Raw genomic sequence first — 121,896 nt, forward strand, 5'->3', positions numbered from 1 at the left:
TCACAAGAAACTTCAGCATTCTTCATGTTATTCCTCTTGACACTTGGGTTTGGCTTGAGAAGAGGGAGATGCATCTGTCACGTCTGTGCCTGTGCAACAGTGGTATAAAGAATTAGGCAATTTTTTCTTCAAGACTCAAGTTCATGTGCAAAGCTAATAATAAGAGTAGGTTGTATGGGCAAATAAATCAGATCAAAATTTCATGCCAGGCGGGAGTGTGGTACATATTCTTCCACAAACTGAAGCAGTGTGTTTCCCTTCACACATTTCTGACTGGGAATTGTTGTGTAGGAAGTATAATGGCTTGGGACAATTACTGAATAAAATGGCACTGCAGGAAAGGAGATATTCTTTGTGGGACGTAGCAAAGGTAAAATCACAGATTGTTCTAAATTGCTTGCATAGAACGTACCTTATAAGCATAAAATATGAGTATTTTTGCCTTGATACAGCAACATTCTTACAGTGTTAGTCTTTTTTCCTGTTAATCTCCTGGATTCCCACAGTGCATAGCTCTCTTCCATTTGTGCCTTATCCTAAAAAGTAGTTGATCAAACTCCAGGACCATGTTTATCTTGCTGGAGGCAATTAGTTAGGACCAGCTGTCAAAGCCACAGCCGGTTCCTAGCACACATGTGTGTAGCTTGTCAGCATGCACAAGTAACAGCATATGCCTTCCAGAAGATAATGATACTGATCTTAAACTGGAATCGGGTTTTGTTTGGTAGAATAACACATGGAGAACCAGATTACACCATAACCAAATACTATGATTTTTCAATAAATTATTCAACTTCAGGCCTATTTCTGGTTTTGTAGACTGCTAGCACAGCAGCTGCTTTTAATACAAGCTCCAGTTTATCTACGCCCTCCCAGTACTTAGAGGTTTGAATACTCCTTTTGAATGTAGTCCCATCTCTATTTTTAAAAGCTCATTTATCAGATAAGTGCAGCTGAAAGACCAAGAAACCTCTAGGCTTTGAATGGATGGATTAGATTAAAGTGTTGGGCATAAGAAGTGAAGGTTTTATTCAATTATACAACTTCCCCTGCACATCAGTGTTTTCAACACTTTGTCATATTTAGAATCTGTTTAGCTGCAATATTATTAGAAACACTAGTTAAGTGTTACTTATGAAAGAAAAACAAAATAATGTTACCAATTTGTGAGCCAGAAATGTCTACCTCCTACTGAATGAGAACTGTCAAATAATAAAGAGCTCTTTGAAATCTATAAAAAGACTCCTGTAGCTAAGTATGTTCTACATCAAACCTCTGTAATTCCCAACATATTCGAAGTGTAAAATCGATAAAGAACAAATGAAGATTAAGCTCACAGCAATTGCTAAGTGCGGGTCAGAGATGGGAACATTTCATCCCAGGAGTGGCTTATCAGGATCGAGAAACTCTGTATTTGGGTCGAGATATATTTCTAAGGATGAGCTTTATTCCCTTGCACTCCCAAACACGCTGCCTCCCCCTGAGAGGCTGTGACAGCCCCAGAAGGGAACTGCAAGGGCCAGAGGCTTTTCTGCGCAAGTGCCTTTAGGAAGAGAAAGTGTTACCAGGCCTGAGAAGGCTGGAGCAGCTTATTGGGAAACTGAGACAACCATCTGCTGGAAGGGAAGTTCAAACCCAATGCGGTGATCTCTTCTGAAACGGGGAAGTAGAAAAAGAGCAGCAACAAACTGCTGAAGCTTGAGCCACTGCTGACTGCACTGCCTTGCAATAAACAGGGAGCTTATTAAAAGCAGACAAGTTAACGTCTTGGAAAGAAGCAAGACAAGGAAGGCTTTCCCTTTTCTGAAGCATAGGTGTCTCAAGCTGGATTTGGACGTGTGGATGTGCTCTCTGCCTGTGCTTAATTTTGACTCTTAACTTTGACGTTTAAGCCAATGCACAACTCCTGAGCAGCAGAAGAGTTTGGATTTTTTTACTTGCTTTTTAATTGCTGAGTTCTAGACTATGGAGGTGATAGCCTCTTTAATAAAGGGTGTCCCTTTCTTTAGAGAAGGGAAATGGAGCTGGAAGCTCACAAGAGGAGTAATTTTGAAACTCACTATCTCCACACTGAATCTTCAAAACTATTGCGGGAAGAGAGGCAAGATCGTAGCAACCTCTCTCCTTTTTGGATAACACTCTGCGAGGTGCAAGCCAGAGGAGAATATGGGCAAAAGAAGAAATGGGAGATGGGAAAGGAAAATGTTGAGCAGATTTTGAAAATTATCCAAGTAATGTCTTAAATGAAAGTAATCCTTGACTATGAATGCAGAGGCTGCAAGTAGATGGGCCTTTTGGGTAGAAAATTCTTCTTACTAATCAGAAAGAGAAACTCTGTGCAAGCAATTTAAATGAGAATAATGGTATTAGTCACTCCTCATGCTCTGAGATTAACTCCTTTCAAAACACTGATTACAGCTCTAAGTACAGCCCAAAACTGGAATTTACAAATCAGATGAGAAAGTGGGGTTTTAGCAGTTCAGTCTCAGATCCTAGCCATTCTTTTTCTACATAACCAAGAGCAGTTTTTATAAGCTCGTGAAGTTCCACTGTATATAGTTATTCATCCTATTAGTGAATTTTCCCTATAAATCATATTATGCTTCAGCCAATTTGACAGCTTACTGCCTGGGACTGACAGTATGGCAGCCCAATGAACAGCCCTGACTACTGCAGACCTCTGTGAAATGTCTCTCTGTTTGGCTCTTAAATCTCATCAGGCATCTGCATAGAGAGGTCAGGCTGCAAACACCATTTTGAGTGTGGGTCTCTTTTACTTCTCTGCTGTGTTTGGCCCCCCACTTGACACAGAAGCCATGGGAGGAGACAAGGACAGTTCTTGCATCGAGCACAGGGTGCACGGGAACAACGAAGCCTGACCAGCCACTTTCATGTATCACTCTTGGACACCCTTGGCTATTGTCCAGGGCACACCAGTTTTCAGCTCTAAATACCTGAGGTCAGTGACAACTAAGCAATAAATTATGTTGTGAGAAGATGCTGAGCCCCTGACAAAGACACCTGGAGAGAATAACACAGAAGACCCATTTTGGGAAGAAGACAGGAGAAAGAAAGAAGAAGCAGGAGCAAAGAAGGTTGTCAGGCAGTAGACACTCTTCTGTCAGAGGATGCCTAGTCTGATTTTTTTTAAATTATAGCCTGAGAATTTAAGCACAATAACCCTGAAGTAGAAAACTTCCATGGATTCTTATTTAACAAGCCTGCGTGTTCTCTAGCTCCTCGAGGAATTAAGTTGCAGAGTTGGTTCCTGCCTGGTTTACACCTCCAAACATCTGGAAGTTGCACATTGCAGGTGCCCAGAGCCACTTGCAGGCTCCTAGGAAGATAAGTTTGTCTCAGAAAAGTTTCTCCCCTTCTGTCTTTGCCTTTTCTCCCTTGTGTCTGAATACGCATGGTGAATCACAGCATCCCTAGGCACAAATTGGAGAAGGGACTTGTATGTCCAGCAGAATTCGCATAACTTTAAATACATGCTTAAGCTCTTGCCCAAATGAAAGCTTTAACTGCTGCTTAGCTCATACCCTGCCAAATGAAGTCCATAAGGACTAATAACATCAGTGCTCAATGATTATGAAACTGTGTGGTCAGACTAACAAAGCAAATGCTCATCCTGTGCTGAGTCTGAGGGAAGCAGGTTGAAAGTTTGTTAACATGGATGATGTTGCTAGAAAGGATCCTAATATAGTTTTAGGCTTAAAAAAATAGGACGCCAAAACTCTGTAATAACTACATTTCATTTTGGCATTCAGAATGTACAGCTGGTAACCCAGGTGAAAGTGAATTGATCTCAGTATATACATTGACACTGTATCACCTGTATGTTCATTAAAAGCACATACATCTAAAGAACACGTAAATTGCCTAAGCACAGCAAGACAGAAAATAGTAATGCTGAGGTTATGCATTCAGTCTTAAATGAGTCCCTTTCACTGTGTCTTAACTGGTAATATAACATTTCTCTCTATTTCTCTATTTCTTCCAGTGTATCAAGACATTTATTTTATATCCTCACCTAGCCCCAAAGCCAGTCCTTTAATTGTTCCTCAGAGCAGTTATTAGTGTGTCAATAGATGTCTGAATTTTAGTATCAAACAGAAATTTTAAAAAAGGAACAAGCATCATTGCTTCTTTTATAGTGTCTCCTTTTTCTTCTTTTCAAATTATAACATCACTATTCACCTCCTAAATTAAATATGTTTCTTTGAAATATACATAGTTGAATTAGGGTCCAGCTCAGTTCCTGTTCAAACCAATTAGCAGAATTCTCAATGATGCAAATTAAAGGGAAAATGAGACTCAGTTGTATCTCTCACTCCCAGCCTTAGCTTCCTTTTTTCTCTTCCTTCTTAGATTCATTATACGTTTAGCTTGGTTTCTGAATGAGATGGAGCTTATCTGACCACATTGTCTGTGCCCACTTTCACTTTTGAACTTTCTGGCTAAATCTACCTTAACTTGAGAGAGCTACTGATCTCCAAGAGATTATATTTCTACAAATTCTGGGAAAGTAGCAGAGAAGAGACAGCCAAATCAGTTGCCCCTCTAGGAGAAAGGTGACAGTGTGAGATGAGTAGTTACTCCCCCTGTTTTGCCAGTCTGCGCTACCTCTTGTCAAGGCGGTACTTGGGAAGCACGGGTAGCAAGGTTGGTAGCTGTGTATTAAAGAACACAGAGAAAGATGAGCCAGGATGAGTGTGATAGGAGTCTTAGGCAGATCGGATGCCAGACTGTGGAAATTAAGATTCACAAGTGACAACTCACAAACTGAATGGTCAAAAAAAATTATTTTTTTTTTTTTTTTTTTGGGGGGGGGGGGTCAGTTTGATGATGACTCACAGTCCTTGTGCAGATCTAAGTTCTGAAGAGAAATCCAACTGAGCATTTGGCTGAGCTAAAACCAAGCAGAAACTTTGGGACTCCACCCACCGGCGGTAAGAGCTCACTTCCTCACAGCATTTCCTCCTCAGATGTCAGATGAGTATTTCACCAGAGTACCAGCTTACCTCTCCCAGTGCAGCTGTGAAAGCTCGTATCAAGTCCAGCTTCTAAAAGTACCATTTCACCTGGTGTTGGATTTTTCCCTCTTCCCTCAGTGATAAATTCAGCAAAATTTTCTTTTTTTTTCAGAAATAGGATACACCAAATCCCAGGTCTTAAAAATGAAGGCTGCTGTACGTAATGTCTTCTAAACATAAAAGTAGGACAAGAAGTATGAAAATCAAATCCCATGGCCCACTCAGTTGTGGGAATTTCTTTCATTATAATAGCCAGTGCAGCTAATGTAGCTCAGCTACAGCTAAAATCATTCACATGCATGTTCCATTTTCTTCTTCACAGCTCCCTTGCTATTTAAAAAAGCTTAATCTAAAAATGTTTACCCCATACACTGATCCCACAATCATATTGGCCAGCTCCTCCAGCATCTTCAGGCAAATCCTACCCAACCCCATGGTTTTGAGTACATCCAACTTCTTTCAAGTCTCTAACTTGTTTGTCCCCTCCCCACTGAGGGAAGGCTGCCCCCCTCCATCCCAAATCATGCCAGTACCGGAGCAGCATTTGATTGTGAAGACTGAGGCAAAAAAGTCATTGAATACTTAAGCCTTTTTTGCTCCATTGTAACTAGGGTTTCTTCTCCACCCACCGATGGGCCGTTGCTTTTCCTGAACTTACTTTGACATTAGCATTCCCACAGAGTCTGTCTGGTTCCCATCAGTGCACTTCGGCAGTCTCAGCTCCAGATGGGCTTTGGCCTTCCTGATTTTGACATTAAGTATCTTAACACTGCTTTATACTGCCTGTCCTTGTTCCTACCTCTTCTCCACTCCCTTCTTGGGTGCTAGTTCAATGAGAAGCTCCCCATCTAGCCATGCAGACCTTCTTCTGAAGGAAGAAGGCATCTGGGTGGTTGAACCCCCACCCTGAGGACGACAGCCTGCAAGCAGAAGCCTGCTGTTAGTCAAGAGCTTGTACTAGCTCCCGGGGAGCAAGCACCTTTCTGCCGTGGGTAAGCATTGCCTGTCCGTACCGCCTATTAAACTTCGTAAGACTTTCCATAATAGTTTGCCATTGAAGAGGCTAGCTGGTCTTCTATTTTTAGATCAGTGGGAGCCTTTCTATCAATTACAGTGAGACTTAATACAATGAAAATGATACTTCTTAAAAAATATGGAACTTTGAACTCCTTTCTGAAAATACAGGAACATCAACCCAAATTACTGCTTATCAGTTGCTGATGTAATTGGAAGATGGTTTACGTGCAATACAGCTTTCCAGTTTGTTTTCATTTTTAAGTCTTTTCTGGCATGACACCCATATGTCTCACCCTACTCCAGTCAAAGACTTCTTTTTTTAATTTTGATACAGCATCTGGGTTTTGGGAGGAAATGCTGGTGGTTAAAAAAAAATAGTATTGTTCAGAGATTTCTTTTTTTTAGAGTTAAATAAGAAAATGACCATGTCTGTACTATGGCACTTCTATTAAGCTCAGCTACACTTTGTTCAATCTGTGATTACGAAACCACTGTTTAGTAAAAGCTAAGATCCATTTGAATGCATTGTGGGGGTAGGGAAGAGTTTTCAGCATAGTGGTAATGGAGTCTTATGTCCCTGACAACAATAGCATGTCTGAGAAATCTCACTCTGGGATAAAAATGGTATAATTATGGGGAAAAAGAGATATATTGGCTTGGCACTGGCAGCAGTTTTTCAGGCTGGGTGGCTAAACCAGTACAGTCTGCATCAGTGAGACATGGCCTTAATACTATGTTGCGCTACATTAATGTTTTTATAGCATCTGGAATCTTCAGTGCTGAAATTCAGATCCAAAAATGTGGAACTTGATGAAAAACCTTTGAGACTCCTCATCTGAAAGACTTTAAGACTCCTTTTTCCACAGGAAAAAAAAAAGACATCCCTGTACTAAGCCTGCAGAGCTGCTGAGTATGATACGCATATGTTTTAAGTAGTTTTAGTCTGTGGGGTCACAAAATAAAGATGGGGAGTGTTGGTTTTAATGTTAACATCTATATTCTTCCCTTTCTATACCATTCTTTTTGATCCTTGAGGATCACACTCTGCAGATTTTCACTACCAGAAACACTAATTTTAGCATCAGAGATCCTAAAATGAGATCCCTGTTCCTGGGGATGAATAATACACTGAAGTGAAGATGGTATAGAAATGCCATTAGTTCTCAGAAATAACTATTACAGAAATTTAGAAATGGACAACTTTGGCCCATCTAGTCCAGTATATCCTATTCCAGTCATGGGGATCAGCCACCAGTAAGGTTTTCTTTCAGAGCTCAGAAGTTGTGTGGTGCTTTGCTGTCTTGGTTATAGTAGAGTGAAAGTCTGCAGTCCTTGAGTATTTTGAGTTTTAAGGACCATGTAGAAATGAAAAGACTTTTTCCCTAATGTCTTACTCCTTTGCTTTCAAGGCTCTATGTGAATGGTGTTTGCCATGCCACCTCTGTAAGGTAATCTCTGTTTACAAGGCATTATTTTTTATTCCCTACCTTACCCTAGCTGTCTTTATCTAATCAGGTTTGTACATTGCCCAAATACCTGAATGCTGCCAGCAGGAACTTGATTCTGATATCTACAGGGGCATCTTATCTTCTAAATAATTACCCACCCTCTCACAGCAAGCCACTAATATTTCAATTTTAGTTTAGCTTTAGTTTCATCTGTTATTGACACTGGCTACGTCTGCCCAAGTAGAAAGGTTAGAGACTGACCCAGGAGCAATGGACTGGATAGAATTTCCTGGTGTATCAAGTTCTACCTATCTGCCATTACAGGCAAACAACCTGCATCTTTCTTTTTATAAACCGGCCAAGTTCTGTTTTAAAACTACATAGATTCTGTCCTCTCGTATTTCCATTGTTTTAAAACAACCAAAACTTTATTGCTCTGATGGTTATAAACCATCCTAACCTTCCATCTACATTTATTCATGGCCAATTTATACTCATTCATTCCTGTGCCAGTATTGTTCTTTAGCATAAGTGGCTCCCTCCCTTTCAGGTGTTTTACCTGTTTTGCATTCACAGAGAGTAACCATGACCTCTTTCAGCCTTTGCTTTTCTAAGCCGAGCAAGCTCTCTTCTCTAAAACACTTTTCATTGTCGTCACCACTTCTCTGCACCTGTTCCAGTCTGAATTCCCTCTCCCTCAGTCACTGATGCTCAGAAGTGCATACAATACTCCAGATAAGGTTTTGGCAGAGTCACACACACCTGCGGGAATATGTCTCATTTTTTCTAAAATTGCCTCAATTGACACATCTAAGCACCGTGATTCAAGGAAGCTTCTCATTAGTGGCTCATAGTCAGATTCTGATCAGTTAATATACCCCAAAGCACTTTATCCCCTCCATCATTCCCACCTGGCACTCCCACACCACTTTCCCCAGGATATTTCTGCAGGGAATGGTTTCATTCATACAATTTTAGCCATCTAAATGTTAGTGGCCAGGCTCATCGACTTTAAAGTAGCTGTCCAAGGCGATTTAGGCAGATAAATCCCACTCTGTGATCTCCAGTAAATCTCCAGTACTAACTGGATGTTTAAAACCAAAGGTCATGCAGACTCTGGGACACGTGGACCATATTCCCATGTAAATATCCAGCCCCTGCCTAGGACCTTGGTGCTATTTGTCTGTCTTATGCTAGCCCTGGAAGTCCCATTTCTGTCCACTGTCTCCCCAGGTCTCTCTGAGCTTACATCATCCCTGGCCAACCCAAAGAGGTGAAAACCAAAGCTCCCACACTGTCAATCAGGCTCACCCGCTCTATGTAAACACTGACCCCCTCAGCCTTGACTTACCCAACACCAATCATCAATCATCATACATGAGATGTGTTTTCACAGAAACCATTTAGACTGTTACTCCACGTGTTAAGCTGGGATACAAAAGGATGAACAGGAAGACAGCAACAGGGCTTGGAAGGGGTATTAGGAAGAAGATAATGACTAGACTACTGTTCACTTTCCTGGTCCCAAAACAAATGGATGGACAGACCTGGACCTGAGACAGCTTTAAAGTTTGGTGAACCACTCTGGGGAACCCCTGAGAGCACAGACTATGGGACAGCTCCGGCCATGGCTGCAGGAGGGGTAAGGGGAGCTGCTGAGGAAAACACTTTCTCTGAGATACCAAAGAAACAATAAATACTCACTACCATGGTTTTCTCGCTCTGAAACTTTAAAGAAGAAAAGGTTTATTGGCATTTCTGTATGATCTCAGCACAGGCCTTTTCTTCCAGGATCATTTCTCAGATGGTTCCTGAGTGTAGGCATGGGAAGGCCAAGCAGGGCTGGAGCAATGGTGGGGAAATGGCCTTTGACTACACCTCTGTGCTCCTTCTCATTGTTTAAAACGGGCAAGGCCAGGACAGATGTGTGACAAGCCCACACTATCTATGGAAAAGCTGTTGTCGCTATCTAAAAGAAAATCATGGTTAAAAGTTAATTCACTGTTTTCCTGCATGAAAATCCCAGGCTTAGGAGCTCAGCAGTCATGTCTGCTTTGACAAGACGGGTGAACAAGGTAGGTCTAAGTCTGTCCATCCATTTCAGGACCAGGAAGGCAGGTACTATGACCTTCTCTGAACCTGCTTATCTGAGCAACTTCCTGGTTGTTGTAGTTTGCCCAGCTGGCCCTCCTCCGAGTTTTGCTCTCAGGCCCCCTCCCAGCCTTTGCCCTGACCACAACCCTCCTGCTCATATCACTGCAGGTATTTTGGCACTTTGAAGCACTGGGAGTCACTTTTTTAGTTTGTTTGGTTTGGGGGTTGTTTGTTTTTTTAACATTTCAGCCCAAGGAGTGAAGTTTCACCAGCACACTGCTGACTGCCCACCACTGTCAGACAGCATAGAGAGGCTTCCCATGCAATACTCTGAAAGATGCATCGTATTTAGGTGCAGCCACCTGTCTGCTTCTTCCTGTGAGGGTCAGCTCTCACCCAATTTGGTCGGACCCCTCTTGCAGCCCTCAGCTTTCAGGCTGCGGTGAAGTCTGTCCAGACACCCAAGGCTGTCTCTAAGATGTGCTGGGCTGGAGGGCAGATGAGTATCTCCTGCCATGCCATCCAAAGCATGGCTGAGAGTGGAAAGGAGGGGCACTCTTGCTTTCTGGGCAAGAAGTGTTCAAAATTAGGGGCAGAGCGGCATGGCACTGTGCAGAAGGATTCCCACCGGGTCCTTAAAATGACTGGATAATTGTTTTGTACAACACTGATCTCATGCAAGAGAAAGGATTTCTGCCAGCTACATTCTCTCTTCCTCACATCTGCATTCCCCTAGTGACAGGGAATTTAGGATGGTGAGAAAGGTCTGTGTGTGTGAGTAGCAGCCTGAGACATGGGCCCTGCCAGTGGCTCCCCAGGGGGTTAAGAAGCTTGGTAGAGGCTTGCCCACAAGAAAGGAGCGACCATCTGTTGTCCCACTTGAGAAGGTACTGTCTGAGTGCAGAAAGCCTCTTCCAGATACAATGTGTTGTGGTTCAACCTCAGTCAGTTGGCAACTGAGCACCACACAGCCGCTCGCTCACTCCTCGCCCCCCCCCAGTGGGATGGGGGAGAGAATTGGAAGAGCACAAGTGAGAAAAACTCGTGGATTGAGATAAAAAGTTTAATAATTGAAATAAAATAATATAATAATAATAATAATACACAAAGCAAGTGATGCACAGTGCAACTGCTCACCACCCGCTGACCAATGCCCAGCCAGTCCCCCAGCAGCGGCCCCCCGGCCAGCTTTCCCCAGTTTATGTACTGAGCATGACGTCACATGGTATGGAATATCCCTTGGGCCAGTTTGGGTCAGCTGTCCTGGCTGTGCCCCCTCCCAGCTTCTTGTGCCCCTCCAGCCTTCTCAGTTGGTAGAGCACGGGAAGCCGAAAAGTCCTTGACTAGTGTAAGCACTACCTAGCAACAACTAAAACATGGGTGTGTTATCAACATTGTTCTCATCCCAAATCCAAAACACAGCACTGTACCAGCTTAGCACAATGCTAAATTTGATTTCAAATAACTAACATTTTTTCCTCACATTTTCAAGTTCATCTTCAGGCAGTGACCCAATATACAACCACACATAAGCTACATGTATATTCATCTTTCTATTGTTTGCAGGTTTCAAAGACTGTTAAAAGTTAACAGCACATATCTCAATATAACAAAATTGTCAATAATTGTCACATTCTACTTTCCAATTTTCAGACAGTGATGTTTAGCTGCATTGCCATCAAAAAGTGCTAAAGTCGCACTAGAAAAACCAACACTTTTCAACCTTAATTAACCCTGCCTCTCCATCCTAGAGAAAGTTTTTTGAAAGTATGTTGTCTGAATGCCTCTGAAAAAAAGGGCATTAGGTATCTTTTACAAAACAATACAAACTCATAAAGCTGAGATAGCTCTGTATTTTTTATTCTGCTATAGTCCATGCATCCACCTGGCACTTATTACATCCTAAGTGCTATAATAAGCGTGTCGATGCGGGCATCTATTTAATTTTGGCAAGTCCTTGATTGCAGCCTTTTGTATGGAGGCAGTTCCTGGTGCTTAAGAATTGCAGCTAGGAATTGTGATAGACAGTAAATCTAACTGATTTTGAATTGGGAACAATGGCTGTAATGAACATTTGCATTTTTAAAGGCATGTAATTAACAACAGTATTAGCTTCTTCCTCCAGCTAAAAAGTCAAGCTGAACTACCTTTTGCTGAACTTGTGTTGGGTTTTATCATAGAATCATAGAATAGTTTGGGTTGGAAGGGACCTCTAAAGGTCATCTAGTCCAACCCCCCTGCCGTGGGCAGGGACATCTTCAACTAGATCAGGTTGCTCAGAGCCCCGTCCAACCTGACCTTGAAGGTTTCCAGGGATGGGGCATCCACCACCTCTCTGGGCAACCTGTGCCAGTGTTTCACCACCCTCAGCGTAAAAAACATCTTCCTTCTATCTAGTCTAAATCTACCCCCCTTTAGTTTAAAGCCATTCCCCCTTGGCCTGTCGCAACAGGCCCTGCTAAAAAGTCTCAACCCGTCTTTCTTATAAGCCCCCTTATAGTATTCAAAGGCTGCAATAAGGTCTCCCCGAAGCCTTCTCTTCTCGAGGCTGAACAACCCCAACTCTCTCAGCCTTTCTTCACAGGAGAGGTGTTCCATCCCCCTGGTCATTTTCGTGGCCCTCCTCTGGACCCGCACCAACAGGTCTGTGTCTTTCTTAGGCTGAGGGCTCCAGAGCTGGACGCAGTACTCCAGGTGGGGTCTCACCAGAGCAGGGGAGAGGGGCAGAATCACCTCCCTCCACCTGCTGGCCACGCTTCTTTGGATGCAGCCCAGGATACGATTGGCCTTCTGGGCTGCGAGCGCACATTGCTGGCTCATGTCCGGCTTTTCATCCACCAGTACCCCCCAGTCCTTCTCGGCAGGGCTGCTCTCAATCCCTTCATCCCCCAGCCTGTATTGGTACTGGAGGTTGCCCTGACCCAGGTGCAGGACCTTGCACTTGGCCTTGTTAAACCTCATGAGGTTCACATGGGCCCACTTCTCCAGCTTGTCCAGGTCCCTCTGGATGGCATCTCATCCCTCTGGCATGTCAACCACACCACTCAGCTTGGTGTCATCTGCAAACTTGCTGAGGGTGCACTCCATCCCACTGTCTATGTCATTGATGAAGATACTAAACAGTACTGGTCCCAATAAGCACCCCTGTGGGACACCACTCGTCACCGATCTCTGTCCACACATTGAGCCATTGACCACAACCCTCTGGATGCGACCATCTAAGCAATTCCTCACCCACCAGACAGTCCACCCACCAAATCCATACCTCTCCAGTTTAGAGAGAAGGGTGTTGTGGGGGATCGTGTCAAAGGCCTTACAGGGGTCCAGACAGACAACATCTATAGCTCTTCCCTTGTTCACTGATGTAGTTACTCCATCATAGAACGCCACTAGGTTAGTCAGGCAGGACTTGCCCTTGGTGAAGCCATGCTGGCTGTCTCGAATCACCTCCCTGTCCTCCATGTGCCTTAGCATAGCTTCCAGGAGGATCTGTTCCATGATCCTCCTAGGCACAGAGGTGAGGCTGACAGGTCAGTAGTTCCCAGGGTCCTCCTTTCTACCCTTTTTAAAAATGGGTGCAATGTTTCCCTTTTTCCAGTCACCGGAGACTTCACCTGACTGCCATGACTTTTCAAATATCATGGAGAGTGTCTTGGCAACTATATCAGCCAATTCCCCCAGGACTCTGGGATGCATCTCATCAGGTCCCATAGACTTATGTATGTTCAGGTTCCTCGGGTGGTCTCGAACCTGATCTTCTTGTACAGTGGGAGGGACTTTGCTCCCCCAGTCCCTGTCTTGCGGTCCATCTACTTGAGAGGTGAGGGAAGAGATATTGCCAGTGAAGACTGAGGCAAAAATGTTGTTGAGTACCTCAGCCTTCTCCTCGTCCATTGTTACCAGTTTGCCAGTTGTGTTCATCAGGGGGGGTACACTTTCTTTGACCTTCCTTTTCTGGCTGACATACTTGTAGAAGCCTCTCTTGTTATTATTTGTGTCCCTTGCCCCATGCCTTGGCCTTCCTGACCCCATCCCTACACAACCGGGCAGCGTCCCTACACTCTTCCCAGGATACCTGTCCCTGCTTCCACTGCCTGTGCATTTCCTTCTTGCCCTTTAGTTTGACCAGCAGGTCTTGACTCATCCATGCCAGTCTCTTGCCCTCCTTTCCTGGGGATCGAGAGCTTTTGCACTCTATGGAAATTATATTTCTTCTGCTTTGCTGACAAGTATAAAGCATGCAGACCAGCTGCTGCCCAGGTACTATTTTGAATATTGCTCCTACAAATGGTTAGTCCATGAGAGAGAAGCAGCAGGACAAATCAGTAGATGTGCCAGGAACCAATGGATGAAACAAATACATAGCTTATTTCAGGGCCTGATCTGAGACATTCCCATTAGAAAACTTGGGCCTTACTCTGTTTTGTAAGGCAAAATTACACAGTGCCTAAGGCAAAAAGAATTTTCTTTCCATAGTTTCTTCACTTTTGTTGTATTTTGTATGCATGTTTAGCTAATGCACACAGTATCAAACATGGAAATGGCTTAGATGTCCTTTATGTTCCTCCAGCCTTTAGATGTAGAAATTCACTGAGTTTGAGCACACCCCTATGAAGGCATGAGACTCAATCCAGTTATTACAATTTTTTTTAACATCAACAAATACAAAATAGAACAATATTATGGTTGACGAAGTACTAACGCTTACAGTTTTGAACAACTTAAAAACCATCTATCCATCATGAAGGCTGAGTTCCTAATTCTTGTAATGCTGTTTACTTACTATTTCTATCATTTTTTATTTTCCAGATACTGTTTCCTTAGCTGAAATCTCCTTCAGCTTGTTTACCAAGGTCAGTAACTGCCAGTAGTAACAGTGAAGAATGATTTACTTGAGCTTTCTCTGGGCCAGATTCTGAGGTTTCTACTTAAGTTTATTTGGTTCTTCGTCAGACAAAAATTCCATGAGCTTTCACTGGTCTTTGCCTTTTGAAAGCCACGAGTAGAAGCCGTTTTATAGGATGCAGAGCAATTTATGCCAAGAGTTCACCAAACTGTATGCACAGTTAAAAAGCAAGGCTGAGTATGAACCTTTTAGATGCCACTGTGGGATGGAAGATGAAGTCTCTCCCAGTCTTGTTTATGACACAGAGCCCTTGAAGCATGGAAATTTTTGTTCTCTAAGTTAAAGTCCTTTACCAGTCCATGAGTAAAAGGAAGTATTCATTAATCTTCATTAATCATTACAGGCTGGAAAAGAAATACTTGTATGTTTTCACAGAAACTGTGTGTATTGGTGTAGTCCGTTTAAGCCAGAGATATAAACATCTAAGCTAGTCATTGCAAACTTTCTTCATCCTGCATTCATCCTATCCTGAACCTAGGGGGATTCCTAAAGCAGGATTAAATTAGACTACCATGGTCTGCAGCATTAGGATGACAGTCATCTCCACACCATCCTAAAAATGCCCACAGAGCCAGCATCTGACACTGAGTACAGAGACAATGTCTTTTAAATGCATGGTGTTACACCAGAAAGCTGTTTTGACGGCTCCTAAATTGAAGGATGCTATGCAGCGATCCTCTATGGATGAACTTTGCTATTATAAAATGAAAGTTTAAAAGTTAGATTGAGTTTTGCTCCTGTAGGTATTTATTTGAATTATGCCTATGGTTTCAATGGGAAAAGAATTGTATTCATTGTTTTAATGTACTAGTACATTACCTTCCCATGTACTTCGTATTTAAATTAAATGTTGCCATTAGTTTTCACAGTTTGTTCATAAGAAGATACATTCTACAATTGAAATTAATCCCAGGGGGAAGAGTTATAAAAGAGTGTTGTTAATGTTGTTGTCACATCAATTTCTAGAATTCCTTGTTTTTTCCTACAGAAATACACAGTTCTATCATTAAAATGCATGCATATGATTAAAAGTGTGACAAATAAAAAAACTATTCATTGAGTCCATGAGAATTTAGAAATATGGCAGCATGTTTTCCTCCTGCATCCTAACATAAGGGTAAAAAATCAGCAAGGAGTAGCTTCCAACCAAAACTCTAGAAGGAGGAACTGAAAACAAACAAGCTAAAGGCAAAAAATAAGATTAGATCTGATATTAAATAACTTCTAAGGATTACAGAAAAATAAATTGAAACCAGGGCAACGCCACTTAAACATCCTGAGGAAAACCACATGACTGAAACAATCTGTATCTTTTTTCTTATTATTATTTCTTGTGTGTGTTCTTCCTTGCTTTAAATATTTAGAGCCATTCGTTGCATTCAAATATGCCTTATCTTTCGATTATGGACACAACTCCACTTTGCTTAGGCGAGTCAGTGGCAGTCAAAGTTTTAAATCCCCAGAAGATGCAAAGCGGTTAAAAAAGCTAGAGCCCCTCTCATCTTCTGCCAGCAGAGGATCTGGCCCTGGGTACTTAAATAAAGAAGGAGAGCCAAAAAAAGTATGCTGTCAGGAAAAGTCTGCATTTGCTGCTACTTTGCCAGTCCAAACTAAACTGCAACCTTTTTTTTTTTCCCCAAAAATGTGTACAAAATATGTCATGTAGACATCAAAAACATTCTTTGTGGGCAAGAGAAATTCTGCCCAACCTCACAGGTACATGGAAGACAAAGGATAATGAAATGGACAAAGGGGGTCCATTTGCACACTGATTTTCCACAAGACTTCTTCGCTTCAGCTTGCAGAGACATTAGGGGGCGGGCCAAGAAAGAAAAATAAAAGCATCGAACAATGGATCCGCAGCCAAACCATCGCTTGCTGACACCACCGGTACTGCGTCAGCTGCTGAGGCTGAGGTTAAGGTAACAACTCAACCATCCCAGACAACCAACAACTAGACCACCACTGTGGCCTAGTGTGAAAGAAGAAAACTATTCAGTAGGGCAACCGTGCAAAAATCTTACGGATTCCTGCTTTAGACAACATAATCTCTACTATAACAAAGTGCAGAGTTATGTCAGAATCTTCATCAATAGGAGTACCTGTACCTGCTACAAAGGGGGTGGATATTTAAAGCCCCAAACTCATGGCCAAATAGATGAAATAAACATAACTACTTTACTTCAGACCTAACAAGTGAGTCAGCAGTCAGATTCTATTTCCCCTGCTGAAGTCAGAAAACAAATTAAGCTGACAGCGTGCCTCTAATGGTGATGACATCACTGACAGTGGAGTTATTTTCAGTCTCCACAGCACTAGTAAAGGAGAAGCATAAAAGGGAGAAAGGGAAGCTTACCTTTTTCTCATGGCTACTCATATATTTGCTTTGCACCCACTCACTCAAATTAGGTATTTTTTGCAATTGTCATTCTGTGCTTAAAAGTACATATGCATTTTTCAAAGGCTTGTAACTGAATAAAACTTTTTTTTTTCTTTCTTTAGGGAGCACCAATACCTAAGGTTTACAGCAATTTTAGCCTTGTATTAAGTGGGAACAAGTCCTCTACATACTTTAGAATGGTACCTAAATAAAAAAGGGAAGAGTTTAAACCATTTGCCAAAATGATCAAAAGTGACCTTGTACAGCATCTGTCAGACTTTAGGTGCCCAGCCTGTGAGCCCCAGAGGACAGTACAGAATGTGGCTCTAAATCTGCAAAAATATCTCTCTCTCAAGTGCACTCCTTACTTTTAAAGTGGAGGTGGAAAAGCTTCTGCTTTTTTGACAGTACAAAAGCTGTGCTTTAGGAGAGTTTTCTAACTTGGAAAAAATACACTTTCTGGGACAGCGACTGAGAGACGCTATTAAGGTAGATATAAGAAGATTCGAGGGGATTTGGGGAAGAGCAGGGCTTTCTACGTGAGAAGCCTGAAGCACAAAGTGACATAAAAAATGCATGAGACTGAGAAACAGTAGGAAAGAAGATGCAGAAGGATTCGGAACCATGAACAAGGTAAAGGATAAAATGAGAAAAATGAAATAAGTCAGGACAGAGTTCTGCTGAGCCACGAAGCTGAACCTGAGTAAGAAGCAGAAAGAAGTGAAGGTGCGGAAATGTCAAGAGAGATGGGAGCAGTCTGGCTTTGTCGGTGAGTGATGAGGTGCGAGGTGATGAGAACATTGCAGCATCGGGACTGCAACTCCTGGCAGTGGCAACAGATAGGAAATGCTGAATTGCAAATACACAGCTCCTGAAGGTACACGATTTAATGAGAAGCTGATGACTTGACAAGGAGGATTAGAGAGGTTTCTCGTACAGCAAGTGGGAAGTTATTAAGAGAAAGGGTTTAGGTGTGAAAAGGGGAAGCAAGGTTTTGGATGCACCACATGCAATGCAGAGATAGGTAAAAATAAAGATGACTGGGCAGGAAAGAGGAGATGTGGTAAATGAGGAAATAGATGTACATGAAGTGGGTGAGCACCTCAGATCCGCTCGATGTATTGCAGGGAGAGCAGGCGACCTGCTGCTTCTGCCAAGTGCCAGCTTGGAGCTGTGTGAGAAGGATGAAGAATACCTTGAAAGAAACACAAGAACGAAGTTAAGAGAACCAGGTCTGTCTTCAGAAGATAAAATGGAGAATGTACAGAGGATTAAGAGGCAGTCAGAGCTGGCTGGAAGGAAATTAGTGACAGATTTCCTGCTTGTCTCCAAGGAAAAATAAACCCAGTGTGGAATGTAACCCTTTAAACAAGAGCATTGATGTGTCACTAATGTAAAAGGGGTTTCTGTGGACTAAAGTGGACAAATTTTGTCATATAGATGAGTGGTGCTTTAAGGAGCTCATAAAGGATCTCTTTGTCCTGAGAAACTATTAAACCAAAAAAAATCTGTAGCAATGAAATTAATAATTAAAGAATCCTTGCAACAGACCAATTCAGCACTCTCTGGAGATGGCCATCTTACTGCAATTTACACTCTCTCTTAACCAACGTCATTAGCAGTGGTTCTAGAAAGCACAAAGGAATGAGACACTGAAATACTGCAGGAACACTGTCAACACCGATCAAAGCCCTCACCGTAGCTTGTGTTCAACTAGGGCAGGCAGCTCTTTTGTGCGCAGCAGAGGAGCATTCATTCTGGTGAAGCAGGCAAAATAACGTCATTCCTTCCTGAAAATTGTGATTTTTAAAATAGCTCCTTTGAAGTCAGATAAAGTTTCAGTTTTGCTGAAAGTGAATCAGTAGAGGAGGAATATAAGCCTGACAACTCGTTTAATCCTTTCTACTGTCTGTGGTGATGTAATACCAAAGACTCTATTAACTTGTAGGCCCACTCATGAGCTGAAAATTTGCTTCTTACTGCAAACATTTAGCTGAGGCCATTGGAAATTTTATCTGGTTGTAATGGATTTAATGAGACACTGTATGGTTGTTTGTTTCATTAATCTTGTATCGAGTGACTCTAAAAAAGAAAATACTGGCAGATTTCTACAATTGCTTAAAGCATGTCTATGGCTTATCACAGCCTTTCCGATATCCTGTGATCCACTAAATATTGGCACAAAAATTCTTATATAGGATTAACTGGCTATTCATTTCCAAGACAAAACTGCTCCTTGTATGCTCTTTAGAATTGTTTTGCTCTTTTTCCTCTTCCCTGTTTAAAGAGCCATCTCCTATTCTCAGCCTCCCCTTTCCGTTTCTTCCTACATCTTACATTACCTTCCTTTTCACTTACTGGAGAATGACCAACAAGCCAAAAATCTTCCACAACCTCCCCTCCTCCACCTACAGTATCTTGCCTGATCTAGCAGTAGGTCAAGTCCGTACCACTTCTTAGCTTAAGCACACCATAGCCCAGAACCTTTTACAGCTCAGACAGCACAGGCTTTACAGTTTCTGACCCGCCTGTCGCATACATACCTTTTTGCAACACCAAAGCTCCAAATAAGGGACCATGTCTTAACACGGCCTTCAGCTGCTCTGCAATACTGGATAAACGTTGCTGCCTCCTCATCTTGCTACTCCTTTTGGCAAGGTTGTGACTCTGCAGCAAGGCCTTGAGGATGTCTTTGGTCCATCAAATAGAATAAAGTGGGTCAACACAGGAGGGACAGAGCGTGGTACCCATGAGGGGAACAGGGTTGTTTCAGCTAACACGTTTCTCTTCACTCCTTCCAGATAATGAGCTGGCTTCCACCACGTTCATGCCTCCCTTCAGTAAGTGCTGACTTTGGGTGATGGCAATGAGCACTCACTGTGGAACTGTCTCATTGCATGGTCCTGGTATGATTGCTGGGGATCTAAAATATCCATTTTCAGAGTAGGCACCTTTTCACCAGTAAATCACCCATGGGACACAAGGAAGGGTGCCAGTATGCTTTGGAATTTGCCAACCCCCAGCTCATACTGAGTGGTGAAGAAATACTTCAGGGTAAGACAACTGTCAGCGAAGTTCCTTTTTCGCACAAGTCATATATCAACAATACATGGGAGTGTGAATCCATCACATACCTGAATTATGAGGGGGCCAGGGCTCACTGCAGGAATTCCCCAGCTGCACTGGAACAGCAGACATCATACAGGCAGATGGGGAAAATACTACATACATGCCTGCTGTGCAACATGCACAATTACGATCCCTTGTGATTTACATTTGATGATGCCACAAGTTTTATTGATCACTGGAAAACATTTATGGGCATGGTCACAAACCTGGGCCCCCCTCTGAACGGCACTGCTTGGTTCTCTACAGGGGAAAAGGCAAGGCACAAACGTGAGATGCTGGTGGAAGAACGAGTGAACTGTCTTGAGAGAACACACAGATCTTTCAAACCAGTAGAGGCAGAAAACTGTATTTTTAGGTCTGATCACTCCAACAGCAGGTATTTCAGACAAGATCAGCAGACTGCTGGGAATGAGGATCAGGTGTTGTCAAGCAGGATAAAGGACAGCAGTTAGCTTAGTCAGGAGAATCCTGTTGAGTGTAATTAAGGGTCAGGAAAGAGAAAGTAAAGCTTTCTAGATTTAAAAGGGATTATTGGCTAAGAGACACTGGATAATCTATAAAAGGAAGTGAAGAGTAAGATTGCTAGAGTAGATGATTTGATGGGTAGCTTTAGAAGAGACCAAGGGATGGGGAGGACGTTAAAACTATTTAACTGGGAGAGCATAAAAATCAGGAAATTGAGGTAGTAAGGTTAGATCCCAAAAAAGCTAGATAAACTGGGCTTTGCTTGTCACAGACTCTTTAAATCAGACCTTATTTAATAACAATAATGGAAAGGTATGTGACCTTTAAACTCCTAGGTCTGGGGGAGACAAGTAGGGTACGTATAATGCTGTTGCCTCCTCTAGGCCTGGTGTGTTTTACAGCAGTGACTTGTGAAGCTGACAAGTTTGTTATTGTTATACTATCTAGTATAATATAATATCATATTTTATCTCTATCACCTTTGTATCTTTTTTTTTTCTTTTTTTGTGAACAGCTAGCTTGTGTCATATTTAACCCAGGAGAACCCCGACCCTTGGAGACTGATCCTTGTTCATACTCTGCTGTTTCCTTTTTGTCTCAAAATACCACAATCTGAAATTCTGATCTGCTTCTCAATGCTCCACCGTAATGAGGTGACAACTTGTATTCAGTTTTTGATAGCAGGTTTCCACGTAAGATTTCAAAGCTCAGCAAAGGTTTCTCAAACTCTGAGGTGAACAGGATAAGCTTTGTCATTCAGAAGATAAATCTGAGCTATCTGTATGTACAGAAACACTAAAATGAGAACATATGTTGGAGACAGGTATGCTGTAATGAGACCATATTTTATTGAATTCCAGCTTTCCACTCAGGATGTAGAAACCACAGGCACAATATTTCCTGCTAGTATAGTGACCACAGATAAAACTCAGAGCAGTAATACCATCGAGCCTGATCCATTATGCTTTACTCTTTCAGTGCAATTTTATGTAAACATACATACATCCAGAAAAGCTAGAGTTTTAAGCGGTGAGTCAGACACCGTATCTCTAATACATAGGATTTAGAAGTATTCTTATTGTCATTATCGTGTCTTCTACTACACTGGCAGGATCAGAACTTCAAAGAAGAGCCTGCCAGAGGAAATTGTAGGAAATGTTTGCATTCCTGTATGATTCCATCATCCAGGGGCCTGTAATGGTGAAAGCACCCTTCAACAGATGTTGTTTGAAAGGTCGGGTTAAGTCTTAATACACAATAGACATTCATTTTAGTTCTTCCCTTTTTAATTATTGATTATAACTCTCTCTACCCCTGGTTCGTATAGCCAATCCTTCTGGTGTCTCTGCTATGACAACTCACACCAGCTGGAAACTTCTTGCAGCACTTTATCCCTCTCCCCCAGGTCTTTGTCAGCTTTCCAAACACCAATGAAACCATCCTTTCAATATCCCAATGGGGTTAAGTAGATGTTCTTTATATTTGCAACTAAAGCACGGAGCAACCAGTTCTAATTAGCACTAAGGCTTCCTTAGTCTATTTTGGCAGGATGTATTTACACTTCTCCAATCAAGGCCTCTTCACACTTTTGAAAACATCATTAAGACTAAGTCTCCTTAGTTGAATCTCATCTATATTAAGTGACTTACTAAATTACACAGTTGTCCTTTGTGATCTGCTAGGAATTGAATCCAGGTGTCTTGAGAGTAACAGACTCGCTGCGTCTACTAGCTGTACAAATAAATTGTATTGATTATTTTTAACTCCTTGGAGGTTTTTCCCATGTGAATTTAGACAGTAACTTCTGTATATTTTCTTAAGCATTAAATTCAAATTATATACCTCAGTACTATGGTTGTAATACTTGAAACTGAATTTCACACTTTTGGAATGCATTTACTTTTTCATATTCTATTCATTTTAATCCAGAAGATACTGCATTATAAGTCATACCTAATACACTATTACACCTTCTAGATGAGTGTCGGATTGTATTTTTTTGTTGCCATAGTTTGCTTTGGTTTTTTCCCCCTTTTATTTGTATTTTTAAAATGCAAGTTCAAGCTCCCAAATATTATTCTGATAGTAGTATTAGCAAACTAATCCTGTTTTATACTTATTCACTTAGTTTTTGGGTATGACTATGGTGATTTACTAACTCTGCCATGAATTCTGCCTTAACTGCAAAGAGTAAGTAGGTACTACTTGAAAGCTAGGCAAAGCATTAGATACCACCAACCATAAGCAAGCTTCCCCGATTTCTGCTTCCCCACATCAAGACGCCTTCTGTGGGGAAAGACAGGTACGTCCTATTAAGCTGATGTCTCCCTTTCAATAGCGTGTCATTTTAGTGAGATTTGTCAGATCAAAAAATGGTGCAACTTGTGAAGCACACCTAATTCATATGATGACAGGTTAACAGGATTTTATACAGCACTGTCATTTCAGTGCCATATGCTACCCTTTTCCTAATGAACGTGATCAAATTTTCTGGTGCAACGCATGTAAAACATCTGTGTGGATGCAATACGATTGCAACTACTTATGCAAAGGCGAGACCAACCCCCACAACCAAGTCTGGTGACAGACAGTTATTAGCGGTGACTACAGTCAAGCAGTGATGGCTGTGCCTAGAGGGAAAGAGGGTAAAAGGAAAGGTCTGCTGTCACAGGTGAGAGCATGATCTTGCTTTGGCCCAAGACAAAAGGAATGAAAAATAGGAGCTGCTGTCTTGAGGCAAAATATCTTCAGCGTCTTACCTCTCACTGGGAGGACGATCCAACTCTAAGCTTAGCAGGATCTGAAAGTCAGAATCACCCGCATCTCCCAGAGATTAACTGACATGTTTCTCTTCCCCGTGGAGACAATTTCCAGATGATTTTCTTGCCCTGAAGTCTGTTCTTGCATAGTAGCTCCTATTAACATCCTAATGCAGTTTTCTCCTCTGTAAAATTTAATGTGTGGTGTGGTAATACTCTGCCTACCCTCTGTACCTCAGTGCCTGAGAAAAGGTCAGATTTCTATTGTTCGCAGCCCTCTTATATGCTAGTGTGTAAGATCTTTGACCTTGTTTCATCTGGATTCGTAGGACACATACAAGGAAGGACAAAAGATGACCAACATAACTAATCTAGAGACACTAACTGAAATGTAAGACACATTCTCCTTCTAAAAGGAGTTTTTAATTCAAACAAGTAATTTGGAATAGGTACCTATGGCAGGAAAGGACTAGACAACTATGAAAGGAAAAGAGGAGATCATGGAAGTTTTTATTTAGAGGAAGGCTTACCATATAAAGAGGGATTGCTTGACCTATGTTGACCGTAAGCTTAGGTTTACGGTTTTTATCCTGTTGTGGTTGCCACCTTTCAGCTGCTCAGGTTCTTCTCCCTAATGGCATGTCTCAGATGTATGTACCTGACTGCGTAGTTGATGCAGGTACAAATGCACGAGCTTTGATAATGTAAAGTGAATTATCCCTGTGAGAGAATAGAAACTGCTGTTTCTAGAGGGATGCAAGGAAACATTTTTTTCATCATAGATTTTTACATGAGCTCAAGGATTTTTTAAAGTCCTGATTTGTGTGTCAAACACATAATGTACGACTGCTGTGAATATGAGTTTTCTATTCAACATTCCAGCAGCCGGTTTGAGACTGAAGTGACCTGGTGCTGATCAGACTACAAAATATTATTCCTAGCTATTAACATTATGCTATTAAACAAAAAGGCTGCCAAGCACTACTGAATTACCTGTTTTCTATTACCTTGTTCTAAATTTCACACCAATAACTGGCCAGAGTTTTGCAAATTGACCCTGTTTTTGAAGGAAGCAGTCCCGACCTCTCTTCAACTTTTAACTCAAACTGTGATAGGGTTGATTGGTGGGTGGGTTTTTTGAGGACAACAGAAGGTAAAAAGGGTAGGGTTAGTTTGCACGTAGATCTGTTCCCCAGTGTAACTCACCACGTGGCAGCACAAGCAATTGCACCACTTCAAAAGAGAGGCTGATGCAAGAGTCAGACCGAACAGCAGTGAGCAAGGGGAGGGCACAGCTGCTTCTCCTGGCAGTGGTGATGGCTTCAAGTGATCATTCAACTATGACCTTTTACTCCAGATATGGAAGTCTCTGTAGAACTGGCTGAAGTCTGATTCATTATGAGCAACTGGCTATCCACTCCTTCGTACCTCTTTGTAGATAAGTATTTATGCTTACATGAATATAGTGGGATCAAAAATACTACCAAGCAGAAACAGAAGTAGCCTGTGTTCATCACAGTACATCACTTTTAATTACTAGCACTCTTGCCATTCCTCCCACCTCAAAAAAAATCTCCAAATATTTAAAGAATGTTAACTTTTATCAAGGATGGAACAAAGCACGTGACCTGTCAAAATCTAGAAATGCTTCGGGACAGTGGAGGCTGTTGAAAACGAAGTGGCCTTCTCAAACAGAGTTCTGAAAAATTTGGCTTCGACAGCAAGATGTCTGACACCAGTACCCATCTTCAGTTGCTGGTCTAATGTTTCAAGGATTCTTCTGCATCAGCCAAGCTATCTGACATTGCGAAAGGATGGGTGTTTATTACAGTGCTTAACATTTTAAGAGAACCGTGTAAGACCGCATACATTTGTGGATCTCAGTATATGTTTAAGTCAGCTGTTTGTGTACTAGCTAACAGCTGAGGATAAACAGTAAAATAAAGGCCGTTTTCAGAACCTGTGGGGGGTTTTGACAGCTTTCTCTTCAGGCCTCGTGGCCTGCAGAAGTATGACTTTCCCACTTCGAGGCAACTCTTACTCATGCAGTCCAACCACTACTTAAATGGTATTGCTAGAAAAACAAATTCCTGCATCTTAATTCCTTTCCCTCTTTGCCTAATGATATTCTGCACAACACTACATCTTCCTCCCCGTCCTCACTTGCCTCCCAACTTCTCCATCCGCTCTTCTGTTTATGCAAACAAACTTTTCGTCTCTCCCATTCCCCCCAGCTCGCCTGCCTGCGCAGTGGCAGCCCTGCGCCCTGGCCGGGCTTCCCAACGCGTTTCTAACAGCCCTTTCCGTTGGGGCTGGCCTGACTAAACCTCGTAGCGGCAGCCCTGAGGGTGACACCCCACACGGGCGCTCCGTATAAAGAACCGCGCCTCGGCCGCTGCCGCCCTTCAACCCGGCGGGCCGGCCCGCCGCTGCCCTGCACAACGCTGGGCAAAACCGACCGAGGCCGGAGAGCGGCGAAGTACGGACAGGCCACGCGCCCGGGCGCCCCGGCCGCGCCGCTCGCGGTCACCGAGCGCTTTCCCCGCCCGCCGGCCAGGGGCGGCGGCATGGCCGCGCCCGCGACTGACCCGGTCCTGCCCGGGCCTCCCGCAGCGCCGCTCTCCAGCCTCTCGCCCGCGGCTCGGCTCGGCTCGGCTCCGCTGTGCGCGGACGCTGCCTCCCGCTGAGCCGGGCGCACCTCGCTGCCCCCATCTCCCGCGGCCTGGCTCGGCTCGGCGGGCCGGGCCGCCCCGCCTCGCCTCGCCTCGCGGCCCGGTACCTGCGGGCGGCGATGGACCCGCCCGGCGGTGGCGCGCGCAGGCGCTATTGGCCAGGCAGGTACGGCCCGGGCGCCATGTTGTGAGCGGAAGCCGGGCCCAAGCGGCGGGCCGGGGGGAGGGCGGAAGCGCGGCTCCGCCTGGCAGCGGGGAGGGGGCGGGCGGAGGGACGGACGGAGGCAGTAGTGGGCAGCGGTCGCCGCGGGAGCCAGCCGGGGTGTCCCGCGCCCTCCGGAGGGGTTGTTGCCTGCCTCGCCGCCCCCGCCTCGCCGCCGCCACCGGGGTGCGGGAAAGCGGAGCGCGGAGGCTGCGGGAGCCGGGCGGGGAAGATGCCCCTGGCGCAGCTGGCGGACCCTTGGCAGAAGATGGCTGTGGAGAGCACAGCTGAGAGCAGCACCGAGGTACGGGGCGGGCGGGGGGGTGTTGTGGGGAAAGTTGTGAGGAGGGGACGGGACCTAGGCTCCCGCTGCTGCCGTCGCCGCCGCTCAAGGGACGGGCAGAATTTCTCGTCGCGGGCGCTCGGGGCGGGCAGCGCCGCGACTGCGGGCGGGGGGCCGGGAGGGGGCCGGGGGGCAGCGTCCCGGCGGGGGGACGGGGCGCCGAGCCCCCGGGCCGCTCGGGCGGGCAGCGGGGGATGAGCGTTGGCGCCTGCCGCCCGCCCGGCCGCTGCGCGCCGCTTCCTCTCCGGGGCACTGACTCACGGCCGGGACCGGCCGGCACTCCCCCGCGCCGGGGCTCGGGGCGTGTTTCACGGGACCGGGCTGCTCCCGGCTCGCTCCCTCCCCTTCCGCCCCCTTCCCCGGGAGGGAGTAACCTGCTTCTGCGGCGGCGGCCGACTCGGGCGCTTTTGTTCCAGCGCGGTGTCTGGTTACTGTCACGGCGAGTTTCCCTTCCCGGGGCGGCCCCGCCGCCTCCGCAAGCGCGGCCCGGGGAGGGGGGGCAGGAGGGCCGGGGCCTGCCCTCACCTTGCCCGGTGCCCTCGCCTTGCCGCTGCTCCCCCTGCGGCGGCTAAGGGCCGTCCCCGCCCGGTTGCCGCTGCCCCCTTATCTAAGCAGGATGGGGTTGTCTCTGCAGTTTCGCAAGCGTTTGGGAAACCGCAGGGTCGTTTCGCATGGGTAAAGCTTTGTGTTTGGCGGCGTTTATGGGAACGTCCCTGAGATGCAGCGCAGTGTGGTTTGCTGCTGTTGGTAGCGGGGAGTTCGTGTTGTGCTCCCGTCCTTGTTAGGCAGGACGCGTGTCAGCTTTCCTAGGCTGAGATAATGAGAATGGCTGGAAATTAGATTCACTTCTATCGGAGGCCATAGATGCCTTCAGTTATTTTCATGTTTTCCTACAGTGTACTACTGTGTTGGTTTGGATCTATGTAAACACTACACCTACAGTCAGTTGTGCTTGCTCCGTGATTCCCTAGTAGCCCACAATGCATGTGCTAGTTTGCAACCAGACTCCCATCTGAAAAGAAATAGCTTCCTCTGACAGTGCAGCTTCTACCTGAATCTGCCTCAGCTGATAGGCAGCCAGGCTGCTTCAAGTGATGCTGATTTGAAAGGTATGGACTCAAGCCAGCTCACAACAATTAGTCGCAAGGTTAGGACTTAGTCCTTAGTGCGCGGAGCAAAGAGAGAGAGACCAATGTAAAGTTTCTGCAGTATCAGAAGTATTTGTCCTTTTGATGTTTGTCTTGTCTTCCTTCTGCTTAAAGTGACTGTATCTCTGGGAGTCAGAAGAATCTGCAGTTCTCATCTGACAGGCAGATCTGTCTTTTAAATTCTAGCCAGTCACTGTAGTTACTTTTAAATTCTTGCCAGTTATTCACTGACTTCTGAAGTGGTGATCTTTTTTTTTTTTTTTTTTTTTTTAAATGGGGAGTAACTGCAAGAGTATTGTGATGCTTGGGGGTGGGGGAAAAGGTGGTAGGGGAGACGTTTGTGCAAGACTACTTAGACTAATGATTTAGAGAAAAGATATTAACTGTTACTTTAGTCTTCCATGCTCACTGCACGTAGTCTATGTAACTTCAGTAGTGGTGTATATGCTGGAAAGGTAGCAAAATAGATTACATTATTTGAAATGTGTGTATGTGCATGATTAATTATACCTTGTTACTTGTTTTAGTGTATTTCAGGCATGATTTGGTTTTAAGCTGCTGTCATAAGCTTCTTGAAACAAGTGTATTTTACCTCTTCCTAAAAAAAATAGTTAAACACTTACGTTGACATGAGTCTACAGCAGTTTATCACCAACAAATTTTCTAGGACTGCTAACAAAACATGAAACAGCAATGAACTGACAGGTTTGCATTCTAAGGCCATAGTCTAGAATAAACACTCGGTTCTTGAAAAGACCAGATTGCACCTGTAAAAAGCTTCTCATATGACCCTCAGAAGGAAAAAGGTAGACTTAGAAAGGTTACTTACCTGAAATGAGTCTTTAAGAAAAGATGTTTTAGTGAAAGTAGATAAGTTTAAGTCAAATACATGTACAAATTACCTAAATATGTAACTTACATTTTCAGTTTGCATGAGTTATCTGTAGCATAGCAATACCCTAATTACAGACCCTATCCTGCAAGAGTATTCTTGGACAAAAATATTTTTTACATTCACCTGGAAACTCACTGTGATTTCAGTCATAGTTTGATAGTAATAATGTCTTTAGCTGTAATACTGAGTGAGGTAAAGAGTTTCCACTAACCTCTCAGATCTGCTGACACAGTTCTTGTAACACTGTTATCCACATGGAATTACAAATTTTTGAGCTGTAGAACTCAGCTCAGACACTTCCCTTGTCTTAACAACTCTGTGAGTTTTTATACTGTATTAAGTTTTTTATTTGTTTCCCAGTGCAGTCCTGTATTTGGTTTTATACTGGTACCACCGAGGAGGTGATTTGCTGTGATGTGTGAGCAAATTTAGTAGGAGGAATAGACTACCTTTAACTAGCATTACTTTGAAAGACAGTATAGTTAACCATCAACAGCTGCTGTAACTTAGATGTACATGACAGCAGATCTGTAGAACGTGGTCCTTCTTAAGAAATAATGCAAACAATTTTTTCTAGATAAAATACGGATTTACAGTTTTCAGAGATCAGTTGCAGGACTTCTGTTTCTACGTGTACAAATAGGTCAGTGATCCACATTGCACCTCTGACAGCTTTTTCAATGTGTAAAGTTGTTAGACAAATTATGTTAAAAATAGTGTATATAGTATAATGTGTGTTTTTGTTTTTAAAGTTTTATGTTTTAAATCACAACACCTTTAAAGCCTGTGGAATGATGCTGTGTTTTATTGACTCAGGGTCTACTCAAGATTTATCACAAGCATAGGTGTGTGTTTCACGGTGAGAATGTGCCTGTTATTTCAAGTCATCTGCTTTCAAGCAAATTAAGTATTGATGATTTGAGTTTGTATTTGAATGCCTGAGTAACTAGCCTGATCCTCTGATCTGTACACCCAGCTATGCATATTAATGTCGACTGGAGGAGAATGAATACAGTTATAGCAGCCAAATTTTGGACACCAGTACGTTGAAAGAGCTGGCCATCATAAGGAGATGCTGTTTGCTAGACTTTCTGGGAAGCATTTGTGCCATCTACCTTTAGGAGTTTTAATTTAGGTGTTCTAAATTGGCTGTGGAGAAAGTTCAGGTTTTTTCTGCTGCTCTTGACAGGGGATTTATGATCACCTATTTAGGTGTCTAAATAGATGGTATGAATCCCCTTTCACAGAATTCCTTGTTTTATCTTCTCTATCCAGAATTATTTGAACTTTGCACGAGACAAGGGGTGCTAGCATTTAATGGTCATGCTGATGCTTTAAAGAATCTGGTATAATGTAATTTTTGCTTTGTAATTCCATTCTGATGTCAATGTGACATTCTCTATGTCAATGTATACTTCTTGCGTGGAATCTGAAATTTATCAGATGGCCACCTGTAGCCATGAGGCTGTGGTTGTCTCTTTACATTCTTTACAAGTCTGTGTAATCAGTGTTGTACTTATGTTCCACAGGAACAAAGGCTATATTTACAGTCATTTCTGGTATAGCCAACACAGGTAGACAATTCAAAGCCAACGTGGAATCGCCTAAATGGGCTGATCTACATGGATTTTGAAGACTCTTTGTCATCTCTCCATTATAGGCAGAATTCTCTGCAGCACTCAGCTATCGCTTCTCATACATACCCGCTGTCAGTACAGTGCATTCGGAAGTCTGGGATTTTTGCAGATTTGTGGAGTGACATTTTCTTACGCTGGGTTAAAAGTGGCAACTGGCAATTTAATTCTCATCTAAATAAATAGTATACCCTGTATGCCACAAACTACTGTGATAGAGAGACAGATAACAGATGTTATATATATGTAAATACTGTCTTGAGAAACATATCATCTGCATGAAAGATGTTTAGATGTGTGAGTGTTTTTCTTCAGCTTTTTCAGATCCTTAATGGTACAATTTTACCTGCTCTGTTTTTTAGTTAACACATTCCTGCTACGTGACATAGTACTGATGTCCTGCTGTCAGTTGGGTGGGGTAGGAGGGGGCAGGTCCTGTACTCTGCTGAATTCAGTACCTTCATGCAGTATTGTGTGCGCTCCGCAGCTCTTGGTTTCCTCGTAGAAGGTGTTGAGTTTGACTTCTTGAATCGTTCTGTTAGGGGTTTTTTTTTGACATTGGCAGTTCTTAGCTTGTAATTGTTTTGTTCATTATAGCATACGTGATATTTCTCACCACAGCTGGGACATCTAACACAAAGTAGATGTAAGCAGACTGACATGTTTAAAGGCCTGTCTGTTGTCTTTGAATTGATTGTGATCTGTCACGGTAACTGTAGTTGTTTGTCAGTTGAAATGCTCAACTTAGATTCACAATGATACATAGACTAAGGTGGGTGTTTATTTCTGCACATCAAAAATACTAGCTTTGAGTTGATTGATCTTGGCAGATCTATCAACTTTAAGAACTCATTCAAGACTGGTTTTGGGGTTGTGGGTTTTTTTGTAGGTTTTGGTTTGGTTTTGGAGGTTTTCTGTTTGTTTTGTGTTGTTTTGGGTTTTTTTTCCCCCCCAAATATAATTCATAGCAGTATTCCAATAATGAAACTTAGAAGCAGTTTTCAGGCAAGAGTAAAACCTTGTAATTGTTTTTTCAATCTTGATGACTGTCAAGAGGGGAATAATTTAATGAGTAAACTGGGTAAGTTAGAATCTCTTCAGGGAATTTTTAAGTTTAGACGAACTGAAGTGGTTGATTACTGCAAGTATTGTGCTATATGCTTGCAAACATGATACTGTGCTACTTATTCTCTCCTTATTCTCTGAAATAAGATTAAATGCCTCACCCATTGGAATTGGGGGGGGGGGGGGGGGGGAACACGGAATCCTGTGTAACAGATGGGAAAATGAGGCTCAACAGCTTAGTGACTCCATCTAGCATAATTCATGGGGCCTGTTCTAGAGCTAGATGAACTCTGATTTCCAGGGACCTACTCCAGTGGCTCAACCACAAAGTTACTGCTAGCTCATTCTTATCAGTAACAGTTACCATATGTTCCCTTTGATGGAAGGAACCCCCTGTGGTATGCTTAATGCTCCACTTAACTCTTTTTAGAGGAAATGTACTGCTTTTTTTTTTTTTGAGTGAAGCAATTCAATTGTGTAAAAAGTAGCACGTGTCTTCTAAATACATTATTATTGTCTAGGTCTGTTTTCTGACACAATTTCTAAGGTTCCATTTAATTTAATTAAATTAATTAATTAAATTTCCATTTAACATTTAATTTCAAGCATTAATTTATTGGAACATGCTTAAATATATACAGAAGATGTGAAGAAATGGTATTTTGTTGTGATTTTAAATGTCCAGCAAAACATAGCTTTGAAAAAGAAAATCTTCTTTGTCCTGCAGGCTCAAAAGGTGGTGGTTTCAGGATGTAATCAGACCATGATGAATATTATTTGTATTATTCTTTACATAACATAATTGCCAAAATTAGTTACTGTTATAACTTAGACTTGCATGTTAAACAATTTTTTTCACTTAACGGGGAGTCTTTCTCTTCCTGTCTTCCAGCAGTTGACATTTGTTGTATAGTCACCTTGGAAATCCTGAATTTTAGGAAATAGTGAAGTTGCTCCATAGCTTAGTCTCTCTTCTTAGTAGAATTTATTAAAATAGTTAAATGACAAAATGAGCATAAATGAGTAATGCTTTAGTTGACTTCAACATTAAATTTCAACCTTTGTCATTTATCATGCAAAGAGATTCTAAGAAACCAACTCATGTCTGAAAACCAGTGTCTGTGTTGGAAGGAATTGCAGCACGCAGCCTTGCTGTGCCCGTTGGCTGCCCCCAACGCATGGGGGAAGGACCTGGCACGTACTCCCGTGTGTGTGCCGCAGTCCCCTTTGGAAGGAGCGCAGGCAGGCACAGGGCATTTCGGTGGGCCTGGGACTGCAGGAGGCAGTGAAGGTGAAGCATACCTGCCTTCTCATGCAAATACAGTCTTGGCAATAAGATTTATATGCTATCAGGTGCTAGTCACTCTTGGGATAATGTGTGTGAGCAGAGAAGGAATTTCTTTTATTTTCATATGTACAACAATGGTTGGATATATTGAAGTAAGTAATTTCTGCATGTATATTTCTTCTTCTGGAGCAGGTGAACAGAGAAGAGGTGGTGTGTTTTTTGGTTGGCAGTTTTTTCTTTTTTTTTTTTTTTTACTAAGGCTGCTGAATTGGTGTGTTAAGTATAATAATTTACCGCCCATATAGGTAGGGAACTAAATGAAAATTTCACTTTCCTGGTGGGTGTGTTTTGTTTTGTTTTTCTGAACAAATGAACATTCATGGTTTGGAGCTTGGTTTAGCTACAGAAAGTGGTTGGCCTGGACAAAGATTTTATGATACTATATGTCTGGCATCTTGGATAATGCAGTGGCACTTGTCTGACTTCAAGCTGAGTTAATTCAGAGAATTAAACTCACTGAGAGCTGCAAACTTTTCTTTAGTTTCCTTTCTGACCTGACTTGGCACAGAGCTGGACAAATGCCTGTGCCAAGGAAAGTATTGCAGTGGAGGAAAGGGCACTGCTTTTCTGTATTGTTAAACTATACTCTTGAGTCATATTAGATAAGAAGGTGGTAGTGTAAAGTAGATAGGATACTTGGGCAACTTTAACTATGTGATTTCGTAAACCCTAACTTAAGGAAGTTTGGCTTTCTACCTAAATGATCTGCATGTTAATGGCTTATATCTGAGGTTGATTGTCTACAGAGAGGCAAGTTTCAATGTCCTGCTGTTTCTTTTAATACTCAGCAAAGGAAGAAGTCAGTCACCTTAGTCAATAAAGTTTAGAATAAATTATGTGGAATTAATGGAACTTGAAGTAACAAAGTTTTATATAAACGAAATACTTGCAGTAATAAAAATAAAGGCTCATATCTTCAGGGTTTTGTTTGATTTTTTTCCCAAAAAAATTTAAGGACTTTTTAATATTTGCGTGTACTATTTTGAACATAGTATATGCAAAATGTATTGAATATATGCTATGAGAGAACAGCTAAAGATGTCTAAGATGATAGCTCACTTCTGTTACTTATATACAATAAGTTTTAATCAGGTCAGGATTTAGGTAAGTGCTTTGGGTCTGTGTGGCTTCACAGCTCAGGAGTTAGGGCACAAGTCATTAATTCAGATCCTATTAAAGCCTTGGATTTTAGTTAAGCACTGGAATAGATTGTGAAAACTCCATTACTGAAGATTTAAGATGGGGTTAGACATAAACGTCTTGTGAGCGACATTGTAGGAATAGCTGATCATGCCTTGGTGCACTGAGATAGATTGGATGACCTCTCAAGGTCCTCTCAGTCTATTTTCAACTATTTTTCTGCGGACCTATGAATTTTTTCTCAGGGTAGCTCATTGCTGCTTAGAATAGCAAGTTTGAGCGTGTACAGTTTGAAAAGCTTTTGCTGAATGTCGTTCCATACAGCACCTTGCGTTGCTAATAGCAAATTTGTTACGAATGTTTCAGTGAGAATACTGCATTCTGTGCTGCTTTGAAACAAGCCAAGAGCATCGTTACAGCTGTACTCAGTTCAAGGATGGCATGGTTCTTGAGCTTTATCTGTCAGTTCAGAGTCCCTTGAAAGCATCAGTGTTAGTGCTCAGATCTATATATGGCCAGTGTTTTAATGACTAAATAATAAATAATACCGAAAGTTCTTGTGTGTTTTGAAATATTTATTTTTGGTCTCCTAAACTTTATTTCAGAAGGTTTAAGGGGGCGGGGGGGGGTAGTTTTTTATTAAACCCTATAACTGTATTTAAAAGTTGTTGGGTAAGTCTGGAAGTTTTGGTAGCTGAAAACTAAGAATTACCTGGGAGAAACTTCAGACTTATCCAGGTAATTTATTTAAATTATAATTCCAAAGCATAGTTAAATCATTGCCTATGTTACTCATTGGCGTGTTAAAACTTCTAGATAATGATTTTTAAGTGGTGTGATTCAGACGTCTTATCTTGTCTGCTTATTTGTGTACTCAAAACATCATCCTGCACTGATATACAGTTCATAATTCTTGATTTGTCCAATTGTTAAGTCTAAGAATATAACTCTTTTTTATTATATTTTAATTAGGGGGTATGGTTCTGCTAAAAGGCACCAATTACACGGAAAAGACAATAGTTATATAATATAAGGAACTCTGTTAATAGTGTAAAGACTGGTTACTAACTCATATGCTCAAGCCCAATATTAATAATTAGGAAATGTTGACGTTAATGGCGGAAGAATTATACCAAAAGCTATAACTGGTATCAATTTCATAAGGGGTTTTAAAATAACTGACAAACATAGTCGGGTAAAAAAGTTAAAATATTTGGCAGAGAGGCTACTTAAACATCCCAAAATAGTCTAGCAATAGTCTAAACACAAAGCAGAGATGTTTTGGGGGAGGAAGAAGATATGTGGTAGTGTCTAATATTGAAGAAGTTTTACGGACAAGCTTATGTCCTTCAGAAAAAAATTCTATTAAAACTGTAGGAAAGAACATAAAGTTCAGCAAGGTAAGTCCAAATTAGCAGAACTTTGTTTGTAAACAGAATGTGAGAATGGAGATACTAAACTAAATCTAAAAACTTCAAGTGTATACTATCTGTAATATTAGTGATGAAACTAACAGGAAAAATAGGAAAAAATGAGTACTACAGGAAACATAATGATTTGTCCAGTTAATATTTCAATTAATATGGTTTAGATACCTGTAAAAAACCTGTGTGATGGGAATGATGAATACCTGACGTTATTATTAAGATATTCTGCACCAAATTGGTAAGTTCAAATTGCTGTTATGGGTGCTAGATGGTGTATTTTACATACAAGATTACCCATGTGGGTCCAGTGCTAATCAGAAGGATAGATGGGAATAGCATTAGGTTTATTGTGCAGGTGCCCAAGATAGTACAATTTTGCCAGACTTCTGAGATGAGTTGGATCTGTTGCAGTAAGTGTTGGAACCATAACTTTAAAAAAAAAAAAAGAGAATTACAAGTGACTTTAAGACTGTAGTTCAATATATAGTTGTAGTGTGTAAAGTGCAGGATATTCCCTGCTTCACAAAAAGTGGTTAATTGATTATGGGTGGGATGTGGGCTACATTTCTTGATGTACTCCTTTCTTACAAAGGATTTAGTATGATTATATTTTCTCAATACCAATACCCTAACATATGCCACTACTTGCTACCTCTTGGTCCCTTCCAGTGCAGTTATTTACAGGCGTACGTTACTGGTCAAGAAGTGAAATAATCTGAATTACAAAAAAAAAAAAAGCCTTCTTTAAACTGCCTTTTTGCCAGGAAAATCAAGTACTTGATTATATCTTGAGAGTTCAGTGGGTTTAAACCTGTAATTTTTGATTGCTAGAAACATTGATGGTTGACTTCCTGTTTTGTAGTTGATTGACTTTTGTGTCAGAGATTCTGTCAGTTCATATGGGGGACGTTCATGTACCAGCTGCCTGATGCAGATTCCCTGATGTTTGTCTGCTTTATGCTTAGTTAGGGAACCTGTAGGATCTCTTTTGTGTTCCTGTCCATATGCCTTCAGGAAAGCTGCTGGAACCCAATTGTGTTTAAGTATTCATTTCTACCAATTCAGTGAAATGTGGCAATAGGTTTAAAAGCTTTTGGGAGTGAAATTTGTAGCTAACTTAATGTGAATGCTTCCACTGGAAAACAGAATAGGAAAAGGAATTTGAGTGGATTGGAAGAGCATTTTGTTAGATTACGTTTATAAGGGATGTGCACCCTCCTTTCATGGCGTAAATTGATTGCTGATGTGTTTAGGTGTAACTAGAAACTTTCTGTGGACTTCTTCTGTTATTTTTCTTATAGTTCTCTTGTGCTGTCATCTGAAATAGGTTCTACTTTTGGAGCCAGAGTACTGGAAATAACCAGATCTTTGATCCATTCTGCTTGCTTAGTGTCCCACTACAGGAGGAGCGCAACTGAAGAATAATCAAGACCTAGAGTCTCTGTCTTTTGAATTAGACTGATCTGTACATGGGAAAAATATATTCCGCCTTCTTTTATTCTGTATTCATCAGACTATTATATCTAGTCCCAATCTGTTATGTCATTTGAGACATGCCCTTGGTTCTAGTTAAATACTAGAGGGAGTCCATGCCCAGCAAAATGGAACCTATTTCATTTGCTCACCTCTTAAGCATGCTGCTGACCATCTCGCTCCACGGTGGTTTAAACATTGCCACTTCCGATAGGAACCTTTTGGCTTTACATTTTAACTTATAAGGAAGGCAGTACGCTTTGTAGACTTTCTGAATACACAGCTGCTTTCCATTTAATAGTATCATATACCAGCAAACCATAAATCATATATACATATTCTTCTTTACCTTACACGGTTCAGACTGTTCTGAGAAAAACTGGTTCTACCATCCAGTGATTTCTTTAGCATAATCATTGCTTGGGTAGACCTATTTAAAAAGATCTTGCTAATCCAGTGATCCGGCTCAGACATGACTGTATGGCGCACATGCTGACTTCTTGAGTGTTTCTAGTTCCAATAAGTGTGTTTGGAATGCATTGCTTGAATCCAACTGAAAAGTAACTGAAAGTAATGCAGGAAAACATTTAGGTTTTCAGGTTTTTAAACCTGAAAACCAGATTGTACAAAACAGTTCATTTGTGTTGCAAAAGTTTGCTGTGTTTTTTCTGGTAGACTGATGAAATGTGGAAAAAGTCAATGAGGGTTAAAGATCAGAGCCTTTTTAAAAACAGAGGTTGATCTTGCCTTTTTGTCTTCAAAGAGACACTTGTCTCAAGTTTCTGATGGTGTGTTCCACTTTCAACTATGTTTCAGTTGCCTTAAAATAGTAAGCATGAAATCTTAAAGCTTACCGTGTAGTAAAATCTTATGTAACCTGCAGTTAATGTACATTATTATTCAGTGGAATGATTGTTGTAGCAGGAATCACTATTTCTGAAAATCTGCATGTGGAGTCAGTTTAGAGCACATGGCTTTGATACACAAATTGCCCTGTTTTAGGCCCCAGAGTTTAGCCATCATTAGTTGTTAGGACGTTATAGACTCCTCCTTTCCAGCTAAAATCAATTGTCTTATTTGTTCTACTGTTTTTTGTCTCATTTTTTCCTATTGACGAGATATTTCGGAAGCTGTCTTGTAGCATGAGCAGAATATAGAGATGTATAGCTAAAATACGAATGTTAATTTAATTTAAATATTTGCCATAAATTTGAGAAAAGGGAAAGTATGTGACTTGTGGCCTTGTGTATATATAAGTATACACAATATGTATATATTATATATAATATATATACACATATATATACATATACACAATATGCTTCCTTGTAAAGAGGCTTTATTAAAAACACCCAGTTCTGTTACTTAGCTAAGCTGGTATTTTTATGGTTTTCTATTTGATAATTTCAACTTTTTATGTATCTTCAGGAAGGATAGTACAATATTCACTGCTTGTACACTATAAGTAAAAGATGCTACAGTGAGGGGAAATTAGGCTTTTTGGAGCATCATCTTATGAAATTACTCTTCGTTGTACAGCTAGGTGTAACGCTGACTGCCCTTAACTGAGACAGCTCATAAAGATTATATTCACCTCTGTAGTAACCTATAACATGTGAAGCTGATTTCTTACTAGTCCTCCCTCATGGAAAGATGACTTTTAGAGTAGACTAGAGTCATACTAGAAGTCTCTAGTATCTTCCTGAAGCCAGTTAAGATGAGAACATGGCAGTGTTACCATGTGCCTGAACTCTGCACTGAAGACACAATCAGAAGCCGAACATTCTTCCCCCCCCATCCCCTTAAAAAAAAAAAAAAAAAGCCTGTATCATATTTGGGCAATCAATAGTTCTCATACTTTAGCTTTATCCAGCTGCATCTTTTAGCAAAAAAATGCTCAGGCGAAAACTTGGTAGAAAGCTGGTAATCATCTGAGATTGAACATTCAATGTATTTGCAATATTTGAAAATTAGAATTCGTAAGTTGTTAGGATTTAATCTGTCACTTCATATAAAAGATTCTCCTCCAGTCATGTGCAAGCTGGAAGACTATATTCATCAGAAGTTGTTACAGAAAAATGTTAGGAAGGTTCCACATAAGAAGTCTGCTGAAAAACTGAACCGTGGGAAGGAAGGTGTAGAATGAAGTTAAAATCTCTGAGCAGCTTTTATTACCTTTCCAAGATCTAGAAAATATGTATCCATACACGCATGTACCTTATTTTAAGTAAATTAAATTCTAAAAAAATAGATTAATTGGGCCTTTTGTTCTCTAGGGAAACAATGCAGAAATGAACTTAAATTCTGCCTCCAGTGGTAATGGAAAATGTAACCATTTTTAATAGTTTTTCATTTGTTTCTAAAACAATATTGAATTGCTGTTAAACTTTAGGAGCAAACTAAGAATTAATGCCCCAGGTGATATCCTGTACCATAACTTGGGAAATACGTATTTTTCCTTACAACTTGCTAATATTCATTCTTGTTGTGTAAGCAAGGTCATTCTAAGTCTTTCTGGGAAAAATGTCTCTTAGAGATTCTCCAAGTATAGTACCACTGACAAGAAAAAGAAAGCATTTGTCGACCAACAAGGTATTTAAGCTTTTTAAAAATCTGTATAGCTAAATTTCAAATTCAAAAGCCTATTCCTGTATGGCTTTTTAGAATGGTCCTTAGAAAAGTACAGAATGTAGTAAATGCTGGCTAATAAAATTAGCATTGTGCTCATAGTTTTTATAAGGCTATACTGTAGTTATAAATGTTCTTGAAGTAATCATGCTAGAGTAAGGGCTGGTTGTTGCTATATAAGGTCTTGCTCTTAGAAAGAACCTGTTTGTTCTTTGTGGCTTTTTGCTGTTCAGTCTTCATTAGGTTTAACTCTTCTGCAGAAGTTGTAGTAGTGGAAATAATGTCTAGCTGTGTAGTAGTAAGGCTTCAAATGCCAGATTGTTTTATATATTTCTTACTCTGACTTCATCCAGTATGATAATACACGAGGATCAAAGAGAAAGTGGCATTGCGTGCCAGCAATATGCAGTCTTCTGTGTTTACTTTCAATGATTTTTTTTTAATAGAATATGGAGAAGAGAACACTTGATCCTATAGAGTAGCACGCCATAAAAGCACATCTGCAATATATTTATTTTTGTACTTGGATTCAGCATTTCCAGTAACTTGCTGTGTCTTTTTTTCTTTTTTTTTTTCAGAATGGACAGCAAATTGTGGATGAACCTATGGGAGAAGATGATATCAACCCACAAACTGTGAGTAAAAGATGGTTGTAATAAAGATAGATAGTACAATATTGTAGCACACTGATACCACTTAATTTACAGGCATTTTGCCACTAATATTTTATTGTTTAGGTTTACTTGACATGAAGTGCAATCTAGGATTCTGATATTTTTGAGAGAGATTCTTTCTCACTGACTCTCTTGTCTGGTTCGGTATCCTACTGTTTGTTCTGGTGAACGTTTATGCTTTCCCTAGTATTTCTGTATGATATAGGCTCTCCCTAGTATTTTTAATAAGAGGTAGGCTTTCCTGTGGAAAGCACAAAGCTGAATATGATAGAAATTATAATTGGGTTGGGGAGTGAAAAGTTTTGATAGTAAGATGTGGCTAGTTAGAGCATTCCTGAATAGGAAGGGAGGTTGAGCTCCTTTTTTCTTATCTTAGCAAACCTTAAAAACATGTAGTTCTTTCTTATTGTCCACTTTTCCTAGTGCCAGCAAGCAAAGCACTTCCATTGGCTTCTGTTAGTCTCATCAGTGCATAGGTGAAAATATTTTACATCTGTGAGTTCCAGAGTATGCTTTATTAATAGTTAAGGTTTCAGTTGTGGGTCGCGTCACAGCAAAGGATTCTCTTATGCTTAAATTCCACACAGGTTCCGTTGCAGACACATGTGCACTTAATGTATGAAATACGATTCTTTCAGAGTAGTAGTGTACACCATAGCTTTTACCCTTCTAGTTTGATATGCAAGGTGAAACAGCAACTATCACCTTTGCTTTTCCATACTGTCATAAGATTTCTTGGCAGTATCTATCTGTGCCCTTTCGTTGTTAGGATTAGTCATTTCATATTTTCCTTATTGACCTGTGTAAAACTAGATTATTTGCATAATAAATCTTCATTAGCCTGGAAAATTCTTTTTATTCCCTTTCTCCATAGAACCAAGAAACCAAGATACAAAGTTTTAGGTCTTCTTCCTGGGCTTCCAGTTGAAAAGTTTAGAAATGTCATACTGGAGTGCATTTAAGAATAGCAAAGCTAGTCCATTGAGGCCCAGGGGTTTCCCAAGTCCTTCCTCTGTTGATGTGGATTCCAATTTTCCTCTTGTGTTGCTAATTTGGCTAAGTTGGAGTGGAAGAGAACTTCTGTTCATTGGTTTGGAGCTGACAAAGGCTAAGGGCTCCAGAAATGTTTGCATGGAGGTATTCAAAAATGGTAGCTGTAGGTATCAATTTAGATGGTGACTTGAGACCCCTTCCCTGCCTCAGGTAAGATGTTAAATGCTGAAACATGCTTAGTGAAATTCTCATAGTGATGGAATAGCCAAAGGCAGAGGCTGAACTACTAATGTAGATCTTGAGTGTTTGCTGTAAATCAGATCTGGGCAGTAAGCATTAGAGAGCTCTGAACTAATGCATTGTGAAGCACATATAGGCGTGTCGTGGATGGAGTGAGACTGCACTTCACTCATAAGAGAGAAGCAACAATACACTTTATTGATATAAAATGTGAGTTAACAAAGGTCAGTGGTAAATGTGACAGTGATTTAACAAGATTCGATGGCAAGGTACACTTGATTATTTACTGCATAGAAGACGGGGTCAGACAACACTGTCAGGGAGACCCTCCCATTGAGCCATGAGGTTCAGAAAGGGCCCCCTTGCTTTCTAAACTCCTTCTCAGAGAGGAATCTAGGTGCGACTGGATCCAAACCTAGTCCCAGACTTGGTCAACGGTTTATGTCTAAAGGATTATATATGCGCAATTAATCCTTTATATCACTTAGCTAAGATTTCAAAGTTTAGCATACTGTTAGTCACTTACCAAGTATCTGTTATGGCAAGGTATCTCTCAACCTCAAGGTGTAAACTTGAGAGGCGTCCCTACTCAAGGGGAGATCCTGCCGTGCAGCCCGCTGCCGTGCAGCCCGCTGCTGTGCAGGAGGGCTCAAAGGGCTCTTGGGCTGCTCACTATTTATAGGGGTAAGATGATTGACTCATAGTCATATTTGCATACCGATAACTGTGGTTAGGTGGGTGTATTTCTCACAGTAGCCCTTGGTTATTGTGTTATCTGGACGCAGCTATCACGACCAGCATCCATTATGACTGCCCCTGGTAGTTATTGCTTGAGCAGGGTAACGAGAGACAAACGTCAAGTTGGGCAGGAGAGCACACCATCACAAGGTGTAGAGTGGTCACTCTGAGCTTGAACTAGCAAGTGAATGCAGAAAAACCAGGTATCTATCTCTTTTTTTTTTTCCTTCCTTCCCAATAACTTTTTTTTTATTTTAGCTATCTGTAAATTCTAGAAGCCCATACCTCATATTCCTTTCTGCTTTCAGCTTTCAATAGTCTTTCAGGGGAAGATCAAGGGTGTGGAAGGACTGTGAAACTGTAGTTGCCATTGGTCTTGTAACTGAGAGGCATTAATCAAAGGAATTCTTAACCCAGGCTTCTTGAAAATAGAGGTTGCCGCTAAAGAGAAGATCACAGTCAGGAAGGTTCATTGATAATTTAAGTTCCTTATCTTCGTGTCAGACTTGCAGTTTACAAAATTTCATAATGTGAAGATACCAGTGAGTTCAGGTTTCTTATTGCTATGCCTGTGACTTTTTCTCAGACATGAAGGCAACTTTAGTGTTTACCTGTAGTTTTGTGTTAGAGAGTACACAGAATTTTTGGAAGTCCACATTTGGTTGCAGTTCAGGGTCTGTATGCTGGTATTGCATATTGTGCAGACTTCAGCTTGTGATTAGATGGTCAAAGCTGTTTCCATCTCTGCAGCATGGATATAATTGGAAAGCCATAGCAGTTTCTCTCTCTGCTGAAGTTGTGGACAGAGCCAGTTTAGATAATGAGTGGAGATGCCTTTTCCATGCTTGTCTTCAAACATACCAGTAACAGATGTAGCTCTTAAGCTGATATGAAAATTAGGAGATTAAAAGCCTGCACTACATAACTGCTTTTGATTCCTCCTCATACCATGCAATGCTCTACTGCCTTTAACAAAAGGTGAAGAAACAAGGCAAGTGCTGACAGATTACTCTAAAGTAGTGCAGTGTTAAAGAGTAAGAAAGGAACAGTATTTGTGTGGTTAGAAGGCAACACCAGAAGGAGATCATTTGTTCTAATATTCTGCATAACATAGACTACAGTGCTTACTTGAATTCTTGTTTGAACTAAAATATTTGGTTTTGGGAAAGTGCTCAGGTTTGGTCTGTTAATTTATTCTGACTAGTGCCATCTCTTGATGATAGTTTCCTTGTTTTGAGTCTGTAACTTCACCTTCTTCCTATGAGCTTTTTTTGGTTTGTGTTTTTCTGCTAAAATTATATTCTTTATCTGTTGTATTGGGTTTACATGACAAGGTTTTGGTAGCAGGGGGGTGGCCTCTGTGAGAAGAGGTCAGGGGCTGCCCCACCATGCAGGACAGAGCCAGTTCTTGCTGGCTTCAAAATGGACCCACCACTGGCCAAAGCAGAGCCCCGCAACGGGGAGGGCCAGTGAGAGAGTGGCTGCGTGGGTGTCTGGCAGCCAGCCAAGGTTAACCCACCACAACTATAAAATTTCTCACTCAAGATTTGATAACTGCAGGATTACTTACAAGTGGTTTCCTGTACTTTCTTCAGATATTTCCAAACTGCTGCTTTTCTGGGGAGCAACCTATTTTAACACAATATCATAGAATCATTAAGGTTGCAAAAGACCCTTAAGATCGAGTCCAACCGTTAATCTAACACTGTGAAGTCCAGCACTAAACCACGTCCCTAAGCACCACATCTGCACGTCTTTTAAATACCTTCAGGGATGAGGACTCAACCGCTTCCCTGGGCAGCCTGTTCCAATACTTGACAACCCTTTTGGTGAAGAAATTTTTCCTAATATCCAATCTAAACCTCCACTGGCGCAACTTGAGGCCGTTTCCTCTCATCCTATCGCTTGTTACTTGGGAAAGGAGACTGACACCCACCTCACTACAACCCCCTTTCAGGCAGTTGTAGAGAGCGATAAGGTCTCCCCTCAGCCTCCTTTTCTCCAGGCTAAACCCCAGTTCCCTCAGCTGCTCCTCACAGGACTTGTGCTCTAGACCCTTCACCAGCTTCGTTGCCCTTCTCTGGACACGCTCCAGCACCTCAATGTCTTTCTTGCAGTGAGGGGCCCAAAACTGAATACAGCATTCAGGGTGTGGCCTCACCAGTGCCGAATACAGGGGCACGTTCACTTCCCTAATCTTGCTGGCCACACTATTTCTGATACAGGCCAGGATGCTCTTGGCCCAGGGGGCACACTGCTGGCTCATATTCAGCTGGCTGTCGACCAACACCCCCAGGTCCTTTTCCGACAGGCAGCTTTCCAGCCACTCTTCCCCAAGCCTGTAGTGTTGCCTGGGGTTGTTGTGACCCGAGTGCAGGACCCGGCACTTAGCCTTGTTGTACCTCACACAATTGGCCTTGGCCCATGGATCAGCCTGTCCAGACCCCTCTGCAGAGCCTTCCTACTCTCAAGCAGATCAACACTCCCGCCCAACTTGGTGTCGTCTGCAAACTGACTGAGGGTGCACTCGACCCCCTCATCCAGATCGTTGATAAAGATATTAAACAGAACTGGCCCCAAAACTGAGCCCTGGGGAACACCACTTGTGACCGGCCACCAACTGGAGTTAACCCCATTCACCACAACCCTTTGGGCCCGGCCATCCAGCCAGTTTTTAACCCAGGGAAGAGTACACCTGTCCAGGCCACGAGCAGCCGGTTTCTCCAGGAGAATGCTGTGGGAAACTGTGTCAAAGGCTTTACTAAAGTCCAGGTAAACAACATACACAGCCTTTCTCTCATCCATTAAGTGGGTCACCTTGTCATAGAAGGAGATCAGGTTAGTCAAGCAGGACCTGCCTTTCATAAACCCATGCTGACTGGGCCTGATATGACCATCAAAAAATTAAAACATTTCTCTAATATTCTTTCTGTCATGCTTGAGCTACTTGGTTAAGGTTGTTTTAGCTTTTTAATACCTCAGACCAGTATTTTAAGATTTTATTTTGCATTTATTTCTAGGTTGTGGTGAGTAAAACATTGCCAACAGTGATGTAAAATAATCTAGGGTTTTTTTACACAAAAATTACTATGGCTCCTCAGTCAGTTATAGCTGGAAGCTAGCCTTTGCTGTCTGTCAGCTAATAAAATACTACTTCAGCTGGGATGTGATAGTCTTTCAGTGCTTCATATCTGTTTTGGTGCAATATAAAGACTAATTTTAAATTATCACTGAAACTCGTTTAAGTTCTTCTGTTTAACTTTGCACTAAAATGGACTTAGAGCACTTACATGGTCACTGACAATTTATGAAATTTTTCAGCTGTAACTGAGGATAGTAGAATGAACAGGCCTAGCATGTGCCAGTACATCAGGTAAGAAGACGAAATATTTTGGTAGGTGTGTAAGGTATGCAAGTTCAGGATAGAGAGAAAGTTGCCATAGTTCTGTGGAGGCAGAAGGTGAAAACTTGAAATACTGCATCCTTTTGCTGTGTTAAGTATTTGAATAGTATGCTGATAATGCAAATCAGATAAGAAATTTAAAATAAATATTAAAGCCTAACACAGTTTTATCTACATAGGCAGTCTCTCTAGTATTCTCCGTATCAAAAGATAAATTTCATTTGGTTACATCCCTGTTCTTTTGGTCAAAAGTAAAGTTAATTGACAGGAGAGTCTGAGTTGCATAGCTTTGATTAAAATTTGGTAGTTTGTTTTAAGAAAAGCAGGAGCTATAATGATACATACCTGTTTCTGAGTAGTCCAAGATGCTGTATGGTTCCTTAAAAGAGGAATCATTCAGTATTCTAGTTTTATTACAATGAATATACTGGTTATATCTGACTTTATAGCTTGCTGTCAACATTTTTTATCTGATGTATCTCATAAATGATCTGGGTCCAGCAGGAAATAAATGTAAGAACAAGTAAACAACTGGCTGAAGCTTGACCTACTGTGAAAGCTTAAGTGAACATTATTGAAAGAGGGGAAGCTATTTAAAGCCTTTTATTTGCTACCTTTCTCACTCTTGTGCTGTCTGCCATTGCTTTGTGCATCTCTGTGTCCATAGAGATTGAGTAAATTAACTGGGCAAATTAATTGTTTTGAGCTCTTACAATCATGATGCATGCTTTTCTACTAGCTAAAGCTAACCAGAAACTACAGCTGGTCCAGCAAGTAGCTTCCCATTTTGTATATATGTGAAGAGCATATTGTGTGCTGTGTTCTTTGTTCCGTTCTGTTACCTGGATTCAATTTAGCTGTTAAAACACTTACTACAACTGATGTATTATCATTGCACTCTACTAGCTTAAGCATAATTAGTAGACATATTAGGTTCCAAGCATTTGTGAAAAGTTGTTTTCAGTAATACTTTGTAAGTTGCAGAAAAACTCACGCATATTTCTTTTTGGTAACCTACAAGGACTGAAGACTACTTTTTTTTCAGTACAGGTGGGAGTGGAACCTATTCAGGCTCAAACAACGGGGATGAAAAAGTAAACCCTCTCTCCAGTGGAGGTGGTTGGTACACTTCTTGTATGCTTTAGTAGAACTTTAAACAAAATGCTACTTTTAAATAAGCAGAATTAAAGCATACATAGAATTAAATAGAAATAAAGCATAAAGCAATATATTAAAATATGATGATCTGAATGATGAAAAACTAAATCTCAGTAGCTGTCGTCCTCTTACTAAAAATATATAACTAAGACTGTAGTCAGTGGGTAGTCAAAAGGTAGTGTAAGAAATGCTTGCAAAGAAAAGTCAGTAGTTAAAAACGTCTTTTTCATTTCTTTTTCTCTAATAGAATTTAAATAAAACAACTGTTTGCAGTCAGGAGAGATGAAAATTATGACCTTTGTCTTGCCAATCAGTGTTTAAAAAGAAGAGTTTAGAAGGAAAATGTGGTCTTAGAAAAGGCTTTAAGGTACATTAGAAAAATAATTTGAAGCATGTGGGCAATATAGTCTCTTCGTCGAAGTACTGAACTTGATCAGTCAATTATATGTAGTAATAACGTTGAGATTCTATATTATACATGCATGTATACTGTACAATTTACCATGAAACTATAAAACACTGGTCAACCTGGGGGAGGGAGGTGTCAAGATAAGGACAGGAAGATCACTCACCAATTACAGTCATGGGCAAAACAGCCCCCCATCACTCAGGCAATAATACTAAAACCGGAGTAATCTGGGGTGATCTAGTTTTGTTGTGTCACCATCCATGAAAATAATGAAAGATAAGAATGTTAAAATGAAGTAATTCAACAAAAAAAGCATAATTAAACTGACAAATGTTTAGATTTTAAAACATTTGAGAGAGGCTTTAACTGATTTTTAGTTTCACCTCAATTTTTAATATTATAGCATTGTACTAGTGAGAATTCTTAGTTTCAAAAACTTCGTTTTGTATTTTGGCAGGTTGCAGCACTGTTTCAGGACTGTTCCAAACTTCTGTTGGATATTGCTGTTTGGGTGCTCAGTAACAGTTTCCGATTACAAGAAAAATCATGTGTATTAACATCACCATGAACATATTTCTGATGATTGTTTTGATATATTTGTTCTCCTTTTGCTGGCATAACCTTTACCTTTCAATTTTCTGGGTGTGTATTTTTGTCAGTATTTTGATGTAAATTCTTGGCTCTGTGGTAGAGGTTGTAAGACACAGCTAGAACTTCTTAAATATTACAGAAATACTTGGGTTCACAAGTATTCATAGATTACTGAGTTTGGGATTTCTCATTTTTTACGGACTGATACTTAATTTTAGCTGAAGCAGCTACTTGGATAGCTTATCACTAGTAAAACAGTGACAGGTTAATATTTTTGTAGTTTTACTGAGAGATGAGGTATACAGTCAAGTTATTCTTACACATTCTTGAATGTGTAATTATTGCCTGTTCATATGGAAATCAAACTGAGGAAGCTTTCTTTACAGCCATAGCAATGCAATTGTTTGAAACCATAATATTGCATAATTCAGTATATAACAAGGAACATGTTGTTGAAGTAAGTTGTAGTTTCTGTTAAAGCCAGACAATAACCTGCCCATATAATGAAACTGTCCACTGTGTAATGCAGTGAAGGAAACAATCTGGGTTACAAATACTAAACTCGGACTTCAAAGTGGTCCATAATTCTTACATTCCTTCTAATGTATTTTACTAAATACATTTAAATAGATGTACACATGTATTTAACTCTATTTTACAATCAAATAACTTGATTCTTGAACAAATAAGTTTCTCAAGCAAACCATTTACATCTGTAAAACTTGAATCCAGTTATTCCTTTCTCCATGCCCAAATTTTCCTTTGTAAAAGGCAAAATACCTTCCCCCCCCCCCTCTAATGTAATGAAATTGGAAGTTCATTATCTTCCAAAGCACTGTGCTGTGCTGCAACTTGGATGAATTTTGGTAGAATCTTACAGTGATGTGCATGCATCTTGCCTGCGTAAGAATGGACTTAGTGGTCCTCGTGTAAGAAGTTACAGCATCCTTGTAGACAGTGCAAAGCTTTTAGTCTGAGATGTTAACTGTTAGATATCAAACCCATATAAAGAAGGCAAACCCTGGAATATTTTTTTTTCCCCCAAGACGTCATCAGGTGTTGAGGAAAGGTTACAGCAAAGCTCTTTCATTGATGTCTTCTAATGGATTTTCTGAGCGGCTTATTTTGCACTCCGTGTCTTAGGTGCAGCATACTTTCTGGATCTTGGTCAGAAAATTGAATAATTTGAGAGTGTAAGCAACATTAGAAGTCAAGCTGCTTACTTGTTACATGAAGAGAAAACAGATGGTAGCCCCGAAAAGCCTGTAAACTAGCAGATGGAAACTGCCACACCCCCTGATTAATAGAATATTGCTGCTTTGGCTATTCAAACATATTTATTATGAAGAGAAGTATATTATTCAGCTTCTGAAAATTCCAAAAAGTAGCACTCTCTGTTCCTCAACTGTTGACCTTCATCAGATGAGAGCTTTTCATTCCTTATGTGTATTCCATCTTTGTTTTTTCCAGGTAATTGAAGGCAATCTGTACTACAGAGCCTTGCTTGTCTAGCAGCATCAAGACTTAATTTGCATTATTACACTTCTTGGACTGACGGTATAGGAAGATTGTCAGTCTACATAATGGACTCCACTTAGATGAAATGCTTCAGCTTTTTCTGGTTATGTGTAAAAGTGAGCATGCCACTGTGGCGTGTACATTTTATTCAATAAAACTTATGGATTCCCACATGTTCTGTACTGCTTTGAGTTCCTCCAGCATCTTTCAGTTCTCCTGCTCTCTGTGGAGGCTGTGAGCCTCATTCTCTTGAATGTCTGGACAGCAAGTCTGATCACATTTTCTCTTCTTTTTTGTAAATTCCGAGCATCCAATTTAAAAGAAGAGGAGGAGAAGATGAGAGATGAACTTACTTTATATTTCTGTACTGGAGGACGAAATGCATTGTGCAAGTGGAGTTCTGCAATTGGCAGAACTGTCACTGACTGGCATAGCAAATTCCTTTTGTTTTGGAGACAATTGTGTTTCGTGATAAACATGTATAATACAAATCCTTATCAAAGACTTCAAGGTAAGGGGAGCAATTTGCAGGAGCAATTTGTCCTGGTTATCACAGACTTCCCTGTTGGGGACTGCTGCCCTCTAACCTGTCTCCTCATACGAAGGAATATTTAAAAGGGCAAGCTCTCTTCTCAGAGATTCTCAAAATGAATTATGTAGCATATATCTTAATGTTTCTGGTTGGCTGGTAGTGCTCTTTGGGAACCATGCAGGCTTTATTCTCCCAGAACACAAGAAATTTCTTCCACCTGCTGCAGACCCATGCCAGTTATAGGAGAACTATTGTCGTGAAGTAACCCTGCTGACCCCTGAGCACTGTGCTTTGTACTTCACTGAGAGGTCACAAAAGGTTTGGGAGAGCAGTAGTCAGTAATTGGACGAATGCTGCAGTTGAAATGCCTTATTCCTGTCACCCTTAGTAGATACAGCTTATCTGCAGCAGAATACGCTCATACCCTTACAAGAAAAAGAAAAGAAAATGGTTATTTACCCAGAATATCTTTTCAGCTTTAAACAATGTTACACTTAGTGTAGGTCTTACCACTTACTCTCCAGTTCTGCTTTTAGCTCTCATTGCTACCATAGAGTTTAACTTAGTGATTTGGAGATTCCTGATCACTCTGCTTTTAGTGCATTCATCCATGTTCTTGACAAGGTAAGGCAGGGAGCTTGAATGGTCTCCCACTTATTTATTTAAATTTTTAAGTCTTCAGAGTGCAAACAACTATATTGCTGTTAAACTGCAATTCTTATATTTCAGTTTTGAGGAGGAAGTAGCTGGAAGTTTAAAACAATTGAAGAGAGGAAAGCTTCAAGTAATTTTTGTACCATTTATGAAATACTTGAAATCCTTGTGTTGCAGTAACCCCCTTGTGTTCAAAGAAGCTTTGTTTATCCAGAAACAAATATTGAATCTTTTTTCATGCTGTGTTACTGCTGTTGTAGTAGAGACTGTTTCTTCCAAACAGGCTGTAACACGCTGGACTGTAAAAAGTACATTGTAATAGAGAACTCAGGTTGTAGTAGTAGTTACTGAATGCCTGTGTAATCTATAATAACAATTGTATATATTCAGTACATAAATTTGAAAGGTCCATCCCTGGATGTGACATAAAGACCTAGAGGAGCACCAGAGAACACAAAATGGCACATTTTTGCTTGTAGGGTCCTGATAAAGCCAGGGATGAAGGGTCTGTATTTCATCTCTGCATTTGGGCAAGAGGGTCTTCGCTCATGCTGGGGAGACATATAATCCAGGTTTTAAAGGCAAAGTTAGAAACTGATACTGTAGGCAGCCAGGATGTGGTATAGAGATAGAAGCAACATGTTCTGTCACTTAAATAAATTACTGGCTTTGTCTTCTGAAGAGGAATCAAAATCTAAAAAAAATTGCAGTAATCCAGATATTTGTTAGAACCCAGTCAAGGGAGGTAGTTTGGAGGGTTTGTTTGTTTTAATGTCTTGTGCAGGAAGAAGTACAGTATTTTGCTGTATGTTTCCTTTGGTACAGAGTCACTAAATGGAATCACCTGGCTCTGTTTATAGCTGAGTACCTGTATATGCCTTTGACTAAATGTTGTTACTTGCCTTTATTTATTTATTGCTTGAAGAAAAGCAGTCTTGCTCCACATTCTAATGGAGCATGCACTATGTAATTCAGTGTTTTTAATAAATATCAAAAAAGCTAAAGATACTGTCAATATTCACAACAATAACTTCTGTACTAAATCTAGAGAGAGATCAAATTAAAAACTTCATCTCTAGCTGTTTGAAGTAATTAGATTGAATTCCAATTCGTAGAAACATTGGAAGTTTTTTTTTAAAACATTGAAAGAAAGCTTAGGTATTTTTATTACTTTAAGAAAATCTTCACTCTCTACAGAGCAATATAATATTGGTGCATAAGTCAGACATTCGAGCTGGGTGATCCAATTCAAATAATTTCTGCAGTCTGTCTTGGCCTAACCTCTCTAACATCTGTGTAACATTTTCTATGTGCAGAATTTCGAAGGGCTATGTGCAAGGTCTGTTTGGTCCTCTAACAACTCTAGTAAATAAAAATAGTCATTAAGCATAAGCATACTGCGTTCTTTGCATTGATGTCTAAAAAGTAGTGTTATCTGATATCTTAAAATATTTTGTAAAATTAAGTTAAAATTAATAAAAATACAATTATCACATGTAGGACTTAAAATAGTTGCCCTTCTGCTTAACTAGTGAAATGTTGCATAGTAGCATGATTTCTGAAATAAATGTTGATCTTTTTTGTTCTTTTCTGGGAACCAGGAATAAATAACATCTGCAACAGCATGTTGCTATCTGGCAATCTGTTTAAGTTTCCTGTGCTGATCTCTACAGCATCAGCAACATGAGTACCACTGCTGCCCAGTTTTTCTTTATCATGGGGGGGGTGTGTGTGTGTGTGTGTGTTTAAAAAAAAAAAAAAAAATCAAGGTCTCTTTTTCTTTTTTTTTTTTCCTTTTTTTGACCTTTTTTCTCCCCTTTCTCTTTCCCCACCCCCCAACTGTGTCTGACTTGCCTGACAGGAAATTTTTTAATTGCCGGAACAGCTGGTCACAGCAAAAACGCCAGGGTTGGTCTTCCCTGCTAGACTTATGATCGCTCAGTCAGAAAATCTAAACATCATGGTTTCTTAGTCATGTTTAAGTTTCTGGCTCTACGTGTTCGTTCTATTCGGGTGAGCTTAGTTTCTTATTTAAAAGAATAGGGTGGAAAAAGGGGAAATTTTATTTTAATTAAACTTCTAATTTCAAAGCAATTTTAGTCTTTCATTGCTTTGGGATCAGTGCTGTTTGTATACAAAGCCTCTTGTATTTTCTTTAAAAAAAAAAAAAAAAAAAGAAAAAAGCTTGTGGTGTGCTTATACTTTGTAGAAGTTTCTAAGGTACCTGTTGATAACTTAGCATTATTGGGAAAGTTTTACCTGTATGTAAATACTGTAAAACTTACTTTTTTTTTCTCCAGAAATGTAGGAGCTTAGCTGTGTGTTAAGTTTTCTCACTGAGAGTCTATTTTTATTTAAAATGTTTGTATTTTTAAAATTAATACTTAGGTTATTTTAATAAATTAATACTTAGGTTATTTTAATAGTTACATTTTCATGTAGTACTTTAAACTGTAAAATATGGTTATGTGTGGAGTGACAGTTAAAATAACTCAGGCTTATTAATATCTTAAATTTACTTCTGAAAACAGTATTAAGAATAGTGACATTCTTGCTTACGTTACAGTTAATGTTATGGTTATTTCAACTTTTAAATGATAATTTAGTCATAGCAGACAATTTGTATAATTTGTCTTGTTGAGCATATATTCAAACATAAAGGTTTTTTTTTCAAGTTGAGAACAATCTCTAGTGGAGAACTGTATTATCCCGAGCACTGTTTCTGAACTATTTAACAATACATGTAAACATGCAATGTGATAGAGCATTTTATTGTTGAAACTCAAATCGCTTTTCAAGTTTCTCCTCCTGTAAGTCTGCAAATACTTTTCAACAGGGAAAAAAACCCCACACCTTCTTGTGTACTGTCTTAACATTTTAAGTGAAGCAGGTCTACTAATCTGTAAATAAAAGGGATAGTAATTTAACCCCTACTAGCCTATGTATTGGTTTAAACTTTGCAATATGTGTTAGAAAATGAAATTGAATTTGCTTGCCATAACTGAAACACTAAAACAAGACATGCATGTAAAACAATAGAATATAGGCTGCATTATATACAGGTTTTTTAATGTAAACCTCGTAAAATCAACATTTATCAACTCATAGTCTTGAATTATAGTTCTTTTCCACAGGCAACATGAAAGGTATTACTTAGAAGTCTCTCATAAAAAAAAAAAGACATTATTTTATCTACTTATGGCAGCTTGATTATATTGTCTTTAACACCCTGTTGATTTTAAAATGCTAGACAGTGCAGCCCATATAAATTTTAGAATCTATTTAGGATATTATCTCAATAAAACAGGAATCATAGCTTTCGTAGATTAGTGCTGAATATGCTTGTGGATTTTTTTTTTAAACTTTGAAGTTTTTTTTTTTTTAGTTGTGATGCTCTGAGATTTTAGTGCTTACAAAGTAGGAACAAATCTTATATCAAAGTTACTGGGAAATGAAAGTTCCACTCAATGAGTATTTTTTTCCAATGCTGACACACACAGTCTAGTTCATGAGATAATTTAATGGTGTTTGATCAAAAGAGAATTGCATTAGAAAACTGCTTTTGGTGACCAACATTGAGCTTTTACAATGCTTACAAGAATTCCTCAGCTTTTCCTGCTAAACAACCTACTGCTCACAGTTCCTTTGGGAAGGAAGGACTAAATAGAGTCCTACTTCTGTCCTGGCCTTTGTTATTTTCATGCTGAGGAGGGAAGGCATCTTCAGAATTACGTTCCCAGCCTGGCCAGTCATGTTTATCCAAAGGGCCTCATCTATCCTTTGACTTGTTGCTCTGGGGCAGGACTCATTCTTCAAACTCCTATCTTGCTTCATCTATAACACCAAAAGAATGGGAGGTGTTCAGTCTCAGTCACCAGGTCTGCAGTCTTCATTATGTGAGCGAGTTGGTTACCTGGAACAAAGGTGGACATAGACATCCTTCTAGATCTCAAAACTGTTGTAGTAGAAAGCCAGGAATGGAAAAGAGTAGAAGGTATAGAGAGTAAGGAATAAATACATAAATATAGTGATTTTTCTTTATTGTCTCTATGCATTGTTTTTCTCTTAGAGACTTAACAACTTAAGAATAAAAAAAAAAACTGAAAATAAACATTTGCAAATAGAGTTTGCTTTCAGGAAATCTTATTTTCTGTCAGGTAAAACAATAGATGCTGTCTGCAACAAGTAATTTGATGTCAGTTCAAAGTTTTTCTGTCTTTTAAAAAGAAACAAAGACATAAATTGTGAAAACCTGTATTTCCGACTTCAAATGTCCACGTTAATTAGAACTTACTTCTCCTTTATCCTTGCTTTTCTTTGGTACTAGTGTAAAACAGACAACATACACAGAATATCCTTAAGTCAGCTTGACTTAATTTTATGCATGGCAGTGCTTTGCTTTTTGTTGTATTAGACTAATTGCTACTTCAAAAGCAGCATTTTTAATCAGCTTTTTAAAGCAATTGTTTGTGTGCAAGCATTTAAGTAATCATTAGTTCTATTAAGAGACTCAAACTGAATATTAGTCACAAATACAAGGAATGTTTTTTATTCCGTGGTTTAGCTCACTAACATTGCTTACTGAAGTAATGGGAGATTGTGAAATGCTTGTTGGACATTGAATTTATTTTTTTTTTAAAGGTAGTTTTGAATTCAAAGGTAGGAGTATAATGAGTATAGAATGTATGAATGTATATAGAATGTGTTTGAGATTTTTAAAAATACCTAGACTGGTGCACTCCTCACGTTTTTAACTGCCGTTTTTAACTTAATAAAGATTTCCACAAGCCCTGATACAAAAGGTAAAAGTAATTGGTTTTCAGTTTGTTGGGTCTTTTTTACCGCAAAAAGCACAGCTCATACGGGTTTTATTTCTTCAGGTAATACTGAAAATTCATCCTACATTCGTAACAAGTTGGGAAAGTAAAAATGCATCTAGGAGACTTCCTGACTCAAGGGAGGGGAGGAAAAGGAAATTCTGTATATGAGCTGGGGAACTGTGCCAACATTGAGTCATCCTTTTAAAATCACTTGATATCCAATAAGCTTACTGTCCTTACAGGACATAACTGCTTTATGTAACTTCAGCACCAAGGTTTAATATCATAGTCAATATTTCAGAAATGGTCTCTATTTGATTACAGGGATCAACATTATTCTGCCTGTGACAGACAGAAAAATATTTTGCCAAATACAGCAATGTCCAGCTGAGCTCTGATAAGTACAATGAAGGCTAACAAAGTAGTAAAAGGAAACTTGCAACCATGGTTGGAGCAGTGTTAAGTAACTTGCTGGGGAATCCATTTTTCTGTTTTCAGCCTTATCTTCACTTGCACTGAATGTACATGTGCCTCAAGAACATGCATTTGTCTAGAGGAAGCAAAACATTCCTGAAAAAGAGATTGAGAGGGGTGAAAACAAAGCTGCTACTTCCGTAACGAAAATGGAAAAAATCTATGTACCTACATACATAATACTAACAAATGAAAACTGACAAAAGCAGTATTTTTGCTGCTGCTCAACTTTCAAGTGGAAAAGAAGATTGCAGTTGGCTCTTTATTCATTGGATTTGGTTTTTTTGAAAATTGTATGGTTAATAGTATAAATTGATACAGCAGTGAGTGTGTCAATAAGTTAAAATTCATTAAGTGCAGCTGAACAGTATTACAGGGAAGTACGCTATGAACTGTCCTTTACACTGATAGAAATGACTATTACCTGTCTTATAGGAAAAGAATTGCACTTTAATACTGTCAAAATATTTGTACCTATTTCAGAAACTTAATTCTAAAATTTATTTTAGGGCTGTCATCTTATCTTGAAAGATGGCTAATGTTTGACGGGGGTGTTCACCCATACTGGCAGTATAGATCAGACCTAGCTGTTGTGATTGAAACGAGCAGAAAGATTCCCCCCCTCCACGCCCCCACCCCCCCCATTCTGGTTCCTGACTGTATAGAAGTTGAAATTCCAGAATTGTGAACTTTCCTAATGGTGACTCTGGCTGTTTCTCATGTGTAAATTATCACTATACAAAATAAATATATAAAACAGATGTTAATCCATTTTAAAATGTTATTTTAAATGGAAAATATTCATGAAACACTTCCTGGAAGAGTTTCTGGTGGGATCCCACCAACATTTCTTAATGTATTAATAGTGTCCGTTTAGAAGGAGTGTTAAAAATTACCAATATTGGCACAGTTAAATGCTAACTTGTGTATTAGGAACAAAGAATCTTGCACAATTTGGGGGAGTGACTTGACTTTGGCAGGCAGTGACTCTGAAAGGACTAGCAATACCACTGAACACTCAGCTGAACACAGCCTCATGGTCGGTGCCGTAGCAACTGCAGTCTCCGCAGGTCGAGGCAGGAGGATCGTGGCTAGGAGTAGCATGGGGCTATTGCTCTATATGCAGCATAAAATCAGTCCATTGTTACTGCGTCTAGCAGGGATGCAAGGGCTTCCAAAATAACATTACAAATCAAGTATTAAAAATAAAAAATTATTCAGAGAAGACCTTGCAAGACCAGGAGCTGAAAGGTTGCTTTAAAGCAAAAAATCTGAACAAACTCTTACTTCTCTTAAGGAGCAAATTAAGTCGTAACTAAGTCTGTAAGTAACTATACGTAGAAGATGCTTCTGATTGTGCCTTCTTAACTCTGTTAAGAGCAGTACAGAACTAACAGATAAGGGTGAAACCTGGGTAATGTTGGAACTAGGAATATCAGTATTTAAGTTAATTTCTCCAGTAGTTACTTAACCTGGCTTAGATATTAGAACAAATTTTAATTATTCATTGAGATTAGAATTTGTTAATCTGTTTACCTAATGTTTACCTTAAGTCAAAGTCTTAACCCCATTTTTACAGTTTTTGGTCAGCATGTCAACAATGTTTGCTGTTCAAGAAGAACTTTTTTTTAATACAGGACCCGTCTAAGGATTTTTTGCATATGCCAGATTTTCCTCCCATGGGGTTTTGATGAACTCGAGTATGTATGGTCATGTCTGTCCTAGTCATCTGTCCCTCTCATTAGAAAAATACGGTTTATTTAAAAGCCCTACTGAGAGGCAAGTAGCTTCTCAATTCCAAGAGCAAACATACTATGGTATTTTTTTGTCCAGGAATCGCGTCTTAAAATTCAGAGGTTTTGTTTTATTTAAAATGAGTGTGAGGGTTAATGTTTTATCCTCGTTCCTTTTTTTATGTCAGTTATTTCATAACTTCCATCTCTGTTAGATGCAGAAGGGGTGGGTATGTGGCCTTCTACTTTCTGTCACCGTGAAACCTTTTATTCCGATGTTACAGGTTTGGTGTTGTATTTTTTGATATATTTCATATAGCCAGCAAGTGTGCAGAGGGAGAGTTCTTTGATCAGTGCTTAGTTGTCTGCCAGCTGAAATTCACTGCACGTCTGAGGAGATTTTCACCTACATCTAGGTAGTATTCACTTTGTGGGAAAGTAAACATGCAACTTTGTTTTGCAGTCGCTTCTGTCCCTTTTATTAACGGAATACGGATGTTGTGTGTTATCTTTAATATCCCCTTCCTGATGCAAAGGACTCGAGATAGGATACGGTTTTCATCACATATCTCACACAATAAGAACTTCTGAGGTTTTCTAAATCCATATATAAACTTTTTTATAAAGAGAATTTTCTCAGAAATCTGTTTCTGAATTTGTTAGAAGTTTCCTGGTGAAATTCAGATATGGTGAAGGTGCCATTTAATTTGTTTAGCCTTTAACTGCTGTTACTCCCTTTTTTGTCATCAAATAAGAACACCCATTTTCCACAATAACAGGCATCAGTCATCAAAAATGTAATGCCAATCCTTTCGAAGTGTTTTAGCGTGTTAAAAATAAATGGAATGCTCTTTCAAAAAGCCTTTAATCTATAGGTACTCATAGCATGTACTGCACACACTTATCTTTGCTCTTGCCATTATAAAAAATAAACTGTCAGTTGTTGTTATTCTGTGCATGATTGACCACAAATATATTTTTAAAAAACCCACACTGTTATAATCAAATAAAACCTTCCTAGCCCCCTCCAACCCCCAATCTTGTTGTGCATGCATATCTTTGTTAGAGATCTTACCTTTGGATATCTTGGTTTCGGTTAACTTTCTGTATTTCATCTGATTTCAGTTTAATTTCACTGAAGCTGACAGCAGAGATGATGCAGTCAGTCTTTCTGTTCAGGATGGGTCTAGTTTACTCTCAGAATCACATTCTATTTGACCTGAATGCTTTGGATGTCTTAAGCTGTAAATGTTTCCCTGTATTTTTTTCTTACCTTTCCAATTTTATGTCACTTCATGACTTTACACCCATTAAATGTCACTTATGTGTAGGAACAATTTAAACATACCATTCCATTGTTATTATTATTGCTCTAAAACTTCACATTTTTAAAATAGCTGCTGTTTTTTCCTTTAGTGTAAGCTATACATATCATAATTTTAACTTACACTTTCAGTATATTGAAGAGTGTATACTCAGATTTTTGTCACTCATTGTGAAGCTGATGAACTAATTGCTCTTTTAATAACTGTTATCGAAAATATGCTATTATAAAGAGTTAAGTGTTTAAAATATTTCTACTTATATTCACATAATTTTGAGTACCCAGAAAAGGCAGAATCTGCCTTCCAGGGATACCTTTCCTAAGTAAGCATTTCATACATGATATACCAGCTTGTTTCTTGACGTTCTGTTTAAGTTAATTCACATCTAATTCTTACACATCTTTGAGAGTAAGGTAACTTTCTTGCTGAATTTCCCGTTTCTGTCCCAGTGTTTTGGAATTTTTGTCAAGCGCTTGTCATTGTGGGTGTTCACACTGTGCTTATGTGTGTTTATTCAAGAACCTGAAACTGAGAATTTTAGGCGCAGCAGGACCCCTATGGTGTTTGGATGTGCTAATGTTCCTTATTCCGGATAGCCTTCCTCTTCTTGGTACGAGTAAGAGCATAAATCTGATCCTGCGCCATCTATTTAGATGATTCAGAGCTGCTTCCTTGTGGATTATTTTGTTGGTGTCAGAGCATACATTTAAATATTTTTTTTAATTATTTTAATCTTTAATTGGTTGTTTCTCTGTCCTTTTTATATAAAATTTGCGGACTAAGAATACTTACATTTTTTGAGGTGCTATTTAAACTCTAATGACTGTTTATTGTATTTTCTAAATTTATCAGATCTAGGTTGTGTCATAAGAATATATCTCATAGGGCACTCACAATACTTAGTTGTTGTAGGCGAATGTCTGGCAACCCTCTTTTAAAGTGTCTACAGATGGTTTAAGCTCAGACTCCAGAACTCTCTCACGGACCCCTTTTACTTGTTTTTCCTTTCATACCACTGTCACGTTATCTTCAGGAATTGGAAGTTAGAGGTAAAAGGGCTATGTACTCTTTCTGCTGCTGTAGTCATGATTATAAAATAAAATCAATCTGTAAAAAGATTGGAATTATTAGGAGTAAAAAAAGAAGTAGAAATTGCGAGTCTGTGAGAACAATAGGAATGGTATTGTGGATGATATTGGCAGCTCTCCTAGCAGTTCAGAGCCCAGTTTACTAGCCCTAGACCAGCTTTTCAGTTGTCCCTAGAACATACTGCTCAGAAAAAGGTCTACAGATAAACTCATCTGTGTAAAGCAAACAATGTGTTACGCCATCTAGCACTGCATGGGCCACTTCTTTACACACAGAACCGTTTTCAGATTTCCTACTGAAAATTTGGAAATCTGAAGGATAAATTACAGAAGATTCTATGCATAGATAAACATTTTTCTCTTGCTTTTCTGGGCTTTTTTGTTAACTACTGAGGAATACTTACCTAGTAAGGCTCTTCTGCTTCTACTTCCTTTCGGGTTTGAAGTCCAGTTTCCTTCTAATACATTATCTAATAGTTGTTCCTGTAATAAGATCTCAGAAACAAATACAAGTATTTTATGTTACAGCAGAGTTAATTTAGTCTTGAATTAAAAAGTGAACATAAAAGAAATTCACATAAATTCAATTACTAGAACAAAAGTGAGTATTTAGGGTTTGTTAAGTACCTAAAATACAGAATTTTTCCAGCATTAGGCTATTATTTTTATAGCCTAATAAAGGTTAAATAGTTTTTTACTGTTTGCCTAGAAGGTGTGTATCCTTTTTTATTATTTTTGCTGACAAGTATGTTTCCTGTTCTAATTTGCAGCTGATGCCTAAACAGAAAAATGAGTCACCCTTGTGCTGCTGTGAATCCCCCCTTCTTTTTTTTTTTAAGCTTTTCTCTTTTAGACTTGACTTGTCTGTGGAATATAGTCCATTCGATATTCTTTCCTATGTATGTATGCGTTCTTGTGCATAGACATATATTATGAGGTACATTACTAAGAGCTTACTTATACTGAGGTACTTACTGACCAGAATAGTTCTGACTTGCAAAGTATATCAGTACAGGAAGTTATTCTGAAATAGTGGTGTTTTAAATTCATACCCACACTTGTTTGTCGCTCGCTTCCCTTCTAGGCCAGTGTTGATTTAACACTATTATACTGTTAAGGAAATGTTAAGGAAACTCAGAGTAATGTTACCTTCTGTTTGTTTCCTTGTATTCTATATTTAGTTTCACGATAATGGAAGCCAGTAGCAACCACTTTAAGTTGACTAACACAGTATTTTAATTTTTTTTAAATGTGACTTTCTGTGAAGTTTTACTTTCTAGTGTGAAGAAGGCCTTGAGAGAGAGAACTGTGTGGCTAGAAAAAGAAATTTGTCTTGGGACTTTTATTTAGACATTGCTGCAGTATAAGGCTTGAGAAAAGGGAGCTTTCCAAGCTTATAAATTATAAATAACAGAAAATATAGGCAGTAGGGTGCAGTTATAACTGGAAAGAAGATCCCACCATTGCAACAGCCAGATCACTGGTGAGTGAGTGTCTGTAGTGGTGTGAAAGTTGTCAGGGAATGGAAGAAGGGAGAGGAGGACCAGAGTCTTTCAGCACCCTATACATCATCTCATTTAATTTGAATTAATCTCGTGGGACAAATGTTTTTTCCAAATATCAGGAAATTATCAGAGGCGGAGCTTAAGATAAATTCAGTACCAGACTGAATGGCTGGCTTCTCTTCCAGCTTACTGTAAGACGGCATCTATCAACTAATGTAATTAGTGCAGTTGGCTGAGAAAGAGATGTCTTTTTACGGTGTGAAAGGCTTGTATTTTAATTCAGGTAGATAGTGGGTACAGTGAGGGTTGATTACTTCTGTGTATAATTTGCATTTCTATAAAAGGCTTAGCTTTTGTATTTGTAACTGCATTTGCAAAATACTGTTTAGGTTAAAATAACAAACATTCAGCAATTATGTCAGAAAAGGAAACTGCAAATTTTTGGGTGACTATTCATCATAAATCTTGCTCCCAAACATATGTTATGGACAAGCTACTAAAGTAGGATGTGATCTGAGTTCTATTTCATTTAAAACAGAGTTGTATTAGGTCTGCCTTATAAGGACTGAAGAGTATCTGAACCCTGAGAAATTGTGAAGACTGGGAATATTGTCTTAGTATCAGGAATGTGAAGTGGTGGTTTGGGTTTTTTTTAGAGGGTGCCCAAAATAACCACTGGGAAGTTGGTTGCATAATAATTGCATTGCATTAAAAAATATTTTGTGTGTTTATGTGTAGAGAACAAATTAATATATTTTCTTGTTCATTTCTTTTTTTTTTTACACTTTGTGATGCTTTTAAAGCAATGTGTCCACTTGATCGCTTTGTGTCCCTGAATCTGCATAGATAACAGAAAGATTTGAGGAAGTTCTGTTTCACGCATTTTTTACTTTCCCCAAATTGCCAAGAAGCTAATAGATAAAACAGTTAAGCAGAAACGGATCGAAGTATCCAAAGTAATGTGTACTTGGCAATCTGTTCTACTGTGCTGTTCCTCCCCTGGGATTCTCTACGATTGCAGTGGGTGGTTTAAGTAGTATGTAATCCAACTGATCATATACTAATTTAGAAGATGAAAATACAAATATACACCAGCAAATAATTCCTTTGACAAGTAGAAGGAATCAGTATTTCTTTCAAACTCTGTAAAGATTTAGCATTGAGTCAACAATGGTAGCATTTTCTCTTCAAAGGAAAAAGGAGTTTAGGTTTATTAGGAGTAGTACACAGCATGCATACATGCACATGCATGCAAAATTTTGGCTGTCTTACAATGAAAACTGGCACCTATCCTTATTGGTCATCTTAATTTTAGAACACCCAAGACAAATCCAAGTTCTTTACATTAAAATATCTTTTTTTTACTTTCTGATTTTAAAAGTTGCCAGGATGTTCTGTGCATTATTCCAGTGTGTACATTGGAATTTTTTTATATATGTACCCAGTCTTTCACACATGCATGCTTAGGATTTGTTACGTGCAGTTTATTTCCAACTTTGGTTGGAATCTTTTGAAAAAAGAATCTTTTGAAAGAGGAATGTTGATCTAGGAGAAATATGTGTTTGAGCAGAGACACGTGTATGGACAGTTGCTGTGCGCTTATACATGGTACTGAAATGACCAGGTACAAAATGATACTTTCAGCAAGAATTCATGCACATAAATTTTGTTGAATACTTAAAAAATACATAAATTAGTGCTGCAGAAGCACAGCTTTAGAACGCTGCCTCTACTCCCCCATCACTAGAACTCATTAGTGCACGTTTCGGTGCATATAGATAAGGGGAAAATCTGGAGCAAGGATGACATACCCTTGGTGGAAAAGGGCCAGGTTAGAGAATACTTAAGCAAACTGGACGTACATAAGTCTGTGGGCCCTGACAGGATGCACACGAGCGCTGAGGAACCTGGCAGATGTCATTGCAAGGCCACTCTTGATTATCTTCCAATGGTCATAGTGACTGGGAGAGGTGCTTGAGGACTGAAGGAAAGCAAATGTCACTCCTGTCTTCAAAAAGGACAAGAAGGAGGACCTACAGGATGGCCAGCCACACCTTGATCCCTGGGAAGGTGATGGAACAACTAGTCCTGGAAACCATTTCCATGTATACGAAGGTCAAAAAAGTAGCTGGGGTTAGTCAGCATGGATTCACGAAGGTGAATCATGTTTGACCAACCTGAAGGGAGGGTGCAAAGAGGACGGAGCTAGGCTCTTTCCAGCAGTGCCCAGTGACGGGACCAGAGGCAACGGGCACAAACTGAATCACAGGAGGTTCCCTCTGAACATCAGGGAACACTCTTTCCCTGTGAGGGTGACGGAGCCCTGGCACAGGTTGCACAGGGAGGTTGTTGAGTCTCCATCCTTGGAGATAACCAAAAGCTGTCTGGACATGGTCCTGGGCAACTGGCTGTAGGTGGCCCTGCTTGAGCAGGGGGGTTGGACAAGATGACCTCCAGAGGTCCCTTCCAACCTCAACCAGTCTGTGATTCTGTGAAATAGATCTGAGACTTCCTCGTTAAATAGAGGAAAAGTATTCTCAGATTTATTTTATTCACTATAGCCCGTAGAAGGAATAGGAAGAGAATGCACAAAAGTTGAAATCGTAGTTAGTATATTTGTGTTATGTAAGTTAACTTACAGTCAGTGCTTCTTAGGTTGGATTGCACGTAATGCCTAGATAGTTCTTCAGATGATATTAAGAATGCAGTTTTTGACTTACTTTTGAACAGTTGCTGATAAGTTCTGAAATTCTTTCCTTGTGTGGCAAGGAGTGTTGCTTTTCAGGGGATTTTCAAATTCTGTGCAGAAAATACTGAATTAAGTGCAGAGCACAAAAAGACTTAGAAGAGCCACTGCCCTTTAGAGCTTTCTGGTGACTAGTTTCTCACAGAAGGGGGAATGCTGAAGACTAGCAGCATACTCTTCTTGAGAAGAGCTGCAATGAGATTCTTTTCCTCACCAGAATTTTCTCAGTGGCAGGTGGAGAGTTTATTGCTGCTGAAGTGGGGGTGGAGGGTGTGCTGCTTTGTGGGGAAATGTCTTGAGTCTTACACTGTCTTATGAAGGTGAGCATTAGCATTGCTGCAGCAACATTCAAGTGTTAAAAAGGAGGGCTATCCTAAGTGCACTTGATGCACTCTAGGTGTGCTTTAGGAAGACTAAATTCTTAAGAAGATTGGTTTCCATTAATGGGTTGTGAATCTGGAACAGAGATTATGAACCAAACAATATGGGCTTAAGCACAAAAGCTTGGGAATTGCTGACTTGTTATTGTCAACTCTGTTATTGTCTAGATTCTGATGCATCCCTACAAGTTTAAGCCACGTAGTTATTGAACTAATGCTGCCTTTTGTAACATATAATTTATTTTTTGTGTCTTAATTATGGAATAGTGTTGCTCAGTGTTTTTATCTATATTTTGGAGCGTGTAATTCATTGGATTCAGTGGCACTGGTATTTTTCAACATATTGTGAATTTGTAAACATTTTAGGAAGATGATAATGTAAACTTATTCCACTCTTTTCCTCTGTCAGGAAGAAGGAAATATCAAAGAAATTGCAATAACTCACCATGTAAAGGAAGGACATGAGAAAGCAGACCCTTCACAGTTTGAACTTCTGAAAGTACTAGGACAAGGATCCTTTGGAAAGGTTGGTAACTGAACTCTTGTGGAGCCGATTATTCAGGAATGTAGCATTGAATAATATTAGGAATGAAATATTTAGAACAGCCACAATCTTGCATTAAGGCAATGTTGCAAGAGAAAACTGCTTTCTACATTAGTGCTAACTAGCCACTGTAGTTGTGGCAGATAATTTTAAAGCAGGAATTTTTTTTTTCTAGTTTGTATGATATGTAGATCTCAAAGAGCCATAGAAAAATTGACTTGATATGAAATGATCGGGTATTTGTTGTTAAAATGGAATGTCATTTTTCTATAACTACTCTTCTTCTGTGTTTGAGGGGGCGAGGGTTGAAAGGTTTTTTTGGTAAGTATTCCTAGTTGCTAACTTGCTAATGGTAGGTTATCACCAGTACAGAAGCTATAGGCAGAATTTATTTTTGTAGCAGATGGTAATTGTAAAGAACAAATTTTAGGCAATAATGGCTACTGAAGTAAACATGATAGACCCTAGTCGTGTTCATGCTAGGCATCATGAGTCGTAATTTGGTTGAGGGACAACGTACCTTGATATTTATTCAAAGCTCTGTTAAAGATTCAATGTTTCTAGCATTTAGTGAGTACTGTCCACACTGATATCTCGCTAGGTGTACATGATTGATACTTTTAGTTGTCCAAATCCAACTTGAAAGCAAAACATTAACTTCATGTGGCAAGGCAGATTATTGAAACAGAATGGAATATGCAGTGTAAGACAACAAAGCCTTTACATCCATTTTCAGCCTTAATTGCAATTCTGAATGTGAAGTTAAGCTCTAGCATAAAATGCCAAATCCATCTTGGATATGGGGGAAAATTAGAATAATCGGTCCAATTCTCTCTTGGTGGTACGAAGTTACTGTTAGTCAAATTATTGGAGTAGCAGTTTCAGCTGAGCCTGGAAATCTAGATGTTTAGAAACTTATAGAATTTTGTACTCAAACTAGTAAGAATTCACTGAGAAACCTGATTCCAAAGGTGGTTCCTGTGTTTGATTTCATCCAGAATCATAACCAAGTTTTTATTTGGAAATCTTCAAATCAGGAGAAGTAAATCATTCAGGGGGAAGGAAATGTAAGCTAATAAATGATAATTTCAACAATCTCTTTTATTTTATTGATATTACTAAATTCAAGGCTATAACTGCTGGGGGGGGGGCAAGTTTTGAAAACCCAAAAATAATTAACTGTCTAGCTGACTCAAAGTATTGCAAAAATGCCAATCTTGTCTGCAATTGTTTTAGCCTTTATGCAAAAAGGATTAATAGTACAAACCCCATAATCCCTTTTTTCCTAATAATTTGGGAAGATGTCACTACTTCCCATTCAGTTTAAAAAGACTAATTTGCATGCTTTACAATGTGTCTTGATGATGTTCTGGTAATCTCTGGATAATGCAAAGGGATGTTAACATAAGTGCGAATTGGATACAAAAACAGACATAAAACTAATTTCATATAACACGTTTAACATTCTCATATACGACAACATGTCTCTGTGCTTTTTCATAAATAACCAGAAAACCTGTGGCAGGTCTATTTTTTTTTCTTCTTCATTTCTAAATCTAAAATTTGGCTGTACTGGAATTCATTTTGTATTAAGGATATTAAAAATAATCCCACTCAAGAAATTCTGTTACACTAGGGAAGGAAATTAAACACACTTTAATTGAGGCTGGTTGTACTTTATTGGTACATGCAAAACTCAACCAAAGCATGTCATAAAAAAAATATGGTTTTGTGACACAAGAGGTTGGTTCTTATAATTTTATAGGTTATTTAAAAAAAAAAATATTTTGTTATGAATTGATTCATAACAGTTTTCTGGATCAACTTTCGTACACACATTTATTTTCATATCTGACAGTTATTAGCACTTTTGCTATGCCATCTTATGAATTTCAATAAGACAAAACTGTTTAGAGATTAATATTAAAAAGCTGAATTTTGTTTCAAATTTGTCTCAACTTCTGAGAGAATCCAAATTCATCCTTTGTTTTATTCACTGAAATCAATTAAGTTAAACCAAAATTAATTTGGCAGACTGTTTGTCTTGAATGAACCTTTTAGATTATGAAATGAAGGAATAGTAGGAAAAACTGCAAGGAAATTTTTGTTTGGCTTTGCAGAATCCAAAACTGTTGAAGAAGCTAATAATAGTATTGGGAGGAATAATAAGGCTGAAATAATACTGACTACTTGAATTTCAGAGCAAAGTATATTGATCTGACTTGCCTTTATTTTCTTTTAAGAATTCTTTTTCATTTCAATGCAGGTCTTTCTCGTAAAAAAAATCTCAGGATCAGATGCTAGACAGCTTTATGCAATGAAGGTATTGAAAAAGGCCACCCTGAAAGGTAAGCATTGTTTAGAGAGAAAAGAAAAAGAGAAATCAGGGACATTATACCAAAACTTAATCTTTACACACGTGCTGTTCTACAGATTGTATTTTAGAACTTTCTTCTATCGAACAACAAATAGCAGAATACACTGCCTTGTATTGTAAACCCAGAAGAATTAAGTAAATAACAGTACTATATTGATAGGTATAAGGGAAAGTAGATGCCTTTCCATGCTAAGTTCGTTAGGTGATAGTGGTTTAATAGAGTAGTTGTGTTACATCTGCCACCTGACTTGCTCCTGAGCTGTTATTTGAAACTTAATATCCTTCCTTTTTTCAGATGCTGTGTATCACCAAGGATACAGTTAATGCCTTTTGCTCAGTTTATATTTAGGTCATGATATTTAAAAGTGCATTATACCGGCTGTTTTATTCTAAAAGTTCTAAGCACAGGAGTTTGTCTTTCTTTAAAGCAGAAGTATACAGTACCTTTTCCCAAAACTTTTGGCACTTGTTCTGGATGTAGGATATATTTGATAAAATCTTAAGTTAATCATCTAAGTTACTTGAGCAAAAATGAGTTTTAAAATGTTTTGTTTCTTGGGTGTTTTTGGTCTTGAATGGTATCAGTAACAAAATAGTTCAAACCTGAACAATGTCAATTCTGTCCTGGAGAATTCCATAAGAAAAAAGAAATAATGTATTTTTTACTGTAGATTAAAATGAAAAGGATAAAGGATCTTTCACACTAATCCTTTAACCAGAATGTGTATTTGTTGCTTCGTGCCACTGTTTAGTACTTCTGTCTATTTGTAGTTCTTCTAACTCATGAATACACTGAAATTGTAATGATAATTTTGGGATAGTTCCAACAACTTGTAGTACTTTGCCTGTGTTATTGATTATTATATTGATTTGCAATTTTAACATACAGTTTCACCTGAAAATATTCATAGAATGGAGGAAACAAAAACTCGGATTGAATTGTGAACTTCTGCTAAAATGTTGAACCTGAAATTTTTCTGCTTAAGATCTAGTGCTGAGTATCTATCTCACAAATCTCACTATATATCACTTTCACTTAAAACTATTACAGAGGGTGTAAGTGGTTTTGAACAGTTTCCTATATTTTGATTCCTCTGTGTTTTGTGACACGTGTTATTCTCATTATTTACTTCCTATTTTTCTGAAATTGGTTTCCACTCATTTAAGGTACTTTGATATCCTCAATAGCCTCTCATTCTCTAGCCTGTTAATAGCTCCGAAGAGGAGTCAAAGGTCATTCAGCAGTTGCTTTTTAAAGATGTTTGAGGGCTTCTTTCCATCACCTTTTGATTGTGGGTTAACCTTACGTGTAAAAATTACAGTCCAAGCTGTGGATCTAGTTTTGCCTACAGACGGCAGAGACTGATAAATACTGAAATTGGAAGCTTGACTTTTGGTTGGAAAAGGAGATTCGTGGGCACTAAGAATTCAAGGATGCAAAAGCCTTGAACAGAAAGGTGACACTAGCAGGAGGATGCCGCACTTTTCAATGCTTTGTATCTAAATTTCCAGATGCTTTTGAGTGTCTTTTGGTTGCGATTCATGTTTTAGGAAGAGTGGCGTTGCAAGCAAATGAAGGTTACTGTTGAAATCTTAGTATGAAATTAATTCTTTTTTCCATAAGTGCAACATTCTTTGAGATCTAATATTGTAATTTTAAATAATACACTGTATTACTTGATTTGTCTAAGGTTCTTTAGCTCTTTCAAATCTATTTCATAAGGTTATTTTTGTGTTCTAAGATTAAAGATAACAATGTCCTTTAAGACTGCTTCTTAGTCAAAAGCAGTGTGCATCATTCACAAGTCAAATTTAGAGAGAATATTTTCATAGGAATGCAACTATATTAGCCAGAACACATTGATGTAGCTACACAGTCCAACCTTTTAATGTTTAGAGCAAATCCAAGAATATACACATACAACTTTGTTTAGTGCAGAGACTAGTTTATTAATACACTCTGATAGAAGGTATCATCTTTCAGTGCCCCTTTATGATGGGGAGAGAAACAGGGCCAAATCATTGCTAGAGAGTCTGGCAGCAAATGTATTAAGAAAAATCAGTACTTCCAGCAGTACGCATATGGAAACTATAGTCAACAAAAGTCAGATTTTTAATGGCTAATACTAATGTCTGAAATGAGCTCAGTTCCTTATTCTTTTTTTGGTTGAGATTTTGTAAATCCCAACTTTCTCTAGCTTTTCAGAAATAAGGCTTGTTATCCATGTAACTGTTGCATAGCTATAGGCACTTAAAAAGTCTCTTGAATTTTTTTTCTCAACTGAATTTGCCTAAAAAAGAATATTCTTAATTCCAATTTTGTAATTCACATGAACTCTTGGAACAGTGAAATCACACAACTATCTTGTGACATTTTCATGACTTCAGATGTAAAGGTCAGAATTCAAATGTGATGTTTGCTCTGTGTTTGAGCACTTATTTCATGTGCTTCCATTTTTAGGAATCTTCTGCAGGGAGATGGAAACTTGATAGCTTTATTCATTCATGAAAATGTATCTATATAACTTTATTTCACAAGTACCTGTATTATTGTAAGAGCCTGTTTCTGGGAAAAGTTAGCTAAATTTCTAAAAGACCCTTTTGCTTCTTGACTTTTTTTCCTGCCTTGTTATGTTTTAATATGTGAGAACTCTGGCTTGTACAAGGAATGCCGGCAACTTAAACTTTGGACTGGACTTCATTGCTCTGGGGCACTTCCTTCAAGAAGTTATAACATTTGGGAAAGGGGCAGTAACAAAATGTAGAATAAGGGAAAGAAAGAGAAATGCAACATCTTAAATTACTGTAGCAAACTTTGCTAGCTCTCATCTGTAAGAATTCTGAATTTTGTCTGTGTCCTGGCGGATTTGGAGCTTCGAATGGGAACCAGGCACTGGCTGGAGTGGCAGGGGAGTTGCCTAGGACAGCTGAAGCAGCTGCCATGCTCAGCTGAGCATCATGCCTGTCTTCATGGATTGCCAGCCCCGTATGCGGGGCATCTGCAGGTGGCCCTCAGTTTAACCTGTAGTGGCATAGGAGCAGATACATGTCCCATTCTGAGCCGCCATAGTGGGACAGCACAGGCAGCTTGAGCAGTTACTGCTTCTGATGTCTGATATACTCCTCCATGCACACGTTTACTTTCAGTAAACCTTTTTAAAATCAAAAAGATGGTCTGAAGTACACACTACATTGAGTGGATATTCTTTTTATTGTAAGTTCATAATAAAGAAAGGAAATAAAAAAAATTTTCCCTTCCAAATTGTGAAGGTACTTAATATTTTAATAGTGTAAGTTATTTGAATGAGTTAAACCAATATAAGCATCTTTATGATAGTATAATTGTATAAGTTTGTTTTGCTATAGCTTTAATTCTCCCTACTTTTCAACAGTAGAGAAAACGGCTGTGTTTTTCTATACATAGCTGTGGCAGTTTTGCTCTACTGTTTAAGAGGTTAACTAAGTATAGGGCAGACTGAAGGGTGGTTATGTTTTTCTCTTGCGCTTTTGTTACATTTACCCAGTGTCAGATTTTGCCGATAGCAAAAACTGAAGCAAATTGAAATGCATGAAGAGATTTATCAGAAAACTCTGCACTGTGAAATAAATTCTCTCTCAAGTCTCTTCTGTGTAAAGTATAGTGACCTGCAGACAATTGTAACACTACGGGATATAATGTGAAGTACATCAGGAAACACAGGAGAAATAGTGATTCACAATGTAATTTTTTTTTTTTTTTAATCTTGCTCATGTTCTGTTGTAGTTCGAGATCGGGTTCGGACAAAAATGGAACGTGATATCCTAGTAGAAGTTAACCATCCTTTCATTGTTAAGTTACATTACGGTGAGTTGCAGAAAAATTCTTCTTTATACTGTAAAAATGGGTGCTTGTCAAGATAGTACCTAATATTTGCTTTGTGGTTCAGAGAATCATAGAAAATTAGTGTGCTATCTAAATCCTGATTGTGCAAAGACTTGCTGTGTAGTAATTCTCATGCAAAGTAAGCACATGGCTAACTTCATGCACAGTGTTATATCTTTATAGGACTGAGAGTCTTGTAGCCCTTTGCTTTATTAAAAAGCAGTTATCTATTTATGTCTAGCCATTCTTTTCCAAAGCCTCTTATCTTTTGTATATGTAATTCACTTGGGGTTTTTTTTAATTATTTCTTATCCTTGCTTTATTTACACTATAGAAAACATATGCAATGGCATTACTTCCAGTTGCATCAAAATTGGTGGGAATATGCCTTTTATGGCTGTCCATACTATTAAAATTAAAAAATTATTCATGTGGAGGGGGGAGGAAATCAGTACTCTTAACATGTCATGCAGAATGTAAACTGAAAAAAGAAAGAAAATAGTTGCTGTTGTTTTTTGGGGTTTTTTTTCCAGTTCATGTTTTTCTTTTAGGATCCAGTTTTTCCTATAGTTCAAACCTCAGATCTCTATCACTCTCTGATGTGACTTAAATAATGTAGCTTTCACTATTTTACTTGTCACTTTTTTGCAAACTAAATGAGATCTCCCTGTTAAGCTGAGTTTCCAGAGGTTTTAGAATACGTGCTTTAGTTACTAATTTGCCCTTTTAAATCTAGGCTTTTGACTTCTAAAATCTGGAATGAAATGCTGACTAACCTAAGTATAGTTTATTTTTTTAGAAATTCTACTTGTGACTTTCTTTGCTTTCGCATGGCATGGGAGTTACTTGGTCCATGACAGAAGAACAGTTAGTTAATTTGTTTAAATAAACTTTTCCACAAAGGAGAAAGAAGAATAATTCATTTTGATAATGAAAATAAGGGTGAATTATTGGGTATGTTATTCTTCTGATCGTGGGTAAAATTAGATGATGTTTAATTTTTTTAATTGATCTTTTCAGCTTTTCAAACAGAAGGGAAGCTATATCTTATTTTGGATTTTCTCAGGGGAGGAGACTTGTTTACACGTTTATCCAAAGAGGTAAACTTTTTTAATTTGAAAAATCATCTATTGATAAAATTTGACTATAAAATGCCTATATTAGGAGAGCTTACTTATTAAATTCAGTTTTCTTCGAATAAAATTTTTAATATCTTTTTTAACCAGCTAGGATTTTTGTTTGCTTGGGTTTTTTTGCACAAAGTAGTCACTTCATGAAAGTGCTGTTGGTAATTTACATTGTTTCTGAAAAAAGGCTTAGACAAGCAGTCTTTCTGTGCTGCTTTTTACACCTTGCAAAATTTTCTTCTATTGCTACCATGTTTAAAGTTGAGTCTCAGAGTATGGATTTATATAAAGTAGTTGTATTCAAATTAACTGATTTGTGTCTGGTTTTAATATCCAGAATTTAGTGTCAGATTTTTATGATTTACATATGAACACAAAATTACATTATTTATAAATATAAAAAAGCAAGAATTGTATTCCACTTATTTTAGTAATTCTCCAAAGATGAACACTTCACCTTTGTCATGCTGGTGATATCTCTGTGTAGGTATGTGAAATAACGACTTTGAAAAGTTTGATTACCTCAAATTAATTTGATTATAACTCCTAAAATAAATGGTAACATTTCATTTATCAGATTTTTTTTATTATTGCATCACTCATGCAAAAACTTCCAACAAATACATAGTAGGATAGAGATATAAACATATCCAATCTATATCTGCTAGCCAGAATTTGTAATTGTAGCTGCCTTCCATTTTCCCTTGCTACAGAGTATCCGGGACAGTTGGGTCACCACTAGAAAGCTGTATGGTTAAGAGGAGAGTAGAATGCAATGCATTTTGTGTATAGATATATAATCATTTCTGTGCTGACCACTTAAATTATTACATTTAATTCAGTGAAGCCATCTGTTTCAAGTTGCTTCTTTTAGTTTGTTTTGCCACAGATAAGTAGAAAGTTATTAGTGCTCTAGAATTGAGATACTTTTTTCTTAAAATCCATACTACTTTCTTGATTCCCATGAAAGAATGTATATCGCTTTCCTGCTGATGACTTTTTCATCTTGAGCCACTCAAATTTTCAACGATTTAATATGGTTAGATAAGAAATATTCATTATAGGTACCTGAATCTAAGCTAATTGTTCATAACTGATGGAGTGAAATGGGCATGCTGGATGCAATTAATGTCATCCTCGTATCAATTCATGTGATTTTTAAAATAGATCAGATGAACTGCAGCATGAAAGTTCCTGCTTTTTCCCCATTGACTACAAAGGGAAAAGTGATTAATTCAGAGCTAGATGTCTACACTGCAGATGTTTAAGGTTAGGAGAGATGAATTCCATGCAATGTTTTTAAAGAACATAGTGTGGGTGTATCATCCTCCTCAAGGGATCTTTCATTATTTGAGCTGTTAAGTGTTTCTTACAGAGATTTCCCTTCTTGAATGTGCCTGTACTAAATATTGGCTCTTTTGTAGAAGTAACATCTGCAACAACCTTTGTACAAGCTTTGATATCACTTTCTCCCTTTAAACTACTAAGGGGAAAATATATGGTATTCTCCATTCTTAACTTTTGCTTAAAATAACGTTCATCTGTGCTCCCCATTGCCGTTCTTTTTTCCAGGTCCATATGCTGTATCTAAAGATGTTAGTCTTAAATTCTAAGGGAAAAAAAAAGGCTCAGAGTAGTAACTGAGGTAGAATCGAATCATGCATGATTTTTTTTTATTATTTTTATCTTTTTCTAAATTCTCAGAAAAGTTTAATTGTAATGTTTTCTGTCAGTGGATCACAACAGTTGTTGATATGATTGGGACAACATGTTTATTTTATTGAATGTAAACAGGGATTAGTTTATCTTCCTAACAGAAAATGTGTATATTGCTAGCTGAGATCTTATCTGTGCTCTTACATAGGCTATTTCGTTAGCTTATTCTTTGGTCTACCTTTTCTGCAGTTACATCTCAGGCTGCATCTTGGGGTTTTTGCCATCGCACTAACTTCTTTCTCCTAGTACTTAGAGACAGTCTCCTTGAAAACAAGATCCTTACACTTTTCCCGACTCTCTGACTTTGTAGACGAAATTCAGGCATTTGGACTTCTTTAGTCCATTTGTTGTCTGGAATTGAAATGGTCGCATCCAATAAAGAGGTAGTTACATTCTTTAAATGCTTCCCAAAATTTTTCAGTCCCACTACAATGTGTTTGTCTGTTCTCTTGAACAATCGGAAGCAAATAGCCTCAGTCTTGCAGAAAGAATAATACGATATTGGCTTCAGAAGTTCTTTTTCAAGTATGTACTGTGAAGTAGTATTGATTATAAAATCCTAGTTTTTGTCTGACAAAGACATTCGAATTTCTAAGGTTTTGTATAGAAATGAATTCAAGTATTATGAAGAACCGTTCTGCAAAGCCACTGTTAACCATTGTTTAGTTGGTGCTGGTGTAAGCTTTACAGATTTTACATGTAAATACATTGTTTTGCTTTTCCAGGTGATGTTCACAGAAGATGATGTTAAATTTTACCTGGCAGAATTAGCACTTGCTTTAGACCATCTACATAGTCTTGGAATAATATATCGGGACCTAAAACCGGAAAAGTAAGACTCCTCTGCAGCAAATGCAGTGTATTAATTTGATTTGTATAGCACCTCTACCTATGCGCTTCTCTTTCCAGCTGTTAAACTTCAGTAATTTACTATATAAACTGAATAGGGAGGGAGGTGGGGGAAGCTTGTGGGCTATTTTAATTTAAAAAGTTGGATTTCATTTCCACTCAAACATGAGCATCTAGTTTCAGAGTGATATGTCAAGTACTATAATCCATGTTACTTTAAGTAAAGAGTATACAGAAATATTCCTACCTTTAATTTTCCAGGTGTTTTAGGGTGTACAATGGAGAAGAGGTGGTCTTGGCCTTTTGTCACTATTGTAGAATTTCTGGATTAGAGATAAACTTAGAAAAAATGCACGATACAAAGTTACAGTTGAATGTTGTATCTTTGCATTTGAAAGCCTAACAGCGAACATCTTTTCCGATGCTGATTTTTAAAATCCACTGCAGTAAGAGCAGAATGGAGTTTAAATTTTAAAGTAAAATATGAAAATAGTAAGTCACAGGCTTTATTTAACGTATTGACAATCACATAATTACACTGAAAACTTAAAATAAAATAAGCTTGAAGTTACAATTCTGATATGGTGTTGTCTCTTAAAATGTTAGTCATCCGTGCTTCATTCAAATGACTGAATTCTGTCACCTGTTTATGTCTTTCCTCCAGTAATTTTTTTAGTCTTAGAAGATGTAAAGAAGAAAATGTCAGTGCTGTCATTTGGAACGTTTGAACCTTTCAGATATAAATGTATGCTGTAGTGTTACTCTCTACCCGGAGAGGAATCTAAGTGACAATATGTTGAGTGCATTTCCTCTGTGCTTAATCAGATAGTTAACATACTTTGCCTCGTTGCAAGGAAATCTATAATAAGTCTGAAGTCCTGATGTCCTTGGTGATCCCACTTCTCTGTTAGGGCTATATGGAGAACCTGAAAAGTTTGCGTGAAATAACTGTCTCCTGAAGTATTAGTGGAAAAGAGCAAAAATGAGTAACAAGCATCACGGAATCTGGCTCTTACATGGAACTGCCATTAGCATAGCTTGTTCTTTTGTGCATCTTCTGGAAAAAAGACACAAATTTTAAAATGTTTAGCCCTGACTGACAAGAAGGGAAAGATTCATACTCAAATCAGAAATTTGGAGACTTTTGGCATGGGGTCACACTTACAAATGAATAGGGAATGAATTATGTTTAATCTTTTGAGAGTGTTCTGTTAAGTAATTCTGAAGTGAGGAAAGATAAGCTTACCAAGTGGAAAAAGATCTTTATAAAAGCAAAGCGAGACAACTTTAGTTATTTTGTTAACATTTACTTCCAAGAGGAAAAGAACGAAATAGTAATTGTCTAGAAGACTAAATAGCTGCTGCTTCCTCAAACATAGTATTATAAAAAAAAAAAATCGTATGTGTCTATACCTATTGAAAAGCCTTGGTTTTAAGCCTTGGGTGTATCTGATTAAAAAAACCTATCAAAGGTTGAAATTACTTGCAAGTTATGGATGAGATAGTAGTAAATCTCTCAGGCTGTATCTATACTGTGGGGCTGTTTCCCACCATGGAAACTGCAAGGAGAAAAAGGGAAGGGCAGGGGAAATGGACAAGTAGTGTGTGCCTGGGTCATGTCTCATCCCCAGGGTGAAATGCAGCTCCCCACAAGAGAAGCTGGAGGAGCTAAGTCTGCTGTGTAGGTGGTGTTAGAATCCAGTTCTTGAATACTTTGTATGCTTTGAATTGCGATTATATTCAGTGGTGGTTAAGGATAGTTGGCATCTCGGAGAAGTGTGGCCTTTTTTGTAATTAAAATAAACAGGCAGAAGCACAAGGCCTGCTCTAAGTATAGGGCACGTGGGTCCTGTCCTTTGGTACAACATGAGAATATTTATTACTTGATGATATTTGAAGTGGTCAACACCCTTTGAAACGGTAATTACAAATGAATACCCATTTTGTATACATATGTTCATACAATGTATGTTTACATGTCTTGCTCGGTTTAAGAGAAATAGAACTATATCTCTATTTTTAACAATTGTGATAATGACACATGCTGCGGATGGCCAAAACTGAAAGTTCAAGATAAATGTTACTACATACCATGCTGAATTTAACCAAGTAGTTAAATAAAACTCTGATATGCTGATTATGTTTCATAATCTTTAAAAAGGAACTGAAGGAAAAGAAAATGTGTAGTTTCAAAGTATCTGCTCCTAATGATTCATTTTCATGCATGTTCAATTCTGCTTGTCTTTGTGTATGCTGTTCTGTTTATTCCTAAATGTTGTCAGTACATTGTCTGAAACAACAGTTAAAAGATATTTTAATTAGTTTATTTTATTCTTTTTATTGTTTTCTAGCATCCTGCTTGATGAGGAAGGACATATCAAATTGACAGGTGAATAAAGGGAAATTGCAACGCCTGGATCTCTTCTGTTCATAATAAAATCTTTGCATTTTCCTTTTTTTGGGTAAAGCAATATGGTAAAATAAGTAATTTTAACTGGTAGGTAACTTTGCTGTGGAGCAAATAGTATAATTAGTTTGAAATAAATGAAATATATAAATAAGATATCTGCTTTACAAGTGTATCTGATGTTATGGACCTATGAAAATGCAGGGAGGGGAGGAGTATTCTGTAATTCCCATATGTGTGTTTGGATGCATATACAAATGATGTAAGCATCACATTCACATTATAGTGAAAGTATTAACCATGAGTGATTTAAAAAAAACAAAACAAAAAAAAAACAAAAACCCCACAACAAACATTTAGAATTATTCTTTTTTCTTCCAGATTTTGGCTTAAGTAAGGAGTCAATTGATCACGAAAAAAAAGCCTACTCTTTCTGTGGAACAGTGGAATATATGGCACCAGAAGTCGTTAATAGACGAGGCCATACACAGAGTGCAGACTGGTGGTCTTTTGGTGTTTTAATGGTAGGTTTCTGGTAAATGTAAATAATAGCAAAACTGTGCTTTGCAAGGTTTGGTAAAACAAATCAAACATTAAACTGTAAGGTGAGCTTTAAATGAATTTTAACTATCAAAAAAGTCTAAATTATATGAAATTAATAACAATACCAGAGATTTTGGATCAAGAACATGGACTAGGTTTCATATCAACACCAATAATATGCCATATTTTTATTATCATTGAATTGAAATATTATGCATCTATTGTAGTTGAATGTTACGGAGACTAATAGGAATACTAAAGTATACAGGAAAAATACTGTCTCTTCTAAGGCGGGGAAGAAATTTAGATCCAAATTTTAAATTTGAAATTATTCTCAAGTGGAAAAAAAAAAGAGTGATAACTTTCTAATCAGTCTCCAGTGTAATTACAACTTAGTGGAATAATGACAGCTGTTGCCCTCACATCAAAATAATCTAAATGACACTGAGCTGATATGGGATATAGTTGCTCAGTTGCTTATGGTGTTTCTGCAAGGAGTTAACTTCTGTGAAGTTGCAGGGTCGAGGGAAACAATACGTGTATCAAATATGACTTTGCAAAAGAAAAATAGATCATGTTTGGTATTTTAGGAATGCTGAATGGCTTTTAATATTTATAATCTTTGCGTGCATTTTTGACATAAAGATTAAATAACTTTTTTAAAGGAAATGTTTTTGTTTCTTACTGCTTCTGCTACATATGACTGTAACAGTACAGCTAACGTGTGCGCTTTGTAGTACGAGAAGGACTCTTGTGTCTGAAAATAAGTCATCCTATCACCTTTTAATCATCTAGAATGCTGTTGTGATCTGAAAACTGACTATGTAAAAGTAGCACCTGATAACTAAACTCTCTCCAGACAGACAAGCGCGCACACACACACACCCCCTCACAACTGCACATTTTATCAGTAAGAACACAGTCAATTAAAAGATAATTACAGTGTAGTTGCAGAATGTTTGTTGTTGATAATGCAAACGTAGTTAAACTTCAGATTTACTTTATAAAGCTGGAAAACATAATTTTGTGCTTATAAAGTGCATATGTTAAAATTGAAAATTGCTGAAAGATGTTAGATGTGACTGGTGTAGCTTTCACAGTCTAAGGGCACTGCATTTTAAACACTGGCTTCTACTTTGCTTTTTAAGGTCATATTTTTGTATTCAAATTCTCTAAATTAGTATACGGAATACAGTGCAGTTTTCTCAAAGACATATTTTTGTTGCTTGCGTTTCTAGTTTGCATGGTAATTTTCATAGACAATCTGTATGTATCCACTCTTAAATCATTCTTAATTAGACTCTGTGTTGATTGAGAATTCAAGTGGTTGTTGGTGTGGTATGAGTACAGAAGTTACAGCATAGAAACGGAGACTAGAAAGATATCTCGACAAATCATTTGGTCTCTTTTCTCCTGCTGCTTTAAACACTAAGTATGTTTAAACCATCCTTAGGAAGTATATTCCAATTTGTCCTTTAAAACGGTGACTGTTTTAAGGGATGCCAGACATCTAAAAACATTCATTTGAAGTTTTCAGAAGCATTATGTATTTGTTGAGGTACTCTCCTGCTGAAATAAAAGACGATAACTAGGGAAGGCCAATGTTGGCTTGTTCTTAAAGTACTAATGGCCTGTTGATGTTGGAATACAGTATTTGGGGGGGGAGGGGGACGGAACGGACACAAAGAACACGTATGCTGAGTTGTTAATACAAGTGTGTATGCTTGTGACAAATAGGAGCTTGCTAAAGAAACTTTTTATTTCAAGCAAGTGTAAGCGAAACATGCAGCACTACAAATTTACCTTTAAAAAAATTTTTTTGCAAGTCCAATTTGTGAAGATCATTCTAAACTATAAACAAACAAAAGGTGAAATTTTTTTATAGTTTTGGCTTATGCCTCTCACATCTTCCTGACAGTTGTCTTAAGAAGTGTTCAAGTTAAAAGTAGGGTTTTTTCATGTTGGTATTATATTAAATTTAAAATTTTAAATATAAGTATATATGTAAAAAATAATATTTAGAGTAAAAAGTATCTAGCAGTAGTGAAGAGTTGGCAGCTTTTATTCTCTCAACACTTTATAGGGTAATAAGAAATTTTAAAATTTTATTTTAATAAAAAGGGGTTTTAAAGAATGCTGTTAGTGCAACTTTGTGGTCTTATTGTAGATCTAAGAATACTACTGTCACACAGTATTCACTCAAGTTATCCGTGTACATTTTTAATGCTTAGAAGGCTGAATGTTTGGGTCATACCAGAAAAGAGAGGAATAGATGATACCTCATGTTCAGGATGACTGAAGTTTATATAAGCTGTTCAGAGGGTTTCTTTATAATTATTTTGATTTTGATGGCTTTAAGTGTATGCCATGAAATTTCATTAATCTTAAACCAAAAATCAGAATTCCTGCCTCAGTGTTGGCTGCCGTGACTGCTGCCAGACTGCTTTCAGTACCTCACTTAGATCTGATATCCCTGCAGGATATTGCAGCCCAACGAAAGTGCCTTTATATTTACCTATTTTTACTCAGTCACTTTCAGAACAAATCAGTATTTTAACAGTGTCTGTTGCCTAATACCAGGCACTGTAGAATGTGCATGCACGTACTGTGTAGCTCTTACGTGTTCCTTCAGGCTTTATTTCCACTGTATGCATACAGTAACCACTTTTCATCATGCATGTCTTTGTCAATCAACTAACCTTTTTCCCCTTTCCAATGAAGGCTATGTACATGCCAATTTTAAGAATTTTGACCTTTTTAAATATCTCTGCATGAGGAGAAATCGTCACTAACTTTTGAAAGGGGAATCTTTTTCCCTACCCCCTACCTTCTTGAAAACTAAAATACAGTTGTATAGGTCAAGTCTTCCAAGAATAAACCTTTTAGGCAGAAATGAAACACAGAACATATAGTCTAAATTGTTCAGATAAAAGCATGGTAAGCAAGGTATCAATATAGGAAAATATTTCGCAGCTTTAAAAATGGCAAAGGCTGCTCGATGTTCATAGTAATTTAAATTGTACAGCGAGAAGTTGTTTTGCACAGACTTGGTTGTTAACATGCATGAATTTTGGAAGGTTAAGATGCTAAGTAGTTTTGTCAAAAATTAGATTTTGTCCAGGTAATGTAATTGATGAAAGTTTTACTCTATACAGTTTGAAATGCTCACTGGTACTCTACCTTTCCAAGGGAAAGACAGAAAAGAAACCATGACTATGATTCTCAAGTGAGTACACTCTTATTTATATATCTCATCAGGTATTCTACAGGGATGCCCTCCGGGCTGCAATATCTAATTTCTACTCTTCCCTCATTTCCAAAGGTACTGGTAAATCCTCACTCCCTATTCCATACTATTAATTCCCTTTGCCGCCTATCTAATTTGCCTTTCTATTCCTCCCCATACCAGGTACAAAGAATTTCATAGCAGCTCTTTAATCTGTAATAATAACTTCTCCAACCATATGACTTTTCCCATCTTATTTCCATAGTATTTTTTAACTTTCTTATCTTTTTTGATAACCTGTGCATTTTTTCCTTGTTGTTTTTTTTTGTTTTAGTTTTTGGGGCTTGGGGTGTTGGTTTTTTTTTTTTGAGAAAGTATTTTCTCTCCTTATCCTTCTCTATCTTACCAGCTCCTCACCCCACTTCTTTATATTACTGGTGCTGCCAACAACTTGCTTCCCTGATACTTCCCCTGTTTGCTAAAGTGCATCCTCCCTTATGTACTCTCCTATGACTTGCCCAAGCTCCAATTTTCCCCTTTGCTATTTCCAGTATAGGTTTTGCATTAGCTATATTGTGGAAATTGCTTTCCATCGTGCAGTTAACATTCTTGTTTAGCTAATGAAGGCCTGCTTTTTTTTTTCCTTGCTGATCCCCTACATGTTCTCTGAACTAATACAACCTGTGACATAATTGTCCCACTTTTGGGACTGTAGCCTAACACTGTGCAAACAATTCTGTTTCCTCATGTCATAGTTTCACTTCTCTGTTTCTAGCCATTTTTTACTAATACCGTTTTTTTTCCATGGAAGCTCGTAAGACTATTTTAGTTTTCTCATTTGTTTTGTGCTTCATTGTTTATCATTGTTCTTAGTCCTGTTACCACTTGTCTACCTACATATCGAAGCCAGCATATCTTTTGCACCAACAGCCTGTTTTGAAAAGTAAATATATGAAATTCTTTCATATTTTTTCTAAGTAATTAGAATGTGGAAACAGCTAGAAAACAAACTCATTCTTTTCCTTGCTTTTGCTTTCATAATGCATACATGTTACGTTATTCTTTGCCCTTGTTTTTCTTCCTCATCTTATATTTGCAACTGTATTTAGTGGTGCTAATTTCTGCTGCCTCAACACCATGCCAATTCAGATCTTCATGTTGTGATTATTTAATGTCTAACTAAAAGGTTCTATCTGTTCACAGCAAGCATAAACTCCTTCTGACCACCTCCTATTTACAAGAAGGGAGTCTGAGATAGTTCTGCTGCACTCTCACTTATTTCAGGAGCCATGCATTTTTTTTCCATCCATGTCTCACGAGTCACATCTTTCTCTTCTTTTCTATTCCTGCATGGGACTCCACTCTGTTCTTCAACAGTCTTTCCACTGTTGCTATAAAAATCTTCCATATTCAGCTGCCATGTAGAATATCCTCCTTGCATCTCCCCAGTTAATTGACATTCATAACGACTTTCAGATTTCATCTGAGCATGTGTCTCTAATTCCCTTTCCAATTTCTTTCTTTTCTCACCTTCTAGTCTTTGTAATTGTTTCAGAGAGCTGCACAAAAAATGTGGTATGAAGTAAAGAAATTTTACCTCTGTTTTAATGTTCTGCACACTTATGATTACATACATATAAATTTATTTTGCTGTTGGTAATATGAACAGCTGAAAAACAGAAGATATTTTAAAGTCTTTCCTGATAAGTTCACATTTTTTGTCTGGCCCCATAAGAATGGCAGTATGTTTTCTTTTTATTTTCTGTATACTAGTAAATGTACTATATTTCTCCTTAAATTTTTCATAAAACTGTTTAAAATGGACAGGTGTGCATACGAATTCAGGTTTTCATAGTGTATCATTTAAGATATATTGCTTTTCTTACCTTCTGTTCCTGAAAATCCAGAGAAAATGTATTCTTCTTACAACACATGTTTTCCTGGGCTCTTTATTTCTCACATTACCAAGACAAGTTTTTGTTTACTCTTTTGTGTTTTACCTAAAACTGAGAAACTCTGCTGTAAACTACGATTTCTTCAAATTGCAATAAAGTTAACTTTTTAAAGCATCTTTTCTCCTTTACTGAAGAGGTATACCTTCATATAAAATTTTGTCTTTGTCCATCAGGAATGTCAGAAAAAAATTGCTGTCACTCATGTAGTTGTATAACCTAGGACCTCTGAGGACCTGGTGATTGCCTTTTTTTCTGCTGTGTCACGTGGCCAGTAAAGGATTTTGTGAAGGGTGCTCCTTCATGATAGAAAGGGAGCAATGAGTCTTAATCTCTGTGGTTTGCACAAGGGCCTCCAATTAACTCCACTGTGGACTGCAGTACATACCAGTCCTCTAGAGTTTCTTCTACATATTCTGTTTCTGTTTATTGAGTTGCTTCTCCATAAGATTAATTGCAGTTACATTTTTGGCCTGGTTGTAGATTTTTCTAAGCAGTTGACTTCTCATGCTGAACCTCCAGGGCTGCATCCTACTGTTGGAGCTGTTTTGGATTATAATAGGACAAAGATTTCCACCCACTCCAGCACAGTCCTATAATATTTAGTTGTCTGTTCTCTGTCCTTCAATAACATTGTAAATGATACCATTGTGCTTCTGCAGACAATGTGTTCCTTGCTTCCTTCTTACAGTGTAGGTCTCTGATACTTTGCTGTGAGCAGAAATGACATCAAGTGAACGTGCAATGAAATCACTGCATATAAAGCATATGAGTAAGAATTCAGCTGCTAGTGGTGCATGGCAATCAGGGAAGCGTTGGATGGCCCACTGCCCATTCCTCCACTCAGTTGGTGGTCTTGATCTGCCTGTAGTATGTTATTGAAGAGCCCAAAGAAGGCAAAGTTTTTCAGACTTCCCCCCCCCCCGGCTTCTTTAATGCAGAAAGCAATGAAAAACTTAGTAAATTCTAGTTTTAAAGTAATGAATAGTGAATCAATGGCAATGTGTATGCACTTGCTGAAGTGACAGGGAGGTGGACTTCTATGAATAGCTGGAACACAGGGCAAATCACGTCTTCTGCTTGAAACACAGAGAAAGCTTGTGTCAGGGATTGTTGCGGAAAAATACAAGCTACAGTTTGAATGAGAGTTGGAAAGGAGGGAATTATATCCATCCTTACCATTATCATGGTCATAAGAAAAAGTGAGACCTAGTAACAGTGAGAGGGTGGAGGCTCAACTTTAAATGAGGAGGAGAAAAAATATGGTGACAATTAGAAAGCAAAATTAAATGACAGAACTACAAAAACTTAAATTTAAAGATTCAAGACTGACAAGTTGGAAAGTAATATTTGAAATGGATTGAGAGGAGCAAAAAAAAGAGTGATCTTTTTCTCCTTTTTTAACTGCTAATCTTGCAAGAGCTGTCCTACCTTAGTTCAATTTCTATCTTCTAGCTTAGGTTTCCTGTTTTGCTTGGGTGTTCTTGGTGTATGTCATAGAATCATAGAATAGTTTGGGTTGGAAGGGACCTTTTAAAGGTCATCTAGTCCAACCCCCCTGCCGTGGGCAGGGGCATCTTCAACTAGATCAGGTTGCTCAGAGCCCCGTCCAACCTGACCTTGAATGTTTCCAGGGATGGGGCAGCCACCACTTCTCTGGGCAACCTGTGCCAGTGTTTCACCACCCTCAGCGTAAAAAACATCTTCCTTCTATCTAGTCTAAATCTACCCCCCTTTAGTTTAAAGCCATTCCCCCTTGGCCTGTTGCAACAGGCCCTGCTAAAAAGTTTGCCGCCATCTTTTTTATAAGCCCCCTTTAAGTGCTGATAAACTGCAATAAGGTCTCCCTGAAGCCTTCTCTTCTCTAGGCTGAACAACCCCAACTCTCTCAGCCTTTCCTCACAGGAGAGGTGTTCCATCACCCTGATCATTTTCATGGCCCTCTTCTGGACCCGCTCCAACAGGTCCGCGTCTTTCTTGTGCTGAGGGCTCCAGAGCTGGACGCAGTACTCCAGGTGGGGTCTCACCAGAGCAGAGGAGAGGGGCAGAATCACCTCCCTCGACCTGCTGGCCATGCTTCTTTTCATGCAGCCCAGGGTACGATTGGCCTTCTGGGCTGCGAGCGCACATTGCTGGCTCATGTCCGGCTTTTCATCCACCAGTACCCCCAAGTCCTTCTCGGCAGGGCTGCTCTCAATCCCTTCATCCCCCAGCCTGTATTGATACCGGGGGCTGCCCCGACCCAGGTGCAGGACCTTGCACTTGGCCTTGTTGAAATTCATGAGGTTCACACAGGCCCACTTCTCCAGCTTGTCCAGGTCCCTTTGGACGGAATCCCGTCCCTCTGGTGTGTCGACCGCACCACTCCATGTCATATGTCATAGTGTGGTAGTTTTCTTACCCCTTCTAAAATGTCTTTTATCTTACTATCGGAATGGATTTGCTTGTTTGATGTCATTTGGTAATAACTGGACTTAAAAGTGGATCAAAACATACTACAAAAATTTACAAGTTTGTAAACTGTTACCCTGTACGTACTTGTTTCTACATTTTTTTACCACTTCTTCCTCTACTTAAGTTCCTGAGTCATTACTGAAAATACTATACTATTCAAAACAGAAAAGTTTGAAATTACAGGTTTACATGACTGACAGCACTTTTGCTCTGTTTCTGATGTCTGAAGGCAATTTCTCAGTGATGCTATTTTGTTTGATATGGATTTGTTGAATGACAAAGGGCAGGGGGAATGCAGAGTTAATTCTTACTTAAATATGCTTGTATGCTATTAATTATTTTTGTTCCATAGGGCCAAACTTGGAATGCCCCAGTTCTTGAGTCCTGAAGCACAGAGTCTTCTGCGAATGCTTTTCAAAAGAAACCCAGCAAACAGATTAGGTAAAGTGTTTAGCGGAATATTTTAAATTGGATCATAATATTGATAACATCAATTATCATTAGACTGACTAAATAAGTTTACAGTTTATTATGTAAAATAGGCTTTGAAGTAGGAACATAGTCTGCCTGTTTGCTCTTCTAATGATCAACAAAATACATACTTCTGAAATTAATGTAGAAGAAATAAGAAATATAATTTTGCTAGTCATTTTTTGACCAAGAAGAAAATCATTCACAGACATTTTTCTTCCTTATAACAGGAGCAGGTCCAGATGGAGTCGAAGAAATTAAGAGGCATGCATTCTTTTCCAAAATAGATTGGAATGTGAGTATCTAATTCAAATTTAATTTAATAAATTTCTTAGTTAAGTATTTTGTGGTGTTGTATAACTTCTTAATTCACTCTGGCCTATACCTTCTCTTCAGAAATTGTACAGGAGAGAAATTCATCCCCCTTTTAAACCTGCAACTGGCAGACCTGAAGATACATTTTATTTTGACCCCGAGTTTACAGCAAAAACTCCAAAAGGTAAAAAGAGAAGAATTGAACTATTTATCTATTCAAAAATCAGAAACATTGTTCCTGTTCAGGTTATGTAAAGTGTCTTGTTCTTCCAGGTGTTGCTGGGCTAAATGAATGCTCAAAGACAAGTATTCCATAGTTTATAAAAGCTTTTGTGGTCTTAGGTGTAAATATATCACAAGGGACTACTGAGTTGTCCTATGTTAAAAAATACAGTAATCCTGAGCAACCAAACATACATAAGTTCAAGTTTACTTATCTTTTTTTTTTTTTTTTTTTAATTTAAAAAGTTTATCCATGTCTGTGTCTCTTTAAAGGCTATATCCTATGGCTTCATTTAATTCATGATGATGACTCTACATACTATGTATACGTAGAAACGTAGTCATTTCAGACTTTGGGTGGCAAAGTTGCTGTTCCAGTGCGATCTGTCTCTGCGTAGTTTTACACTGATCCATTCAAAATATGATAGAAATTTTTGTCTTTACAAATTTAGGGTGTTACTGAAATTTGAGTACTTCTCCATAAACATAACATAAATATGCTGCTATATGTAAATATTTTCTGCAAAGTACTGTTTTTTGTATAATAAAATATTGTCTGACAGTAATGTGATCTTTGTAGTGGTTGATTATCAGTTGTGTTTCTAGGTGGTATATGCAAAACAATTCAGTAATTATTTGTATTTTGGTCCTCAGAAACACTTTCTACAAATTCCAGTTTCTGCGTACTTTATAGAATAAAGCTGTAGTTTGCTCTTCAGAATAGACATAACCTCGTCTCTACGTTTTAAAAACTCTGCTTGTAAGTAGATCATGTGTTTTTCAGATTCACCTGGTATCCCACCTAGTGCTAATGCACATCAGCTTTTTCGGGGATTTAGTTTTGTAGCTATTGCATCAGATGATGAAAGCCAAGCAATGCAGACAGTTGGAGTGCATTCAATTGTCCAGGTGAGTACATCTGCTTTAAAAAAAAAAAAAAGTCAATAAAGCAGTATTGCTGTCTCTTGGTGGAAGGATTGTTTCCTTCCTCACAGAATGAAGTACCATGACAAAGTCATTATCAGCTTTATACAAGAAAAGTAAATATCAGATTATTTTATCCAAACAATACCTCTGAAGGGGCAGGACCTGTTACTGAGCAGCCGCAGGTGTGAATAGGCTTCAACCCTTAAATGAAAACATTCTACCATCTGTACTGTAATAACTCTCTAATATCAAGCCATAATTATAAGGTGGAGGGGAATAACAGACATCTCGGTCTTTTTCCCCTATGCATGAAAATATCAGTTGATTCCTACAGTGCAGTAGGAGGCACTGGAGTACCATTGTGAATTTCATCTGGATATTTTGGACTGCTGTGTGTTTTGGAACCCATGACCCAGGACATATTCCATCCCTCCCAAGCCACTTCAAGTTAATGTGCTAATCTGTGATATTTTGTGACTAATTTCAGTGTATCATACAAGTCAATGTTGCAGTACACACACAACCTTTGGCTTCCCAGCAGTATTCGAATTACTCCAATACAGTCTCCCTTATTAATAATTGTGAGGTGGTCGCTTTTACTAGCCTACCACAGTTGCTATTCTTATATATTCTATTACTGCCAGTACTGCTTATTTTTGGACAACAAAGCTTTGCTTAGGTGCAGTTTTTGTGAGAGACAAGAAAGGTGGACCTCATGCTAGAATGGGGGAGAGGCATGCCTTGCCTCCTTATGAGGCTGAGGTCATTCTAAAAGCATGCTTCAGTGCTGGAGAATTTGCAACCAGCGGGGGAAAAAAGCAGATGCGTGTACAGGAAAGAAAACTGGAAGACCTCTGCAAAAATTGTGTTTCTACCTCCTCTTTTTGCTTTTAATAATTCTAATTACTGAGGGAGACTGAGTTGTGAAAACTAATCGGTGATCTAAATTATGTTGAAAACATCTTCTTGGTGTATAGGTAGGAATAAAAAGGTATGCTGTATGATTGGGTTTATTTATATTTTCACTGCAAGGATATTTTGCAAATGTCTGAGAAAATTTTTAAAAATCAGTTTATTCAGAACATGAATAGCTCTTTTATTTCTTTAATCCTCTTATGTCTAGAATAGTCATAACATGCTTGTTGGTACACATTACCTATTTCATGTGTAATAAACCATTAAATTTCAAGGGGTTTTAGACCCTTGTTTATTCTAAAGAAGCTGTCTGATTTGGTATACACATCAGAATGACTTCTGGTCCTGAAGTCTTGCTAAAAGTTTCTACAAGCTTTTCTGTGCTCCTTCTTTCCCACATAGTTTAGTGGATGAAATTCTTTCTCTTTGTATGCGGTTTCCTTCTCTTGTAAAAGTCTGTTTCTCTGCTGCCTTTCCTCTGTGCCCCTCAACAGCTTCCTCACTCCTACTTCCTCTTTTCTGTGCTGCAGGATACCCAGATGGTTTCCTGCAAATGCTTTGCATCCTTTGCACAAACTCCTTATACTAGAACACCATTTCCTTCCCTTACAAGAGTGAACACTTGTCCTTCTTTCAGCTTTTTATTTCTGTGAAAGGATTTTCGACTGCCATTCCATGCAATTTCCAGTTAACCTGATTCTATTCAGTATGTCTGTATTTTCCAGCTGGCATTCATCTATTCAGATAATAGAAACAGTGATGCTTTTTTACCATTGTTTTATCATTATTTTATCATGTAGTCTTCTGATCTTCTTTGTTTTGGAGATTCTGTCTTTAAATTAATAAATCGGTAACCAGAAACATCATGTTGTCAGTTTCTAAAATACTGTGTGTATTATTTACAATGTCTCTTAATACATTATTTATCTCTGACTAATATCAAACAGAAGGTAGTCGCTATTTAGACCAGTTTGACCTAGTACAGCCATCAGTTTAAAATTCGAAGCGAATCAGTAGGAATTCAAAAACTTATTTTTAATATAAAGGTCAGTTATATATTTAGAATATTCATCAATTGATAATGTTATTTTGGTAGCAGTTGCACAGGAACAGCATTCAGTTTACTGATGGATATGAAGTAAAGGAAGATATCGGAGTTGGGTCTTACTCTATCTGCAAGAGATGTATTCATAAAGCTTCAAACATGGAATATGCTGTAAAGGTAATTACTTTGTTAAAAAACACACCAACTGTTTTCAGGTTTTAGCATCATAGACATTGGGCATTAGTAATTTATTTGCCATAAAGAACAGAGCAAATTAAGATAATTTTCTTAATATAAAAAGATTTCAGATGCAAATGTGAAGTATACTAATCAACCAAATAAAATATTTACTGGCAGATATATATATAGAATTGCTGTGGGTTTTGTTATCTATATGCTGGTTTGGGTGGTGAAAAGCAATATTCAGTCTTTGAAACACCTATATAATTACAGTAAAACTGATGGGAGTTACATGACTCCTTCTAGAAGGAAATTACTATGAAAACCTTACATGACTTTAAAAATGTGATTAATTACTTTTATTTAAACATAGTTATATATGGGTCTTCTGCTTCCAAAGTAGATTCATAAATTGTCAGATAGCTAGGAGTTCGTAACAGGGCTTAAGTCTGGTATACCTTCCAGAATAAACTTCAACTCTTTGTCTTTGCTTGGTAGTTTTTAACAAGGTTTCTAATGTTGTTTTTATGTTACTCTGTCAGGCTTGCTAGCACTTCTTTGAAGGCATTAAATTCTTAGTTGAAATCAGTAGAATTCCCAGAAGTGGAATGATAAGGGTTTTTTTTGTCTTTCTGTATAACACTGTGGAGCTGAACTGTTACTCTGAAAGCAGGAGTATAGATTAGCAGACTTTAAAAGAAGAAAAAAAAAAATTAAATCCTCTCTCTTTTTGAATTGTTGAACAGTTTACTACTCAAATATGTAAAATGTGAAGATAATTAAGTATGTTTTGCTGTATCCTTGTAGACAGATTGTCTACTGGAAACCCTCCAATTTCAATTTGGTAGTTACATACTTGTCATTATTCTGGCTCTGGCCAGGAACAGATTTGACTTCTGTGCTTGCAATTTTAAGTGATTTCTTGAAACTGGAAGAAAGTACTGGCATAGCTTTTAATTCTCTAAGCTGTAACATTTATTGTGAGGATTGCCTCGCTTTGCTGCTGCCTCTGTTATGGCTTTTTTCCCTCAAGGAATCATGAAAAAAAAAAAATGTGATCAGTGTCCGATGTGTTAGGATGGTGCTGGGAGCAGTAAGGGCTTTAGGATGTCAAGAGGAAGAAGGGGTAAGTCACAGATGGAGAAGACATTAGAGGAAATTCTACAGTTCAGAAGGAGAGAAAAAACGGAGAAGAATAAGAATACGTTTTAAGTAGGGCAAAATAATGTTTTGCTTGTTTGCACAGGGAGAACTTCAGAGCCTGATAGCAAGCCTCCAGAGATTCAAATGAACTTTCATAATGGAATGCTTGTCTCAATTAACTCATTAAATTTTTCCTTTTTCTTATTTTTGATTACCTTACTCTCTTGCTTTGTCTTTTGCTGTACTAAGTATTTGTTTGAGATTAGCTTTGTGAAAATCAGTTCATTAGCATCATCAAACCAGTATCTTGTGTCAAATTAGGAACTTCCTATTTTATTAAATGGTGGGTGACTGAAGTCTTATCTACTAAACAGCCTTGCATTATTTATCACAGCCTGAGGGATCAGATGACTTATCTTCCAAAATTGTTTTCAACTGAGAAATTTTTCCATGTTTTCCAAAGTTTTTTGCTTTGCCTTGCTGTTCCAATTTAACAAATTTTGTTTTGGTTATAATCCATGCCCTTTACCAACAATAAATATCACTTATCTGTTTATGCTATTAAGCACACCAAAGTGTTACACTATATAACATTCACAAAAAGAATTATGCCTACGTATCTATTTGCTCTTACAGATCATTGACAAGAGTAAAAGAGATCCAACAGAGGAGATTGAAATCCTACTGCGCTATGGACAGCATCCAAATATCATTACCCTAAAAGATGTAAGTATGTAAGGATGTTAAAGACATCCTTTAGTGAATTATAATTGCATATCACTTTCTAATTTGAGAGATGACAAGCTACGTTTTTAGATTTATGTTCATGTTTTTCAGTATTTAAAAATAAAACAATGTCCTAATGCAATCTATTCAACAATATCCAACTTTTTACTGAGATGTCTCATTGTCATCTTTTAAAGATGCTCGTATTTTGGTACAATGTAATCCTAAGCAGTCAAATAATTCATCCTTCATAAATCCTAGCACAGGAATAATTCATTTAACGTTGGCTGTATTTTTAAAGGAACAAGCAAGTCTTTTGATTGCTTAGTTAACTTCGGATCTACTTCTGTTTACATTAGTCAAAAGCAATTTTAAAGTACATAACTGAGGACTCACTGTTAGCACAATACCCAAAGTAATTTTCATGGACAGTAATGAGTATTACTCAGTAGTGGACAAAATATTTTCCTGTCCATGGTCATCACTTTTCTTTACCTAGTATCTTTATCTGGTCTTTGTATGGAAGATTATCTAGCTTTTTTTTTTCTTGTATTATTTGCACCGACCATGGAAACACTTTGACCATAAAAAGCAAAGAATAACCTAAGTTGGGAGGTAGAGGTTTTTCATAGTGAACAGTAGATTCTGATGATCTAACAGAAAAAGAAAATTGTCTTTCCCTCCTTGATTATGCGTTAAAGAGGATTAAAAATTAAAAAGACATATGCTTAATGACTTTCTTAGTCTGCAGGAAAGTATTCTGGTCCCCAAAACCAAACCTCAAGCAAAACAGCTAACCACTTCCAGGAAGCTGAGCTCAACTGAAGGGAGATTCTCAGACATTTTGAAGTCATTAAAACAGTAGCTCATAAATACTGTAGAGATGAGTACTGGACAACTCTGCCTAAAGTTCTTCTCCTACTATAATCTGTCTTCACTTTATCAGTATTGTCTAGTTTGGCCCTTTCTTGGGAGAACAAAGTAAGTCAGATATACAAGGGAGCCCACCATGGAGCTTACCTTATTGCAAGCTAGGTATCATAATTACAATCCCACTTTCTGTTTGTTCTGCTTCATGTGGTTGGACAATAAAGCTACCTGAAAGCAACTGTGCTAACACGGAACCTGCATCAGCATTCACGTTGCTTTTAGTGCTTCATGCTAGGTTTATGTGTTACTTTAATTCGTAATAGAGGTTATGTATTTAAGCAGGAAGACAAACATAAGGAATGTGAGTACTTACCTGAAATTTAGCATTATGAATATTTTACACTGAGAGCAGAGAAACCCAGGCAGCCTTAAAAAGTTGCCGCATATGCTGAGTAGTTTTACTTTATAATTCATTCTTCATCATCATCAGTCATCTTCCAGCAGGAGCCATCCTTTCATTCACACCAACAGTAATACACAAATAGCAAAAGGAGACTACAAAAAAAAAAGCATTAAGTCCACAGAGGAAGAGAGACAGTAGGCTGTAATTTTCACTTATTTCTACTCAGATCAATTCCTCAAGCAGAGTTTATGGAAGTATGTCCAGTGTAAGGAAAGGGGTATAGGGCTCATATGTAATAGAGACTTGTTTAATATGCACTACTATAAGATTTTAACATTGTTTTAAATTTTCATTGTCCTAATATAGATGCATGGGGTAGATTGCTTGCATATCCCACAATATAATGGTGTGTTACTACACCTTTCAGAGGAAAGAATAAGGAGTATTTGGCCTTCAGGCCTCAAACTCATAAAGAGCACCATAAATTATTATACAAATAAAAGCCAATGTTGATTTGACTCAATTTTTCTTTCAGTTCCACACCAAAATTTAAATATTTCTATTTTGAAATGCCAAAATAAAATGTTTCAGCATTTAAGTGCATGTCTTTAGAAATTACTACTCTGCAATAAATAATTTCTTTTCTTGTATTTCAAGAATAAATGCAGTAATATTTGAATTTAACTTAGGATGGAAATTTTCATTCTTGCGGAGCCTTTTTTATGTAGTTTAATTCTGAAGGCGTTTGGATTGAAACAATGGATATTCAGAACACCAAATTCTTTCTGCAATGTACAGTCCTCTGGGGTTTTTCCTTCTGATTGTTATCGGTGGTCTTTTTCAGTTCCACAGTATATAAACAAAAGAAGGCGCTATATTGTGCTAAATCAGATGTCTTTCTTATCCAATATCCTGCCTCTGACAGTGGCCATTAGTGGATGCCTAGGAAACAGTGTAAGAACGGAGGAAGCACACAGCTTCCAACAAACCATTACCTAGAAACTTCCTGTGCCAGACCATTATATGTATTTTACCCTTTTTTACCTATTAGTTACTGTTCTGTAACAGAACTTTTGTCTTGTTGTTTAAAGCATTGGCTGAAGAATCTTTTCAGAAGCTTTTTCGAAACCTGAATACAGTATACCCCGTCTCCCTGTCCAAGTGCTTATTTATGAGTTCAAAAAAACTCCTAATACGTATGTGAAATCTTATTCCACTTTGCAAAAACCCTGTTCTCTTTCTCCATTACATTATATTTTGTTCATGTGCCTACATCTGTTTCTCACTGTAGTTTCTTCCAGTTTGCCTGGTATACTGACTGATCTTTGGCGTGTGCCAGGAGTTCATTTTAAAAAATTAGCATCGCGTTTATGATCTCAGCATAATACTGTGCACCTAACTGTGAAGAAAACTTCAAAAGTATTTATTCAGTGCAGCCAACTTCCTGGGATCAGACAACTAAATTGATAATACCATTAGTGAAATCAGGACGAGGGGAATGGTTTGTTTGAGGTGGGTTTTTTGGGGGAGGGGTTTTGCAGGCAGACAGGACCAGCAAGGGGTAGCAGATACAATAGTAACCAAATGCAGATTTTGTTTGAATGCCCCCTATAGCACTGAGATGTGTGTGCTTTGTAGTGTCAAATGAAATAAGCTTATTTCCTCGTGTTATACCCAGATTAGAGGCAGCATGCCCATTAAAAAATTAAAAATCTAAAATGCCAGTTTAGTATCTAGAATTATATAATTTACTTTTTAAGACTGTGTTAATAGTTAAAGTCTTAATACAAACACGTTCCCATGATCGGTCATTTATATTTCATGGTTGAAAAATTACTGTTAAATGAGAACATAGAAACGCATCATGTCTTCCTCTCCTTAAGATCATAAGCTTGTAAAGCCTGCAGAATTATTTATTTAACACTCTTCCTCTTTTTTTATTTGGTGAGAAAATAATCCTTTTAGCATAGTTAAGAGCACAAAAATTTCTAAGCTTAGAAATTTAGTAGCCTATATTTCCCAGGTAATTGGGATAAAAACTCTTTTTTTTAATTTAGCTGATATCTATTCCTAAATTTATTTTACTACAACTGGGATAGTTGTTTCTACTCAAACACAAACTAGTTCTTATTTCACACATATTATGGAGGAGAACAATTCCAACATCACCATAAAAATAAGTTGAAATAAAAATAGGGAACAGAGTCTGTAAAAGATTTCGCTAAAGCAGAAACCAATTTCCGAGTTAAAACCCCAAGAAAGTGCAACCGAAACGAAATGCTTAAGTGTATCTTAGCAAGTGTTTTGGTATAGTTCAGTCTGTAGTACCCCCTGGTGGTGATATAAATAATTCTCAATTATTGTTTCCTTGGCAGATAAAAGCCATGCAAAAATTAAGCCGTTTTCCGTAACTAGAAGTAAGGGCTAAAATATACATGTTTTATTAATTTTAGACTCTGGTATGGGCTTTATGTGCAGATTAATGTATAAGTTATAGGCTTTTATCATAGCAGCTTTGTATGCATTAGCTTCAATGTTCACAGAGAGAAGGTGAACTTAGGTTTACTTTGTACTTTTTTTTTGGTCTGGCTGTTCAGTTGTGACAATGTCTGTTTATATTTGTGAATCGGTGCAGTGATTGCTTCTAGAATTAGCTCTGGTTTTCTGTTAATTAGACTAGTTTCCATTTATTACTACTTCTTAGTTTCTCCCATGTCTAGTTTAATTTGTTTCAGTAAAACCGTATGGGGAAAACTACATGTTATTCATCCTTCTTTTTTTTTTTTCTTAAACATTTACATGCCAGTATTTTTGTGTTATTTCATTACTGTGCTACCTTTTTGTAGAAGGCTTTGTGTTCATTTCTGAAGATGAACAATGTTTGGATACTGTGTGGGGTGAGAAATATGGGAAAAATAATTGAAGAAAACAGCTTGTGGACGCACCTGCGCTATCTCCGTGCATTTCACAGGAAGATAGCAGAGAATAAATATTTTGAAGTTTACATCTTTATGTACTTTTTGCAGGTGTATGATGATGGAAAATACGTATACGTAGTAACAGAACTTATGAAAGGAGGAGAACTGCTGGATAAAATTCTTAGGCAAAAATTTTTCTCGGAACGAGAAGCTAGTGCTGTTCTGTTCACAATAACAAAAACGGTTGAATACCTGCATGCGCAAGGGGTAAGTTTTCATCTTGGACAATGTGCTTATAGATGCTAATGTTCTCTTTCAGAAGTATAAACCCATGTATTTATGTGCAGTAATTAAGTAATTTCTAGTAAATAATTACATTGCAGGAGAAACTTATGTTGAAATCAAAACATTCCTCATCAGCTGTGTAGATGTCCAGATAATGGAGATGATGCAACTGTTTCTGTTGTCCTTCATGCAGTCTGTCATCAGTTCTGTGGAATATGCAGATAATGGCTAAGAGAGAGGATATGAGAGGAAGTAAGCCAGGAAGAAGTGCTAGGGCCAGTGCTGTTGCTTAGCCGTGGGACCTAATGTAATTCCAACCCCATCCTGTGATAGACCCTGAAAATCGAGTATTTTCCACCTATCGCTCTTGTAATTTCTTCCACTTCTTGGTTCTGAAGAACGTGGTTTATGACTTGCAACTCCTGTGCCATAGGGTCAGGAAGTTGTAGTGGACTGTTACGAGAAAGAAAATTAATGCTTCAGGAAATTAATTTGGAGACAGAGGAAGTAGTTCAAAGATAGAGGAGGCAAGTGTGACAATTGCATGGCAAGAATGGCAAGTCGTGTTGCATTTTTAAGTAAACAAGAAAAGGGAGATAGAGAAAAAGCAGAAAGTAAGGGTGCAAGGAAAAAGACAAGTTGCTAAAACCCAATGTTATTATCCAAGAAAAGATGCTTCAGAATGGATAGTACACAAATTATTTGAAGAAACAAATAACAATTCGGCACACACTGTCATTTCTGGAAGCTATTATTTCAGAAAACTTATGATCAAAGTTATCTGGTGTATCTTATTTTGTGATTCAAGGCTTTCTTCAATCACTTGCTCATGTGTAGGTTTTTATTTGAGCCTGTGTGCACGGACTAGAATCCTTGGTCAGCAGCATCCATGGGAATTATGAATAAACCTCAATACCTTCTCTATGGAAATATAAATAATAGAATAACACAAATCATAACTTGGTTCCTTCTTACCACAGGTGGCCAAAAAAGACCCAGTGTCCTTGCATTAAGTAAGGAATTTTAGGGGCTCTTGTTTGTTTCTTTACTGTAGATCTTTGGAAATATTGGCATTTTAACTTGCATTAGATCACATGCTCTTTAGAACTTGTACTTTTGGAAATTTGCAGGCCTTCTTATGTTACGTACACTTCCGCGTGAAAGATGGCCATATATGTAAATAATGAGTACTTCAGTAGTCTAATTTTTGTCTGGAAGAGTCCTCCCTGTCTTCAGTGGATTTTCCTTTTGTAGCTCCTTTGGACACCAGAGGAGCTCATTTGAATATGGTATTAGGTAATATCTGGTTTGACAGATTCTGAATCTGTGTGCAGTCCCCACAACCCTTCCCAGAAGGAGTTTCCTCATGGACATTCATAGGATACTTTTGAACTGAAAAATTAGCTAAGCAAGGAATGAAATCCTCCTTTTCAGGGTAAGCAATACTTCCAACTCTCATCCAAACTATTGTAAAAGTCTTAGAGGCAGCATTCAACAATTAAGGGTTGGCACAATAGGCATTATAAAAAGGATAAACAAGAAGTATCATGTCATCTTGGAGCAGAATGCTTCTGCATGCTGGTAGATGGTTGAGAATGCTAATCAAAAACATGATGCTAAGAAATAAAGAACTGAAACGTTCTGCATATTGTTTTGCTTTCTTATGTTGTTCTAAAATAAAATGTTATTTCTGTGCAAAATATCAATATAACCTAAACAATCTGACATCTTTTCAAAATTCACTTTTGGGAAAACAGCTTAACACAGGAAGGCATTTTATTTATTCTTTGACGTAAACATTTTGATTGCTTAGGAATTAGAGTTTGGATTTGAACTAGACTGTTACACTTACTCTTCCTCCCACTTGAGAATTGCTTCTCCTTCTTACAAAAAAAGTACCACTCAGGCAGACTAGTTCTAGAAACAGTCTGCCAAATCCCCAGCTCTGTGCTGCTTCCGTTGCCCACCTCTTCCTTTCCACCTCTTCTAGGATCTATTTTAAAAAAAAAAAAACCAAACCACACCAACTAGAATAAAACTGTGGAGTTTTTTCTTCTGCCTCTTGGAGCATTAAAGGATGTTTCATTCATTACTTAGAGAAAAAGGATTCTAATGTACCTAAACACCAAAAAATGAGGGCTATCAGGAGCTGGTTCTCTCATGTACTGACAACTCAAGTCAGGATGTTCCCCTTAACATCTACTGTGCCAACTCAAATTCTTTAATATCATTTTGCGTATTTCAGCTTACAAGGTGCTTATTTCCATAATTTTTAGGTTTGTTTTTTTTGTTAAATCTGAGAATTGTGAAGTATTTGCATTCTGAAGAAGCCTCTACTAAATAGACTTACTGTGTTAAATAGCTTTACAATCTGCAGACCCCTTGCAGTCTTTTACTTCTTGGTTTACTTTCCTGAAACACTGCTAGCTTTCTGGAAGAATGCATAGAGCTTCTGATCCTGCACATCACTTACTTGCAAGAGTTTTGGGGTATCTTCTCGTTCTAATGTGATTACCTTCTTGAAATGTTTCACCACAGTCTTTTTCAAGAGGAAATGAGTCTTCCGTTCAAATTTAAGCATGAAAAGCTGTGTTTAATATTAATCAAATACATAGGACAATCAGGAGGATAAAGGCCTTCATAGCAGGTCTATGTAGATATTTAAAAGAGGACATTTAGATCCACTCTACTGTCTTATAGCAGTATATACCCTTTTCTTTACAGAGAGCAAAGCCTATAGAGACTTCAGGCTAATTTGTCTTCTGAAGAAAATATAACAGGTCATCTGATTTCCAAGACTGTCCTTGCACATTCCAGGTTTTATTGAGGCTTGTTATAACATAGCTTCAAATAAGATCAGATTCATTCTGCCAGAACTTTGGCAGCTTCTACAGTTTTTGTCAAGCATTTTACATCTCGGGACCCTACAAAACAGCCACTTGGGAACCAGTACAGGCTTTTTTTGACATGCCAGTCCATTAGGAGAATACCTCTTTGATATTTCATTATTTCTGGGCAGAATTGTATTAAAATTCTTCCTTAATAAGGCCTTAAATGTTTGCACTGAGGTGAATTCAGATTATCTGAATGAATAGAATGGAATATAGAGGGTTACTCCAACAGTAACTCGTGTGTGGTTACGTGGCACAGTGGCGCATCAGCAGCTACAGACATCCGTGACTGCAAAAGATATTACTAGCCAAAGGCTCTGATTTAAAGAGCCTTGTAGGTATGCATGTCAAAATAGGAAATACGTATATTCACCCGTTAGAACAAGACATCTGGAACTGCCTGTACAAATAAATTTGGGGGGAGTGGGATGTCTGGAGGAGGCTTTATAGTTAGAGTTTCCAAGTTAGAACTGTAGTACTCTAGACACCACTGAGCATCAGAATACCGCAGCTGATGTTAGAAGCTGGAAATACAGAAACTGATTGCTGATGGGAGATCTGAAATTAAGTAGCAGAATTGATAATTATAATATAAAGCCTTTCCTATGTTTAGCTTATTGTATTTAGTGGTTTGTTTTGGTTTTTTTAGGTTGTTCATAGAGACCTGAAGCCTAGCAATATTCTTTATGTTGATGAATCTGGTAATCCAGAATCAATTCGAATTTGTGATTTTGGCTTTGCAAAACAACTACGAGCAGAAAATGGTCTTCTGATGACTCCATGTTACACAGCAAATTTTGTTGCACCAGAGGTAAATACCAGGATAGCTTATATGCCTTGATTTATTTTGATGGGATTTTTTTGCTAGTTAATATTTATTTCATTCTCGTGTAACAAGTGAAATCACTTTTTAAACACTAAAAATTTGAAATCTCACTATTTTTATGGCATAATCAAAGCATTTCTAAGCATTTTTTTCAGAAAAAAATATTTGTCTCCCTCAGGTTTTAAAGAGGCAAGGTTACGATGCTGCATGTGACATATGGAGCCTTGGTGTTCTACTTTATACCATGCTTACTGGGTAAGGATAGTTTTAGTTTGTGTTGCTGTAAAGTAGCAAACCAATATAAACAAAAAGAATAATAAATGTAGACCCATCGTTGAAGATGTTTCTATTGAAGCACTGATTAATCTCAACTTTGGCTTCAGTGGGGGTAGAATATGCTTAGCCTTTAGTAGAATCCAAGTTTGCAGGGACTGATGCGAAAAATTCTTGCTTTCTCATGTCTCATCTATTTTAGGTGTTTAATTTCTGCTTTATGGTGATTTAGGAGTAAGAATTGATTGTTTCAAGTGAAAATTAGCTGATTAAGCAGCATATATGTTGAAGGAAGTACATGTTGCAAATACAATTGCAATGTATTGAAGTATGACTGTGTGCAAAATTCAGCCACTGGATAGTTTGAAGTGATGCAGTTAGGATAAAATAAATGCAACAGAAATGCATTCATGTATGCAACAGAAATGAATTGTATAAAAGATGAATAATGATAAATTCAACTATAGTTCCACAAGTCCAAAAGATACTTGCTATTGCATCTGCCAAATAGATTACACGTTTATGCTGGATTATTCAGATTGCTACTTTGGTTAAGAGTTAACATCATCAGAGACATTTTGGCATTTTAAAATAAATGACAAACATACTTGTTTTTAAATCTGTCTCTTTTGGTTGTGGATATTCTGGTAGCAGCAAGAATGCTTATAGTGAAGCAAGGAAAATTGCTGCACCTTCTTTCCTCTAGTATCAAACCAGCATTTATTCTTTTTCAGACTCATCATAAAGTCTTCACATTGAATTTTATAACAGCTTGTTTTATTACTTCACTAAAATATGAAAGCTTAAGGAATACTTTCTGTAGTTCAGGAACCACCAGTACTTAGACTGCTATAGGAAAAATCTGTTGTTCAGACCTGATACAGAGGGAATACATACAGTAAGAACAGATCTGTAGTCAGTGCTGTGCATTTTAATGTGTTAAGAATAATTTCTTTCTACAGCTATTTGACTATCTGTTGCCTATAATTATGTTGAACTTGCTGAATATTATGATCAGATTTAAAATAACTATTGAGGTCCAGGTTATAGAAGTTATTAACATTGAAATTGTTTGGTTAAATAGCTACACTCCTTTTGCAAATGGTCCTGATGATACCCCAGAGGAGATTTTGGCCCGAATAGGTAGTGGAAAGTTCTCTCTCAGCGGTGGTTATTGGAATACTGTTTCAGATACAGCTAAGGCAAGTATATTTGTTTTGTCCTTTGGGGGATGAGAAATGGATTGCAATGTAACATGTTGCTTATAATGTATATGTTATACCATATATGATTGGGTAAGTTCCACCCATTATTATTGTTATTTTAAAATACTGATCTGATCCTTTATGTGCCTAGAAGTTTGTTTCCTATTTATGATCCTTTCATGTTTCAACAGTCATTTGCATGAAGGAAGAAAAACAGGCGTGCCTTACACTATAGTCATTAACAAGTGTCTCTAGAAATATAGTGTATTTTGTCAGTATTCACACACATGCGCAATCAGCCATGATGAGAAATGGTCTAATAAAACTTCACGTGGAAGCATGGCATTCAAAAATCATACAGATAGTCTAAATCAGGATAATGAAAATATTACGGTAATTACCATATGCTCCACTGATTCAGGCTAGAAAAATAGTTTTTCACATTGTTCTGTTTGGGTCAGTTCTTCAGAGTTACCCAAGACAGTTTATCTCGTACTCTTTCATTAGGATTTGGGCAGTTTATTCTTTTCAGTACTTTAAGAACTTTTGGTCCTTAAGGACATCGTATCTACTTAAAAAACAAAACAAAAACTACTGAAGGATTATACTTTCTTTTTACTGTGTTTGTACGAAGTAAAAATTTGAGACAGCGTTTTTTTTAGAAGTCCATTTTTTTACAGCGAATAGACTCTAAACTTAAGTGTGCAATATCCTTTATGCCCCGTCCGTGTAGCCATGGTAAAGTGCTAAAGTTTCCCCCAAAAATCGTTTACTTACGTTGTGCTCTTTCTTGCCAATTGATTTGTGATGTACTTTCTAATGTGCTGTTCTCATAACTCAACCATTTTCCCACAAACCATGTCATTCATTTGATTGACAAATCAACCTGGTAGAATAACATGTTTACACTAATCTGGTAGCATCAGCTTTTTCTTCCTTCAGTCCCATTCTGTTCAGTTGTACTTGGGAGTCTAGAATGAACCAAAAACCTATCAGCTATGAAAAAATCTTAGATTCCTTTTTTAATAATATCTTTATGTTCAAATTCTTAATTTGAATTACAAAACAGAATGTTTTATATGCAAATGTTCAGTATTGCTAATATAAATTATCTTAAATCCAGTTGTAGCCAACTAAATGCGTTTCTCCACAGGTAACTGCTTAATGTAGAAATGTTACTTATGCTTTACCCTTACTGACTGACATCTCAAGTCATCTATAAAATATTACGCCGCTGTATAAATTTGTTTTCAACATCTTGAGTGTTGTATGCAATTCTCACTACCATAATTTGAAAAAGATAAAATAGAAGTTGAAAAGGTGGTAGAAAAGGATGTACCAAAACGAAGGTGAAAATCTGATCAGATGTCGAGAGCCACTTCCATGTAAAGAGAGTAAATAGAATACAGTGTTTCATCTCAGCAGAGCTGTGGGATATGACAGACAAAAGAGATCATTTCACTGATGATACAAAGAAGGAAAGACTAATTCCTTTTTTTTCATATGATGATTTTATTAGGGAAATCAGGAATCATTCAGCTAATATATTCTGCAGAAGTTAAAAACCAAACAAAATTAAATATCTGTTCATGTGGTTCACAACTTAATTGTGAAACAACTGTGAAAGGTGTTTGGGAAGGGGGGGAAAACAAAAGTGTAAGCAGCAAAATGAGTTCAGAGGGGATGAGGTAAAAATCACTAAGGGTACGTTTATGGCCAGCAGGAGTACTTATATTCAACCTTCAACTTGCACAATTGTTGAAAGATTGTTAGACACTGGGGAAACATGAAAAGGGAAGGATCATCTCTATTTTCTCAACTGTTCCTTTTTCAATACTCATTTCCTACATATCTGCCATCTGTCTTTGTTAAAAATAAAATACTGGTATAGTGGAGCCTCTACTCTAGCCCAATGTGCATACTTTTACGTTTGTGTATTTTGCCTCACTTAACTGGATGCTTTCCTCTTGTGTCACCAAACAACCATTAAGTCACATAATTAAAAGATATAGTGCTAGCACTGCTGGGCAGTTTTTCAGCTGTTTCAAACTGACGTTATGAACGTATTTTTATACCACTAAAATCTTCAGTTTTGAACTGTAATCTGTTTTAAAGCTGAAGTTTTACTGTTCTTTGCATTGACTCTCTGTATGTTGTTGACAGGACCTTGTTTCAAAAATGCTTCATGTTGACCCACATCAAAGATTGACTGCAGCCCAAGTTCTTAGTCATCCCTGGATAGTTCACTGTGACCAGTTGCCTCAATACCAGCTGAACAGGCAGGATGCTCCCCATTTAGTGAAGGTGAGTAGATATTTGTTAAGCTTGCTGTTTAGCCAAAATTAGTGTAAACAAAAGGATTTTTTTTTTTTTTTAAAGTTACTGTGGCATGTGTTTCCTCTAAATACTGTTTAAAAGATGTTATGACTGGGAGTTGCACTAAGCCATAAAGTGAACTTGTAATATGTAATAGGATTTCGTAAGAACTCCGTCATGGAGAATAAATCTTATACATTTGAAAAAGACTTTCATTTTCTTAGGTTTGAAATTTATTGGACTGACTTACTTCTTAAGGCTTAACTTCCTTAAGAAACCAGCATAGAAGAAATCATTCTTCTGATAGTGAAAATGTTGTCAGGTGACTATAGGGGAGCTGAAAAATAGTTTAGCTAATTTTACAGTTTCAGAGGAGGTTAGTTGTCAGTGACTAAAAGAAAACAGCATACTTCATGATCACAGTATAAGCTAAAAAGAAGTCAAAAAGGCAGTGTTAATTAATATATCGTACTGTTCTGCATTCTCTGTGAAACACAATCTGTTTTTGACCCTGATAAACTTTTTCACTTTGAACAAGCAGAGAGAAATAAAAAATAATTCAATTCTACTCCTCTGTATTCCACCCTGCCTTCAGTCCTACATCCAAGAATCTCTGTCTTGCAACTTAAAAGGGATCTGAAGAATATAATTAACACTCTCTGTGAGTCAGCTATTAGAAATTTCTAGCATCCAAAAACACAAGTGGAAAGAGGGGGAAGTTCTGATCCCACGGCTCACAACTTTCTTTTTTCTTTTTTTTAATAAATCTTCATGTGCTGGATAATGTGGGCGATTTTTAAATATTTTGTTGAAAACTGAAATGGTTATGTAAGTGATAAGTGATAAGCAGAGACAGCCCACCAAGGGGGTTTCATTCCCCAACTAGTTCACAAAGCATGGCAAGAGAACTTGATTTAGCAATCTGGGTTTGGTTTTTTAAGCAAGGTAAAATTGCTTTAGATTGATCTGAAAACTACTTATTACCCTACAAAAACACTTACTCCAAACACTGCTGGTATTTGAGTAATGCAGTGGTATGTTTCTGTTTTGTAGATGAAAGTAGACTGGAAGTTAAAACTTGTCCAGAATCTCTGGCACTTAGCGCTGTGTGATCTCTAGCGTGTGCGTCAGTCACGACGTACTCCTCTTGGTTTTTTCCCCTCTGCCCCACAGGGTGCGATGGCAGCAACTTACTCTGCTTTGAATCGTAATCAGTCACCGGTTTTGGAGCCAGTCGGCCGTTCTACTCTTGCTCAGAGGAGAGGTATAAAAAAAATTACCTCAACAGCCCTGTGAAGTGACCTCAACCAGGTATTTGGTACCATGGCATAAGATGATAGCACAAATCATGGCGACAGGTAGCACATATCTGACAGATACCTGCAAGCACACTCTGTCCCAGCTGGTACCTATAATGCTGCTGCTCCTGCTGCTGCTACTGCTTTCATCTGTTCCTGCTTTAAACTGTTGATGGCAAGTTACTGATCTTACTGGAGCTTCAAATGGAGTGACAAGTGGAAACGCAATGAAAACGATCATGTTCACGATTGAATAAACCAGAAGAATTACGAATGCCACCTCTGTCAAAAATACACTGAATAAAGCACTCTGCACCACATAGCATTATTTTTATAAGGAATATTTTTTGTCCCCTAAGATATTCTTTGTTACAGGTAGAGATGGACAGTTTACGTTAAGCACTTAGCTTAAACAATCTGTTTATATTAGCACTATATACTTTGTGCCATCCAACATTTTGTATGTTTTTGTAAACAGTTCACAAGCAGTACATTTCCGTGCTGTTTTCTTTAATGTATACATGCCTTGTTTTACTTAGATATTATTAATCATTTTGACAATTAAGTCTGATTAAACAGTTCACCTGGATTAATCAGTATTGTTGGACAGCTCTAAAAGAAGCCTGACTGTTAAACAGCTATTGAATGTAATACTATGAATATGTATTTCTCCTTGCCTATGTCTTTTCTACATTTCCATGTTTTTGACGCTGCATGTCATGTCATGAAAATCAGGATACTGTTTATAGTATTCAAAATTTAAACAGTGGATCTCTCACCATACTATATATACAATAGGTAATACAACCCAGAGAAAAGATAACTTGCTCCATATCTCACTCTGTCTTTTGTTCCCCATCCCCTCCCTTTTATTCTCTCCCATCTAATCTCTGGACTCAGGAATCATTGCTAAATACTTTCTGATAGAGGACACTTCTATATTGTTTATTCTTATAATCCATTGTTAATATTTTATCTCTATTCTGTGACTTTTGTTTAAGCTGCAAAGGATTTGTTCAGTGAATGTTGGCATTACAAGAAAGGCAGCGCTGAAGGTAAAGCAAAGCATATTGTCCCGCTAAGAAGCAGAAGCCTGCAAAAAGTAGGTTTAAACTGCATTCATTGCGGTTGCAAGACTGATGGATCTAATGTTCTGTCAGTTATTTTCTGATAATTTTAATTGACAGCCAAAGCAAAACGAGAGGAGAGTCATCCGGATCTGTCTGGGGTTAGAAAAGGGTCATTATAATTTACCATGAAAATAGTATTGTCCCAGTCAGGTAAAACAAAGCTGTTCGGAGTGAGTATTCTCGCTTTTCTCCAGATGGAATGACCTTTGTGTAATGAGGGTGAAAGACTAATTTTAAATACTAATATAAACTTTTAATACTCCTGGCCTCTCGGTGTCTTAAGTAATTAAAGGCACATCTTGATGGCTAGTCTTGAAAGATCTAATTGCCCACATGAGAAGGTGCGCTGGAATGTGCTTGAATTCAGTGAGCGTTCCACGCCACCAAAATGGTATGCTACATCAACTCATTCCAGATATGAAAATGGCTACTGGGAATTCAAGCTTTAATAAATACGGATCTGGGTGAACAGCTCTGTGTGAACAATACAATTTAAAAACTGAAAGGTGCAATTTTGTGTTTTGCATAAGAAGGTATTTTCTTGATTTAGTGGTATTAAATTTCTCTTATGGTGATTAATTTGCTAGTTTCCCTGAAACCATCAGAGATTCGTTGAAAGGGAGAATCATCTTTATGACACCACAGATTTGCTCTAAATGAGTGTGAGAGTGTTCCTTCTGCCGCAAGTTTTTCCGAGTTCCCTGGGGAAGCTTCCTTTGTTAGACTTGCAAAGGATCCCACTTCCATTGCCCTTAAAAGTCTGTTCAATATTTAATCCATCATATAATTGTTAAGGAATTGGTTTTATGAACAAGGATTCTAAAATTACCATAGATCTCAGAAATTTGAACACACAGCTCTTCCAAGCAGTTGGCATTTTTCCATTACCCGCTGCTCTAGCATTGAAGTTCCCTGTAGCTGTACAGATGCATCTACCCTTGCTTCAAGAAACATCTTTAACTACAGGCAGAAAAAGGCCATTTTAATTTTTCTTTGACAATGTCTGCAGTTCCAGAGGAATTTAGTAAAAACTTACCTTTCAGAAAATGTATTTTCAGCTCTATGAGGGACCGCAAGTCAGGCTCATCAAAATCTAGAAACCATACCTTCTGGAGTGGCTTTTAAATGTCTCAATCTGAAGATTGTCGTATCTAGTCAACAAACAAGATTTAAAACTGATACTGTTGAAATAAAGGCATGACAGTACTTGCTAGTGTGTCAGTAATAGCATTTCAGTTCAGGAAGGAATTTCTCGTGTGTTCTCGGTGTGTATATATAGGTACCTGGCAAAGAACAGACCAGAAGGAGGAAGTGTTAAGCTGCTTCACTATTGGCAGTATCTATGTTAAAATAATATAAAAGTATTTTCAGTAATTTTATTTTAGCCATATTTTGTGGCCGTCAAGCTCGCTGGGCATCGGCCAAATAGGGAAGCAAAGTTAACTCCTACATTTTATGTATCTACATTCCCAAGTAAGCTGTTCATTAAGTCTAGACTTTACAGATGTTGCTACTCTGTCACGTATATAGCAGCATAGGATGAACATTTTAACTGCTATTAAAAGAGAGCAGTTTAGCACATGCTAACTCGAATGTGCTGAAGTCCAGATCCACTATATTTCTAAGTTAATTTCCAAACCAAGGTATAAAGAGCCTGTTTATGCAGGGGGTATATTTTACAGGCTAGACTTTCATGGTTTTATGTACCTTACCTCCTGTTCAGGATCCATGTTCACAACTTTCACATTTATTTTTATGTTTTTGTAGCTACAGTTGTTAGAAGCTATAAAGAAATCCACATACTGCTTCTTTGAATCCCAGGACCTTTCTATTAGGGTGTGAGCATATATGACACACTGCAAATTCATTGCTGGACTGCTTCTTGGTCTGCAAAGCATAGCAAGTGACTCTAGGATAGACAGTCATAGAGAAAGGAGAACTGCAGATACAGGTGAATTTCCCATATGTAGGCCATGGTTTACTTTTTTTTAGTGTGAAATTACCACTTCCTGTGCCTGAGAGCATGAGAGAAGAGAAGGAAGAGCGTAGTTGCAATACTCATTAAATGCCATCTATATCCAGTAAGGGCAAAGTTCTTTATTCATAATCACTGTAACGTTGAATGAAACTTACAAGGAGACTTTCAAGAGAATATTTAAGACTTTTTTTCTAAAGAGACAAGGGCATAAGAACATAGATTTACGTGTCTGGGATTTTTTTTTTGTGCGTGTTTTGCTTTTGTAAATGTGGTGTACCAACTAAAGCTGTGCTTTTCTGTTATTGGAAGGAAGGGATTCAAAGTATGTTGGTCCTTAGTAAGCAGCAGTGGTTAACGGATGAATTTTCACTTACGGAAATGATGTAAATGATTAGCTTTATCTTGATACTCTTGACCTAATCAAAGGGAAGGTGTACTTATGAGGGATGTAATTATTTTGCAATCGGGGGGGGTGGGGGGGAGTGTCTACTTAAAACGTTTTTAAAAAATGACAAAATCACAGATAAAATATTTTTCTACAATTCTATACAATCATACTTTATACTAGTTTTCTCAGCATGGCATGTAAGTGAGTCTAAGGTACTGTTCCAGGAAACCAGTGGTTTTGTACCTTGTTCTAGACCATTACAACAGCATCTGTTAGATGCTTGGCACTGCTGTCATAGAACTGAAATGCTAGTTTAAAAAAAAATTGTACTGAATACTTTAAATGATTGTTTTATTCAGAGTCTGATCGAGGAAATGTTCCAATCATGCTATTAATGTGTAATTAGAACTGTTCCAGATGTAACTATGAACAGTTCTGGAAAGGTATAATTGCTTGTACTCCTGTCTAATGGCAGGTTTTGTAGTCTTCAAAAGAAATTGAAATTTCTACTATGAATAAACTTTCAAACATCTTAAAAAAAAAAAAAGTGCTCTTTTGGTTAATCATTTGTTCTGCCCAGTTATAAAAGTTGTTGTTTGTTCATCACTAACACTGAGCTACATTTGCAGCATACCAAGTGTGCACGTCCAACCAGAGTTTTTAATAAGCGAGTGTTTGTCAGTTAAAATGTCACTGTATTACAGAATATTTAGTCAGCTCACTATTAGTAAGGTAAATAGGGAGCCGAAGGAAAAACACTTGTATTCAGTAGACGCTGTACACTCAATATATTTGGACACAGCACGACCAAAGTGCAAGAATATCATATTTTAATACCCTGTAAAGGCTCCAGTCGACCATCAACTACAACTTAAAGGGAGGCTGCTGAATACTACTTGCACTGCCTGCAAGTGTTATAAAAGGTAATTCCTTCTAGCCTTGTGACCTGGGAAAGATGGAAGATTTTTAAAAGTTTGCATAGCCTACGTAAAACTACAGTCATTGTGATGGAGAATGTACGAGGAATGTAACCAGAGGTCCTGCTAAGCGTACCAAAAGAACGCTGCGAGGACACGAAGAGAGATTGGGCAACAGGCCGAACAAAGCACCACGGGCAGCAAGGGTGAGCGAGGAGCGAGGGCAGCGTTGTTTCCCAAGCGCAACGCACGCCGTGGATCCGAGGCGTGTTACGGGCTGCAGCCCTGTGCCCGCACAAGGCTTTACCCTGCCTGTCTAAAAACACGTTAAAATGAATTTTCGAGTAAACCGGATAATCTGTAAGCCTTGAGAAGCTCTGGAAAGGAAGAAAGGGGGGGGTCGGTATAACATGGGATCCTGATGATGCTGTTTTGCCCTGCTTCAGCCGTTCCCACCTTCACACCCTCCGCTTGTAACCGTTCATCGCTTAGCTTTGCAACGACGCTTTTCCTCCCCGAGAGGTGCGAGGTTTCCCCCGGGCTCGGTGGGCGTGCGCCGCCCGCTCCTCCGGCCAGAGGTGCGAGACCTCCTCCTTCTTCTTCTCCTTAAAATCCACCACGAGAAATCCTCGCAACCCCCTTCAGCTGCCGTTCCCGAAGCCGATGCTGGCCCCCACGCCTCGGCGCGGAGACGGGGAGCGGGGGGAGAGCGGCGGCTGCAGGCGGGGCGCGGGCCCGGGGCGGCGGGCGGGCTGCCGGGGGGGGGGCAGCAGGGCGCCCGCCGGCACCGTTCTTTGGGGTCGGCGTTGTAAAGACCCCAGAACTCCGCGGCGACGTCTCGGTGGCCCGCTGAGGTTCGTGCGCGTTTGGGTGAGGCCGAGGCGCCCCGCGGGTGCTCTGCCCGGCCCCCACCGAGCCCGCCCGCACCGCGCGGCTGCCGCGCCCGCCCAGCGCCGCCGCTCGCGCCGACAGCCGCCTCCTGGAGCCCCTGATTGGCCGCCGCCGCCCGCCCGGCGCGGAGTCCTGGCCAATCGCGCGGTGTCCGCCGATCACGACGCCCATTGAAGCGTGACCCCCCCCCGACGCCGCTACGCCGCCGGGACCGCGCAGGCTGCCAGGAGGGCGCGAGGCGCATGCGCGCCCACTCGGCGGGGCGCGTGCGCAGAGGCGGCGCTGCCGGGAGGCGGCGAGCCCGCCCGCGCGCCAGGGGGCGCTGTGGGGCGGATCGGCGCCAGCGGGCGGAACGCACGAGTCAGCCGCAGCCCCGGCCCCGCCGCGCGAGGAGCCGCCGCCGATCCCGCCCGGAGCCGCTGCCCGCCTCCGCCTCGCGGGAGCCACGTGAAGCCCCAACCGCCGCCCCTGCCCGCAGCCCCTCCGCGGCGGAGCGCCCGGCGCCATGCCCAAGAATAAAGGTGAGGCGACTTCCCCTCCGGCGGGCCTTCTGCGGCGGCCCGTCCCTTCGCTGTAGCGACGAGCCCGAGCCCGGGCCCGGGCCCGGGCGCGGCCGCGCTGGGGAGGCCCGGGGACGCCCCCCCCGCCGCCGCCGCCGCCGCCTCCTCCTCCTCCTCACGTGGGAGCCGCCGCGGCCTGGTGCCCGCGGGCGGGGCGGGGAGGGGGCGGAGGAGCCTTCCCGCCCACCCTGCCGTGCCGGCGGGTCCCCTGGGCCGGTTCCCTACCCACCCACCCCCGGCTCCCGGCCCTTCTGGGGCGCGGGTCCCGGCCTGGCCCCGGTCGTACGCGGCTCAGCGGCGTGTCGGAGGCCTCTGGGGCCCGGCCGGCCAGGAGGGGGAGGCCCTGGCGGGGCTTGGCTGTCAGGGGCGGCCCTGCCCGCCGGCCCTCGGGGGCGGCCGCCGCGGAAGCGGCTGGGTGTGCGTGCCCCTCCGTGCACTCGCTGGGGATTGCTGCTTCTCCCCTTTTCCCCCACCCCGCTGCTTAAAGGAAAAGAAGAAAAAGAGAGGAAGGGAAGAGCAGCTTTTTAACGGCGGGGGTGGGGGGAAGTATGAGCTGCTCTTCTGCGTCTTCATGAAGAGCATTTAATCCTGTTGCCACGTGTGTGTCTTTTAAAAAGGGCATCTTCGGAGTGTAAGCTTTCCTCTGAGTATTTCAGGGATTTCAGCACTACCATAGCCCCTCAAGTTATTCTAATGCTCTTTGGTGGTTACGTGCATGAGGTTGTCCTACCATTATTTATGAGGTATTTTGTAGCAGTGGTCACAAAAACCGAAAATGGCGATCTTGTGCAAGTCCTTGTTGAAGGCTACTGTCACTCCAGAGCAACCAGGACATCTTAAATAGTGGAGGCTCTAATCTTTTGATTATTATGTTGCTATTCTGTTAAAAAGTTAGAGCTAAAAATGCAAGCAAAAAATCTAGATCTGGACAGGATACTGTCCTGGTTTCGGCAGGGATAGAGTTAATTTTCTTCCTAGTAGCTGGTACAGTGCTGGGTTTTGGATTTAGGATGGGAATAATGTTGATAACACACCGATGTTTTAGTTGTTGCTAAGTAGTGCTTACACTAGCCAAGGACTTTCCAGCTTCCCATGCTCTACTGACTGAGAAGGCTGCAGGTGCACAAGAAGCTGGGAGGGGGCACAGCCAGGACAGCTGACCCAAACTGATCAAAGGGATATTCCATACCATGTGACGTCATGCTGAACAAAAACTGGGGGAAGCTAGCCGGCAGGGCGCAGCCACTGCTGGGGAACTGGCTGGGCATGGGTCAGTGGGTGGTGAGCAATTGCATCGTGCATCACTTGTTTTGTATATTCTTTTATCATTATTATTATTATTTTCCCTTCCTTTTCTGTCCTATTAAATTGTCTTTATCTCAACCCACGAGTTTTACCTTTTTCCAGATTCTCTCCCCCATCCCACTGGGGGGGAGTGAGTGAACGGCTGTGTGGTGTTTAACTGCCCGCTGGGTTAAACCACGACAGATACTCAAAACAGCCATATAGAGAACAGGCACAGAAATCCCTGTAAGTCTGATTATTTTATTCACTGTATTCACAGATAGTAACACATCTTTTTTTCCCCCTTTTAATTTAGGCAAAGGAGGTAAAAATAGGCGACGAGGTAAGAATGAGAATGAATCGGAAAAAAGAGAACTGGTGTTCAAGGAAGACGGGCAAGGTGAGTTTTTAACTGTAGTATGGCAATGCCATTGTTTTCAGTCAGATATTGTAAGTGACGTACATTGGAAGTTGATACACAAAGAAAACATCTGGATGTCTGAGAAATACAAAGTTATTGTGGAATAAAGACAGGTATTCTTACTGGGGTTGTATTTGAATTCTAAATGACACATTTAGTGTAGGAGGAAGACTTTAGGAAAAGGGAAATTTTAAATAGCTTCAACCACTTAAGAATGAAGCTTGCCTCTCCTTGACCTTATTGTGATGCCGTGTGTAATACAGTATGTATGTAAACATTCCCTAAAAATCCCTTGAGTTCCTCTGTGTAAGGGCCTGTAAGCAGCTAGCTTAGCTGATGTAGTTCAGTGTTGCCAGTAGTTGTTTGTTGTCTCTTGGATGCACAGTCCCGCTTTCTGTTTTATACCGACTGTAACATTTCTTGGATCACTGACCTGGCAGAACAGTACATCTCGCTGTTCTTCCACTGTCCCCTGATGGTTTGGTTGAATTGGCTCCTGGGTTGGGATGTCTAACAGTTACTAAAACAGGAGCAATAGGTAAGGTCCTTACTTGGATGTTGTCAGGTAAAGTAAGCCGCAGGACTGTTCAGCTGGAGGGTGATGACTAGGATTCCCCTCTCCCCTGCCTTTTGGTGGCAGCGAGCTCACCTCCCTTTTGGCTTACCCTGTCTTGTGTGTCACACTCTTGTGGTTGCTCACATATATGCAAGTACTTGCCTTGTGACCAGTTAATCAGTTGCTTTGTTAGAAATACAGGAGAAGTACTGACTTAAATCACTGTAAAAGAAGTGACCACTGAACTCATTTTTAAGCTCTTTCTGGTATTCTGTAACAGTTGTAAGCAAAAAAAGGAGTTGATTTTGATGCACCTATAAAACTTAAAATTCTTTCCAACTCCCAAGCAAAATCTACTTAATCATAGAATCGTTTAGGTTGGAAAAGACCCTTAAGATCATCAAGTCCAACCATTAACCTAGCACTGCCAAGTCCACCACTAAACCATGTCCCTAAGCACCACATCTACACGTCTTTCAAATACCTCCGGGGATGGGGACTCAACCACTTCCCTGGGCAGCCTGTTCCAATGCTTGACAACCCTTTCGGTGGAGAAATTTTTCCTAATATCCAATCTAAACCTCCACTGGCACAACTTGAGGCCATTTCCTCTTGTCCTATCACTAGTTACCTGGGGGAAGAGACCAACCCCCACCTCGCTACAACCCCCTTTCAGATAGTTGTAGAGAGCGATGAGGTCTCCCCTCAGCCTCCTTTTCTCCAGGCTAAACAACCCCAGTGCCCTCAGCTGCTCCTCATAGGACTTGTTCTCCAGACCCCTCACCAGCCTCGTTGCCCTTCTCTGGACACGCTCCAGCACCTCAATGTCCTTCTTGTAGTGAGGGGCCCAAAACTGAACACAGTATTCGAGGTGCGGCCTCACCAGTGCTGAGTACAGGGGCACGATCACTTCCCTACTCCTGCTGGCCACACTATTTCTGATACAGGCCAGGATGCCATTGGCCTTCTTGGCCGCCTGGGCACACTGCTGGCTCATGTTCAGCCGGCTGTCAACCAACACCCCCAGGTCCTTTTCCGACAGGCAGCTTTCCAGCCACTCTTCCCCAAGCCTGTAGCGCTGCCTGGGGTTGTTGTGGCCGAAGTGCAGGACCCGGCACTTGGCCTTGTTGAACCTCATACAGTTGGCCTCGGCCCATGGATCAGCCTGTCCAGGTCCCTCTGCAGAGCCTTCCTACCCTCGAGCAGATCAACACTCCCGCCCAACTTGGTGTCATCTGCAAACTTACTGAGGGTGCACTCGATCCCCTCATCCAGATCGTTGATAAAGATATTAAACAGAACTGGCCCCAAAACTGAGCCCTGGGGAACACCGCTCGTGACCGGCCGCCAACTGGAGTTAACCCCATTCACCACAACTCTTTGGGCCCAGCCATCCAGCCAGTTTTTAACCCAGGGAAGAGTACACCCATCCAAGCCATGAGCAGCAATGAAACATTATTCTCAGTTACTAATATTCTCATGTGGTTTGTTGGACTATCTGGCTTGTGCTAAGGAAAGATTTTAGAGTGTTGAAATACAGCTCCGGCTAATTGAGAAAATTTTTTTTCCTGGCAAGTATGGGCATCAGATAATGTTATAATTCTTACAAGCTTTATAATAATAATGTTATAATTCTTACAAGCTTTATTCTTTTTAGTTAAATGGTAACACATTATGCTGCAAACTTTAATAGTGTGTGTAAAGTACTTCAGTAGTGATTTCTGGAACTTGGTGAGGGAAGGACATTAAATACAAGGTGGGAGATTGAGGGTGGGTATTGGAGAGAAGCTTCATAGTTTTCAGCTGAAGCCTGGTACTTGCCTTTCAGATGGTTTCTGAGAACACCAGAACGTGTCCTTTCAAGAACAGCATTTTTTTCCACAGAGCCTCTGCAGAAGGGATTCAGAGTATCAGTGGGGTGTACAGGATGTACCGCTTTCTCCTCTTCCCTCAATGATAGCACGAGATTTTGTCTGTTAGGACAGGCGCTGTGATGCTGTCATAAACTTTCAAACTCTGAGTGTGACTTGATAGCTCTAAAAATTATCTGTAGTAAGCATTTCAGAAGGAACAAAAGCACAGATACAAGCAAGAATGAGCAGTGTTTGAAAATGTTAACATCAACAATGATACGAAAACTGTGATACCTTCAGCAGCCTGTGTGGCTGATCAAAGCTCCTCTCAGCTGTTCATGTTTGATAAAATGTTACAGTAAATTTTGGTTACAGTGGCAAAAGTTATTGGTTGTTTCATGAAGCTGTATTTGTTTAGAAGTTTTGCTATATGTTACCATCTCTTTCAGAATATGCCCAGGTGATCAAGATGTTAGGCAATGGAAGACTGGAGGCATTATGTTTTGATGGTGTGAAGAGGTTATGTCATATTAGAGGGAAACTAAGGAAAAAGGTAATCCTGAAGCATTGCAATAGAGAACAGTGGCATTATGCATGATTGTAAAAATTTACATATGTAGTTCGTTACAAAAGTTAATATTTCTACCGTATTTAATATCTTAAACTTCTTTTTTGACAGTAAACTAGTTTGTTCTTCTGTTTGTATAGCTGGCACAAAAATAGGCAGTCTGACTTTTGAGTGAAGCTTGTAGTTGAAAGGCTGCCTTTGGATGTGTATATTTCAGGGGGGATTTTTTTGGCTGCTCATGAAATCCTAATTTTTCATATTGTAGAAACTTGTATGTATATGAAATATTAAAAAGCTCCCTAATTGTAGATGGGGAACTTGATGACTATTTGGAAAATCGGCATGTTATATCTGAGACTAGATCAGTACTTAGCTTAGCAGGAGAACTTGTATTAACATGAAGGTTGACACCCAGCATAGGAAAATAAAGGTGTAAGAGGGTTGTCCAAAGCCACTTTTTTTGTATGCTATTTCCTAAAACCAGTAAGAATCAGGGTTTGATGCCCCACTTAGTTTGATCTGGGGAGGAACTGAATAATTATCATCTTCTCACTGGGTGACTTATCTGAGACTAGTTCAATAGGGGTGGCTTCGGAAAGTTTCTTTATAGCTTCCCGCAGGCACCTCAGATGCTGTCACTTCATTGTCCACTTCATCAGTTCCCAAAATAGTTTCGCGCAAAGCTGATCTGCAAAAGTTTATACCTTCAGGGAAGTCAGGTGTCCGTGTTTGCATTCTTAACTTTGCCATCTTTGGGTGGTGTCCCCTCTCGCCCTTGTCAGATGTTACAGCTTTCTGACCTCTGCTGGTGTATGGTACGGAGGAGGTCCTCTCAGATAGTCTGTTCCCAATAAAAACAGATGTTCACTGTGTTCATTCTGGATTGTTCCACCTGTCTGTTTTTGGAGACCAGTGACTGCACATATCTTGGTATCAGTGTGAGTCCTGCTAGCTGCCTGCAATACACTGCAATAAACTGTTGAAGGTAATGGAGATTGTACATAGATAAATGCTAGGTGCTACAGAATTTCTTTCTTTCTACAGAAAGCATCGCTTATCTATTCCTCATGTCTAAAAGAAAGGAAATCTCAACTGAAATGTATTTCATCTCCAAAAAAATCAAGCCGATGTGGGATAGAACTATCTTGTGCATTTAAATTAGCATGTCCTGTTTTGCAGGCTTCTGGCTTTGGTTTGCCTGATTAGCATAGTCAGTTACTAGAAACAACTCCATTCATTGTCTTGTGCTCTTCACTGTGCTTGTCCGTCCTTCACCGGGTTTTTCTTTCATTTTTGCCCTTGTGGAGCTCAGTTCGCAGCGTGGTGGCTCGATGCATTATTTCTGTTTTCTCAGAAGTTATGACTTAACCACCTTGTTGGCTAGAAGCTCTTCAAAGAAGTTTGATTTACCTTAGCAATAGCTCCGTAACATGTGAAATAATATATCTGTGAGTATTTATAACCTTGGTTTTGCTGTTAAAATATGAAATTGGATATTTCCAGTTTACTGGTTAGAAAGTTTAAATGGTGGCTGTAGTGAAATGTTTCATGTCTCTCAGTAAACCTAAATGTGCTGTTTGACTCTGGTGTTACACAACAAAAGTTGAATTCCTGCAATATAACATATGTTTTCTCTTTCAGGTTTGGATAAATACATCTGATATTATATTGGTTGGCTTAAGAGACTACCAGGTAAAAATTCAGTGTAATTCGCCAATGAAGAATATCTTACAAACAGCTTTATTTAATGTTAAATTGCAGCGGGTAGCGTGAGGAAGCTCCCATCTAACTTTCTTTGAATTTGTATTTAGTTATGCTAAATCATGACTTTTAGTTTCCTTGTGTTACAGAAAGATTGTCATGAGTAGATGACAAATCCCAGTTCAACTTGTTCTTCTAAATTGCACCCTGAGACTTTGTGAGTGACGGTGCTTATTGGCATCACACCTGACCTTTTTTTCCAGGTGTAGCAGTTTGATGCTCCCTGTGATATAAGGGAGATTGAGCCAAGCACCAAACATTTTATTGTGGTAATCAGAATTTTGGACCCTTGATGTTTAGGCTTTTACCTTAAGAGGCCAATTGATCAGTGATAAGTTTCTACTTAAATTTCAAAAAATGGAGTAGCATAATTTTACCTAATGCAAAGGTTAATGGAAAACAGTTGTCAGATTTTCATTAGGTAAATGCTTTTTCATGATTGTTAGTGTTGTGTCATCAGTTGTTTGAAGATAGGTTCTGCTTCTGAAACGTACATTAGACTTGTGAAACATTTAAGATACTGTCATTTACTGTATATATTAAACTACTTAAAACTAGGAAGTTTTGACACTTTCTGACTGACCACCAAACACCTCACTATGTGTGTTCTCTGAAGAAAGATTAATTTCAAAGGCACGAAACTGAACTTCTCAAATGACTTATAATAGGAGAAAATTAAGTTATCACCCAGAAGAAAAGAAGATATTCTACAAATGAGCGTTTTTTACTTTTCATTTAAAGGAACTGGAGGGGAAGGAGAAGCAAGATACTCATATAAATAATACAGGTGTTATTCTTCTATAAATAATATAGGTGGTACTAGTCTGCCGAGGTTAATAGGGAGGTTTTTTCTTCATAGATGACTAATAAATTCTAATAAATTCTTATTTAGGATAACAAGGCTGATGTTATTCTAAAGTACAATGCAGATGAAGCCAGAAGTCTGAAAGCATATGGGGAGCTTCCGGAACACGGTAAGAATCTTTTCACTTCAAATTGGAAGTTCATGTTGGACGGGAATATTCAATCTATCTTGACGTGGTGTGAGTGCACTCCTTAACTTCTCTAAATTCCTTTTTAGCTAAAATCAATGAAACGGACACATTCGGTCCTGGAGATGATGATGAAATCCAGTTTGATGATATTGGAGATGATGATGAAGATATTGATGACGTAAGTAGTAAACATATGGTTTTTATCATATCCTTGAAACAGTCATCTTTGGCAATAAGCTGTTTTTCCTTGGTTTAGAGCAAGTAAAATAATACATTGATGTTCAGAATAGCTCACCTTCTCAGGGACTGCTTCAGGAAGTGGTGTGGACATATGCATGCCAGCTTTCTGGTCTCTCTTCTGTCCTACAATCATCCTCTAGTTGACCTCTAAGCAAATAGTATGCTTAGTGTCTTACTATTAAAACATCCATGGAGAGCAGTCTTCTCATTCCCCTTAAGATGCCCGAAAGAAAATCGAAGTCATTTGACCCCAAAGACCTAGAGTTTACGTAGCAGCATCCATTCAAATGATTGTGTGTGTGCATAAATATACGTGTGCGTGTGTGCGCGAGGAGTTGCAGTTAGCGAGTTGGTGACTACATACATGGACATAGCTGGGTATGTTCATATTGAAGGAACTGAATGTAGCCCTCAGTACTGCTCTGAAGTGTAAGCTCCGTACAACAAGCTCATGATGGAAAGCAAAGTAGATGATACAGGAAGGTTTAGCAGACTAGTAGGATTTCCTTGCATCCCCTGCACAGTAGGCTAGAAAGACCTCTCAGGGTGCAGACGCACAGATTGGTGGGTCAGCTCCTGTGCCACGTAGGGCAGCTGTGGCCACTTGAGTCGAGGCAGGATCAGCCATAAACTGCTGATGCAAACTGCATTGGACACCAACTGCTGGAACAGGTCACGGGTTACATAGGTGTTTTGGGGAATTGCGTGAACACCTGTGGGTTTCAGCTTTCTGATTCCTCTGTAGTTTTAACAACCTCACTATCTAATAATAACGACAGAAATAATTAAGGGATTTGTGTTTTTAAAAAAACCAAAGACTTGAAGTCTCCATTTTTGTTTACATAAAAAGCTGCATCTTATTAGTTACTAAAGTTAACCGTAATCCTGAATTTACAGATTGTCGCAATCAGTTGTGTTACTGCTTATCACTAAGCCGTAGTAACTTGACCATGCACGCTCTTAATTTGTAGTAGTAAAATTGTTGTAATTCCAAATATATAGTAAATTGCAGAAGTAGAATCTGCTGTGAAATGTTTTCTAAGATGATGCACTTTATTTTGCGGTTGAGAGATGACTGTGTGCAGGGTCAACTGGCTGAGAGGATAAGTAGTAACTTACTAAGCCAGTGAGTTAACTTAATTGGAAAGACTGTCCTAAGTACATTATCATGTTTTAACTTTTCATCTTTTTAGTCCTCTCTCTGAGTTGGTAATATGACTAATTCTCTTTAAATGCTTACATTATTTTGACTATTTTGAGGTTCTCAATATATGGTGCATTAGATCAAATATTTTAAAAATATCAAAGTCTTGATGAATTTTTCTTCAGACTTTTGAAAATTGCACTTTGGACCTGTCAGTGGTTGAGCTTACTGAAGATTTAGCTTACTGAAGCTAGAAACACTTTCTAGTACTGCATGCTTTTAATAACGAAGCTATTGTAAGACGTTAAAGTAATAAGTAGCTGTAGGAATATTGAAAGAATAAAATTTGCAAATTAATGGACCTTTGTGTGGGATAATGTATTTAAGTGAGCAGCTATGATTGTTTTTAAGCTTCTGTCAGCTGTGCAATATAATATTAATATCATGCTTTAAGAAAGGAAAAGACATAAAGAGATAAACTGTGAATAACCTCCCTGAGGATCATCCTAGTCTACCTAGAATGAAATGCGGCTTCCAAGGTCATAGTTACCGTGAAAGACTTGGTGGAACGTTTCCTTTGTTGTTTATGTCAGAAGAATGGTTAGAAAACCATTCATTTTGCCACCAAATTAATTTGGATAGTCACTACTTAGGGAAGTTACCCTCAAACTCAGTTTTGTTTTCATTTTTGAGAATCGTGGGCTAATTTATGTCTGCACTATTTGTGCGTAATTATATTGGCAGAATGGCTCACCTGCATAACTGTCGTAACAGCGGTGGTGGGGACGTAAGAAGAGAGTAATTGTTCACATGTTAAGGAAACAGGGTATGAGCTGAGGCAAAAACAGTACTGTACTGAGTTCAGGAAGTCTCCTGCTGAACCGTAACAATAGCTTAAAGACAGAGTTGCTTGATGAAAAAGGCATGTGAATTAAATACATGGTGTGGTGTTTTTGCTTTTCAGATCTAATTTGGAACAGAGGTTTACATTCCGACTTTTATCCTCCAAGGATTGTTCTGCATTGATATTTCGATTATTTTTTGGGTGAAGTCCCTTTCTTTTAAGAAGACTGAAAATTCTCGGTAAAGAGTGTAGTTTGTTACATCAAAAGGATTTATTTTCAATGTTTGTTTTAAAGTATTTATATTTCTTTAGAAATGGATAATGCTGGATTATCACAAAGGTTCAATGAAATGCCACAAATATTTTGTCTCTTCACCAATTAGAGCTTTTACCTCTGGATGCAAGTGAGATACAGTGACATGGGCTGTAAAAGACTGCATTTTTCCCTCTTCTGCTTTCATCACTACAATTCCAGTTAAACTTGTATTTTGAAATAAAAATGGTTTACCCTGTAATTATCATGGATTTTGATTAAATACAAATACCCAGTTCAGATTAGTATCAAATCATACTATGCAGTGTCTGTCCTTATACCCCTTGCCTTGATGTTAACTTTGAAAAGATTTTGATAATATAAAAGGAAGGCAGAAATCTGCATTTAAATCCATAATGCATGATGAGTCTGCTTTTCATGTCTAGTAGCATGCTGCTATTTTTATACTGATTTTGATAAACACTCATTATTTCAAAGATGTAAATTTGCCACAGTGGAGGGGTAGGGGAGAAGTAAAGATAAAAAGTAAGCAGCATCTCAAATTTGCAGTTGTTAAAAACTGTCTTGTGTGCATAGCTCTTGCAGAAGATGAACGCTGGGTGGCACCCAACTTAACAGGGATACATCAATACAAAACATTAACAGTTGGGTTTGTACTGAAAAATACATAAAATAGTTTTTCCCCAAAGTGAATGCTTAACATTCTTGATATGTTAAACATGTAGAGTATTTTTACATTATAGAAAAGGTTATGTTAAGAGTAGAGTTTTATTTTAATCTTAAATTCCATACACTATAAGGTACAAGCTTATGTGAACTTTGAATAACAATATGAATGAGAAAATAAATTTGTGTCAAACGTAGGAAAAGAATCTTTTCATCCAGAATAAATCACTGAAACTAATGGAAAGATTCTTCTCCACCTTCAGACTGGAGGAGTCAGTTAAGAAGCTGAATAAAGACTAACATCGTCATGCAAATACTATTTTGTGGTAGCCTTAGTTTCTTTGTCTTCAATTAATGTATTTAACAACTCTGAAAGCAGGTTAATGGAAAACTTCCTTTTGTGCCATAAAAAACTGATTCTTGACACTTGTATTCGTTATACAGTCTTTTTGGTATGATGTAAAGTGACTACCCCAATAGATAAAAACAAAATGGCTTTAAATATGGAGTGGCCTCATTGCTTTACATGATTTTTAAGGAGGAGTTCTGTGCTAGATTTGAACTTCCAGAGATTTTGCGAAAATGTCTTCTCTTTTACTTTTTTTCTTTCATTATAGTGTCTGTTTGCCTTATGTGGACCTGGTATCTTATTCTAGCGATAACGTTTCCTTAGTATTAAGTCATTTTGCCAAATGTTTCACGGGTTTTAAATATTTGTTGTAAAAACTTGCTAAATATTGGGAAAAGATACTACCGATACAGCATTCTTACTCCACTGATCTTAAAGTATATGAATTTACTGTGTTTGTATGCCTATAAGGTTCAATTGTGAAGCAACATAAATGCTGTAATGTGTCAGGATAAGGTTTATAAACCATTCCCTAGCTCCTTAGTTTCCTCAACACATTAAGCAGACTGTGAGCAGCTCTGAAAATGGTTAAAAGCTCTCA

General features: G+C 38.8%; 2 protein-coding genes across 3 annotated transcripts; both read left to right on the plus strand.

Moving 5' to 3' along the window:
• The first annotated feature begins 26,192 nt into the window (after window positions 1–26,192).
• RPS6KA3 (ribosomal protein S6 kinase A3) lies at window positions 26,193–104,798 on the plus strand. Of its 2 annotated transcripts, none has more exons than XM_076356505.1 (22): window positions 26,193–26,412; window positions 39,788–39,844; window positions 64,600–64,716; window positions 67,001–67,082; window positions 70,875–70,955; window positions 71,994–72,073; window positions 74,542–74,648; window positions 77,017–77,054; window positions 77,454–77,596; window positions 80,771–80,841; window positions 85,600–85,688; window positions 85,949–86,013; window positions 86,115–86,217; window positions 87,040–87,164; window positions 89,194–89,319; window positions 91,102–91,191; window positions 95,491–95,649; window positions 99,208–99,369; window positions 99,563–99,639; window positions 100,742–100,859; window positions 103,026–103,166; window positions 104,352–104,798. In XM_076356505.1, the coding sequence occupies exons 1-22, from the start codon at window positions 26,341–26,343 to the stop codon at window positions 104,472–104,474; spliced, it is 2,226 nt and encodes a 741-aa protein (XP_076212620.1). In that variant the 5' UTR covers window positions 26,193–26,340; the 3' UTR covers window positions 104,475–104,798. The 2 variants fall into 2 exon arrangements, with proteins under 2 accessions (XP_076212620.1, XP_076212627.1); XM_076356512.1 differs by having other exon boundaries at window positions 89,197–89,319.
• A 5,337-nt stretch (window positions 104,799–110,135) lies between these two features.
• On the plus strand, window positions 110,136–121,452 carry EIF1AX (eukaryotic translation initiation factor 1A X-linked). The gene is made up of 7 exons (XM_076356521.1): window positions 110,136–110,301; window positions 111,941–112,024; window positions 114,904–115,007; window positions 116,664–116,714; window positions 117,676–117,757; window positions 117,865–117,956; window positions 120,127–121,452. Exons 1-7 carry the CDS (start codon window positions 110,286–110,288, stop codon window positions 120,130–120,132), a joined length of 435 nt encoding a protein of 144 aa, XP_076212636.1. The 5' UTR covers window positions 110,136–110,285; the 3' UTR covers window positions 120,133–121,452.
• The last annotated feature ends 444 nt before the right edge of the window (window positions 121,453–121,896 follow it).

The sequence above is a fragment of the Aptenodytes patagonicus genome, chromosome 1 (assembly GCF_965638725.1).
Source record: "Aptenodytes patagonicus chromosome 1, bAptPat1.pri.cur, whole genome shotgun sequence".
Lineage (NCBI taxonomy): Eukaryota > Metazoa > Chordata > Aves > Sphenisciformes > Spheniscidae > Aptenodytes > Aptenodytes patagonicus.

What these genes read in the sequence shown, in the direction of transcription:
- RPS6KA3 (XM_076356505.1), top strand. Translation starts at nt 26,341, where the DNA reads ATGCCCCTGGCGCAGCTGGCGGACCCTTGGCAGAAGATGGCTGTGGAG. An exon ending in GAGTGCATTCAATTGTCCAG is followed by an intron (nt 87,165 to 89,193) that starts GTGAGTACATCT and finishes TTATTTTGGTAG; the next exon opens with CAGTTGCACAGGAACAGCAT. An exon ending in ATGCTCCCCATTTAGTGAAG is followed by an intron (nt 103,167 to 104,351) that starts GTGAGTAGATAT and finishes TCTGCCCCACAG; the next exon opens with GGTGCGATGGCAGCAACTTA.
- EIF1AX (XM_076356521.1), top strand. An exon ending in GTTCAAGGAAGACGGGCAAG is followed by an intron (nt 112,025 to 114,903) that starts GTGAGTTTTTAA and finishes CATCTCTTTCAG; the next exon opens with AATATGCCCAGGTGATCAAG. An exon ending in TGGGGAGCTTCCGGAACACG is followed by an intron (nt 117,758 to 117,864) that starts GTAAGAATCTTT and finishes ATTCCTTTTTAG; the next exon opens with CTAAAATCAATGAAACGGAC.